This window comes from Lates calcarifer, linkage group LG5 (assembly GCF_001640805.2).
Source record: "Lates calcarifer isolate ASB-BC8 linkage group LG5, TLL_Latcal_v3, whole genome shotgun sequence".
Lineage (NCBI taxonomy): Eukaryota > Metazoa > Chordata > Actinopteri > Centropomidae > Lates > Lates calcarifer.
The window spans coordinates 2,943,034-3,064,373 of record NC_066837.1 but is presented as its reverse complement, the minus strand read 5'-3'; the positions used below and the strand labels follow the sequence as shown (position 1 = coordinate 3,064,373).

General features: G+C 41.6%; 2 protein-coding genes across 2 annotated transcripts; one reads left to right on the top strand and one right to left on the bottom strand.

Moving 5' to 3' along the window:
- The first annotated feature begins 8,974 nt into the window (after positions 1-8,974).
- Positions 8,975-10,551, top strand: ier2b (immediate early response 2b). The gene has a single exon (XM_018672513.2). It carries the CDS (start codon positions 9,152-9,154, stop codon positions 9,707-9,709), a length of 558 nt encoding a protein of 185 aa, XP_018528029.1. The 5' UTR covers positions 8,975-9,151; the 3' UTR covers positions 9,710-10,551.
- A 12,659-nt stretch (positions 10,552-23,210) lies between these two features.
- On the bottom strand, positions 23,211-116,990 carry cacna1ab (calcium channel, voltage-dependent, P/Q type, alpha 1A subunit, b). Its single transcript, XM_051070399.1, is given in 48 exon segments — positions 23,211-32,495; positions 33,259-33,514; positions 34,224-34,411; positions 38,464-38,499; positions 41,875-41,988; positions 43,677-43,812; positions 44,649-44,770; positions 47,998-48,101; positions 50,550-50,657; positions 51,055-51,160; positions 59,211-59,307; positions 59,999-60,126; positions 60,567-60,717; positions 60,864-60,961; positions 61,613-61,678; positions 61,778-61,894; positions 66,443-66,526; positions 66,900-67,010; positions 67,921-68,085; positions 68,172-68,373; positions 68,666-68,803; positions 69,525-69,685; positions 70,244-70,343; positions 79,502-79,608; positions 79,831-79,890; positions 81,207-81,336; positions 81,530-81,662; positions 82,476-82,783; positions 83,582-84,189; positions 86,253-86,385; positions 87,775-87,881; positions 88,249-88,316; positions 88,549-88,669; positions 89,433-89,505; positions 89,614-89,745; positions 90,527-90,591; positions 90,593-90,640; positions 91,708-91,820; positions 93,926-94,123; positions 94,407-94,499; positions 94,907-94,951; positions 95,067-95,182; positions 95,335-95,438; positions 97,438-97,625; positions 97,942-98,094; positions 99,135-99,226; positions 116,043-116,182; positions 116,847-116,990. Coding segments are annotated over 48 exon segments (6,951 nt in total). The 5' UTR covers positions 116,940-116,990; the 3' UTR covers positions 23,211-31,760.
- Positions 116,991-121,340: the final 4,350 nt, after the last annotated feature.

Below are 121,340 nucleotides of genomic sequence, written 5' to 3'. Positions count from 1 at the left end.
AGAGGAGCAGAAAATGAAATGCTCAAGAAAAGTACCTCAAATTTTACTTAAGTACAATATTAGAGGAAATGTACTTAGTTACAGACAACTGCTGATTTATATATGCACAGTTTTCATCATTCAATGGCATATCACTTCTTCTATTTCAAAAAAGATGGTTTATGCAAAACGTCCATCTGTTAAATCCAGTAAAAGAATTGTGTTCTGATACAGAGGTGAAGGTGGATAAAGTGGAGGTTTTATTCTGCCAAAAACAGGAGAAAAAAACTGGCTAGAAGTTTGGAGAAATACTGTGTTGGAACAGAAGAGGAGTTACTGGTACACATCTGTATAAGATTAGTCACCGTGGTAACATCTATGCAATCACTGCCTGAGCTTGCAGTAAACTGCATTACAGTAGAGTTTACACAGACAGAGTGCCATGGCCTGCATTTAACTCTTTGCTTACATGTACACAACTATTCACAAAACACAGAATACAGACAATTTTTGACTGTATATAGGCATAGATTAGGCTTGTAGGAGCACATCTTTCTCAAATATATAGATGTTTTCCTCAACAATAGGACATGTGCATAGAAAAATGGAAAATGAAAATCTACAGTTTTATGACAATGCCAGTTGTTTCTGAGGATCATGTGATTTGACTGAAAGCTCCAGAACAGTTCTCATAACTGACCAGTTCAACAGCATTCATTACAATCTGTGTTGTTTTCATTTCCACTGTAGTATGCAAAGGTAATGCAAAGTGAAATACTGAAGTCTTTTGCTCAGTTTAGCAACTTTGAGCAGACGTGGAAATCTTTTTTTTACTGCTGGCTGTACCCTATATTCTATTCATTTCACATGTTCAGACTAAAGGCACATTGCTTGTCAAGGTGCCATGAAACTTTGTTGCTGTGTACTGGCCGATTGATTTCATTTGCTTAGTGTTTATAGCCTGGTTCCAGACCTCTCAGTTGCTTCCAAAAGTAAATCTTCTTAAAAGCTCTGCGCACCCACAGTGTTTTTCATGTACTCTGGCTGATACGTCAGCCTCTGCTCAGGTTGAGGTTAGGTGGAGCTGTGCTGGAAATTACATGATGTCAAGCAACATAAACACCTGTGTGGGTAGACCATGGCTGTGTAGGGGCTTTAAATAACAGTGGTAAATGGTAAATGGACTGCACCTACATAGGGTCTTTTTACCTTTTAAGGGTTCACAAAATGCTAAACCAGTAATAAAGATGCTAAAGCTAAAGTGTTTAATATTGACCTTTCTCATGAGCAAGACACCTAAACTTCAAACTCTGATGGCTTTATATACACCAAAATACCAGTCACATGTTATCTGTGTCATTACATATCAAGCTTCTGATCACAGACATTATTTAAATGTAAAAAAACAATATTTTTTAAAACAAAACTACAATTTTTTTACAATGTTTTTTTTCTTTGAGTTTTATTGTGTTTGTATTTAATTGTATTTGATGGTGGCTGTGGTGATGGATCCTCTGGACAACAGACAGTAGAGCTCTCATTAAAAATTAATTAGTAAAGGATGCACATAAATGAACACAGTGGATCAATGTTGGGTGTAGCCAGTTAAAAACATGCATACTCAGCAGTGCTGCCTCTCCTTCCTGTCCCACCCATTTGTCTCTATTCCTGTGGGTTTTTCTCTCAATCCCACCCTGTCCTGTCCAGCTCCTTCCTTCCTGTCTTCATCCTGTTTCCTCCCCTCTACTCCTCCTTCACTCCACCTCCTCCCATGCTTTCCTGTGAAAATTCACAGCCACAGTTATAAATGTCACTCTTGACGCAGTCTTTAAAGCTATTTTTTTCTAGCTAGTAATATTCATTAACCTGCTGTTTTCCCATTTCCCATAAACTCTGTCACTTCCTGACACCAATTTTTCCCTGTTTCATTTGGTCAGAGGTTTTGTTTGTACTTTTATCACAGACCTCCAGATGCTGTGAAAGCCCTGTGTTGACTCTGTCACTCTGAACCACTGTGGCTCTGTCTCATAGAGAGGATCTGTGTTAAACTATAGCTTTAGTGCCTTTATTATTTCAGTGAACCTTCCTAAATAACATTCGTTAAATTACCTCTAACAAAAGGCTAACTAAGACTGAGCCTTTCTACAAACCTTTATCTTTGATCTTATTTGGGATATGATGTTTATATGGACCATTGGAAACCTGGTTAGTCATATCCCTGTATACATGATCATAACAGCATCCAGGCTTTTTGATTGGCTATGTGCAGGTGTGTCTATAATTCTTCAGCACTGAGTTGCCAAAACAGCTGAAGATGAATAGTTTAGCTTCTGGCTGTCTGAACTGCTTCTCCTTCTCCGTCTGATCACCGGTGGTGGAAAACTAAAGTGACAATACAATGTATGCTCCACATTAGAAACTAACATTTCCTTTCATTACTGGCCATCATTACATTGTTAAACCATGCATTTTGTTCTCCTGACCAACTCTGATGTAACCTGCATTGCGTAGTAGTCAGTCTGGCATGGGAATAACTGATGCACGGTGGAGAATGATCAGACGCTGATAAGGTGTTTACATACCACAGAATCCCAGCCTCTATCAGAGCGCTGCAGATAGCATGTTCAGGTTTCTCAGGACTAAAATAAGAGCTTATCCAGGTCTGTGAACAGGATATGATGTGAGGATATGCCACAAATAACAAGGTATTCCAAAAACATGACCATAAATGGGAGACCAGTGCACATCCCACAGATTCCTCAGCACAGAGGCAACATGCAGCCTCATGTACAGTGTACAGCTTATCAGCATCAGTTTTGTTTGTCAGCGACAAATACACAAATATCTCAAAATGAATGTGGTTATTATATATTTTGTGGTGAGCCCATAAACTTTAATATAAAGATTGTAATTACACAGTTTCAATTTTTGTCCTGAAGTTGTACATCTTTTGAAAAACTGTCTCACTGTCTACTTCTCGTTGATACTGTGATACTGTACATGTATTTCAGTGCAAACGTGTGATCAGACGTCCATGCACCATCATCAGGTGTCAGTGAAGGCCCATGCAAAACCAAAAAGTTCTTATTAACTAGTATACCATGAGTATACTAGTATACTTTTAGTAGCCAGATAGGATAATGGTGGAATATATAACTTGTTGGGTATTACCCCTTACATACGATGTGAAAGCAGTGTGTTCTGATAAATGACCGAGAAAGTTTTTTACTATCTGTACAGCATATACAGCATATCTTCCATTCAGATAAGGAAAAAAAAAACACCAAAAAAACCCTGAGATAGACATTTAAAGTATTTCGGTGTTTTTTGAAAACTCAAAAATAGTTTGTTATTATTTTCCACTTGCGGCATCACTTTATCTATATCTGCTGCTGATCTACTGTCCAGCTCAACTGACTGCAGATCTGCCCCAGTGGAAAGTTTGAGTCATGTTAAAACAAGGTGATGCGGCAGGAAAATCTTCTCTGCTGGAACAAAACAAAAAAACGTCTGAAATGACCCAAGTCGCCACCGTAGCATAACAAAAGAAACTGGCAGAGAGTCAACAAGCAGCAGGAACCAGCCGGAGAAGTGCTGAGTCTAAAAATAGATACTCTGACCCATTCCCTCATGGTGCCTTCAAGTGCTCCTTGTAAGGATGACCTACTTGTGTGGAAGTCATAAATACAACTTCCTGCTGCTGCTGTGCGTTCAGTCGAGTGCAGTAATGAGAAAAAAGGTTAATAAGTTCTCGGTTTGCTGCGGTTTGCTGTTAGAGCTCAAGTTACGTGACAGACGGAAGCAGAGGTAATAAACGTCATGATATTAATTGATAGCAAACGATGCTAGGATGCAAATGAAAACCACAACAAACACCAGGCTGTGCGTCATGAATCTGCAGCACCATCAAACAGGCCGAGCCACTTTAACCACCAATCTACACCCAACACCCAACCAAGCCTCCCAAAGGCTGCTGCTGCTGAGAAAACCATGATTTAGAGCTTCAGTCAGATCATTGGCCTGTTTACTCCGAAATATGATGAAGCATGTTCATTCACCAAAAGGTCCACACAAGTGGTTTTGCATTGCAGTTTGCAGTGGGTGATGTTTTTCTAATCACAGCCAGCCGGTTTGATATGTTAGAATATTATAGTGGAGAGAAGAGTCATTTTCTGAATATCTGAAACATCACACAAAACTGGACGTACACCCGTAGGGTAGACCAGCTGGGACACAGGGGGGAACGCAGGTAGCCATGTTGATTCCGGCCGGTGAGGTGAAGCAGGTGCACACCTCATCAGACGCTGGCGTGCAGGGAAAGCGACCAGGTGTTTCTAAGGTTTGTTATTAAGTTTCAGCAGTTTATCGGTGTGTTTCAGTATTTGTATTTAATATCTGCAGTGTGTTCCTGGAGGACAGCAGTGCTTCATTAGCTGCTGTCGCTGTGGAACTTTTTTCATTGTTTGTTTGAGGGTTTTTCTTTTCTTTTTCCCTCCAGTCCTCCCTGAGGCCTGCACTGCGACCCGGGTTCAACATATCCAGGATGTCTGTTCGTTATCTGGCCCTGGCGGCGGATACCGCTCGTACTACGGTGGATATCAACTCGGTAAGTTTCCCACAAGTTCTTGATTACAAGCAACAACATCAGAACCAGGGGCGTTGCTAGGCGTAAAGCTCTACTAGGGCACAGGGCCCCCCACTGCCACCCCACTGCCAACCATGGCTGTATGAATACACACATTTTAACTTTCTCAGCACGTTCTATGGCAGAAAAAACATGTAATGATGTTTTAGTTCATTTGGTGTCATAAACAAAAAACTGACTGTTCAGTGTTTACCTTAGAATTACTGTCATGGGGGGCGGGTTGTCCAGGGGTGGGGTGTTATAGATACATACTGATGCTGGAGGAAGGGCTAGGACTAGTCTCCCTGTCAGCAAAGCCACCGTTGGCAGATAGCGCGCCTAAAAACAAAAAACAAAAAAACGTTGTTGTGGTCTGAGTTTATTGTGGACTTTTGGGGTCAGCGGCTGTCCATCTCTGATTTTACAGTCAGAACTCTTTTGAGTAGAAATACATCTATTCTATTACTGTCAGTGTGCCGCAATTAATAAATATTTATTGTTGTTGAGAATATAATCGTGGCATTTATACTGGGGCACGTGCCCTAGTAAAAGGAGTCTGGCAGGTCAATCAGACTGAAACCTTCATTTATAATCATGCATTATAGTGTGTGGATATAATCCAAATGAGGCTGTAATAGTAAGTATGTAATCATTTAATCTGTTCGGCATAAGTTACCATGGTGATTAGCCGGCTAAAAAGTGAACCACTGTTATAACCCTGAAAACTGAAGTTGTCTTGTTAATCTCGAATTCTGCTTTGTAGCACAGGCTTCTGGTAAATGAGCTGGTAGCAGTTTGTCTGTTTTCCCAGTTTCAGTCAGGACAGGCTTAAGGTGTGACACAGTTGTTGTTTGTTTGTAATTGCGTGTAAACTTTGGAGTGTGTTAGCTCATTCAGTGTGAAAGACTTATCTATGATAGTGTGTACTGGTGTGTAGTGAAACTTGACCCCTGACCTGTTAGTGATAGCTCTGAAGTATCCGTGAGGAAAGAAGGAGAAAATCATAATGGTAGATTTGAAGGCAGTACAGTTTTATTTGAGTCCATTTCATTGTACAGGGGTATGTAATGAAGAGACCTCTGTGAAGTTAACATGGTAAAATGTTTAGCTCAATGCTAACTTTGAAAATGGTCTGCAGAGGGGAACTCCAGAGTTGTGTGGTGATTCTCTCTGGGTTTGTCACTGCAGCCTACCCCTTTCCTATGGCACAGTAATTTAACCCATTGTTAATATGAAAATATTAACTGATGTTTACTGTGACTCCAAGAGTCTGTGATTTGATTTTCAACCTCACAGAAATGAATGAAAAGCAATAGCCACCTGCAACTATGAGAAGACTATAGCTACAAATCTAAAATGTATACAGTAAGAATGAAAAAATGAGGAGCTAAAATTAAGGAGGAAACAAACTGTGGATTTTTAAAATCTGTTTTCATGGTTTAAGACCCTGACAAGCAGCAATACAAACTGATATCTTTACCATTATTTAATGTTAATCATGGCAACAGTTTCCACACTTTCTGCCTGTAAAAGCATATTTTGGCAACTAGGTCATTTCCTAGGCCAGTACCAACCACTTTAGAGTGAAATACTGTACAGTGAAAAAGTAGGCCCCACCCTCTGGTCGGCACACACACACACACACACAAACTGACTTACACATACTTCACCGCCCATTTGGCCTCAAGCAGAGGCAGTGTAAGTATAATCACACATAACACTGTCTCCATAGCGACCAGTCGGGTACAGACCTGAAGTGAAGTCTTGTTTGGTTGTTTCCTTTGCTTAAGAACCGCTTTGCTTATACAACTACTCGACAAATGTGTGTGTTAAGTGCAAACTGTGGTCTAGTGACTTGAACCTGCAGTAACAATAGATCAGTTTATAGTTCATTGTTCTTCCTCTAATGCCAAATATAATGAGCGACTGCAGACCATGAGTGTGGACATAATGGTTCAGCTCTTTTCTGTTAAGTGGCATGAATTATAAGATTTGACCAGCAGCTTTTCTGAATTTTTTTTTTTTTTTTGCATCTTCAATATCTCTGCATTAATTTGTTTTTGTGAGATTAATGTAAAGTGTAGAACTACTTTCCTAAAATCTAATTTTTAAAGTTGTTACTCTGTGTATAGTTTTTTGTTAGATACCATAAGAATGTAAAGTATTTATTTCAAATTAGCAGTCTTCATAACAGGTGACATTTTTTAATCTAAAGAAACAGTAAGATATAACCTGTCACTGTCAAAAGAGTTGTTACATCTTGGTATAACTACGGACAAAATAATGCAGAGTTAGGACATTTGGTATCCATTATAGTGTTTGTGTTTCTTGATGCCATGTTCACGTCATGCAGGAAGGAAAAAGGAGTGATGGGAAAGGTTTCCATGGTTACAACTTGCATGTTTTTACAGCAGCTGACAACTCGGGGCGGTGATTGCCAGTGTTACTGATAACGAGTGTAATTTGCACACTGAATGAATACTTGTTCAGCACTGGGTTATGGTTGTATGACAAGTAGAGTTAGTCATGTGGGTGTAAAAAGAGTTCTGATCAGAATGACATGAGTTTAGTTAACGTAAATTATGTAATTTGGTTGATTTACAGCCCTTGTGTTTGTTTTTTTCAGCACAAAGTCACATAGTAACTTTTTCTTGAGTAAAATTTGAAAATACTTGCTCCACTTGTTGACAGGATGGGAATCTGTCAGGCCTTCAAGTCAGAAGAAATATAGATGTTGTTACTTCCAGATTTCCATACGTCAGTTTGCTCATTGTCACATTATGCTATATTTTAAGTTATGATTAGCCTTGGGAGATATATTGTACATTTCTGCAGCACACCTCAGAAACAGATCAGAAAGGCAGATAGAGACAAGGTAGGCCGACAGGTAAATTAAAAAACCCATGAGCTTTATAGGATACGTTGTTTTAGTCTGGCCCAGGACAACAGATTTAAATGAACCTCTTTGATATTCTACAGTTTGTTCTGTGGATTGAACAGCGAGCACCATCCATGTCAAATAACCTAACAAAATGGAAAGTTCAGAATAGCTAATTAAGACCATTATGCAAAAATGAAATAATGTGCAATATCAATAACTCAATCATTATGATCATGCTTCTATTTCAAATGTGGTCATGACAAATTATGTGTCAGATATTTCACATGGCTAAAAGTCAGGAGAGGCATTGCCTCACTGCAGAATTTGCCACTTTCTCTGACTGTCAGTCTCAAACTGTGCTATTTCCAATAGCACTTAAAAGCACCATCACAGAGCTTGGGACTGACAGCCGCCTGCCGTTTGACCTCGGTCGTGCCGCTGCTTGGTAACCTTATTTACACCGGTGACAACTCCATATATGGTGGACAGATGACGCCATCACCGCTGTACCCGGGTACACACACAGAAAGAGAGCGAGAGCGAGGACCGGGGGGGGCGGGGGGTAGGGGGGGAGCTGCGGTTGCGCGTTCGCGTCATGGCTTTTCCACTGTGCGCGTCCCCACGGAGCTTTACTACCGGATGGACCATATATGGAGGCTTAGCATGCGAGTGAGTGACGTGGTGTGTGTGTGTGTGTGTGAGTGAGTGAGTGAGTGAGTGAGTGAGGGAGAGAGAGAAACTCCCGACAAATTGGAGACACGTTTCCCTCTCCCACGTAAATTCTTGAAACTGATGCCTGGGTTTTCACCAGAATGTAAACACTGACTGACATAATCTTACTCTGCTCTCTGGACTCTCTCTCGCTTTTTCTTTCTTTACATAACCTTATATTTGCAGTCGGTCACTTTAATACCTAAAATTAAAACACTTCTTCAAACGGTGCGCAGAAAAATCTGTTAAACACGTCCTCATTATGTAGAAAAGTCAGTTTAAAGACAGAAATCTGACTTAATTGTGCAGAATATCTAATATTAAAACTTGATTTCAGGAAATAAAATCTATTATTATTACTAGACTAGTATTATTATTATTATTAAGAAACATAACCAAACAGAAGACTTTATAATATTTGTTCTAATCTTTTTTATGTTGATTTGTTATTCCATGGTATTAAAACATGAAGATATGAGGATAGGATACAGTGATGTGTGTGTGTATAATAAAAGGAGTGTGAACACCCTTCAGAATCTAATCCACTCAATTAGATCTTTATCTAATGAGCTGCAGTGGCGAAAAATGACTCGCAGCAGAAGCAGAAATCTAAATAATAAAAGAGTCAACTGTGAGAAAAAAACGGTAGACGGAACAGATGGTGTGTCTGTGTCCGTGTGTGTGCGCGCGCGTGCTGCAGCTAGCAGGTGTGGGCGGCGCCTGTTTGTCACTTACTGAGGAATGAAGTCCACGTTACGTCAAAGAGGAAATAAAACGCCACCCTGCTACTCACACACTCTCATTTCTCAGAGTACAACAACTGGTGAACAGCTGAAGTCCGAGCTGACACAGACTACAAACTAAAGTCTAACTCGGGACAGATAAAGCTCGTCTGCTTGTTGAGCCTTTGGTGAAAGTGCCAAAAACAACCGTGCGTAATTACGCATAAAGAAACAATGAGTGCCACAACAGCAATGGAAGTGAACGCCGAAGCCAGACGGATCCTGGCCGTGTCGATAAGCAAGCTGTACGCCTCCAGGACCCAGAGGGGCGGACTGAGACTCCACCGGAGCCTCCTGCTCTCCCTGGTCATGAGGTCTGCCCGGGACATCTATCACTCCTCCCGGGAGAGCGAGGGGCCCAGCGGGCCACAGCCAACACCGGAGGAGCCGATGGACACCAGCTCCAGCCCGGTGGAACAAGCCGAGCCGGCCGAGCCTCAGCCTGAGCCCCAGCCCGCACTGAGCCCCGCTGAGCCGCCCACAGAGGAGCCGGACAGCGCGGAGGAGGGGTGTGATAGTGAAATCACAGAGGACAAAGAGAACTTGAGCCCGGCGAGGCAGTCCAGGAAACGCCGGGGCAAGGCGTCGGCGGCGCCTGACTTCCTTCCCAGCAAGAGGGCGAGGCTGGAGCCCGGGGAGGAGAGGTATGCGGCCCCGCTGGGCAGCTGTCGCGCCGCGGCCGGGGAGTCCCTGACCGCTTTGTCTCTAAATCGGGTTATACCTGCCTTCTGAACATATGGAGGGAGAAAATAGCCTCCAATGAGACTTTGAAGCTGGAGTGATTCTCAACTCCTCGTTAACCTGTAAGGGCGATTTGATCCCTTTGCGCACCAAGGAGCTGACCTACATCGGCGGTCCCGGGACAGAGAGATTACCGGCGCCATGGTGCGACCTCTGTGGTCGATGTGAGTGTGCCTGTCGGGCTGGTAAAGCCCTACAGAGATCAACAAGCCGAGAAGAAGGAACAGAGAAGCAGTCCGAATGGAGCTACAGGCCGGAAAGTTTGAGGAAGAAACGAAGGGGAACTGGTTGTGTTACTTTTCGTTTCCCCGTGATTCACCTTCAGTTAAATGAGTCCAAACAAGTGACTGCTGCTGACTCAAAGTGTGTGTATGTGTGAATCAGCAGAGAGTGATATGAGTCAGTCAAGAGAAGAAGTGAAGTGGTAAATGGTTGACCACAGAGCAACACAGACACAACTTGGACTTCAGGGAATTCCCTGCCTTTATACGGGAATATCAGACTCTGAAACACTGAAAGAGGAAGGACAGCTGAGGCAGACACACTGCCACACACACACACACACATTCAGCTGCTGCTGTGGACTTTGATAAATCAATACTACTGCTTTGAACTGTCCTACATACTGTGTTCACATGGTGCTTTGGAAAAAAACAGGCTGTCCACATGATGTTGGACTCCCATTAATCTAAACTTTGTGTTTTCAAGTCACTGAAATGTATATGTCAGTGTCTGACCTGTGAAAGAATAATATTACCTCAGATTCAAAGCTGCTTTTGTATTTGTATGATTGAATTAATGTAAATATTTGTAATAAATGTATTGAAAGGGTACTTGGTTGTCCTGAGCTTTTTGTTCTGAAGTAATTGAAGTTTAAGGTGATGCTTGTTGCTGAAAAACACACACACTCACATATTCTATCCAAATTAAAGGGCTATTTGTCTATATTAGGCCACAGTTCACAGGGTCAATCCCTTTATAAGAGGGAGGAGGTTGGTACGACCCAGCGCCAGTCTGGCCTGCTGTCGTTAATCTCATGCTTAGAGTAAGACACACACACACATTCAAACAAACAAACTTGCACACACACAGCTTCCAGGGTTGTACCACTTCCTGTGGATTATGACAGAATTCTGAATCATATCCTTCCTTCCCAACATGACCTGACACCGATTCAAAGGAGGGGGCAATAAAAGAGTTACGCAACGTAACAGCAGCAGCTGGGGCCAAACACCGCTGCTGAATAATGCAGAGAGCAGCAGGTAGTGTTAATACAGCCTGAGGGCTGCTTCATCACTGTCCTCCTGCCAGATTACTGGAAGTTTTAACTACACCCTGAAACTCAGTGATGCTGATCTGGTTGTTCTAGTCGCTCAGGTTCTTGTCACCATCCTTGTGTTTATAGTTAAGATCCCTGTCACCACCATCATTATCATCTCCCTCCTCCTCACTTCTGGAGGAACTGGGGAATGATGATGATGATGATGATGATGATGATGATGATGATTTTTTTTCCTGTGAAAGGTCTAATGAAATAGTTTCTTTCAGTATCTTAAAGGATAGCTGATTGAGATGTTGCTAAAGCAAAGTCTGACAAGGCAAGAGACAAGTGGTTAGACAGTCAGTCATGTTGTCAACAAGCCAGCAGTTTGTTTACAAGTTGCAGAGGAACAGAATTATCCTTTAATGTAACTTCCTGTTGACACAGTCAAGCAATGAGGAGTCAGTGGGCTGTTAGGTGTGTGCAGTTTGAACTGGTAACATGTTGCTGAGGTTTGTGACGACTTGAATGTTTTTTTGTTTGTTTTTTTGCATGTTCACTAATGTTGTTTTCAAAGATCAGGGGCTCAGCAGCTGCATTATCACACTGTGAGTGTTAATGTCCACACAGCGTATGAATGTACACATCAATCCCCCAGATCAAAGCTTTATCATATACTGACCCTGATCTGCCAACTGCACCACTGGCTTAACATAAAAAACCATCCTCCAGATCTGGGTCATACAGTATGTGGGGTTTACACTCGTTTATAAATTTGTGTATAAATCCTTCATTAAGCACTAATTATTCAGCCAAAGAGGATTTAAAACAAGAACTAAGTCACGCTGTCATTAAAGACAGCATGATTGGTTCTTGAAATAAGAGAATGCCACTTACATTATGCAAATTAGTGGAGTAAATACTGTTAGGTAAATGAATGCATAGGATGTCTCAATGAGATTAAGTAACTATCTCCACCTGTGATTCTCCCAGTGAGCAGAGGAGGCAACAAAAGAGAGAGAGAAAGAATTTTGGGTGGAGGGATATGAGAAGTGAAAGAAAACAGGGTCATAAGTTGGGACAGGAAACTGAGGTGTGGCCTTTGCTCATCATAATAACTCATACAGTGAATAATACAATATGAGCAGAGGCGGGAAAGTGAATTTTGAATGGCAGAAATCTCTTTGATTGAGTCATTGTGGAGTCATCTGCTGTAGTCAGCTTTATCATATCTAGGTTATTCTGTGGCGTAAAGTCAAAGTATTTTCCTGTTTAACTTGTACCTTTTATTTTCAAGGACTTCTGTGAGCTCCTGATGTTAACGCTCCACACGATTCGGATCGATGACATCCACGACGTAACTGCTCTGAGGAGAGGCTGAGCTTCAGCAGCAAATTCTCCATGGAGAGGTGCAGCAGCAGAGGTACATAATGTTCCACACAGCCACTTAAATAAGAATACAACATGTCCTTGGACAGTACATGTGCTCAAATCAATGCTGCAAACCTATTTTTTAGAGACTTATTGTGGCACAAATCACAATTTCCTTCATACTAAATCGTATTTGAAGCTCACACACACACTGTTATTACCTCTATCAAGGAGGTGTGTTCGCTGATTTATTTGTTTGTTTATGTATTTGTCATCATGATTACGCAAAACACACTGAACAGATTTGCACCAAACATGGTGGGGGGGTGGGGCATGTACCAGGAAAGAACACATGAAAGTTTGGTGCAGATCCTTTGAGTTATCAGACTGCTTCCCTTTTCCCTTTTCTTTTCTCTGTTGTAAGAGCTGGACTGACGTGTTTAGGATTGTTTGGCCTTTATGGAGGAATGCGCTCTATTGAATGCCGTTGTAGTTGGTATCATTATTTTGTGTTACAGATTGTTTTGTGATTGTTTTGTTCCTTTTATTTCCGTGTGTTTTGCTGCTTTAACAAGAAAAACAGCCATGCATGAACCTTTTCAAACCACAGTCTGTGCTGGTAAACTGTTTAGAAATTGCAGCTGGTCCAGGTAGCACCATCTTTAACTGCTTTATACACTGCTGGGCAGTTTACAGGACAAGCCTGGTGTTGTTGTTGTTGTTGTTGTTGTCAACAAACTTCATGGAAAGACAGAAACCAATGTATTCCTCAGTCTGTTAATACTTTGCCCCGAGCCCACTGGTTCCTGCTGAATGTGTCAGTCTAAAAGTGATCCATAAACGCTCATACATTCTCTATGACAGCTGGGCACTGTAGGTTTTAGCTGACATTACTAAAACAGAGCCAAGTAGTGCATTTGTTTGGCACTACTTTCAGCTCCATATGAATCCACATTTGTTGCTGTAGTGAGTATTTTTTGCAGCAGGGTGGTGTATGTGGGATTGAATCAACATAAACTACAGTGTGTGTGTTCATGGTAATGAAGGAACATGTCCCGCCCAGTGCAGCAGCGTGGCTCACTGATGTGTTTTGATCATTTCTGAACAATGGAGCTCTGTGACACAGAGGAAAGACATTTCAGGCTTTACAAACAGAGGACTTTGTTGTAGGATTCATTTCTTGTTGTTTGTGTTTGTTCATGGATTTTTTGACAATAAGAAAATGAATATCACTAGCCTTATTATTTCATGTAAAGCAAATATAGTGAAGTAAAAAGCACAGTATTTCTAGGTTAATAAAAAAAACCTACTACACAACAAATTAGAAAAAAAGCACTGTTGCTACAGCAGCTGGGCAAACTGTAGAGATGTTTTCAGTGATGGATTCTCTGGACCAATCCTGCACCGTGACAGCCATATATGTGGCAGCCTGATTAAGATGCAGAGTGCAGAGGCCAGCCAGTCGCAGTGACGTGGAGCTCGAACAGCTCAGAGCTAAAAAAAGAACAGCACAGGAAATGTCTTCACACAGGATGCATGCATACATCGACCGGCGCGCTCCTGCCTGTGATGGAGGAAGATAAACTGTGTGACCAATCATGGTGATGGAGTGGTGTGCAGATGTGCGGGGGCCAGTACAAGGTGTACACCTCCACTGTGATGAATGCACTGTGGTTTGATTACATATTTATTCGTGAATTTATCGTATAACTAGTCACCGCATCACACTGGTTTCGTTATTAGACTACTGTATAAAACAAAATTTGTGCGTGTCACATTAATATGAATATCAATATCATTGACTATAAACACAGTCAGTGTTTTCATATTATTAGGTTGAGGTGTTCAGGGTGAAGCTTATATAAGCAAGACTCTCCCCAATGTGTCAGTATTTTATTGAACCCCTAGTGTAATCTAATCTAATATATCAATAGAATAATGTGCACATTAGAAGTATGTGTGTGTGTATATATATGTACAGAAATATTAGCTGACTCGCTAATAATTTTTGTACTGCTCCTGAGTGAAGACCAGTGTGTGTGTGTGTGTGTGTGTGTGTGTGTGTGTGTTTCTGTGAACAGGAAGTAATGCTCTGTTGAAATTTGGTTACAAAGCTGCTTGTGTTGTTTTCTGGAAATGAATGAGGAAGTTATGTGTTATTCCCCTGTGTGTGTGTGTGTGTGTGTGTGTGTGAGATCATTTGATGATCACATGTCAAGAGGTTGTGAACACATGACTTCATGCTTCTCACGATCCTCACTGTGTTGGTGACTGAGACGTTTCATTACAGCAGAAGCCTGACTAATGATGAATGTGCATGAGTAAGAATCCCTCCATGTGTGTGCGCATGTGTGCCTGGCGGCAGCAGAGCTGGCAGGGACAGGAAGTGATGCGTTGATGCTGGCGGGCAACAGAATGTGTAGGAGGAGTCTATTTTAAGACTCAACTGCAGGAGGACAGTGCTCTCCAATACATCTGGGCTTGTATGATTGTGTGTGTGTGTGCTTGTGTGCAGTAGGCAGACTAATGACCACAGGCGATGCATTTAGTGCCCTTAAATGTCCTTGTAGTCCACAGATAATTGCATCCTTTAAAAGAAAATCAAATTACAGCATAATTCTCGTTGTGTTTTTAGCCTCTTTAGGTGTCAGTTGGATGCCACCCAGGGTGTGTGTGTATGTGTGAGAGAGAGAGAGAGTGTGGAAGAGGGAGATGGACAGAAAGAGAGGAGGAAAAAGCACAGATGTGAAGAGAAGGAGGGCTGCAGGAAGAGCAGCGGGCGTTCAAAGACAAGAAAGAAAAAGGAAGGAGGAGGGATGTCAATAAAACGTGACTACACAGGGAGGGGGAAGTGTAGGACACAGCAAAAGGTTGTGAGTGTAAATGTGTAAGTGTGTAGGTGTGTGTGTATGTGTGTGTCTGTCTTCCACAGCCCACATCAGTGACGTAGTGCCAGACGTAGACAGAGAGGAGGAGGAGGAGGAATGCAGTCTGAGGGCGCTCAGTGTGGCTGCGTTCGATTTCAACATGTTTTGAATTCAGAAATAGAGAAGCAGTCTGGTCTGTTGTTAGGGTCATCTCACCTGCAGTGAGTTATCTGCCTCTGAGGGGGATTCAACTCTGAGCACTGTTTCATTCACTGCTTCTCTTCCATTCAGGCAGATGTGTTGGTCTGCAGGAGGAACTAAAATACAAGTTAGAACATATTTCATCTTGATACTGATCATGCATTTATCCTCTTGATGTGGTGGAGAGTCTGATACACCCCTCAGGCTGTCAGGATATGTGAAATCAGGACAATGCAACAAAATGTAAAGATGGAAATCTAATGATAATACTGAAATATTTAACAGTCACTGATAAATTGCTTTAATATGCTTTATTAAAAAGCAGTTTGTAGTATTTTTTGTGGATGTAACCTATGAAATTATAAGTCAGTTTATTAGATGAGTATGTTAATCATGTTTAAAATGAGGCTTAAATTTTTATAATAATGTTTGTAAAATATAATCTCATCAGTCAGAAATGGCTTAGTTAGTGAAACTGTACTGAACAGCCATTACGCCTCTGACTGTGTTTGTATTTGTACCATGTGTTATGTTCAGTGGCAGAATTCATCAAATTACATTTCCAGAGTTTAATCCTGTTCCACATAATTTACTGCTCAGAATTAAAGTTCATTTTCCTTTAATCACATCAGAGTAACATCGTCCTGTGACTGGGTACTCTTGGCAACACCACCCACCATTTGTGCTTTGCTTTGTGTATGTACCATGTCACTTTCATGCTCATATCCAGTGTAGTGCACACACAGACCACAGCACTGTTGTGGCTGAAAAACCCGACATGGCTCTGTGTTGTCTGTGTGTCAGTTAGTTTCAGGCAGTGTGACATTTAGCTGAGAACACTGTACTGTGGAATATGAACTAAAATAAAGTCCTAACACTAGATTTTGCTGTAGGACCCCTCTACAAGAGAGAGTCACAAGATGAGTTTGTTTGTTGATGTTGTTCTTTGGTGGTTAAAATTATGTACGATGACACAAAACTCAAAATGTGATTGTCAGGTGTCACATTTCCAGCACTGTTTAAGTTTTGGTGGTGAAAAGTTTGTATTAGTAGGTTCTATTAGTTAATCTGTTTCTTATGTCTTTCACTTGTGTTTTCCAGGTCTACTTGCTCAGTTGCTGCAACCTGGAAATATCAGCTCTCATCTTACAGACCAAAGAGGTATGTGTCCTAAAGATTTACCCAGCTGAATTACTCATGTCAGTAACCGCTTTCAGTCTTTTGATTCAGTGTTACTGTTTAAATCCCAGGTCAGACCTCTGTGTTTCATGGATCTAGTATTGAATATAATAATGGATTAATCATGTCTACAAAATGTCAGAAAACAGTACCAGTTATAATTTCCCAGAGCTCAAGGTGACATCCTGAGATCTTGTTTTGTCTCATTAACAGTATTTTAAAAAAATCTAAATAGTTCTAAATCTAAAAGTTTTTTTTGTTTTTTTTTTTATTTGTTTTTTGCTTGTACACCAACTTATTCAAACTCATTCAAAGCAACAAACGCTACATTTTCAGTCTTTGGATTATTTTTAAGTATCAGCCAAATCAGGATTGAAAAACTATCTTAGGTTTGACTGGACATTTATCAGAGATTCAGGACAAAGTTTTGCTTTGGCTTTTATGAGTGTGTTTCTTAGATACACTAGACGACTAGTACTTTTTCCTGCCCATTTTCTGAAACACCAAAAATGATTGTTGAAGTATAAGTGTATTGATTATTTTCCTTTTATGTCCTCTAGGTGTCACCACTTCATCCACACTCACAGTGAGTCCTCATATAAAGAGATCCACCACAGAAAGGCCTCCAGGTAATTTACAAACACACACATCAACTTTAAATGGTTTATAGATTTAAGTTTATTTACATAGTCCAAGTATCAGTTCAGGTTAAATCTATGACTTGTTATAAATACATTTTAAATGACTTTCATGTATTTTAGAAAAAGCCTGCTTTAAATAAATGTTCTGTGTTTTTCAGGTAAATTCACACAAACAACTGGATTCACTAAAGGTAGGAAGTATTTCTAAAACTTTGTATGAACAGACACTTAGGAAAGTAAAAGACAGTTAAACATCACTTCATCCATATAACACAAGTCATTAATGACTGATGTAACTTTAATAGTCATTGACGGAGTGATTAAGGTAGCTTATAATAGTCATGATTTACCCAGAATTCACACTCACGCACAACAACTGGATTGGAATATTTTTATTTCTTTTAAAAGCAGAAAATATCATTAGGAAAGTAAAAGACAGCTTAACAACAAAATCCATATAAAGCAAGTTAGATGAGATGATTAGTCATTACTGATTGATTGAACTGTATAAGCTTAATTGATTTATTAACAGAATAGAATAGATAATGCTGAAGAATAAGCAGTAATAGTAGTTATGAAGCTGTTAAACAGACACACCTACATATCACAGAGTTAGACCTCCACCATCTTGGTCCTCCTGTCAAGTGGAGACACTTTGTTTTAGCTCCCACCTTCTTAATACTGTTATAATGTAGTTATGAGCAAAGATTAATGTCTCTATCAAGCATGATTTAAGAACATTTAACTGCTTGTGATGTAATTATTGAATGCATAATTGTGCAAGCACTTAAATGTTATTAAATAATGCTTAATAGAGACATGTTAGTCTGAGGAAAATGTGTTCATAACTACATTATAACAGTATTAAGAAGGTGGTCTGTTGTCTGGAAAAAACCTTTTACATTTGGAGTTGAGTTTCTCTGTTTTCATACTAATGTCATACAAATCATTGTAAGCAAAATGTCAAATATTTAGTATAGTATAATAATCAAAGGGTTTCATACATATTTTCTGTAGCTATATTGTGGGAGAAATACTAATTAACAGTAATTACGACTAGTAAGTTCCAGCAGCTTTAACTTAGTGATGTTTGTTCCAGACAACAGGTTTTTAAGTGTCAAACTGAAAAGAAGAAACTAACACTGACCTGGAAATCTTCATGTCTGTCTCTTCTAGTATTTGCTGGAGGAGGTTTGAGTCCTGCGATGGAGAATCTGAAACAACAAACATCAGCAGGTAGATGAGTTTCAAGTTCAACTGTCAAAAGATGAAAAGTAAAAGTAGGAAGAACAAACACTAAATCCTCAAACTGTCTCAAGTTAAAAAAAAAAAAACAACAACCAACAACTAAGAATTATACCTTGAGGTAAAAGTGCTCTTCTATCTCTGTGAGGAAAGTCACAGTCCTTTACATTTAAACAAGCTAAGCTAAAGTAACCAGTTGTGAGTGCACAAGCAGCTACGTTGTATTATACATGAGAGAATAAAACAAAGCACCTCCTAGTGGTCGAACTTCTGTCTTCATCTTTGTTGTCAGGAACAAAACCATTAAACTTTAGCTACATGTTTAATCTTTGTTTTAAAGAAACCTGACCAATTGTTTTTTTCTATATTATATAATTGTTACTACAAGCATTTGAGATGTTACATTAACCTGACATGAACAATACAGTGAATGTAGATTAAATCCTAATAAAGATTCTCACTATAATAATCAATGTTCTACAAACATAAGTTCATACATTTCTGAAGTTTGATCAGTTACAGTCCTGATGTGCAGGAGCTTTAACTGATGTTTTAAAAAGAGTCAGACTGAAGAGAAGAAACCAACACTGACCTTCTGTAACTCTTCACCTCTGTCTCTTCTCTCTGGGATTTGATGGTTGAACTTGGAGTCCTGTGGAGAAAAATCACAAACATCATTAATATGAAGCTGCAACTGTTTAAATAAAAACAGCACAAAGCTCTGCTGCAAAAATCCACTGTTACCTCTGTTTCATCTTCTCAATAAACATCTGATACATTCATGTTAGTCGTGTTTTTCATTTGTTAACTGTGACTGAATCTGGAGCCTGAGCTGACAGGATCTAGTGTCCTGTCATCACATTACATGTAAACATTTTACTTTGTAATTTTCTGTCTCAACACTTCTGGGAGTTACTGTTCCTGAGGAAAATTCTTTCACCAAAAGTTTCACACCACAACGTGTCAACACAGCATCCAGAGTGAAGCTGTACCTGGACTTGGAGGAGGTAGAGACGGCTCCTGTCTGATGTAGGATCATCTCCATCAGTGATGAGGAGGAATCCATCAGCTCCAGCAGACAGACGCAGATCAACCTCCTCTTCCTTTGTAGTGTGGGAACTAAAATTCACAGTGAAAACAACATGTGAACAACAGACAGAAGACAAATCATTTTATCTGACTTTATATTCAGCTCCCTCTTATTTAAAGACAGGTGTTTTTACCTGACAGGTTTGGACTGCCAGGCCTGCAGTCTTCATCAGAGGTGTTACTGAAGCTTCCTGTCAGCTGCTTTATGTGGACATGGTCGTCCTACCTGTTTCCACAGGTATCAGCTGACAGGAAGCTTCAGCAACATTTCTGATGAAGACTGCAGACCTCACAGTCAGAACCTCAGTTTAAAAACCAACTATTATCTTCATATAAGACAGAACTAAGAACTACCCATGTGAATAAGTCTGCATTCCAATATCTGCACAGTTTAAATGGTGTCTGTATTTACATGAACATGAAATTAGGGCTGCACTGTTATGACCAAAATAATAATCACAATTATTTTTCATGATTATTCATTGAATCTTCATTGTACTTTCATATTAAATAAACAGAGCACTGCTTCACTCTTATGCTGCTGATTTAAGACTGGATCTTATTCTCAGTTCATCTCCTAGAAGTAAAATCTTATTAAAATTGGACCAAATCCTGAATTAAAACAAGACCGCTGCTCTCACTCAGACCAAATGACATGTGAGTGCACTGATTATTTCATTCTGTCTTTGGGAGCTGGATGGATACAGTGATGTGCTTCAGGGAGGTAACATTAGAGATGTTATTCTTCATGCATTCATCCTACTACAGGTTGTGGTGTGTTTTTCAGGTGGTTGAACAGGTTGTGTTGCTTTGCAGCACAGACGCAACTTTCATATACTCTTTACATACGACTTGTTCTTACTTGTCATCACTCATCCTCAATCTGAGATAACCTCTAAATAACAGGTGATGTGTTTGGAGGGACGAGTTTTACTCAGCAGACGTTTCTATGACCTGAGCATTTTTAACATCACCATCATTTAATTGTGGGAAGCTAAAATCATGACTGTGATTCATATTTGATTAACTGTGCAGCCCTGAGTGAAATTAGGAATTTATATTGAACATCTTTTTTAGTGTGTTTATAATGAAGTGTCACATACCTTTAATCCCTGTTCCATGGCAGTCCCAGGTGACAGTCCCATCAGGTGACAGTCCCATCAGGTGACAGGCCCATCAGGTGAGGCCACTTGGATTCCATCAGCTTCTTGTTCTCTGTCCATAACTGTAAACAGTGCACAGAAACAACAGGCGGAAAATGAAACAGTCATTTCATTCTGTTGTAGGAAACATTGTTACAGTTGAGTGGTTTAAATACTGACCCCTGTCCTGACCCTGACCCTGACCTTATAAACCTGAACCTGATGTTGAACCAAGCTCTCAGCTCAGTCTCCTAATTCAAAGCCTAAACACACTGTCACACTGAGGTGACCTGAGCCTCTGGGGAGCATAGGTCTTAATCAGGCTCTTGGATTCATTGCACAGAGTTAGTCTTAAGAATGTGTTTAAGCTTAAAGACAATTATGTGTTCCCTTTGTCAAAAACCAAATCCTGGTTGCACCCCGGCTTTCAGTGGCCCTCTTACAGCCCGGACCTGAAAACCCTGGCCTAGGGCTCCAGGACCTTTGGTTGGCAGCTGCAGCTACAGTTTTCTCACTGGATAAGAAAACAAGCTTTTAAAATACAACACATTTAAAGATTAAACCAGTGGCGTCCAACCTTTTTACATAAAGATCAGTGTGTAGTCAGGGTCACGTTTCAGATGCTGAGGTGTTAAAACGTCTCAGTTTCCTTTCAGTCAGTGTGAAAATGATCCAATATCTCAGCAAAAACCAGACTGAGGAGAAAGTCCAGAAACTGAAAACATCGTTATCTGAATCCCCAAAAAATGAAATAACTCCGTTTAAAATCATTAAATTACCAGAATTCAAATTAACTTCAAATCAGCCGATATCATCAACCACCACCATCAACACAAACATCCAGGAGCGCGTGAAAAAAGGCGCAAAACCCCCGCAGGTAATGTTTTCTATTTCAGTTCATCTTGTGTTAAACATGAAGATATTGATGGTTTCACGTCTTGTCAGTGACTCCAAAGCCAACACTGGGTCAGACTGAGTAAGAAGCCGCTGCTGGATCCAGAGTGAGAGTCTGAGCCTAAAGCTAACTCCACCGCTGCTCAGCCAAACGCTGCCGTTAGCCTGCGTTAGCTCTTGATGCTAAACATACCGTTCAGTTACAGGGCCACAGACTCCAACACAGCAAAGAGGAAATAACGCTAACGTTACACAGTATGCTAAAGAAACAGTTAGCGACAAACAAAGCAACATAAGTTACCTTACCTTTGAGTCTTCACTGCACACGAACATTATCCGACGGCTCCATCCGCAGGTGAAGGCCACGAGTCTTTCCGACGACGTTTTTTGGTTAATTTCTTGCATTTTCCTCTAATAAACAGCAACTTTTAGAAGGACTCGATTAAAGCTTCTCGTGTGTCTCGGTTTGATTAAACTGAACGATGCTAAACGACGCAAACCACAGACATTTCCCGCGTCAGGCGTCCAGGGACGCGTGGTGGGAAAAGACTTCCTGTACCTGAGCTACGTTTCGCTGACGTCAGACGCAAACAAACTTCTGTCCAATCACAAACAAGAAGTGCCCCACCTTTTCCGTAACCTGAAAGGTTTAGTGAAATGGAGCGTCTGCTGGAGTCCAGATTATATCCAGGCCCTGTAGTAGACCCAACAGGCCATGGAGACTTTGTGGTGCCAAACGTGATTCACTGACTCAGTTTTAGTCTCAGTGTAAAGTGAACTAAATGCTGCGTGGACCTGAGTTAACTATGGAGGAGTATGGAGGAACCATTATTGGGTTCTTCAAGAACAAACCCACCAATGCAGATGTCTCAGTCCTCTCGCTGGGTCCTAACTTTGAGCTGTTATTCTGCATCATCCACCTTCTGATAGTTCACTTCTCAAGCTGCCCAAACTTGATCTGTGTGTTAGGGAAGCTTTTCTGACACTAAGACTAAATATAGGCTTCTGTTGAGGAAATCATCATTGAATTTATATAGGCTGTATGGATTTATAGGTGACAATGTGTAAATCCTAACAAGATTATAAAATGTAACATCATCTACAGCTACAGGAAGTAAAGAGCAGTGCTGTTGATACAAATGTGCTATATAAAAGGTTTCTAATAGCCTATTATTATCTCAATAAGATAACTTCTTCCACACCAACTCTGAGCACACTCTTGTTTTTCAGGTTGTTCATCAGGATAAATCCTGAGACAGGGTCCAAGACTGGACGAGACAAAGTTGCCCAGAAAAAGATGACACCAGTCAGTCATCATGTCTCCAATCCACTGAAGAAATGAAAGGACTCTGAGGAAACAGGTGGTGTAACTGTCCAGCTGCACCAAAACTGCTTAACAACACCACTCATGCTTGCTAATTAGCATGTCACATCCGAGCTTTGCATCTTGTGGTCACAGTGTGGTTGTATTGTATTTTCCAAAATATTTTTTCTACTTTTTCCACCTGTCACCAGACTCTGAAAATGTAATCTGATTACTCACGTGTGTTATTGTGTGTGTGTTACAGGGTGCAGGATCAATAAAGCAGACAGGAGGATGGGTAGAATGCATTCTCTCTGGTTTATTCAGGTTCTTTAGGAAGAGTTCTGTTTGAAATTACAAAATGCACTGGTAGAAACAGCAGAGATAGATAGAGAAAGAAACAGAGGGAGAGAAAGAGATGGTCAGAGAAAGAGAGAAAGAGAGCGGGAGAGAGAAAGAAGGGATTTCATAGCCAGAATAAACGGGAATAACATCACCAGATTCAGGTTCAGGCAGCTCTTTACTCTCAAAGGGATTGTTTTTCATCAAGGAAAAGTTTTGTATTCCTTCTCCCCCTTTTTAAAATCATTTTTTCTTTTTTTTTGTAATGTTAGTTAAAGTGTTATCTATCCTTGCTCCCCCACGGTTTTTCCCCCGTGAAATAACTGGCAAATATAACAAACAAACATTCTTTGATTTCATCACCAAAGTCATTTCCATTTTTTGTCAGGATGATTTTTTTTTTTTTTCATTTTTGTTTGTTTTTTTTTTTTGGTCAGGTTTTTTACGTTTTTTGTTTTTAAAAATAGAAGAAAAAAGAAACACATTGCTCTTAAAAACATCTATCTATATATATTTTTACATATATATACTTTTTTCTTTATATTTATTTTTTTAATTCCTGAAGTTGACTTGTTACCCCACATAGTGGCATGCACATTGCACATGCAAATCTGTAATTAAATACTTCTCTTTTATCTTAAATTGCCATGTATGTTTATTTTTTTCTCTTTTTTCCCCAACTTGCTGAGTGAATCCTGTATGGTTTTCTACTGTGGCACTGGTTCGGTTTCTACTGGGTCGAGTGTATAATGGTTTGCATGGTGACGAGATGGATGTTTGGGTAGTTGCTTCGGAGAGTTTCCCCAATGCATCTCTGCAACGACAACACTTTTACTCTGGTGTTTGAATCCTTTGAAATGTTGTTTAACCCTTTGTAGCTATTTTTTGAGAGCTGGCATTAGTTTTTTTGTTTGATTTTATGTTCCCAATAAGCATGTTTGGAGCAGTTTACCCTGAAGCTTTTCAAGACTTCAAGTACAAGTCAAAAATGGATTTAATAGGAAACCTGTATCAACACCAGAGACAGAAATGTCCCTAATCTTTGGCTAAAATTTCCACAATTTGAATCAAATTTCTTTTGACATTTCAATCTTCTATCAAATGATGACGTTGCCAAGACTTTGTCCAATAAAGAGTTTGTTTTAGCTTGTGCAAATTCAGGGAAGGTCAGGGAATAATCAAATCTGAGCTACAAAGGGTTAAAAAAGATCCATAAGATTTCTTAATCTTGTGGCACCTTGAGATGTTTTGCAGAGAGAGATCAGCCCACAGCGCCGGGGACACTGACGTAGAGAGGCGAGAGCTAAGCTCTGAGAAAAATCTTCTGGAAGCAACTTGTCTCCACTGGGTTCTTAGTGATGAAGAGGGATGGAGAACAGGGAGAGGGAGAGGAAGAGAGATAGATGGAAAAAGGGAGAGAGAGGGGCCTTGAGGGTTGCTATGGCAACAGCAGGAGACAATTCACCTATGTTTCTCAGATATCCGATTACTGTAAATGAGCACAGAGAGGTATGGAGCCCGACAAGTATCAAGAGGGTAAGTTTTGATAATTTCATATATAGAAATATACAAATAAATAATGAATTTACTCCCTTATAGTAACTAGTTGTACCTTCAAAAGAAAACTGTTTGCTAGGTGCACCCACAATGTTAATATCAGACTAGAAGCTGCACTGCTGTACAAAACTTACTGAACTCATTCCATCAAGTATGTATCAATAAATTATCACATTTAGTGCCAAAGTCCCATTGATGATCTCTATAGCATTTGTGGTGCTACATCAGAGTACAGTACATCAGGGCTTTGTGTCTTTAAGCTTGTTGTGGAGTTCTTGATGGATTAGTGCAGCTTTAAATGTAAGATGTTTCTCTTTTGATAATTTGCCCAAACAGATTCAAGTGAACAAATGAAAAGGTTTCAGGGTATAAATGAGAAATTCAGTCGTAATACCTGCTGGGCTCCATAGATGTTCAAAAAGACCAAAACACGCAGCACACACACACACACACACACACACACTGCAGACAGACCTTCACAGACAAAACACTCCCACACACGCAAGCATCTGAACTTGTTCAACCTACACAGCACAAAGACATGCTGTACACCTTTCACAATGAGTGATAATAGAGAAGGCTCGATGCCACCACCCTGTGTTTATGAATGGTATTACAGGAACCAGAATGAAGAGGGAAAGATGAACTAAGTGAGAAGACGCTGAGAGGAAAGAAGAATGAAACACAGTGAGATGAGAAGAATTAACTAACATCAGATGAACAAGTTCAGTTTTTCAGAAACTTTATGGAGTATATACACAAGAATTACAGAGCCAGAACATACAACAGATGGCATGGGAGAGAGGGAGAGAATGGGTGAGACAAATGACATGATTATCTACTGACCCCCCTCCACCCTCAACCACCATCCTCACCCATCCAGGCTGGAATTAAGCAAAGGTGAGGAGTGGGTGAGGGAGGGAGGAAGGGGGGTGAAAATGGCGATGAAGACATTAAAGGTTTACGTGTGTGTGCACTGTGATAGTCTCAGATGGAGAAATCACTGTGTCCTGTACAGTGTAAGGCACTGAGGGTTACCTACTGTAGCTGATGGTGTCAGGACATGTGCACACACACACACACACACATACACACACACACACACACACACACAATAAAATGACAAACACATGCAAGTCTACTCACTCACACATCTTCCTCTTACATACATAAACGCATACACACTCAAATAGTGCTGAAAGGATTAATGATGAACTAACAGAATAAAGTGAAAATCTTTGGGTTTTTTTAAAAGATTTTTTGGAAACAAGCAATGTGAAGATGTCAGTTTGGGCTCTAAGAAATTAAAATGTTTATGGTTATTTCTTTATCTATAAAGGGTAGTAATCATTTAAAAGCATTAAGCTGCAAACATACTGTAGTTTCATTGCTAAATAGGATGCACTTTTATGTGCAGTTGTTTAAAACTGATTTATAATTGAATCTAGAGCAGCTATACTGGAGTTTGCTCTCCCTTTCCTTAAAGCAACTTTTCCTATTGGCATGTTGAAAACATGTATTTGTCCAAGATAAAATGCACCCATAGTCAACAACAATTAAAAAGATATAAAACATATGAAAACTGGCAAGACTAATTAATTAATCCTAAAAATAAATTGCCACATTAAAATATAATGAAAGTAATCTATTTCAGCTTAAAACACACACCCATACACAACTCATAATACCTGTACACACTCTCATAGACGCCAACACACATACACACAGTAAATGTCTCCCTGTCGCAGTAGCCCCGCCCCCCTCACAGTGGGACCAAGCGTGGGCGTGGTGACGGTGATAAAATGGCTTCTGAGCGTGAGGATGAGCCCGAAAAGTGGTCCAGTGCCATTGTGAAATTGTGTGTTAACATCACTACGCCCTCTGCCCCCCCTCCCTCCCCAAAACTCCCCCCTCTACCCTAAACAGGACCCTTACATCATTAAAGTCTCTCTCTCATCGTCTTTTGACCCTCCCGCCCCTCCCTCCCCGCCTCACTTTTGACCCCCCTACACACACACGCATGCACACATCTAGTGCTGTACAAAGGGGAGACCACAGCGTGGCTTCAGCTACATAAGCACAACTTTTGGCAGCACTACTGTACATTAAAACCCACTGTGTAGTTTTTTTTTTAAAGAGAGCCCTTATTATTGTCGACACGATGCCTCACGACTGACCCACTGACACAATTTCACAGCCGACTGAGTGGATGGGTTGGTGTGTTTGTTAGTTTTTCCTTCGTCCCAGTACGAAGAATCGATGAAAAAAAAAGATTAGTGAGAGATAAAGACTGATGGGTGAAGCTGGGGGTGAAGACACAGAAAGCAGATGTTGAGAGAAGCAATGACTGAGCAAAAACCTTGCACCCCCCCCCAACCCTGTTCAAAAAGAAATAAGCGAAACAACAACAAAAACAAACATCTAATGTTCACTTTTTTCCCTCCAAGGAATGGGATTTGTTCTTGGAAAAGTACACACACAACATGCTTTCACACAAGGGCAGTGTTGTGTGTCAGCCATTTTGGATCCGCTGTTACAATTCTGGACAAGCGAGTGGTGTCAAGGAGCCAAAATGGAGGTGGGTTTTTCCTGCCTGTCTGTCAACATGCTTGGCGTCGAGTGTTGGTGCATCAGCAGGCTGTTAATGGGGAGGTGAGGTGTCAGAGTGTGTAATGTGGGTTAGTGAAAGGAAAGAGGGGGGAGAGGGGGTCAACATTACAACGTCTGACGACATGCCAGGTAAAACCATACAATAACTCAATCCGAGGCCTGCTTGTTTCGTAGCTGACTCTTCCCTATATTGTCTAACTATCTAGCTACCTAACTCTAGAGGGACCTGAGAAGTAAGCAAACCGCTTTGCACCTCTGTAAACCTCTCACTACACCACCTGAAACTGGACCCAGGACATCTCCAGGATGGGGACAAAATGGCGCCCTTGTACCACGCCTAACAGGGAGGTGAAGCCAAGAGGGCTAGCTTGCTAGCAGCATCCAGTAACAATGACCATTTGAGTTTTCAAAATCAAAACCACGAGGCTCTCTGTGGATCTATTTAGATTTTTGGCAATCATTACAAAAAGCTGTGTATGTTTGAATGGGAATTTTAAACGATTAAGCCCATACCGGATGAGATACTGATTTCCCTATGTCAAATTTAGCCTCTTGGCTATTTCCTCACCATGGCCCAGTCTCAAAATCACCGCTCTCCCTGTTTCTATGCCAGCATGGGAGCCGGTGGGACTCAACTTTTAAGGCGTAGTGTGGGTGATCTCATCTACTACAGAGGGGAAGGAGGTGAAGGACGGGAGCGGCTTAGGGCGAGGAGATTGGGGGGTGACAAATGTGACTCTGATACAGAAGGCACTGTGGCTCTGTAGGGGGTTTTGGGGAAGCTTCCCCACCTGCCGTAACCTCTCAAGAGGGGAGGTAAAAGCAGAGGGGTTTCAGGTTTGCACCCCTTCACTCCCGCCAAACAAACAGACAATCAACAAAAACAAGCCCCCCTATCCTCATCATCACTATGCTATACTCAACTACTAGGCCTGGAGGCAACATATTTTGGGAGAGGAGAGAAATATGGGGAGGGAAGAGGAATCAGTCGGAGAAGGAGGGGAAAGAGACAGCGACAGAGGGCCATGAAAGAAAGGGGTTTCACTGTGGAGGTGATGTCAAGTGACGTGTGCAAAACTGGTGTCGATCTTCACATTTTCTCAGATCTGCGTGTTCCAGTTTCATTAATCAGTTTTACAGTACCACAGCGTTGCAGTTTCTCCTCCAAATTAATACCATGAAGATGCTTATGAGGTCTGCATAGAGTCAAAACATGTGAACTGGGGTTTGTTTTCTGGCTTCTGTGACTGCGAAGAAAACAGTGTGAGGTTTCAAGAGTAGCTAGATCGCTGACCGTGTCATGAGCATGAACGGTATGCAAAATAAATAAATATCTGAAACTCTAATTATACTCTGTCTGTTATCTATAACTACATCTACGGTATTATATCTAGATTTATCTGTAGGTTATCATCTATATTTATCTATATTTTATCATCTTGTCCTAGAGTTATTGAATAGTCAATAATTGTTGTCCCTCATAACAATAAGGATTAAATTATTAGATCTAAGTGTTTCTGTCCTGTAATGCCTTTAGTGTCCTCAGTGTCATTCTCTGGCAAGCTGAAAGAACAGATGTTAAATGGACAGAAAAAGAAAAAGATAGATGAGGAAAGAGAGGTTGGCGGATACTGAAGTGGGTTTTGGCAGAGGAGGTTTCAGCTTTCCTACAACCTCACATGAATTGATTGGTGATTTGGTGACTGTTCTCTGGTTATCCAGACCTGAGAGAAGGGGTTGGAGGGGGGTCAGCATTGGCACAGACAGGCAGACAGAAGGACGGGCTGACAAACGGACAGGTATGGCATCTCCCAGGCTACGTCCTACATTTCCTGACTAGGACTAGACTTTGTATATCTCACATTCATATAAGAATACGGTATAAGAGGAGGTTAGACTCCAGGTCTAGAAACCAGGATGTGGCCCAGAGGCTGTCCTGTAGAGGGGGAAGGCAGGGCGGATAATGTGTGCTGATAACTGCCCCCTGGTGGCAAAAAGAGAACAACACCACCTAATACTCACACCAACACTGTACCACCAATACTGTGCTGTCACTGCTGGCAACCAATGTCATTACAAACTACAGAGCCAAACAGAGGGAAAAGAGATTTGAAGTTTTTTTGGCTGCATGTGGAAGAATTCAACCTTGGTAGAACTGTATCCTCTGTAAAGCAAGCTTGTCTAAAAGCTCTGCAGTGGAAATTGCAGAGGTTTGCAAAACTAACCTACATTCCTCAATAAACTGAAATACCCTCGGCTCTGAACATGAATTCTTGATCTTTGGGTTGGCTTGGCAAGAGTACTGACCCCATGAATCATTGCAAGTCAGGTACTGAGACTCCCCTGACCTCCACCTCCACCATTCTGAAGAGAGAGTGTATCTTAAGAGTTGCGTTACAACACGCAACGCTACTAAGTGAATGTTTCCCAAGCCGTCATTGCCCCGAAATGTTGCAGGAAGGCATCAGGAACCCGGTAAACGTCATTAAACAGGGGAATAAAAACATAAAGGATGTAAACAAGATGGACATAGCATACTTGAACTCCAAATAACATGACAACAAATCTACAGCAACAGTTCTATCAATCAGTCAATCATCATCAGTATCATCATCATTGTCATCGTCATTTTGCATTGACATTGATATCATTATTCATAAGTCTATCATCATTAACAATAATAAATCAAGTGTGATAGAAGTCTGCTACTCTCCACTCTTTCTCCCTCTTGTTTCTCAAGAAACAACAGGAAACTTTGATGAGATCCTGCAGCATTTCCTGTCTTTTAACAGGTTGTTGAAACATAGCTTTTGACCTGTATCGGCAGAAAACTGAGACAAACAAATTAACCGACTGTCAAAGCCTGTTCCTGGCAAAACCGGAACCGAAAATTACGTCTGAGATGTAAGAGAGAGAGAGAGAGTCTGAAAGAAGAGAACTTCTTTTGTAAACCTAAATGCAAAGTTTCCTATAAAGCCCCCAGGTCCCACCCACACCAGTTAGATTTCCTCTCTAGTATGTATTTAATCAGTCATGCAGGTTTCCATCAAATTTTGGACTCCGAAAAAGATCAAAGGAGGCTGAGCGAATGCAACAGAAGAACCAAGCTCCAATGTCCGAAGAAGAACAAGAAGGAGAAGTAATCGATAGAAGAAATACTGAAGAAATTAGTCTTTTTCCCCATCCCTCCTTTCCTCTCCTCCGCCCCATTCAACCGTGTGATGTCATTTCCTGTCAGGTCATCATTCGCTGTGCGCTGAGATGAGTAACTGAGGAGGAGGGGGCTTTACGAAGTGTCCGACTCCCTTCTCTAGTTAACTGAGCTCGCCCCCCCCAAAGCGCACTCCAACAGGAAGTGAGCCCACACTGTGCCCCACCCCCCTCCACTACCACCACCGCCAGACAGGAAGTGATGTCACACCAGTTCCGTCAGCATTAAGTGAGTCTTTAACAGTAAACAGAGATGATAAAACTCATCAAATATCAGCCAGCGCTGAGTTTGGCTGGTTTTTGCAGTATAGGCGGAGCTTCCTGGTTCTGTCCCTTGGAAAGGAAAAAGATTAAAGATAAAGTGGTTGTTCTCCCTTTTTTTTCTTTTCATTGTTTGTCATGTAAAGTTTCATTTTGTTCTTCATTGTTCAAGTTTGATTTTCTGGAGGCATAGCTTGGCATGTAAGGGTTAGGGGGTCCTGGCTTTTTGTTTATTTATTTTTCTTTAAACATATCTGTCGAGGAGCAGAGTCAAAGCAGTGGACTCTGTGTTCCAACTCATTTTCAGGCTTTTACATTAGCAAACTGGCCGGCAACAGATAGCACACATCTGACGAAACTAACCAATCACGTGTCAGTCTGGGAGAAGTGCTTTTAGGCCTTGTAAACTGCAATGATCAATGGCCATTTTTACAGCGACATGCTCCTCCCTTGTTTTCTGTTTCCGTACCTCTCTTCCTCCTGCAACCTGGCCTTGCTGGTCAAGCAGAGAATTCTGGGAAGAGTAGTTCTGAGACTGAGAGAGGCAGAGGTAAACTGTGCCCGGGCCTTGCCCTAGTAATCTTGGCTGTCTCTTTTTCATTTTATCCGTGTGCTGCTCTGTCACTGATTTGAGTCTTACACAAAATGTGTAAAAGGCTATCGCAGCACCATCAACCCTCTCCCCTCTGCCCCTTCCTCTCGTTTAGAGTCCGAGGGGTGAAGGAAGAGGGTTTTGAGGGCGTCCAACCCCCCCTCCAACATTTCCACCACCACTGCTTTATTAAAAGTCTACATATCCAAGGCCAGAGCACCGGAGGCTGCTGTTCTTCTTCTCCTCTCCTGCCCTTATCCCTCGCTCCCTGTGGTCGCTAGCACCAGTCATCTTCATCCGTCTCACTATAAGGTTCATGCAGGCCCTTGCGGGGCCCTCTGGCATGGGGTGGGCGGTGATGTGGGTGTGGGTGGGGGGGTGCCCCAGGTGGTCCCCGTCGATGCGGGGAAGGTGAGGATGAGCGGTAGCCATTGGGCACCCTACGTGGATGCGGGTGAGGGGGCGGAGGGGGCCCATGGCGGGCAGTCCTAGGTGAGCGTGGGTGTGGGTGAGGATTTCCCCCATGTGGGTGTGGGTTGCCGTGGGAGAGGCTCTGCTCATAGGCAGGGGGCTCGTGGTGCCGCTCGTACTCATAATCATGCTCATAGAAGGGCCCGTCGCCCTCCAGGCTGTCCCCAGGTGGAGGCCCGCTCCAGCGGCCTTGGTGAGGGGACCTAGGTGAGCCGTGGAGGGGCGAGCGTGGGGATTGGTGCCTAGGGGAGCGCGGCGAACCGTGCCGGGATGAGGAACCCCCGTGATGGGGAGAGGCATGGCGTGACGGGGGTCGGTGGTGGTAGCCTCTGTCGTGATCTGGTGGGGAGAAGTGTCGGGGGGAGGGTGAGCGCAGGCGGCCCGGCCCTGGGGGGCCATAGCTGGGCTTGCGAACAGCAGGGGAGTAGGTGACATGTGGACGGGGGACAGCAGGGGTCTGGGGCAGCTGTCGACGACCTCTCCGTGGAGTGCTGGTCCCCGAGGTGGAGGGGACCGGACTGCCGCTCACCGAACTACTGCCCTACAGCAAAATGTAAACAAGGAAAATCAAAACGCACCACAACAACAACAACAGAGACCAGAATAGAGCAAAGTGGTGGTGAATAGATAGATAGATAGATAGATAGATGATAGATGATAGATAGATAGATAGATAGATAGATAGATGATAGATAGATAGATAGATAGATAGATAGATAGATAGATTGATAGATAGATAGATAGATAGATAGAGATAAACACCATTGAAAATCATTCAAAAACATAGTGATGAGGCAAAAAATTGACACCAAGAAGCCACATGTCACATTGAAGAAAAATGGACAGAGAGAGGAAACAGTGACAAAGAAAAAAGCATAACACAAAAAAGAGAGATTGATATTCATAAGTAAGTGTATGTGAAATAGCTTTGTGTGATCTGTTACTGGATAAGAGAACAGCTGTGGTGGGTGCAAAACGCAGAGGATAAGGGTCTCTTCAGAAATAATGTCTTGAACTTGCCTTTCTATAAAAAATAATTCACCTCTGTGCTCAGCTGATAATAACAGGTGCACTGGGATAAGAAAATATAAAATCTACATCTAGAACAAACTCAGCTCTTTTATAATACCCACAAATGCCTACCCTACCATGACTAGCAGATGAGTATAATACGAGTAGGTATGATGTAAAGTAGCATCGTCAGCACTGAAGTATCCATAATGACAGTATGACAGTATTGGGGAAACTGTCTCACTGTCATTTTATGAGCCTTATCATTAATCATGGCGTCTTTGGAGCCCCACCTGTCTGTGACCTCGTCCGTCAGGCCCCTCGCTGGGCGACCGGGACCAGTGGCGGTCGTGGGGATGCCTGTGAGGGTAGTCGTGACGGTCAGGGCCATAGCGCTCCTTGTCCATGGAGCTGTGGTGGTGGTGGTGGTGATGGTGGTGACGACGGTCCTTGGTCCGGCCGCGGTCCCGCTCGCGCTCCTTGGGTGGCAGGTCCCCTGACTGTGTGGTGGTGCTGAGGTCTGTGCCCAGCCCTAGCAAGGAGATGTCTCAGTTTACATTTGTAAAGGCAACGAAAACAAGGAGCAGAACCAGGAGGAATTTACACTAAACAGAGAGGACCTTTACAGTAAAGTCCACTACACCTGTGCAGTTAAATGTGGAGCCAAAAAAACTAATTTAAAACACCATCATCACGACTGAGTCTGGGAAGCAGAGAGGATTCTCCACCAGATTAGAGAGCTCTCCAATTATAAAGGGGATTTAGAGTTTAACTGTACCAGCCTTGTTAGATTAGTTTTCCAGCTGAAGCATGCAATTTGCACTCGCAAATGAGTGATGAAGTGAGCTATCTGCTTGTACAGTGTTCTTTTCAAGGACTTCTTTGTGTCAAGACTTGACTTGCATAAAACCGAGTGAATATGATGATAAGTCTGCTCTCCTAACTCAATAAATGTACAGATTGCTCTTAATTGCCTCAACAACTGCCTACTGAACAGCCCTTGACCAAGCTCTAAAGCAGCGCTGCGTACTGCAACTGCATTCATGTTACACCTACACTAACTAACTAAAACATTAATAAAACTTAAAGCCTATGTATAGAAGTTGAATAATCTCTGACTTGTATGACCACTGGCAGTAAGAAAGAACATTTTATCAGACAATGTCACTGTCAGTGACACTAGACACATTAAAATGCTGAAATGTGAATGGTAGCATATAGATGACCACTATGAGCGGCTCACCCGTGTCTGCGTCAGGTGTATCTGGTCAGAGAACGCTGTGAAGCGCGATGACTCCTGTCCCTGTGCCTGCGTCCTCCTCCATGTCTCCCCTCCTCAGACACCACCCTCTCTAGAGAGTAGTCGTCCAGCCTCACGCCCCGGCCCGTACGCCCGTGGACCAGGCTGGAGGTGGAGCGGCGCATCGGACTGGTGTCAGTGATGGTCTGCGAGGACGAAGGAGAGAGAGAAGAGAGGGAAATACAGAGAGGGAGAAGGACAGACAGAAACGGAGAACATAAGGTAGGAGAGGAAGTGACAAGAAGAGGAAAAAATGAGAAAAGAGATAAAAAATAGTGGGGGAGAGAAAAAAAGAGAGGAGAAAAGAAGTGAGATTAAATGCATCCAGACTGATGGAGTCCATCCTCAGCTGTGAGGAGGACGATACTCTGAACACTCACTTCATTGACTTTCACTGAGGATATGACTCTACTACAGCACTGTGTATGGTTGACTCTCAGATTGTGCATTCCTGCATGTATATATGCCTGTCCAATGACATTATCTGACCTGGGTCAAACAGCAGTGCCAAATAACTCTTGGTATAGATGGGTGGTGGCTAGACCACACTAGGACAATTACATCTTAATTCATATATCAGCTTACGATATTTATACACATGTAGCTTGATCCATAGCACCTGAAATCTCTAACTACTAAACCTTTGACAAGCACATGCTTCTCCACCAAAACATGGAGGAATGAAACAGACAGAGAGATAAACAGGGAACTGACAGGGAGAGAAGGAAGGAGCAGAGAGACAGAGAGCAAGCATGAAGGAGGGCTGTAGAAACCATGCCTCACATGCACAAGGCAGAGGAGCCGACTGGACCTTTCCAAATGGCAGCCATATTTCATTTAGCTCGCACTCAGGTTGGAGCGGCAGACTGTTTTTTTGATGCCAAAGTTGGAACATCATGAGACCAACAAAGAACGTCAGATGTTTGATTTTGTTTGGAGAAGTGATGATTGGACATATGGCACTGGCATAATTTTTTCCTCACATTTGGAAGTGGCATAAGCTTACACTGCAGACAGGGAAAGTTTTTATTAACAACTCAAAGAAGCACGGCTAAGAATGAGCACAACTCTGTATTACAAATATTACAGAAACTCGTAATAGCTGACAGGTAGAAGATTCATTTTGCTGATTTTGAGGGAAACATCTGACTTAATGCTAACCCATGGATCATCATAATCTTGTTTGTTTCAGTCCACTTACTATAATGTAGATATTCATCATTTATATTTGTTATTTATATCTCATGTAGCTTCTGTTTTCCAACACTGAGTATGACAGAAATCAAATATGGCAGCCATGTGGATTAAGTTGACATTCCATAACCCTAGAGCCTGGTCAAAATGCTCTGCAGAACCCAACAGGAAAATCCTACAGAACAGATGATTACCTTACAAAATCCTCTTAAAGATGTCACAGTGTAAGATATTAACATGAGGGTTTGCATGTTAAAATCTTACCAGTTAATTTCAATTCAGGATCATGACCTGAATTCATGGAGAGGTCTGCAATCATGATGATCCTAGTCAGTGAAGCTCACATAAATGTTGAATTTGTTGATCTGTCTTAGTGCAAAGAGATATTCCCTGTTGGTCCTTGTGTAGAGGTGGCTGTTAAATTGTAGAATATTCTATATAAATCTATTTGAACCTGCCTAGTAGTGTGTGTGTGTGTGTGTGTAAGTAGTGCACTTGCTCAAGTATTATTCATTTTCAATCTCTTGTGGCAGTGTTTTGCATCATGGCTTTCTTGTGTGATTTTCCTGCTGGGTTTGTATCAGACTCTCCTGACCAGGGCAGGACCCTGCTGACACTCTGAACCCCCAGAAAGCTTCATATCACCCTGATGACCAAGCACACATCAGTCTGCAAGCAGCAGGCCGGACAAAGACTCAGACAAACACAAGAGGAGTCACCATCCTGAGAGGAGCTGCGCTACACACAGGCAGCAGTCCGTACACTCTCTGAGCAGTTAAATGCAAGCCATGCGTGCCCTGTGGGTAGCATAGCACTACATGTGTACACACACTTAATACGCTTACACACATACGCTTGAAAAGGGTATGTTACTTTTCATGTTTTCTGAGTGTCTATTTTGGAATGACACATGTATGTTTCTTTTCAACATTTATGTTGACCACAAGCCTGTTCCATGTCTTCTGACTAGGGATGAAATCGCATTTCACAGCACAGAATTTTGTGAAAACAATCTATGTGGGTTGTGATCTTATAAAAGGTAAAAGCTGTTAAATACTGACGATATGCTTTTAAGAATATTCATGCCTAATCTCTACACTAGAGAGCGCAAGGCTAGCATGTTTTAGGTTTGCTCATCATAATTCTGCTGAACTCAGTGCTGCTAAGACGTTTTCAGTCTGCTGCGTGATAAATAAACTTCAGCACCTAATGTTAAAAGATGTCAAAAGAAGGAATATAATACTGATGTTAGGGCTACTACTACTACTAATATTAATACTAATACCATTTGTACCACTGTTCCCAGGCAGTTTAGATGTAAATGTTCTAATATTAAAGAGTCTTTTTCAAAGACAGAAAAAAATCATCTTTACTTAGACATTCCTAAAAATATCACAGTAACATAATGATGGTTGTGACTATGAATCCATTTTACATGACTTCCCTTGTTGGAATAAATTATGTCTTGAAAAGTTACAAACAATGATGTCATCCAACTACAGACAGACAGAAGTGCTGAACATGACGCAGCCAATTTATGAGCGCTCCACTCTGCTTCTGTCCAACTTTCACTCCACCACTACTGAATGACAGCATTTGGCTAAAGCAGCACTTTCCAATGTTGGAACACCACCTCCTCTCTCTCACACCCACAACAACAGCGAGACTCCGCTCTGCCACGTCATGCATGACTAATGACATGCCGGCACGCTGCCAGTCCCCCACACAGGCCAACAGTCGCACATCAGGCCAGTCCATGCTTTTGTCATACACTGTTGACCCAGTCTGCAGCAATGCAACAGACTAAAACACACATGTAACACACACACACACACACACGCACGCACGCACACACTCTGTGTACAAGCAGAACTCCAAGGAAACTCGTCACAGAGAACAAACAATGGAGAGCAGAGCGACCTCAACACGAGCAGACACAGGAGAGAGAGCGAGAGAAAGAGAGGGGGAAAAAGAGAGAGAGAAGGAAAGAGAGATTGGGACAGCTCAAAGAAAAGCTGACAGGATAGACAGAGAAAGGGAGAGGTGATCAAAGTAGATCTGAATAGTGACAATTGGACTTGATTTAAGAAGCTTGGAGAACCAAGTGGGTGGGGTTCACTGCATCAACACAACTCAGATGGCGTCTGCAGAAAAGCACAGTAAAGTCACTTCCCAGCAGTTTTGTGTGACTCTTAAAACAGCACATTAACCATAAAGTATTAAAGACTTGAACCACAGGAGGAGAACATTTAAAATATGAACATAATGCAGTAACTGTGAAAAGGTTACCTCCAAAATGCAAAATAAAGTAAAATTGTTCCCTTTAATATGTGGTTCTAATGGTCTTTGAACACACTGGATGTGCAGGGTTCACTCCTGCTTATGATGGCAAACAAAGTTTTGGGTCAGTTCTGATGATCAGAGTTTCACTCTCTCAGTCAGCTGCCTTTTGAAACTAGATCTCATTCATTTGTGTTGCTGCTCACCAACCAGGTTATTATTATGTTGTCAGCCAAAATGCAGATACACTTGAAAAAATTCCTAAGTGTTCACCAGCACACACACTGACTCAGGCGCTCTGTGTGTTTTACTACACATCGAAAACTAGTTCTCCTCTGTGAACGTGTGCAGGACAATAGGTGAGACTGAAAATAAGATCGTTGGGATTGTGCACCAAGTGTGCGTGCATTATACATAGTGACACATAACTGGTGACCTGTCACTTGATCCTCCTAATGTCTAACTGAGGATTTTAATCTTGGCATGTATAGAGAGCAAATGCAAACATCATATAGAATGGCTATTGATAAAAAATGCAGACCAACTCAACTAACACCACCTTAACTGTCCAGTTGCAGTTGCAGTTCAAACCCACCCACATGGTGCCTCAGGTGTTGCTAAACAACCAGCAGACCATAATTTGGTGCAGATCCAGTTTGAAAAAATGACTGAAAGAGAGACTGAAGAATCAAGAGGGAAGGGAGGGAGAGAGAGGGGTACATACACTGAGGTTATTTCCACGGGGCCTGTGTCTCCTCCGCTGCAGAGCAGGCAAACACAGAGATGATACGTAGAGCAGAGCAGTGTAGCACACACACACACACACACGCACACACACACACGCACACACACACACAGAGCATAGGCCCGACGTAGCATAGCCACCAGGACCAAAAGAGAATACAGGCAGAGGGACAGAGAAAGAGACAGAAATGAGTAAAAGGACATAAAGAATGAGAAACAGTGAAAGTTAAAGGGGGGAGGGGGGGGAGATTATATTGAGGAGATAAATATGTTTTGGGAGGGGGGAGGGAGAAAAATAGGAGAGGGATAAGAGATGTAAGACAAGTAAAAAGGAAAGGAAAGGAGAAAATGAAGGTTGGATGAAATAGATAAATACAAAAGTAAAAAGGAGGGAGGAATATAGAAATGTGTGATAAAGAGAGAGAGAGAGAGAGAGAGAGAGAGAGAGAGAGAGAGAGAGAGAGAGAGAGAGAGAGAACCCAGTTAATTTTAAGAAGACCAGTGCACACACATAAGAGCGAGGTGGGTGTGCCAGTGAGCGAGAGAGGACAGAGGACGATGTAAGATACATGAGCATCCACACACACTCATACACACACTTACCGAAACAGCATGAACTCTCTGTAAGGCAGAGCAGTGTTAGAAGACAGTAAGTAACAGTGTACAGACACACACATATACTGTATACGCCAACACACTCGCACACACACACACACACAACGTTTGTACACTCCCACAGCAGTCTGCCTTTCCTTATGTGGAGTTACGTCCTAATTATGTTAACACGTGTAATTTTTCAAGGTAGTGTCTAATTATATTAACACCAAGACTTGTACTGTGTGTTTCAGGATTATTACCAGACAAATAACAGTGTTCGAAGCTACAGGCAGTAAACTCTGGTCAGGAAGTGTTTGTTTTAATGACGGTGGAGTACCAAATGGGCGGAGTTTGCCCAGACATAAAGAGCAGTCTGTGAGTATTTGTGTTGGTCTGTACTCCAGCATACTAGTTTTGAAATGAATAATACCCACAGGATGAGGTTAAAGTACTACTTATCAGTTTTAATTTGAGGACATGTTAATATAAATCTATATAATGTTGCACATAGGGCTGGGTGATAACAATAATTATAGCATCCACAGAAATGATTCAGGAAGAATCCTGTTACAGAGGTTTGCATTGTGCAGGTAGGTTTTAGATTAGTTAGGTCAGATTTTATCACTCTAACTGTTTTTCTCAAAATTAACAATCTAGTCTTTCACTCAGGAGCAAAAATCAGCCTCTAAACTCAAAAGAATAATGATTTGACATTTCTTTGACATGTTTTATCCTGATAACATTTTGGTCATATCACCCAGCCCTAGCTGCACATCTTTTCAGCCACTGACTGTCCACATTTTCTCCTAAATATTCTCACTCACTATGTTAGGAACATGAAATGTTAAGGATTGCTAGAAATGAAACTAACATCTCCTCTGTTCACACTCATCTGCTTCTGTCCACAACCACAGTCCTCTTACATCTTCTCCTACTGTGTACTACTGCTGCTCATACAGAAACACTTCATTGAGTAACCAACATACCAAAGTGAGAGCAACATGACTGGATGCAGTGACTCTGTTGGAGAATGGCCATTCTTGTGCGCATGAACGTGTGAGTGTGTAACTGCAGCCAGAGGCTTCATGGTAAACGACATATTTCCTGCTTTGAAAACATTTTGAATTATATGACTTGAACTTTTTAAAAGTACATTTTCAGCTCCTGTTTCATAAAAAAGGTGCAAGATTATTAATGACAAATATATATAGTAAACACAAAATTAATTTAGAGCAGTAATCAATCCACAAAACAGTTGATTTGAAAGCACGCGGGGACTGATGTGACAGTAAAGGTAGAACATGTCGGAGCAGTGGTGAGTCTAACGCATGCTTTTAACCCTCAACAAGACAGTAAGTGAAGCATCATCCTTTTAGACCCTGTATCATTATCTAACAGACAAACATGGGTATATCCCATCAAGAGCTGTAAACCAAAAGTTGTTAGGAATCACAACTCTTTTTCTAAAGAGTCTGGCAAAGCTGGAAAGATCTATGAACGTAGATTTACCAGGATTTTCTTTATAAAACTTGTTTCACTCAAATCTGTCTCTGCATGCTCTAAAAGCTCAATGTGCGGATTAATTAAAGCTTTAATTCTGTTTTTTGCTAACTCAATAGTTTGGCAGTTAATGAACTTCTACAAACAGTTGGGCTGGGATTTAAACATAAAGTCACCTGCAGTGACTTAAACCACTCCTCTCTGTCTCTCTCACACACACTCACACACACACATGCAAAGCTTTAGTGTCCGATTGCACAGTAAAGTAAAGATCACACAAATCATCCTAGGCAGTATTCTCAGTACAATACATTCACAACCTACAGTTTGTCACTTTTATATTACAGTTGCTCAGTTTGACCACCATGTTTGCACTTTGATGAGTCTTTTGTATTTTCTCATGTTCATTCCTGGCGAGTGACGCTAACTCTGGCCACAGTTTACACAGGACAGACACACCAAGGATTTAATGGAAATGGAATAGGGAACAGGATAGGGTTGGGAGGGACAAGATATTCTAAACATATAGGTCTGCTAGATATGTATTTGTATACATATCTAGGACACTTATCCAGCCTTCCAACCCCTGGCATACATCTGCTCTAAAGGGGATATTTCTTAGAGCTGAGCAGCGGTGGGTTGGCTGGTGGAGGAGTGGAGGGTGAGGGTGAGGGAGTGAGGATTGGAGGGACGGTGGAGGAGGGGGAGGGAAGACTGGAGGAAACCAGACAGGGGGAAGTGATTTTACAAAAGTCTCCCTGATGTTTTGCATCCTATCTTGCATCCTAAACCATCTTCAGAGAATTAGAGGCATGTAAAAAAAAAAAGATGAAACAATTTGAAAGATGAAATTTATCACTTTATAAATAACTACAAATAATATATTATTGTAAAAATATATGTTAAATATTTGTAAAATTAATGTGACAATAAAAACAATATGGCCAATCAGTAATACTGATGGTATTTGTGAAATCACTGAATAGTAAACAATGCAAAACCGATGGCATGACTATATCAAAATATTAGAAATATACAGATTTTCTAGAATATGTAATAAAAATATTTAAGATAAAAAATAAAGAGAGGAATACAGAAAAATAAAATTAATCATGTGCCTTTAAAATCCAAAACAAGGTTTTGGTTTTCCCTTTGACTCTGATGCAAGAAAGAGACTTTTTCAATTCACTTCAACTGTCCTCACAGCTAACAAGTATAATAATGGACAATGATGATGGTGATGATGGTAGTGGGTGATTGGTTGTGGTGATGATGGTGGGATGAAGGTGCTCACTTGGTTGTCTGCCGAGAGGCGGGGCATGGAGAGGGTCCGCCCGTGCCCATCCATTGGGTGATAGGGCTCAGTGTCGGAGTACCCGTCCCGCCCCATCTCCCTCATCTCTACCGTCTGTAAAACACAATCGAGAGGGGGGCGTGACCACTGTCTGTTGAGGGAGGAGACTCTGATAGGGGGAGGGCTCGCTGACGAATCAGGGGAGGGACTAACTGAGGGGGTGGGGTGGTGGGGTTTAATAAATTCAGATAAATATCGTCTGTCTTTTCAATTTCAGGTACAGAAGACTACAATTCTGTCTCAATCTACTAGATGAGGTGGGTATAGATTAGATTAGATCCAATTATAAAATTTAAGACTATATAAATTGTGGCTAATGTATAATATTGTTCTGAATTGGACTTCTATACGATTCTCCTTCTGGATTGTGGCACAAAGTTAAAATCCTGACCACAGGAAAAAAACGTCTTCTTTGGAAACATTAGGACCTTTCTAGGCATTAAGTTGCCAACAAAATGATCCAAACTGGGGCAGGAAAATAATCTCCTTTTCTTTCTGGAGAGTACCATACATGGCACAATTCCAAATCCATATACATCTTTGTACATTAGTCATGGGAGTGAAGAGAGAGATGAGGCGCTAGGGAGTGAGGACATCCCAACAGACAAGCGAAAGTAAGGGGCAGTGAGGAGGAAAAGGTGCACATCATAAAACACATCTACCAACTTCACTGACTCAAGAGGAGGCTGAAGAGTGAGAAGGAAAAATCAAGGAATAGGTAGATGGAAAGACTAAGAGAATGCAGGAGATGTGGATTTGGAGCAGAAGGATGAAGGAGGAAAAAAGAGACAGATACAGAGATTCGAATAAAGAAAAGAGATCGAAGGACAGAGAAACTCTACAGTCTTGTTGACTGGAGTAATAGCAGCAGCAGCAGCTGCAACATCCAGCACTTCAGATGAAACTAATTTATTGAGGTTGCTAAGAACATAGGTGTCAGGGATGACAGAGTGGATTTAGGACTAACAGTTCAATCGTTTTCACAACAACCACACTCAAAGTGGGCTTCTTAAATTCCTTTGTGGCTGTCAAATCCCTTCATATCAGAGATAGGACACTGGATTCAGGTTCATGTTTTTATCAGGAAAGATTCATTAGGAACACATTAGGTCCCTGCTCATCTTTTATCCCTGAGATGCCCATCCAAGAACTTTCGAGGTTAGATATGAATAAGAAAAGTAATTTGGAATAAAATACTTACCTGAAGAAGCAAAGAAAATCTTTGCCTTCCACTCAGTCACTCGCCTTCCTACTTCTCCTACTACTTTTAGCTAAAGATGGGAGCACTGGAGTGGGTGTTCATTTTAACAAAAATAATTTATAGCTTAAAGGAAATATTATAATAAACAGTAGCGATAAGTTCTGTATGAATGTGAAGTAATTAAGATAAAAATTATTTTGCATCTCCAGTTGTAGGTCAATAAGCACATGGAAATTGCAGTTCTCCCACTTTTGTTATTTACCTCTCCATTAATGAAATGATGTTTGATGATGTAAAAAGTGTGATCCTTTATAGACAGAATCCTGAGTGTGTTTCCCAGTGATAATTTTAGCATTTCCTGCTGATGAAATCCTCGCTGAACCCAAGACCTTACTGATTATTGTGTGTACCCAGCTACTGTTACCACATCAGAGTAACCAGTGGGGTTGGAGGCAAACTGTCTGTGAGCACAGATGAGACTGGTTAGTCTTGAACTGGTTTGTTACCATGGTGACGACATATGTTTTTGTATCCATCATACCTGGGGGTTGTGCCGGTTGTCGTGGAGATCGTCGGGGTAGGGTCTGTCGGGGCTCCAGTTATCCGCCTTTTGGAACATTTCCTGGGCTTTGGCTGTCACCCACGACTGGCTCTCAGTCATACCACCCTCGGGAGGTCTGGCACCACACACACACACACACACACACACACACACACACACGTCAGTTAATTACAAATCAGGACTGTCAGTCAAATAGTCAGTTAATCTTCGACCAATCAAATCTCAGTTTCAAATAGCTTTAAATCTCTTCATAGATGACTGATGAATAAGTGACAATTCTTTTAACTAAGACTGAATACTTGACTTACTGTCAGAGAAGCAACAACAGGATTTAAAACAGTAACAAACACACACACAAACATATTTGCACGTATAGTAAACAAAATATTTCAAACCATCACAACTGCACCAATTTCATCTCAGTTATATCCTGATAAAGAACCCTTCTACAATTTCCAAAGGACCCATTTAACTGATGCTCACACAAAACTAAGACGGCCTTTGGAAAACAGAGAAACACAATCTGACACAGAACAAGAGAAAAGGCAAAGACCATGACTGAAACACAGTCAAAGGATCCCAAAGCCAAAATAAATGGAAGCTGGCACAAGAAGATGAATTATCCCGTCACAGAGATGCAGAGTACTGCACCATATTGTCACCTTATTGTTCACCCTGGATTTTAAGTGACCCCAACTCTGGTGTGATTGTGAGATATTTAAATCATGTTCACTTTGCTGTTATATATTCACACATAAAGTGACCACAGTCTCCCACTGAGAACAATTTGTGGGAGCTGAAGATGAGGGGGATCATTTTGGTGACTTCAAGCCAAGAGAAATGTGGATTACATATGTGTGTGTGTGTGTGTGTGTGTGTGTTTATTTTCTGCTGTCTCATGTGTTTCATTGCTGTACCTCTAGCTTCCTGTCCCTCCCCAGTCTTACTCACATGCTGTTGATGTTGTCCGGCTGGGTGCTGGGGAGGCCGTTCACGCCCTGGCCCCCCTGGCCATCCGTGCCCCCTCCCTCGGAGGGTGCCTCCATGCGCTGAAACATTAATGGCGTTCGGTTCTGTGTGAGATACACGACATGGCCTGCAGGCTGGCATCAGGCACACTCAGGGGGGCAGACACAGGACACAAACACAGGATGCACTCGCTGCATGCACCCACACGGGGGCGCCATCGGCAAGCACACCGCTGTGGGTATCCAAGGTAAAGTGCCCTGTCAGACTACTGATCTGGGATCTACTGACCACCTTGAACTACCATTGAAAGGGGCAGTGCTGACTTTTTTTCTTCATGTCATTTTGGACTGATAGTTCAAGGAGGGAAAGCTGATCGCAGATCTGTGTCAGAAGGGAACTTCTACCTTAGGCATTTGAGGTAAAATTGCTCTTAAATCACAGGTCTTGGACCAGATTACCACACTTGTGAAAAACATTAAAAAGACATCTTACTCAAAATTATTTTTGAGTAATATGCCATTTTGTGGGAAGTAGACATCTGATCCTGAACCAGTTGTATTAAAAAGCAACTTCTGCTTCCATCAGACAGGTCAGGGGTCAGGCAGCTTTGCTCCCAGGGGATCCTGGGTAATGGAGTCCTCTCAGGAGTGGCTTAAAGGCGCTGGTTCATGACTGCTACAGCTTGTGTCATGTCCCTCCACATCCTGGAAGCTAAAGGCTGAATGCTAAATGAGTGCAGATGGATTGAGGCCTGTTCAGAAACAGATACACGTCCAAACCTCCTCAGGCACACGAGACTGATCTGCTGGACAGGAAGTTGGTCTGTCTGGCTACACTGTACATACTTATTATATTACCAGTCACACAGGTCTTTAGAAAGGGGGGTTATTTGACTGGTGAAAGGGATAATAGAGGCTGCAGTAACACATGTGTCAGTATGGATGGGCCTGGACAGGACTGTTGTGGGTGTAGGTCCTCTAAGTATGTAGGTTATTATGACATAGATACTATACATCAGATGTGTGCATGACATGCCACAGATGTTTGCCAACTTTGATTCACTCAGTCTGACATTATCTACACGCAAAATCAACGTGGTGGCTGTTATGAATGTATAAAATATTGATTCCTGGTCATTGATATTGATCTTTACAATGACTTTTTGGCACAAATGATGAGAAAGAGAAACACAGTCGCCTTTTAGAGCCTGTCAGAACTTAGTCTAATCCTGTCCAGTCGTCACCTCCTGTGCTGAGGAGGGGAATGGCTCACGTTCGTTCTCTGGACAGTCTGGTTTGACACTGGCTAGCCCCATTGATGCATCCTGAGAAAATTCATGGTGCAAATATTTAGATGGCTTATGGTGAAAACATGAACACCGAACACAGACACCGGCTTGAATGAGAGTATGTTTCAGCAGTGGCATAATGTATCAGTGCATGGTCTCGAGACTAACTGATTACATACAGAACCACCGGTCACAGGAACCTCCACTCAACATCACACCAACCACCACAGCAGTCAGACAGACAGACAGACAACAGATTCATGAACACACAGACTGGAGGAAAATGGTTCTTGGTTAGAGAAGCTTGGTGACAATCAACCTGGATTGACCAAATAGGGAGAGCTTGATAAGTCAAGGTCTCATCTCTTCCTGGAAGGATAAAGGGAGAGCATCAGAGGTACAGAGACAACATGGAAGACAGGAACGAGGGACTGCAGACAAAAGGACAACAGGAGAATGACAGACAAAGAAGAGACACTGAAATATCTGAGACACAACAACAACTCAGCAAACACTGACAGCTGAGACGTGACTTGGCACAAGGAATCCACAGAGGGAGGAGGAGAGAGACAAGCACAACAAATGAGGAGTAAAAGAAAAAATCCATCCCCTGGATCTCTACACTGTTATGTGATCAGGGTGGTAGTCCTGGTCTTGGTTACCTAGGTTTGCAGCCTTTTTCCTTCCTTTCTTTAAAAACATTTAAACCATTCCGCAGCCTATTTAACTCAAGGATTTATATGATCTACACTGTCTGACACAGACTACAGTCCTGTCAACTTTCTTTCTGCCTTTGCTGCCAAAATGTTGCTTACTTCTCTGACATGGATTTGTGTAAATCATAAAACAGCAAAATAGTTTCTAACAGTGTAATGATGTTTTGGAGTGGATTCTTTCTTTAAAGTGATACGGCATCACAAACACAAAGACCACAGTGGAAGGGAGGAGGAATGAAGTGAGATAAAAAGATGAGTAAAGATGATGGGACAGACTGACAGACACACAGACTGGTTAAAGTCCTTGTGCTGCTGATGTTGAGAGAGCCTGTGTGGACCTGTCCATTCAGTCCGATGGGATGGCTGCATTCAGGAACATACCAACACATACTGTAACTGCAGGGCCGTACTGTTCGAAAGAAAAAAAGACTAACATGCTCTCCATTCAGTAATGCGCTCCTTCGTTCTGCAAAATGAAAATCCCATCTCAGGAAATATGTCTCAGTCAATATGGACGAGGTTGGCCCCATTCCATTTGCAAATTTAGACTCTGTTACATCATGCCAAAATTAATACTAAGTGCCAGACCAACTGGATGACTCGCTGGAGTGAACAGGAGGTATTACATGAGTGGAGAGATGTTTTCCACACGTCCACAGGGTGGACTGAAAAAAGACAGCGGGAGCGAGTGCATCTCAAAGGCATTCATCGACAGGAGGGGAAGAGCACTGACACTGAACAAAATGTAAGGCCATGTGGTATCATCATCATCAACATCATCATCATTATCATCATCAATGTGCAAAATATTATCAACAACAAAGACAACAGTTGTAAATTAGTAAACCTCCATAACACCTAATCCTCCTCACCATGTTCAAACACGGTGAAAAAAAAAAGACTTGAAGCAGTGGGAAAGGGAAAGGTTGCTTAAAAGCTAGAGAAAGTATAACAGCTAGATATCTCTGTTAGCAAACATGGTAAGAAGAATATGGCTGACCAAGAGAGCAACAAGGTGCAAGAAAACGGACGAGGCAGATTTTCAGGTAACATGCTAATAAAGGGTAAAGCACAGGCTGAGAGGGAGGTCAGGCTTGGATAAACATGTGATGGGATCATCAGGAAGGGAAGTTTTTGCCGGGGATTTATAAAGGATTTAAATCTATAAGACATGGTTCTTATGCTTTTAAATCCATATGAGGTGGGAGAAAGGTGAAATTCAGGTAAGGGCTAGTGGGAGCATCAAAAAAGAGGGCCAGATGGAGGAAGGAGAAAAAGAAGGAGGAAAAAAATTGTGTTCAGGGAATTTCTCTGGGATGGAGTCTACCTGTTCCTCTCGCAGGGCCTGCAGCTTTTTCGTCTTGCTCTGCCGGTAGTATTCCATGATCATCATGGCGGCGTAGATTTTGCCCACCGTCAAGTCTGTGGCTGCTGAGAAAATGACAAGTTACCCTGGAAGATTAGACCCGAGTGAGATGGGACCCTGAGCCGTGGGGGGAATGGGAGTGGGGGACGAGACACACACATATACACAGAAACACAAACCACCGACAGAGAAATTCACAGGGACATGCAGAATACACCAGCAGCATGGACAATTCTGTTTCATGTCAATCGACGGAGGGACAGGCCTGAGCTTCAAAATCAAGAATTTAAACTAAACATTTGGTTCTTGATTTAGTCGGTTCAGGTGTTTCCTTCTTCAGCTGACAGAGGTAAGTTTAGCCACAGAATATTTGGTCAGTGGTAATCAATAGCTGTGAGGAAAAGACACACAATGAAACAGCAAAATATGTGTTCTGATGTTATTACATCTTCCTCACTCACAGAAGCATATTTGAGGGTCAAACACAGTTACAACTAAATCCTGGGCTAATGGCCCCTGTTCAATTTGACCCTTGGAGTCACAAAACTTAATTCTCATTGGCTAACTGAAGCCCATTTATAGCACTCATGACATTTCTATTTTAATTTTCATGTATGAAGCTCAGTTCTAAAAATCTGAGACACTCATGCAGCAGATGATGTACCTGTATCATGTATAATACAGCAAGATAAAGGAAGGAGCCTGTTCATTTGCCCATTATATGTTTCTGAGCAGTGCAAGTGTGGCAGGCAGATTTCTGATTTACCTCTGAGAAGATATGGAAAACAGAAACTAACATGTTCTTCTGTTGTCTTGAAGGAATATTGATTACCACTGTCTAAACATTCCTCATGAAGCCTCAACTGAAACAGAGCTGAGCACAATCGCTAGTGTACAACAGACAAATACAATATTACAACACTGTACAGTTATTAACAAAACAAGGCCAATAGTCTTTTCACAGGCAGATGCTGCACCTATGTCTTATCCATTAACATTCTCTTATTACTATATTATCTTCTAGCCATCTCTAAACTTGAGTATATTTAACCTTTACGTAATATTAAGGCTGAGGACAAGGTAGCCACCTCACTAAGAAAGACATGGACACCTCAGTCAAATGATCCCTGGAAAACAGGAGCTCAATTTTTTTCTAAAAACTCCAGACATGTATCCCCAGAGTTTGGATGAAACACATAAAACATTCAAAATCAGAAAAATATTGAGCTTTGTTTTGGTTGTCAGATAGTTTTCTTACTGAATGAGTGGTGCCCTTTTCAAAGTGGCATGGCTACAAGTCTTCCAGCATTAAAACTGATATTAGCATGTGATAAGATATGACCACACATATCTTATTCTCTTATTATATTACTGGGCAATAAGACATGACAATGCATATCTTACATCTTATTAACTGCCATGCATTTAGCCAAACAACTTGAGTTATTGCTAACCATGCATTATTACACTAGTCTGTAATCATGTTAGCACTAAAATCACTTAAATAACCTTATTCTAAACAGATTCACCTGAAAATGGTCATTCATCACAATCATTTCATATCTTATATCAACTTACTAGCCTTGGTCTATTTTATTAATTTATTTGTTTCTGAGTTCTTCCTGTAGTGAAAAGACTTCTATAGAGGATCTTCTATAGCAGGCACCCCCTGATACCAGGACTGACTGAATGGGTGGAGAGATCAGCAGTGTGTGTGTATGTGCTACTGTCTCTACACTGATATTACATGTATGTGTGTTTGTCTGTGTCCTGCTGAGCCTACAGTACATGTATAGTATGGTGCATTTGTGTGTAGGATGTTTATCTGGGAGCATAAATGATGCAGGGGCTAACTGAGTGATAAGATCCATCTCAATCATCCATCTTAATTGGAAAACCACTGTTGCACTGGTGCAAAAATATGTTTGTTCAGCAAGAATCCAGTATAAAATGTTTCACTCCCTCCAAATGTAATCAAAGAAGCCCAGTGGTGGTACTGTCACAGTCTCAGGCTGTCATTTGTTCTGTTGATTGACAGAACATCAAGAGGCTGGATCTCACCAAAGATCTGATTGCTATGAACTTTTTGCAGAGACTGCGATAACCAGTGAAGGATAACCCACATCTCTTCAGTATTTTGGTTTATTGCCTGGCTGTGTTTGTTACATTAACTGAATTAAAACCAACAGCATGATCAGTGCAGGGTTGGTGAAGCAAGAGAATGGTGAGCGACACTGGGGTTCAGGCAGGCCTGTATCCTTTCTTACTGGCCAGCAGATGTTGAGATATTTTTCTCTGGACCACAGTGCTGGAAGGACATGTGGATGTAGAGAATCTACACTGGTGGATGTATGTTTGTATGTGTATTTATGTACAGTATGTGAGGTTATGTTGTAGTAACCTGATCAGGAGATGCAAAGCAGTGAATGACACTGACTGGTAGAAGCTGTCCTCTTGGTGAGTTGGTGATCGGACACATAAACACCACTATGCGCTGTTTGCCTACAACTTACCCTTGTGCGGTGTAACCAGCAGGTCCAGTGTCTTCTGCGATAAGTTCGGCCAAATTGCCATCATCTCCTTTCTCAGCTCTGCATCCATCTGGTGCTTGTCTGCACCACCTGGGCAGCCCCCACCCGTGACCCGCCCACGTCACACATTTGTACACACAGACAACACACATCATACATCCATACATATGCAAACCCGCCCCCCCGCCACACACACAATAACACAGGGCAAAGAAGGAGCAGACCACAAGGGAGGCACAAAATCCCAAAAGAAATTAATTTAACCATTCACACATATACACATTCACCCAAAACAAAAAGGCAGTTTGTTAGTGTCAGAATTGGTTTGGTCACATTTGCTACAAAATTCTTGTTGAAGAGGAACAGACAGAAAGAGAGGTGATAAGTCATACCCAAGAATTACCCAGGAATACCCAGGAATGTCAGACAGGAAAGTAACTGAGACGAACAGATAGAGTAAAGGAGTGATAGTACTTTATGGCCGTACCCTTGGCAATCTTTATATCCAGTGCTGTCCTGATCAGAGCCATGAGGGTGGAGTTAAAATGCACCGTGTTGTCATCTGCAACCGGCAGATCCATGCGCAGCAGCCTCTGTGGAGAGCCAGTCAGGATGAGAGGATGAGAAAGGGATGTGTCCTTGCTAAAGGGTGGTGTGCCTGAACCTCCAGGAAGGGGAGGGGTGAGGGGCCGGGGCGGGGGTTGAGAGAGCTCCATAGACAACAGCCAATTAGAGTTGGACTGGATTTGTCCAGGTTTTATTTAATGTTCCTGAGACAGATTAGTGTTAAGGCAAGCATGATTAAGTGTCACTATAATTCCTTCAGATACACATCTGATTAATTTAAAATAAGTCAAGTCACTGAATTTCAACTAAAGGCACTTGAGTTTTAAAAGCTGATCAACGTGCTAGATTGAGTGACTGTTGAGCATTTGTGTGTTACGTCTGCTGCACACTTTTTCTGATCATCTTATTAGTGCATGCATTTTCAAGTGCAAGAGCCTTTGCCTGAGGAAAGAAAGGCGAGTTCCTGCGTCTCCTGTTTTTCCAGTGATACTCTACGTGACAGCACAGCTATCCAATGAGGGCCATCTGCTGCTAAGCAACTGTGAGAGCCGAGAACCACAAGGAAGAACAATCAGAGCCAAAATGGCCTCCGACCCAACCTGTGCCCATGTTCCCTAAATGTGTGAATGCATTGGTGCATTTACACATCTCTGTTGTTACACACATATAGATATAGATATATATAACAGTACACACACACCAACCCCCCACCCTGCCCACCAGCATCCCTCCCCACCCACTTACACACAATTATTTGCACAGACTGCAATTAAGGGCGCTTAATTGGAGTCCTTTGGAGACAAAATAGGTTGACTGGAGAACAATAACAGTATCACTGGTGTAATTCTGCTATTTTTCAGGAGACTGCTGTTGTTTTATTTAACTGAGGCGTCTGCTATAGAGCTCCCCCTACCTGTTAGGAGGTTCCCTGTCTTTACATGTCTATACCAGGTAAAACCAATGGAGAAACCTGCGGATAGAACGAAACAAGCTGGGCCACCTGGGGCCGCTTGCCGTTCCTATCCTGACCAGTTGGCGTCCATCAGATTTACCTACGAACATGAGCGTTGGGCACTCACGATGGCAAGCACGGTAGTACGATGGCGGTGGGGTTGTGTACATGCTCGTGTGTTCCTGAGTGTGTGCGAGTGTCGGGCATGCCCAAAGCCAAGTGTGTGGCAGGCAGAGGGCATCGGCCAACATCCACAGCGCTCAGCAGGCAGGCAGGCAGGCAGGCTCGATGTCGCCCATAGCCATGCGACAGAGAGTGCGGGGATTGCATGCAACACCACACAACACACCCGCTAGAAAAATCCCACAAACCCAGACACAGAGCATGCAACATGCCTTTACTTCACTCCCATTATCTAAACCCCAACTCTTCCCACCTACCCAGCCCGCTAACCCCCCAATTTCCCTCAAAACCCACTTTCACAATACAAGCAGCCGTGCATCCGCGCAAAGAGAGTATCCTCAGTCTAATTGGATTGATCCTACTGATTGACAGATTCATTTCTTATCTTTTTTTTTTTTTTTTGCTCTCTTCATTTTTACATTCATGATTCCCTTAATCAATGTCAAATTAGACAGCGATGTAGTACTTCTTATCAAGTCAAGATCTCTCTCAATGCCAAACGGGTGCAGTGTCTTAAGGGGGACTCAGAGTTAGAGAGGATTAGAGTTGTGACAGTTCCCTGAAAGAAGAAAAAAATCATAGAGAAGATCAAAAAGAGATGATTGATGTTCTTTCTGTTTATTTGTGTTTTGGACCAACCAGACTTTGTAGTAGTAGTATTGTAGGGTGAGGGGACAGAGGGGTCTATTGAAGGGGACACATGGTAGGGACAGCTGTTAGTTGAGTTAAACTAGGTGAATCTAAGCTTGGTCATGAGATGTAGTTACAGATAAAAAGGGAATGAGGAGGGAGAGGAGGATCGTGAAAACACTGAAAGAGTAAAAGAGGAATCAAGAGAACGTGTTTCAACTGGAAGTCAGAGAGAAACTGAGTGTATGTGTGTAGATAGAAAGGAGAGAGAAGAGAGAGGCTGACAATTACAGAATAAGACAAGAGATAAAGACGAGGACTAAAAACAACACTGACATAAGTTTACTAAGAAGAGAAGTCAAGTTCAAAATCAAGGTGCCGTGGCGATACACTGTTAATACTTTTTCCACTAAGGGTGAGGTCTAGTGTCCACTAAAGGGAAGATCAAGAACTTTGCCTAAACATTAAAAGTGATCAGTGTCAAAAAGGTTAAAGATGTCTAACCTTCCCCTCTCTATTCCAACACAACACATGAGGACTTTGTGATCTCAAAAGGTCCTTTAATGGACGATTTTTTTTCTGTGAAATTGTATCAATGAATACTGGTAGGCTTTGATGGCTGAAGTATGTGATGGGGGCCACTGCCAAGACAAGTTGACACTCTGGAGAGAAAGAAAAAGGAGGAACAGAAAGGAGAGAGTAGGTAGAGACAGAGCAGGCTCAGATGGACAGAGGGATGCCATGAAGGAATGAAGATGAGCTGATTGCTGACAGACAAGTGGACATAGAGGTAGAAGGACAGAAGAATGACAGAGAGAGAGGGAAAGCTGACAGGTAGGAAAGAAGAGAGAACAATAAAAATGAGTTAAAGAGAGCGCAGAGAGCAGAGACAGGAGAAACTGACGAGAAAGGAGGAGAAAAGAGGAAAAGACAAAAGTGAGAGGACAGGAGAGAATGGGGTACCTGACACCCAGATTCAGTAAAGGATTAACACCACGGAGAGTCTGCAGTATTCTGTTCACTCACCGTTTACTGTACACACAGTAAATCTGTCTTAAAATAAGACTTGTATGGAGACTAAACATTGAGAATAGTTGATATTATGCAGGTAATGTGAGTGGCAAGTAAGGGAAGTAAAAAGAGGGATCTAAGCAGGACTGTGTATCAAACCTCAATGTTTCTTTGGTACTGACCAAAAAAGTATTACTGATGTGGTCAATGTAGAATCTTTTATTCATGTGTCATGTTTATTTTTTTCATTTTTGTATCAATGATAACACTAAGATTGTATTAGTTCTACAAAAGTTCAAACACTACACAGCCCTACATCTGAAAAGTTAAGTTCCATTTATAAAAGCAAAGGTGTGAGTTTAAGTAGATTATTTTTACAGCAGATGCACACACTTAACACTCTTAACACTTAAATTGGTGATGACAGGATATTTGCCTCTGTGGTGCTAATTTTCAGATCCTCTTAGCACCACAAACACAATCAGCAAAATTACAGGAACCGTTCCGCTCTTTACTGAAGCACCAGATACCAGCTAGCAAATCCTCTTTTCAGTACTATTTTGGTGAATCTGGATGTCAATAAGAAAGGGAAATGACAGAGAAGATAGACAGAGTAGCGGCAGAGAGAAAGATTGGACAACAAGACAAAGAGACAGCGAATGCTGAAATGCTCAACCCAAATCTTTATCCTGGTGGTCTGAGGCACAAAGAGAGGCCAAAGACGCTTGGCCTAAAGTTTCCATGGGTGTCTAAAAAAAGCATCTTGAAAAAAGACAAAAAAACTAGAAGGGCCAGAGCCGTTCCTATTCATTTTGTTATGCATTATTGTCATCATTTGTATGTGCACAGTGTGTATGTGTGTGGTAATGTGGGCATATGTATGTGTGCACTATAGTGCCATCCACAGGAATAAGAGACACAGTGGACTGAAGACAGACACCCTTGCCGATCCTTCTGTACCTGCATCGTAAGCAAATAGCTGCACTGTGTGAATATAACTCTGGTTAAAATGATCTCACTTTGGTTATTTTGTGTGTTTGACTCTATTCTAGAGATTTTCCAAATGAAGAAGTTTATAATGATTCATATTGTGCAACAGGCTTGTGTAAACTACATATTTTTCATATTATAACATAGATAATTCCATGTATTGGTCAACAAGTATCTCAGTAATGACCACCACCAACTGACTGTCCTTGTGGTTTTTGGCATCATATATAGGAAGTTATTCTATAATGTACCACAAATATATATTCATATAACAGCTGAACAAAACAAGCTGTGGAGACAGGAGTACCACTGACTTACATATACTGCAAGATGGAGTAAAATATTTAAATATCAATTTAAAAATATCAAAGGAAAGTTTCTTGCTTTCTGAGTTCCTTCATTTGTTACAGAAAAAGGGGAATGCTTTGTCAGATCTGTGCTCTATCTATGTTTTTCTGACTGTATTTGGTGTGTTTATGCATGTATGTGTGCGTGCATGCGTCCGTGCAGGTTGCAGAGGGACTGGCAAGGCCTCCTCCGTTCCCTTACTCCTGCGGCCTGACGGGAGGAAATAAAAGAAAGAGGATTGACTACCACTCCACTATCACTTCACTTCACTGCACGACAAAAGCCCATCCCTCCATCCCCGCGGTCGGAGAGAAGAGAAGAGAGGACAGCGCTCACCACCACCACAACCACCACTAACAGACAATGAGGAGAACACCGCTGGGAGGAGGGAGGCAAGGGGAGGGGAGGTGGAGGAGAGAGGGAGAAGAGGAGAAGGAGGAGGGGCTCGGGAGGGAGGCCTCAGCAGGTGAGAGAGGAGTGGTTCTTCTCCCCAGCGATGGGGAGGTTTAAGGACGGAGATGGGAGGGAAAAGAGGGAAGAAAAGAATGAAGGGAGAAGGGAGCGAGAGAAGGAGGTGGGGTGGTGGTGGTGGAGGGGTAAGGTGGGGGGCGAGTCTACCTTATAGGCGACCCGGGCGGGACACCTCTTCCCAAGGCCTAGCGGCGGACACATGTGTCTTAGCATCTGATACATGTCTGTGTAACTGATCCGGCCGCTGGAGTGGCCACACACACACACACACACACACACACACACACACACACACATCACATGCACACATGTATTCAAACACCCACACGCAAACACACACACACACACACACAACAGACAGAACAAACGCAGACGGACGACGGGAAAACGAAAGAAAGAAAAACGATGAGGGGTTGGGAGAGGGAGGACGCAGACACAGAGGTGTGTTTCGGGGAGGAGACATGAGGAGAAAAAAGAAATAAACCGACAAAGGAAAGGAAGAAGGGGAGGGGAACAAATACACAGAGGTTATTGTTTTGATCGCTGTGAATATGTGGTTGCTGTGGTGAGAGAAAGAGAGAAAGAAAGAGAACGAGAGAGAACGAGGGGCTGTGTTATGTGGCTTCTAGTCTGATATATCATAAAGTAGGGGAAAGGAGAGGGAGGAGGGGAGGGGAAGGTTGGGGAAGAAGGGAGGGTTGGAGGAGGAGGAGGTGTTATTTAGTTTAGTTAGTTGTTGTTGAGATACCGTTCTATGCGAGGTGAAAAGGGGATTTGGGATTGTTTTTTTTTGGTCTTTGCCCTCTTTCGCCGCTCGGATAGAACTGGCAGCGGGGCTTCTAGCAGGCAAAGAAAAGCACCGCTGCAGAGATCGGAGTGAGTCACAATGACAAGTCAATGCAGTCCATTACTGAGGCTGCGTGTCCACCAGGAACCTCTGCTCACAGCTGCGCCTTCAGATGTTCATGGGAGCCCTCCCTGATGATGATGGAAAGGTTGGGAGCAAGGCCTTGGCTTTTAGAGGGTCAGTTCACCCACACCACAAAAAACGTCTGGTCACTTTCCTCATAGTTATTTAATGATGCTTAATGATACTACTCTGACATCTCTGTCACCAGATTCAATGGGACTAGAGTGCTACGAAAAATCATGCAAGTACATGGGCTGTGTGTGTGTCTCCAAGTGCACCTATTATATTTTGGTTCATGTGGGTGCAGCAGCAGCAGGTGAAAAGGGCTGGGTGAAGTGGAATACAAAGCAGAGGGTGTGGAGAGGAATAAATATCCTGTCAGTCAGTCACTTTGCTGGTCTCACTACAGTGAAACAGCTGTGCCAATCACAGGGAAGTACTGCAGCTGAACAAATGGAAAGATGCTTCTGCAGAAGATCAGATTGTGTCTTTGGTGCAGAGCGGCTCACTCAGTTTGAACACACAGCACCACAAATCTGTATCCAGAGGCAAATGGTTAATCACCGCAATAATAACACATATAAATAATAAAAAGTAGACCTACTGTACGTGTTTCCAGATGAGTCAATCAAACTTATTTGTTCATTATGTGGAAATTAGATAAAACCAAAAAAGCATCTGAGCTCCACTGAACCTTGCACTATTTGCTCAAGAAATGTGACGGCCTGATTCATAAACACTCCTCCAGTTTCGCAGGATTTAGTAAAAATATGTCACACAGAAATCATCTGACCCCTTGTATAATCTGAAAGTGTGGGTACTGTCTCAAAACCTCAGCATATACAACTGAATCTATCTGCATCTGGGCTAACCTGACAATATGTTTTTTTATGATTTAGGTGATCTGACCCTTTAATGATTTATTTTCTTTAAGCCAAAGACTGCAGTACCTTAAAGAGATCTCGACAGTCATAAAGAAAACACCATGACCATTGATTCCCCCCACAAGCATCTGTCAGCACAGGCAGTTCTGAAGAGGTACCTGGTGGACACAAGACCTTTTTATGTCCAGAGTCCCTGCCCCAAACCACACACACACCCTGCTCCTTTCCTTCTTTCCCCACACACCAGAGCCACAAACAGAGCAGGTTTGGTCCTATTGTTATAATATTTCAGGTAACAATGAATATAAACCATTACCATAAGGCCTGTTACATTCTCCACTCAAGGTGTGCCAACACAAGCATGTGGGATACACAAGCTCTCTGCTTACATAACAAATGCACACAAGAGAGGTAATGTCAGTGTGATCAGGGACTGCAGTGTTTACTACAAAAATGGGCAAAGAGAAGGAACACATGGTTTTATAGTCTACTCACTATGCTACAATAGATCCCTGTGGGTTGAGAATACAAGAGAACACATTTTAGATTTTATTTGTTTTTGCAGAAAATAACTTTTTCATTGGTAGTTGCTTGTTTTAGTAGCTTGATATTGCTGCAAGTTTTAGAAATATGTCACAATTGTACAACTTAAGACATATTTTACTGTGCAAGAAACACCCTGTGCATTGCCCACAGCATTGCTGTGTGCATCCTTTATGAAGAGCGTGTAACAGGCCTAACAATTGTTTTGATTTCTTGAATCCTTAAAGCCACCATGTGTAGGCAGGGACACTGTTCTGCTAGAAATGTTTTATTTTTCTACAAATCAGCCATTAGAGGAGGATTCCACAGTCACATGTAAAAACTACACATAGTAGCTTTAAATTTTAAGATTAAATATTACAGGCTGTGTAGCACAGTGGTTTACAAACATGTGACATGGAGGGACAAGAATCTGCAGGTTTTCATTCAAACCAGCAACAACAGCAGCAGTGGATTCAGCTGTGTGAGTGACTACACTCAAAGCCTGCAGACTCTTGAGCCTTGATGACACATGGCTGGAAAACACTGGCCTGGCTAACAGCTATGAGGGTTAGCGTGGTGACAGTATTCAGACCAAGCCCTCTCTGCATATGTCTCTGAGCTAAAGTAACCCCACCCCTCAACCAAACCCAAACAAGAACAATGCACATTGCTCGACCATTTTCTGCCCAGGCAAAATTAGACAGCAAGCAGAAATAAAAGACAATGGCTGACTGGAGTCTAGACTCTACTGCTTCCATTATACTGAATTAAAAGTGAACACATCAGTGTCATTTTCCCAGCGTTCAGTCAGAAGACAATAGCGAGTGCAGTGCACCACCTCATGCGTCACACACCGCTACTGGTGTGTGTGTGTGAGAGAGAGAGTGTGTACAAGAGTGTGTGTGTGCATTTCTGCATTGTCCCAAACATTCTCATTGTCATGTCAGAATGCATATACAACAGAACAACCCCCCCAAAAAATGATTCAATGGTGAAATGAGATTAAACCAACTGAATAATGCAAACCCGAACAGAAAAGTCAAACCAAATGAAATAAAAAGTTGAAGTAGGAAAGAATTTGTTATAAAGTGATAAAAGAGCGACATTCATTCCAGTCTCTTAAAGGCGAGCAGGTTGCGTTTAAGTTTGTGCTTTAGGGGTTTGGTCCAAACCTTGCAGGCCACCCTATGTGGGCATTTCTTGCCAAGGCCCAGGGGAGGGGAGATAACTCGCAATAAACTGTACATATCCTTATAATGTATGCGCCCGCTGCAAGAAAAATACAAGGAGGGAAGGTTAGGAGAGGGAACACACAGATCGCAGAGAGAGAGAGAGAAAGAGATAAACGAAGAGAGTGGGAGAATAAAAGGAGGGGATAAGATGATAAAGAAGAAGAAAAAGAAAAGGTAGAAAAGGAGAGAACATTTATTTACACTAAGAAAAAGAGGTGTAAGACACCTTCCTTTCGCGCATGCTCGCGCACACACTTCTTACAGAGGGGAGAAGAGGAAAAGGAGAGGGTTACATTCATCTCTACTGTGCACAGGCTGTGCAATTTGAGAAAAAAAGAGCACATAGAGAAAGAAAGAGAGAAAAACAAGACGAACGTTGGATAATTCTTTTCTCAGACAGGTCAGCTTTAACTGACCCACTTTTAACTTCAGTCATCACATGATGTCGATCGTGCTTCATCATAGCACTTGTTGGATGAGGTCATGACACCAGTCTTTGCCCCGTTTCAGGACGGGAGAGAAAGTCAGGGGGTTAAGAGTTACTTTACATTCAGCATGAATTCAGCTCAGTTTTACGCTACACATCAGTTCTGTGTGTGTGTGTCACCTTTGTATAGTAAAGTCTGTATACCTGTGTATTTGCTGTATCATGTGTGTGTTTCTGCCTTTGTACTGTTTTGTGTGACTTCTACAGCATGTGTGTATGAGTCTGTGTGCGTGCCACTCACCAGGCGGAAGGGTCGTACTCGGCCCATATCCTTACATATTCGTCCAGGTGATGCGGCCCCAGGATAGAAGAGTCTCTGGTCAGGTACTCAAAGTTGTCCATAATGACAGCCACAAACAGATTCAGCATCTGGAACAAGGATGAGGCAAACACACCCATAGAAAAAGTTTCTCTTGTCAAGGTTTAATAATCAAACACTCATGAACATCATTTCAGATATGACACAGCTGTTGGATACGGCTTGGAGAATTGTTTTTGTAGCTGATGACAGTTTCCTGTACACAAATGTCTGAAACTGAGATATCTTCATTGACTGATATGACATGTATTTGCAGCAGGCAGGGAACAAACACATGACTTATTCCCTTGTGGACCAGCTTCAGTATTGCAACACTTTCCCTGCATCCCAAGCAGCATTTTCCCCATGGGCCTCAACTGAGACAGACAGGACTGACAAGACAACTCATAACACCATCATGGTCAGTTATTACTCTCTGTGTTTAAGAGTGTTAAAGCATAAAGATTTTATATTTTTAAAACTCTGTCAGACATTTTGTGTTTTTTCTCACCAGGAAAGAGCAGAGGAAGATGAAGGAGACAAAGTAGGTGTAGGCAAAGGTGCTGCCACACTCGGGTTCTGTGTTCCCTGAGGCCGGGTCGCATTCCTTACCACCCAGGCAAGCCAACATGATCTCATGCCACGCTTCTCCAGTAGCGCTCCTGCATGAGGAGACACAAAGAGAGACACAGGGTGAGCAACCAAAAAACCTGAGGCATGTAGAGTTTCAGGAAGAGTAAATTAAAAAGTGAGAGACAAAAGGAGAGAGATAAAAAGAGAGGAGGAAAAGGGAAGCTGGAGGACTCACCTGAACAGCAGCATTAGTGCCATGATGAAGGTTCTGAAGTTATTGTGCTCATTGATGGCACTTTCTCCCTCCTCATCTAGTGCCAGGTTACCAAACAACTACACACACAAACAGTGGAAAAAGAGAGCAATAAAAGAAGTTTTAATTTGAATAGTTTAATGTTAAAATTGTGCCTTTTACTCTGCTGCTGTTTAAGTTACTTAGCAGATTTAGATTTTGCATATAAAACCTATATGAAACCTGTAGGATGTGTTGTTACAGATTAACACTGACACTACAGAAAAGGGTTACAGTGCTGCTTATTATTTTGTTCAATATTACAATATATAACACTGACATGGGACATCATAACTGTATTAGAAGTAAATTCTCGATAGTGACACTTTTGACACTTAAAAGTACATTTTCCTCGCTGAATATTGGAGATGAATGCTGGTGCTTTTTAACTGATCTGCAGTTTGGTATTACTGTTGAACCTACTGGGCCTGACTTGGACAGTTTAAGCCACTGACTATCACTCAGTTATGCACTTCTTAGGTACCTGCTCACCAAATTTACACATTGCAAGAACAGGCGTTTGGGCGAGTGGGAATGACAGAGGAACCATTCTCCCTATTACAATTCGATGTACGGTCAAAATAATTTTGAAGTGGAATAGTTGCATAATGTTGCTTTAAGTGAAAGATGCAAGTATAAATCCAAAATCATATCAAATTCAAAGATCTAATGGGCTGGTTGGCAGTACTTACCTGCATGCCAATAATGGCATAGATGAAGAAGAGCATGGCAATGAGCAGACACACGTATGGCAGAGCCTACCAGAGCAGACGAAGGAGGAAGTATTAATATTAATAATACAAACAAGTTATTTAACAGCATTTACATTATGTGTGTAGCTGTTAACGACTGAATACCTTGAAGGACTGGACAAAGGTCCACAGCAGGATACGAATGGTTTCTCCCTGTCTCAGCAGCTTGATGAGGCGAGCTGCCCTGAACAGCCTCAGGAAGCTCAGGTTGATGAAGTTATTCTACAGCAGAGAGGAAGGACAAAATCAGTTTCTCCAAACATGTGATACCTGAACAACCTCCCTCTACCAAACACAAAAACCAAAAACAACAGTGGAAGAAAGAGAGGACAAAAGAGAGAGAGAAGGAGGGGGAAGTCAAAACCAACAGAACTTAACCAACTGCAACATAATGGCACTGAGTAGATACAAGTATAAATGAGAGAAAGACAGAGAAAAGCTCAAGCGACAAAGAAGAAGACAAAGAAAAGAAGAAAGAAGGAAAAAAGAGAGGAAATAAGGAAAATCATAATTCAAAGAGTCTAAAGGTCATCATCCAATCTGGTACAGCAGAACGCTTTTTTTTCTTTTAAGAGAACCAAATGCACTGATCTCTGAGGGGGGCAAGCAGGCCACACAAGATGGAGCACAGTGCACTGTGCCTGTCAACCACACACACACACACACACACACACACAGACACAGACACACACACACACTGTTTTGGAAAAAAGAGCATGGCTCTGAGTTGTCTGTGACACTGTCTTGTCTCAATTTTATTCTTGCAAATGTTGTGAAAAAGTTGTCTTTTCGAAACCGTTCCAAACTTTGCATCTCATCTCCAGAGAACAGAAGCTAAAGTGGACAAATGTAACTTCAAGGCTGTATGCCCTCAACATGGATTCAGCTCCATGAATCATATATTTTTGCAGACCATTTTCAATGCAGGCTATACAGTTTCAGATTTCTCATGTGTTTTTACCAATATGGACACTGATTCACAATGATTTCTGCACTGTATGGAAATCAATACAAAGTCTGTAAGACTCACTCATGTTGTAAAATCCATCACAGTAAACATCAAGTCTGGATGTCTGCACAGTCAAAAAAATCTATTCAATTGCCCCCAAGTCCCAGTAACAAAATGAATGACTCTTAGGGCTGGAATCCAGTCCAGGAGCCTTGTCATTTTTTTGACTCTACGTTTTGGTTCCTTACAGTGTCACAGAGGGTAATATTTAATGTACAACAGCCAAACTCTCTGGTGGGGTCCTGGCATTTTGTGGTTGACAGGCAAGGCAGGAAGAGGAGCATGAGGAGGAAGAGGAGGGACAGGGGAAAAAAGGAGGGACTAGCGAGCAGCCTCAGTGCAGGCATGGCATGGCTTGGCATGGCAGCATACTTTCTGAAGGAAGAACTGGCCTACATGCAGACCAGTGGGGGCCAGGGGGCCGAGCACATCATAAACTGATTCACACATTCACTTATTTAGCTGCACTAAGAGTGTGAGATTTTTTTTCAGCTTGCATTAGAGTTAGAAAATGAATATAAACCAGTGCTAATGTTGTCATGGTAAGACATACATACTTACTACATACATACACACTCGTACTGTTGCAAGACTATAAAGTTAATATTAAATTCTATGAACTTGTTGCACGAGCACAAATAAAAACAAGAAACTAGAAGAATAAGAACAAGTAGATAACAAGTTATCTTTATCACTAATCCACCTGGCTTAGTGAAATATTTGAAATACTTTTTGGGATTAATTAAATACTGTGAAACTTAAATGAAAGTAAATGAAATATTCTATTGTACCTAAAACAAAACATTTCTATTTTCTATTTTCCACTTCTCTAAAGTTTACTAGGGAAGTGAATATTAATCTAAGTATATGCATTGTGATGTAAAAATGCATTAAACTAATGACCCTCTCTGTGTTATCAAGAACAAAGTCTTTAAAAGGTTATCATCCAGAAAAGCGCATGCACTGGGGTCAAGGGTTAAGACTAGTCATGGGGGAGTGGGTGACTGGGGGTAAGGAATGGGTCGGGGATACGCATGACCAATGAGGATGCAGCAGAAAGCTTTGAGAGATAAATTACAAACCAACCAGATTCTACATGTGCGAAGATGTAGAAAGATGAATGGGGAGGAGGTTTTTTTTTTTTTTTTTTTGGTAAGTTGTAGTACATTGTGAGTGGGTGAGACATTTTTTGGAGTGGGGGAGGGGCGGTTGGTCGTGTGTTTTATTGGGCAGGGGCATGGGGCGAAACGCACACCATCACCATCATTATATTCATCATCATCATCATCATCATCATCATCATCATCATCACAGCACCACCACCACATGTCATGGCGCAGCACGGATGGAGAACACGATGAAGGATTTCATAGTGCATTTTGATTGGATGGATTTTTATCAGAGGAGGAGGGAGTGGGAGGGGCGTAGGGCGCCAACAAAGTAGAGAGGTTTAAAGAAAGCATGTAAAGAGATAGAAGAGGAAGACGGAATCATTATGGGTGTCGTTAAAAAGGCAGTGAAACACAACTTCAAGTCAACAACAACAGTCAGTGAGCAACATCAGATACAGATGGTTCAGCCCCTCTTTGAATCCAGCTCTACTAGAAAACCATGTAGAACTTTCTTATGTGGTTCACTTTACTTATATAGAGAGTAATTCCCCCTACAAAATGAGAGGTGATCTAATTTTGCCTTGTTAATGTATTTAATGTATGTGTTTATATCCCTCTGTTGTGCATCTAAATAAATAAATTAATTGAAAATGAAAACATTAACCTTTTAGTATTTACATTTTTTAAATAGTATTTTCTGGTGTTTGTGCAACATTTCCTTCTCTTTAGCTGATATACATTTATACTGTCATTTTGATTTCCTGATTTATTTCCTGTCTTGATTTATCTTGTTTATCCATGCAACAAATAGTGTGCTCTTATGTTATTTTAAGGGATGCGAGCGTGATCATTAAATGCTTGCACTGTACTAAAGTGAGCAGAGACTTCTTTCCTCCTTATTTGATTTGTTGGTTAGATATCAGGCTCCTCTACTGTGGAACCGTCTTCCAGTTTGGGTTCAGGGGCAGACACCCTCTTCACATTTAAATGTGATAAAGCTTATAGTTAGTGCTGGTTCAGACTTGCCTAAACCATCTCCTAGTTATGCTGTTAAAGGCCTAGACTGCTGGGGGACCAACTTCTCAACTGACTTGACTTGTTGACTTGGGGGACTGGTCTTATCAAGTTCATAGTGGGTAAAGTTTGTCAGCAGAGCCTTAGATTAACCTTGATTAGCTGTTTTTGGCCCTGTCTGAAATGTAACATTTATCAACATTTGACTACTAGCCACTAACACTATAGCTTTTACTTCATGAGCTAACTAATGCACATATCAGATGTACTCAACCAGAAGACTAGCTGCAACAAACTGACACTGAGTAGACAGATAATCGATTGGACGTCTGAAATGATCAGCAGCACTGACGTCAATTAATGTCACAGAGCTGAGATGTAAATTTAGCACCTCTAACTTGGCCGGAGGTTGCTGTTAATCATCTGTTGTTTTGTAGTAATTAGAACAGTTACTGCCAATCTTGTCAGCGTGAATGAGACGAAGACTTTGGTACAAGTCAGAGAGGTTCTGTAACTGAAACCTGGATGTGTAATCAAAAGTCCTGTTTGGTGCAAGGTAAAAAAGAAGCTGGACAACAGAGAGAGGCTGAAATTGCTGCTGAATTCCACAAATATTGAGTCTTATTTCAGTAATAATATTAAGCTCATATGTGTAGAATAAAACATGGACAAACTGACAGACATACAAACAGTTAATGCAGTAAACAGGGACATATACATGAGCGTGTTTATATACAGCAGCATATTAAAGGCACAACGTGTGATTGGTACAAAGTGCAATTCAACCCCAAACATCAGATCTGGTCTCCAGTTGCACTAAATTGCATGCACTGTAATTTGAATGTGGACAATGTGGACTTCAGAACATTTTGATGTTTGGGGTTAAATGAATGTTGCACATCAATCCAGGACCGAGCTGCGCGACAGGTTTCGCTTCATTCACAGAAATGTGAAGAATTTGGATTCAAATAACAGATAAGTAATGTCACATTATTTTAGAATGAAACCTTCCATAGAATACACATACACACAGCATATAGACACAGCTTGGTGTGTCTGTGTGTCTACATGATGTGATGGAAACTGGTTTGCAGGTGTGAAACAATCAACCAAGAAAAATCAGCCCAAATGATCATTTATCCGTTTCAGCACTTTGAACTGATGGTTTTAAGAGGAAGAGAGACAGATTTGTATAATTTGTCATTTTAACAATTTTACGTGCAATTTTTAAATCGTGTTTGAACCTTGGCATTGAATAATTATGAGAACACAAATTATGATTCTGTGTGAAAGTCCTGCTTGTTTGTATTTTCAGTAAGGGGTGTGAGTGGGAACTGGAGCACTTTGAGGGTTGTGAGCCAAAAAGAACCAAGCAGTGGGTCATTTTAAGAATCCAATAAGAAGGATGGTCAAGTTTACAACAATTACATTGGGCGACTTAAAAAAGTAAATTTACTGAGAACAGATAAAGGACACTGAAATAAGACAAAGATCTATCAAAACACTGGTTTTGACATTGACAACAAGGCTGATGTTTCCTTTGAGTCTACCAAACCAGCTTCATATGAAAAATGATCAACTACTGTTCAGCTACAATTAACGTGTCATTTGGTCCAAACACTCGAAAGCACTTACCCCTAGTTCTGTCACTAATATGTCAGTGATGCTTCCAAGGACAGAGACAAAATCAAAAATGTTCCAGGCGTCTCTGAAGTAATTCTGTTGGGAAAGAGAGAAAAGTTCAAGATGCCCAATGGTAGCCAACTGCATCCGTCCAGGACTGAATGCAGGGGGTGGTGAGGGACACGCCCCTGGCCAGTGGTGGTGTCGTTACTGTGGAAACAGGCTGGAAGGAAGGCTGATAGCGTGACTACTGTGCAACAACACAGTATACTCAGGGTTTTTCAGGGACAGGAAGAGCATGCTCTAGATCTGTCTACCAAAATAACCTGCTTTATAAATGAATAATAGGATGAAACACAGAAGCATATAGACTGGGTCAACCTAGATAAGGAATTTTTGTGTGTATGTGTGTGTAGGTACGACATGTTTGTGGGTCTTGTCATGTTTATGGTTTTTTGGGGGGGCTTACCAGAGGGCCAAAAGCGATGATCTTCAGGACTGATTCCATGAAGAAGAAGGTGGTGAACACGATGTTGAGGTTCTTCAGGACGTTATCGTAGGTGTCCGATGCGCCGTGGAACTGTAGGCACACACAAAAACAAGACAGAAGAAAGAAGGAGAATGAGAACGAAGCGTGCAGATAGACTGTACAGTATGGGTTTGTGTTGTTATAGTATTGAGTTTGATTTGCTGTATTATCACAGAGCCCAACTGCATTCTACCAAACTGAAGACTGAGTAATAAAGAAACTGCATCTTGATCAGTGTGAAAGAAAAGTGATGTTCAAAGGAGACAAAATAACGAGTTGGGAAACATAAAGTTTTGATCTTTCCACATTTAGTATTTGATAAGGATAAAGATGATTTCCATAAAGTTTGTCTCTTGTTACTCTGTGATTTTTACATATGGAAGTCTTCTTTTAAAAATGAGAATTCAGTTTGTACCAAGGATTCCAGTTTGAAGTTCACTATTAGCTTTTAATTTGAAGCTGCATTAATGAGTTTTGGTCAGAACTCCACAACAAGATGAAAATCACAGCATCACAGGTCAGCTGATATAGTTAATGGTTTGTTGCTTACACCCAGAAGACACTGAGCAACATTAACATTCATCTTGTTGTGTTTCACCAACTCCTGGGTATTATGACTGGCTTTTTTAGGTTGCTAGATGCTCCATTATATTCTCCAGAGAGTGAAAACAGCTGCCTGCTGGTGCTGGAAACAAGGCTGAGGAGAGTGAACTACAGCAGTTACACTGGCCACAAAACCAAAACAATGATCTGAAAGATGCTAAAACGCTCACTAGAACTAAGGGAAACTGCAAAGTTGAGTTATAATTTGCTGTTGTTCATATGAAAATATTGATAAGATCAGCTTTAAGACTGTCGGACAAGAAATTTAGATGGCACTCTTTAAAGAAAAAGAAATGTATCAAGAAAACATCAGAGAGTTGGCAAAAGACTGTCGAACACTGCACACTCTGACTTGTACCTTCATCATGAGGACGATGGTGTTGAGCGCGATCAGAGCCATGATGCTGTACTCGAAGGGCGGAGACACCACAAACTGCCACATGCGATACTGGAAGCTCAGTTTATTCTTCGGCATGTGGCGAGTCAGAGGCTTGGCATTGATGGCGAAATCTATACAGGCTCTCTGTAGGAGAGGAGTGTTACAGTTACATTAGTTCTTGTTTTTAACTCTTTAAGAAGCTTGAGAAAGCCTTCCAAATCTCTCCTCACCTCGTTCTTTTCTAAGCTATAATCCTCCATCATCTTATCCCCCTGTTCCTGGAAGGTGATGATGATGAGAGCCACAAAGATGTTTACGAAGAAGAAGGGGAAGACAACGAAGTACACCACGTAAAAGATGGACATTTCCATCCTGTAACCTGGGCTCGGGCCCTGATTCTCATAGGTGGAGTCCACTGAGTGCTTTAACACCCTGCGACAGGAAGAAAGAGGAAGTGCATCAAAATAAAATAAAACATGAAAACCTATGAACACATTTTTGGTCATCTAAACTATAATTTCTTTGAATTATTTTGTTTTTGGTTTAACACACTTTCTTATATAAAATAACTGAAAAAATCATTGTCTGTCTCTTACAATTTCAAAAACAAAACTATTTGTGCTTTAAAAAAAGCCACTGTGTTGATCCATTAGAATCGTAAATTGGATTTATAGTTGAACAATGTATGATACAGTGTTAGATAAGTGTGTGTGTATGTACTCACTGCGGCCACCCCTCTCCAGTTGAGACAGTGAAGAGGGTGAGCAGGGCCCAAGCCACGTTGTCGTAGTGGAAATCGTACTTCTTCCACTCCCGCTTCTGAGCTTTTACCTCATCCCTATCATATACCAAGTACTCGCCCCTGAAGGAACACACACACCACACACACACACAGGGTTTATACTAAAAACACAACATAAGTTTCAATCAGAGAAAAACACTGTTAGAGTTAGAGGTTAGGGTTTATCCTGTCCTGTACAGAGCCTGCTTCTCATTGACTCCTCTAGGTGGCAGCATCTGCACAACTGACACAACTGATCAGGGTACTCTTCGATTTATAGAGTTTTCCTTCTCATAAACAAAACTTCAACTCCACAGATTATTTCCCATACAACACATTGGTGTGTTTTCTAACACACATGTGCAAGGTGTCTGTGGCTGTAAATCAGCTCATGTTTTGGTAATGATTTGACAGTATGGTACCAGGAAAGACAGTCCTCTATAGACATGAACTTATAATACATTATGGTTAAAGCATTATGGTGCTGAGTAAAAGTATTTTCTAGTACTAAATTTACAGTTCAGAGCTGAACGTGGCATTTTGAAATGTCTTTTTTGTTCAACCAAAAGTTCAATACCAAAAAATATTTAGTTTACAATAATATATGAATGATGACTGAATTATGACTATATGAATTATGATTTGTTTCACTATCTTTGCTTGAAAAACAAGTAAAACAATCAAAATAGCTGTCAGCTGTTTTCTGTCAATCTAATTGATTAATCAACCAACTGTATCAGCTATAATGATATGTAATATGAGTTATAATTGTACACTGTGTGTGTGGCATTGGTGAACTGACCTGCAGTCACGCTCAAACTCTTTGGATTCGTCTGTGCAATAGAAGAAGCGACCTTTGAAGAGCTGCACGGCCACCACAGCGAAGATGAACATGAAGAGCATGTAGACAATTAAGATGTTCAGCACATTCTTCAGAGAGTTGACCACACAGTCAAACACAGCCTGCAGGGAAGATAGAAACATTTATGAATACACTTAGGCTGATTAACACAGTGAGAGTGGGATAAACTGTTCTCCATGTCTGTCAGGCGTTTTAGTCGATACCTGATGTTTTTAATTGTGCTCTATAAATAAATTTGACTTGACCTCACATATCATAAAATACTCAATGCAAAGGTCATGTGTCAGTCCCCTGATAACATTCCTGTTACCCTGAACAATATTAAAAAACAAGTTGTAGTGGACTTAAATTTGAATTCAGCCTATGACTACATTTAAAACTAACATCTTTCAACCATCCTGGGTGTTATTTGTACTGATTGTTTCAAGACTCAGTCACAAATTTGGTCTGTAAACTGTAATGGATGCTTATGATATATTTGGATAATCAGCAGTTTTGCCACCCTTTGCGATCTAACCAGTTACTTGGGTGAGTGCAATGTCATCACAAGGAATAAAACTGACAGCAAAAGAGGAAATGAAATGAAAACATCAGTTGGGAAAATCAGAGAGCCTTGTTCAGAAAACGAAACTTGATGTATGCAACCCTCTGAGCCTTACCTTTAACTTGGGGAGACGTTTGATGGTCTTAAGAGGACGCAGCACCCTCAGCACTCGAAGGGACTTGATTGTACTGATGTCTTTGCCCTTGCTGCTCCCCCTAGAGTTCAGCCAAGGCACAACAACAATGTAAGAGGAAAATTAGAGAGCAGAGTGGAGGAATGAAGAGATGGAACAATCGCAAGGGGCTCTTACCCAACCCTTTTGCTATTATCACCAAGCATATTTTTGAAAAGTTGGTGAGGTGGTATTCAATTTATCTTAAACATAATCTCTATTGTGACAATCTAAGTGAAACAACACATGATATGACACTTGCAGTAATCAAGTGTATAACAGTACATTGCACTTGTGTGGACAATCAAAGCTTTAACAGTCTCTTCTTCTGCAGAAAAAAGAAACTGTGACAAGTGTGCGTCAAACATGAAACCGATGGGAGGGAGAGCGATCAGTTGCCTGACCGTTTGGTTTCATGGACATCAAGAAGCAGCATCATCATCATTTATTGTAATCTTCACCATCATACAAAAGACATTCACTCATTCCATATTGACAGGCATCTCCCGGCAGAGTGCCCAGCCAAACCTCTTTCTTTCTTTTTCAGTGACACGCTGTTCGGTTCTTCAGAAGAAATGGGAGTTATAGACGTGGAAACATGAGGCGTGGGCTGTAAGTATTACATGGTTAGGATTATGTCACTATAATCCTGAATTTGTTAACACTAAATGAGATTGATTCTGATATGTTTCACATAGCTTCCTTTCATTCAATTTCAAACTTCTGAAAATGTTTTTTTTTTTCAGCCACGAGTGTAACCTGAATTGAGGGAGACGAGGACAGAAAACGGAGGCTATGCGAGACTCTTTGGACATGTGATGTCCCTCGCAGAACAGGACATCACATGTCATAACACAAACAAACATGTTACAACAGAGTCAAACGAGCCATGAGAGCGACCGGAGGAAAGCGATTTAGGGCCGAAACTCCTTCAGTAGTGTGTTTTAATGCGCTTGTTTCCTCTCCAAAGCCCATAACTGAACATTCTGCTCATGATTTGTACACCCATAAACCAATATCAGTGAGGAAAAATTGGGGTGTCAAGGGAGTAAATAGCTGAGTTGATCTTTACTGTAAGTGGATGGGCCATTTTCAAAAAAACAAGGCAAGAGGCGCCTGGACGCCTGCCAAGCCTGAGCAGAGGAGAGGTCGTCCATCAAGGCTCACTCTTTAACTATGAACTCAGTCCCCGTGGTAGAAAACGTAAGACAATTCAATTCAAGGCTGATTGATTGAGTCTGAGCCCCGGCAGTTCTACGTGTGTGCGTGTGGGGGGTTGTGTGTGAGTGTGTGTGTGTGTGTGAGACTCAATCGATAATCAATAGGCCTTCCTCCTTTGAAGTTGAGTAGGACTGAGGTCTCTCTATCAGAGCAGCTTGAGAGTATTAGAGTAAAGCCCAGTCAGGCCATAGGTGTTACGAATTAACAACATCCCCACGCGCACGCACACACACACACACACACACACACACACACACACAAAGGACTCACACTAGCATAATGACAATGGCAACAGCTCTTTGAGTCTCAGGATTGATGTTTGTGTATGTAAAGTGTGTTGTTTTAACATTCGGTCAGCCCTTTACTAAAGAGGCGTTTGACTGAAACGGGGCGTTCCTCCTTACACGGGAAATTCTGTTGATGCGCAAACCAGTGTTTTGAGTATCAAACTCCCAACACCTGTAGGACTAAAAGGTGGCTGTGAAAGGCTTCTGTTCTTTTGTCCGTTGTTTTAACCAAACTGAACTTCCTGCACTGTATTTCATCTGCTCATTGGTGTGTGTATCAATACATACAATTTTGGTCAGAACAAGCATTTCTCCTGACCGATGGATGAACAGGAATACCACTGCATGCCACTGCTCAAAAGCTTGACAACATCACGCATGAGGTTTGTAAGCAGCCACATTCTGTTCTGATGGACAGTAGCAAAGTCATTTTCAGTTTTGTAATCCATTGAGCTGTGTGAATTTATGATAAACACAGCCCTAACCTCTGTGAGGGACAAAATCTAAATGTTTTTACAGCCACCTTTCGAGCCTTTCAGGCATGACAGGTTGGTAATCAAAAGACTGACTACTACACTTTGATGCTAATTTTTCCGAAAAATGTACGTATCATGTAAATTTTAACGGGTAAATTCATTAAAAGCATGAGTTACGCTCATTCCAGTAAACTTATGGGCAACGAATCAAACCCTTTAAATCAAACCTAATGAGGTGTGTAGATGGTCTCCTGTGGTTTGTGGGTGTGGTAGTGAAGAAGACAACGAGTGGCAACGATACGGCGAGGATGAGTGCGAACGATCAGAAGAACAAAGAAAGAAAGAGAGAGAAGCCAATTTGATCCGGGGATGAAGAGCAGGGGAGGAGGAGGATGACAGAGGAAGAACTTTACCGGGTGCTGCTCCTGTCGAGTTTCACCGAAGGTGGAGACAGCGAGAGTCAGTGACAGAGACAGAAAGAAAGACAGAGACAGAAGAAGAAGAGGAGGAAGGTAGGGAAGGACACATAGACAGACAGACATACACATAGACACACATTGATAGAGACAGACAAACACAGACACGAGACAAGAGAGAGGGGGTTTGGTAGAAACAGGAAAAAATACATCCATATGAGAGACAGACAAAGAAGGAAGGACAGCAAGATGGCCATAGCTGCAAAGCAAACCCCACCCACCCACCAACACACATATACACACTCAGATACACTTATCACTCCCTCTCATTCCACCTCCCCCTCCCACACCCATCTCTTGTTTCCATAACGACTGTATGGGATGTCTACACACCCTTCTCCTAGATTTGTTATTAGATTAAGTGAAGCCTATAGTGCATACTACTATACTGTGGTATACACTATACTACACATCGTCCATCTCTTAACAACATTGAGTGTTTTCAGTTGGATAGTTTGTATTACATTGCTCTAATTACTCCAAATCTTCACTTAAAAAAACCCTTAACATCACTTGTCAAATAACATATAGTACCTAGCATAATCTGCGCGGATGAGTCTGAGATGTTTGATTGGATAATTCCTTCTGAAAATGCGACTAAAAGTGAAGCATAATTTTAGAAATTCTGTAATTTCATCCAGTCCACAGAAATGTGACTGCATTGATCAATTAAAAGAGATTTAATTAACCAACTCAAAGCTTCAATATTGGTAGATATTTTGGGGATCTTATGGCCTGATCTGATTTTATGTTCTCCATATTACTAATTCACAAATGACTAATCATGTTGGATGTGGGCAGTGCCAGACCTCATGAATCGCTAAAGAAATAGAGGAGACTGTGATCTGAAGACAGAGTGCAAATTCTAAAATAGTTTTAGAGGCTCTGTCAATCTGATAATAAAATACTGGCTCACATTTCATTGTATTGTAAAACTGGCTTATTTAGCCTTTTGTATATTTTCATACAGCTTATATCTCATACCCTTTAAACTGGTTTAAATATATTTTCAGATTAGTTTAGGTTAACATAGATTATATTGCCAAAGTTAGCAAATACAGCACATTAATGACCTTAATATGCTAATTTATTAGATATAGAAAATTATGGGTAAAAGACAGAGTTAAGTGATTCAGCTGACATATAAATAAAATAAATACACTTTTGCTATGAATGGAGCATTGTGCCTCATTCCTTCCCCCTGTATTATAACATTTGAGGATTCACCTTTTATCTTTTATTCCATTAGAATTGCACTTATAAACCAGTCTAAAACAAACCAAACCAAAAAAAAAAAAAAACATCCAGACGATATTCTAGGGTAACCTCTTCAGATCTACAGTATGGTGAGAGCACTTAGGCAGATCTAGCTCCTGGCTGAGACTCTGGATATGCAAAGCTTCCTTCTCTCCTGGCTGTCTTCTGCTGTGGCCTGCTGTGCTACCAGCTCTATGAAGAATTACCTTCACGGTTGGGAGAGGAAACTCGATTGCTGCATCCATTTACACCGATTCTTATCTTATCACACCATAATGATCAATTAGACCAGGCCTACAGCACAAATTGCCCTCATTAGATCTGTAATCATCTAGTGGGATTTTTTCAAAGCTCTTCTGCATGCACATCTGTGCAGAGGAAGAAAGAGGCATTAAATCTTTACAAGTGGCCGGTTCCAGGTTTTCTTGACATGTTAGAGCACATACACTCAGGACATCCATCATGAGTAAGACTCAAGAAACCAGGATTTGTGTGTATTGTCGCATACACACACACCGTCAATAGAAGGAAAAGGCATTCTCACAGAGTACTGCGACTGCATGCAGTTCCCAGTCACGACCACGTTTCATTCAGCATTTATTTGGAAGATGAAGGGTGCCAGAAGCGCAACTGTTGTTTAAAACCCATAAAGAACATGAAGCCATTGCACTCTGACCATGCTAAAAATCCTCCGTACAATGGTTCTGTGATGTACCTGCTTTTAAACAATGTCATGCGTCAAAGTGAAATTTCACAGGTGTACGTGAAGCCTTCGCCCCCCTAAAGCAGAACTGTAGTATAGCTCAGCCCTGGAGCAGATGGTGGGAGCAAAGAAGAAAAAGGAGGATAGATGGTGGAGAGAAGAGGGCGAAGGTGGGGGTGGGGTCAATGAGAGCACCTTAAAAGGGAACGAAAAGGGCGATTAAAGAAGTGAGAGGGCGAGGGAGGGGAGGAGAGAGCCTTAGAGAAGGTGAGAGGAGAAGGAGATCAGTGAAGGCAGGGAGGAGGAATCCTGTTTTCAGTGGGGAGTCATGCTGTGGAGGGTGCAGCAGTGGCGTGATTTTCAACTTGCTGTAACAAACTTATCAGCCAGATGGCATAATAGATTTGATAAGTTCCCTCTTGTTGCTTGCTGAAGTGATATTTCTCTTTGGTGGAACATTTTCACTTTTTTACTGTGAAAAAAATAAATATCCGTCTAACATCATCCTGTGACTGGCGCTGATTTGGAGCTTTTCATTTGAAAACCAAGTAGGCCTAAAATATCGGACATCTACTGTACATGCATATAAAACATATTATAATAATATTCAAGTTAGATTATTTATCAAAATGTAGGGGAATTCATTCTGAATAACATTTTTCTGATATGTACTGTATGTGCTGTGCTTCATCTTCATCACAGGAGGGAAAAGTTAAACCAAAGTAATATTTCACTTCAGACTGAGACTACCTGTCTCCTGTATACTGTGCTATTAAACACTTGTATGTGCACCTTCCTCATCCTGTTTGCTCCTTGATTTACCTGATATCACTGTGCATTCAGATTGCTAGCAACCACATTACTGCTGTGTCCACTGGGTTGTGTGAGCAAGCTCGTTTTTATGTAGGAAGTATAAAGTGATGAAATAGGTGCAACTTTTCCAATGAACAAGAACACACATTAGCTGTTGCTAACACTGGCTTTCAGTTGCTGGCAGTGAGAATGGACAGTGACAGTGACATTAAGAACAGCACTACAACTTATATTTTTACAAACAGAAGTGCTGTGTGTTCAGCTTAAACGCAAAGTGAAGCCATTAGCAGCCCTGGCTGTGGTGCGCCTGTAACAAACAAGAAGTAGTCAACGGTGGTATTTCACAATTTTTATACCTCCAAATTGTCTTCATTGCGCTGCTTAATAGATTTGTCACTAGCTAGCAACATGTGCGCTGATCATGCAGCTCAGATTGAATATAATCTTTAAAAAAAATTATTATTATTTTCAGATGGTTATCTATGGTTTAGTCAGACTATTTTGAGATGACTTCATTTTTTGTTAAAAGATAGTTAAAAATAAAGCTGCATTATTCTATATCTTTCTTATTGTCAACAAATTCCACACAAAAAGACCAAAACCAACAATTAATTGATAACTGACCTTCAATTGCACCAAGAGACACGTTTCTTCATTGCAATGAGTATAACCTATATCCCACATACACCATCCTGCTCACATGCGCATGAGAAGTGTTGTAATTTGTATTTGAAAATAGTCCACAACAGGTGCAAAGTTACTTCAGTAGAAACACATGGGCTGAGGACTGAGTTCTGCAGACAGTATTCAGAATGTATTCAGAGATGGACTTGCACATTGTTGGTTTTGTTCTCTTTATGAAATTTGCTGATAGCAACAAAATCTTTAAATAAAACCAAAGCTTCATCCTGGCCTTAGTGCATGCAACCTACAGCAAATCTGCATCCATTTGTGTCACTTATGTATTTTCTTTCTTTTCCAACAATGGCGTCACCTCTAAGATTTACTTTGCATTCAATCTGAACACACCTTGACAGTAGCTACTAGTGCGAATATTCATAGAACATATTTAACTGGAGCTCATTCTTTGCCTAGGACTGACTCCAAACATCATTAACATGGTTCTTAGTGATGCCGTCTACTGCATCACAGGTTGTGTTCAGGTTCATGCAGCCACCAAGGCACACATGCACTGATCATCCACAGACCTGAGGAGGATGCACACACAAGCATTTTCTTTCTTTCTCACTCACTCTTGATTTTTTTAAATCTCACACACAAATGCACGCTCCGTCCCTCTCAGGTGCATATATCATACATATTTAATTCATATGTATTAATCTATATACTACCTCAGCATGATAACGAATCATTCCACCCACCACACCCTGCCCCAGCATGCCTCCTTCCCTCCCACGTTCAATCTGACTTCCCCGGGTCGTGCAGAGGAAGGAGAGTTAAATACCTGTGCCTCCGGGTACTTTAACATGGTCAGAACGGCGGATGAGTATGTGTGTATTTTTTTGTGTGTGGGTAAAGGAGAGAGACAGGGGAACGAGGCGATGAGCCCTGGCGGTGTTCCTCCCTGTGGCGAACGGGTAGCCTGGGCACTTAAAGGGTTAAAGGTGTCTGGGGCGCCCTCACCCCCACGGACTGACTGTCCGGGACCTCCCGTCCGGAGGACGGGGGAGAATGAGGAGGCAAGGGTGCGGTTTGGTTGGCGGTAGGATGTTGGCTTTAATGATGGGGTTGGAGGGTTGTGGTGGAGTTTGGAGGGGCAGAGGGATTAATTACCACCTATGGGGGTCATACTCAGACAAGTGTGAATAGGGTGGGGTTGAGTAGGGACACCAGCAAGCAAGAGGGCAATGGATGACACTTGTTCCAAACATACAGCATAGAAATCCAAGGCAAGAATGTGCAACAACTTGTCCTGTTATAAACTGTCCAATGTGGTGAGAATAATGTTTCAGTCTCTCTATAACCTACCATGCTCCAACACTGTGGTCCAGCCTAAAACACCTCATAAGCTGTTGGACAAACTACCATGAAATTCTATAAAGGTATTCATGGTCCCCAGGGGATGTATCACACTGACTTTGATGATCCCCTAACTTTTACTGTGGCACTATCATGAGGTTAACGTTTTTAAGTGAAATGTCTGAACAACTATTGGATGGATGCCATGAAATTAGGTCCAGACATTCACGGTCCCATTCAGGATTAACTGTAATAACTGGATGACTCCTTAACTTTTTCTATAAGATCAACAGACGGTCATTTTGCTTTATGACCAAATATCTGCAAAACAAATGCAATTGTAATCACCTTCATCTGTGCTTTGAGTTTTTTGTGCTAATTAGCAACTAGGTAAACATAGACTAAATCATACCTGCCAAACATTAGCATGCTCTTGTTGATACTGTGAGCGTGTTAGCATTTAGCTCAAAGCACTACTGTGCCTAAGTAGAGCCTCACTGTGCCAATAGCATGGCTGTAGACCCTCAGCTGTGCTCTTTCTTTAGTATCCTCAGGTTTTAAGAAGATAGGAGTGCTCTGGGCTGACCGTGACAGCTTAGAGGCGGAGCAGGTTTACAAAATGAAGCCAAAACAGAGAACCAAGCCAGGTAAAAAAAAGAATTAAGGTGGTTTGGAGAGACTGAACCGAACGCAATGAAAGTGATTCAATGTTCCCTTGTTCTCTTGCTCTCCTCGCTGTATGTTAGGATTAAGGAGGCTGTAAGGGGGATGAGGTAGGAAAATACAGTAGATATGCAGTAGGAGCTATCATGAGAGAGAGTGGGTGTAAAGGTATCTGGAGGGAGGTGAAGGCGTCAGCAGCGACCAAAGCTGTAGAGGACTTTGGGGGGTGGGGTGGGTGTTGGTAAGCAAAGGTTTGTGGGTGGGTGGGGTAAAAGTCGAGGCTTTAAAGGCAAGAAAAGAGGAAGGGATGACTCACGGCCTGGTTGGTGGAAATATCAGAGCGGCATGGATTAGCAAATAGGGGACAGAAGGGGACAGGAGCAAGGAAGATTGGGAGGAGAAAATGTTGATAAGGAGCAGGTGATGCTTCATAATTTATATCAGACAGTAAAGGGGAATGATGCTCGCGATAGTTGTTAAGGTGATTGTTTCAGGCAGGGTTTGAGGTTTGTGGAGGTGGGTGGAGACAGTGTAACTACACTTTAAAAACTAATTTCACCTTTGGCACTTTAGGGGCCCTCACTACAGAAGAACTGTCCAATTAGTTAGACGGCTGTGGATGTAATTGTTCTCAAAGAACTTCTCAGGGTTCTTCTCTGAGGTTCCACAAAGATTGTAGGCATCAAGAAGAAGCAAAATGTTATGAGGAGCCATTTTAGTTTTTAGAGTGTAGGTCAGAGATGGTGAGGATCATACAGGTGAGGAATATCAGGGTTAGGTTTTAGTTTAGGATCTCAGGTGGTTGTCCAGATGAAGTGGTGATGAAACGTAGAGAAAGACCTGCTGATGTGATGCCACGTGATTATGACCAATGAGGAAGGAACTAGAGATGGAGATGGTGATAGGGTAGACTGCTGGAGGGAGATAAAGAGACAATGACAAGAAACAATAAACAAAGAAAAGAACAAGGCAAGACTAGAGCAGAGAGAGAGAAAATGGAGAGGAAGAAAGACAGAGAAGAACAAGGGAAAAGGGGAAGCGATATAAGAAAAAAGACAGATTAAAGGAGAGACAGAAAGAGACAGAGAGGAAGACAAAAACAAAGAAGAAAGACGGCAACAGGAAGTGATGATTTCTGAAGTACAGCAGGCTGAGGATAGCAGAGAAAGATCAGCAGTGCCTGTTGTATCGGACGCACAAGGCTGGGTGACGAGGGTCTTTCTGTGGATGGTGGAATGTGTGTGTGTGTGTGCGTGTGTGTGTATATGTGATTTGGGGTGGTGGAGATGATGAAGAGGAGGGTGAGAGGGTGGGGGGGAACTTACGTGAAGGCGAAGGCCACCAGAGCACCACTAACCACTATAAAGTCCAGAATGTTCCACAAGTCGCGGAAGTAGGAGCCCTGGTGGAGAAACAAGCCCAGCACCACCATCTGGAAAACATGGAGCATGCTCAGTCCATCATACATATACATACAGACACACACACTCACACACACACATGCACACAAACAGTATAATAACCCAAACACACACATACACACACAAGGGCACAGACCACAAAAAGACACGCAATCATACAATCACACCAAAACAACAGTGTTAAAAAAACAGTCCGGACTCAAACACACACCCACACAGTGATACTTTGTTACCTTGATCAACATTTCAAACGTGAAGACGCCTGTGAAAACGTAGTCAAAATAACGCAGCACCTGCAGAGCAACACAACACAGTGAGATATAATTATCACAGCAGAGAGAGAAGCAGAAAGATGAATCAATGGGAAACAAAGCTGGAGAGATTAACAAAGACAGAAAAAAAGAGAAAAACATTCAAACACCAACCACCCCTAATCCTAATTCTAATCTTAATCCTGTTTCCATTTTCTATTTTCAGACTGCCATTTTATCAAATGTATTTGTCATACCCAATTTCCATTCTCTGTGTCTTTTTTCAACATTTATTCAAGATCAGATAAATGTTAGAATAAAGTGATAATTGATTCACCATTTTCTTTTTTTATTTTCTGAATCACTTTAAATTTTCTTCTGAGTCACGCCCACATTTTCTACCTCCTAGCTACATTCAAATTACTATATATCAGTCTTTTGATTGCTGACTGCTGTGCTGATGCAGAGCCTGCTGAAGTTTGTCTGACTCTGGACATCAATGGAAAGCAGTTTGTCCTCAGTTGTTGCATTTACATCTTTTCTACAACGTTTTTCTTGCACAAGCTGATCCAAAGCAACTGGAGTTCAGATATGATCCAAAATGAAGTGTAAGAACTACAAAATGATACCATCTGTGACGCTATTTTAAAAACACTGTGAAAATCATGTTCTCTTAAAGGGACAATTTGTAAGTTGTCTCTGACGCCACTTGTGGTCTCTTGCCCGGGAGCGGGGGTGATGAGACTCGCTTGCCAAGAGGTTCAGCCATCGTTGCGTTTGCACCTCGGAGCAGTGCTACTTCTTCAGGGTAGCCTAGACTCTACGGTGAGTCACTATCGAGCTAACAAGCTAGCTCCACGATGGGCCAGTGGGCCCAGGGCTAGCTGATTAGCATGCAAATTCAGTAGCAGAAAAAAGGGATAGAGCCAGAAGCAGAACATTGGTGCTGCTTTCCACCACTGGAGATAGATCTTGGCGAGTACAGAAATGAGGCTCTCAGTGTTTCTTCTAAACAGCAGTTGATGCTAACATTGGATATGTAGCAACATCAGTTATATATAGTTCCTTTAAAAATGTTGTATGTGTTAAAAAATTATCTATGCATAAAACACTGGTGCAAGATTTAAAAAAACTCTGCCTTTACCCCTTCACTAACATGATCCTAACCTAATTTAAATATTAAGGTCAAAGCCTGATGCTAAAACAACATCTCCACCAGTTAAAGTTGGTCAAAATGCCCTCACTTTGGAAGATTCTCTATGTCCTTGGGTGGCATTCTGTTTTCAAACGTTATGAAGAGCACACACTCGCAGGCAGACAAAGACACCAACACACACACACACACAGTAATGTCTCACATTGTTTCGTGGTGAGTCAGGCCAGACGGGGTCCTCTGCAGCGAGGGCAATGCTGCTCATAGCAATGACAGACAGGATGCTGAACTCAAAATACTTCAGAGTCAGGATGTAGTGACAGCACTTCCGAAACCTGCGCAAACACAGACACATGAACATGTTGACACAAAAAAGCACACAAAACAAACTGTTTAAACATTTCTTGGCCAAGAGAGAAAAATTCTCAAATTCAACTTCTCTACATCCCCAATAAGGACATATTACAATGTTTTATGACAGTGTTTGACCAACGTTTTACAAACACACACATACTCTCAAATACTTACGGGTTGGTGGTGGACATTATGAAGCAGGAGCTGTAGGGAGGCATTGGTTTGGGGCCATCTTCATCTCCACCCTCATCCTCCTCCTCCTTTTTCTCCTCGCTCTTCTTCTGGTCTGTGTTGGCGTTCTTGTTCACTGAGCAAAACACAGAACAAAAACAAGGAGGAAGAGGAATGGACAGACAGACAGACAGAAGGAGGTCAGCTTCACCAGAGCAAGACAAACACATGAAACATATCCGCCAGCATTGTTCCAAGAACAGAACTGAGTGACGCTGGATTTATACCAGTGTTAGCCAGCAAGGCAATGTTTGTAAAAGCGACACACCACTAATTTCATGTCAAATTTAATTGACCGTTCATAGGGAGTATATGAAAACAGCTCTATAATGTCCTCTGTAGCCTTCATGTAGCTTTGTTGAGTGAGAAAATTACTCAGGTGACATTATCCATGTATCTCAGCTTATTCTTGAAGACGACACATTTTTAATGGAAAGCCTGCCTTACAAACTGAGGGCATGGATTAAGAAAGACATGGACATTTACCACTCAGGGAGGGTCTAGACAAAGATGAGACTACTGAATGCAGTGAAGCCAGGCACAGTAAGTCAGGATATCTTTGCCTCTGCTGCTATCAACTTTGACCATTTAAAAAAGTATCTTATTACGCCCCCACGTTTTATGGAAATGCAATACTAAATTGCTTGAGTATTCTTTTAAAATGAAGGCAGAGAGAACTGTACTGAACTGTTAAGTCACCTACAATTTGTACTGGAATTATAAGACCAAATTCAAAGGGTTTTCTACCTCAGCAATGACAACTGCATATGTTTGTTTTGCATTTTTTTAACCACTTTTTTATTGGGACAGGGTCTTAATCTCATCCAGCCACCTTCACAGTCTTTGTACCTACTTATACCCTTGGTGATGGATCCCCTCAGATGCTCACCTTGCAGGATGGCGTTGGTGGAGGGGTAGGGGTAGACAGGGGGCATGTCTATGGTCGTATACTCGGGTTTGGCCATGCTGGTCAGGATCAGGCTGTCCATGCTGTGGAGCAGGGTGTGGGTGTCTGCGTCACGGCAGTTCAGCAGGTTGTTGACATGGTCTGGGTGGTCAGGATGATCAGGTGGGAGGGTGTAAGGATGCTCATGGGCACTGGCCAGCTTGCTGTTGTTGCGGAAGTTGTCCAGGTCCTCGTTGTACTGCTGTATGGGTCGTGTGGTGGAGAGACTGGGACCGGTGCTGTGGTGCTCCCTGACAGAGGAGGAGGGCAACAGACAAGGAAAGAAAGGAGGAATCAGGGGAAAGAGAGGAGGACGGAACAAGGATGAGGATGGAAAGAATTAGGTGATGGAAGGTGCATCTAATCGAAAACACCAGATGTAGCACCATATGTCATGAAATGTGCACTGTCTCCTGTACTGTTAGTACCAACACATACAGAACACACAGTTAAACTATTAATTAGTGCACACAGATAGATACACAGGATCTTACAACCAGGGGAATCTAAAACACAGAAAAGTAATGCTGGTTATCTGACAACAGAGTTATGGTTTGAAAATGGCCAGATCCACCTGATGTGGAGCATCTGGTAAAATGAAGCGAGACTGTCTAACTGGGTCCTAACCAAACAGAAAGAACAACATGTCAGATTTTTTCTGTCTCTTATCTATTTTGACAACATCTATGATGTGCTCCTTGACATTTTGGACACAATGATGGCTGACATTCCTCATCAGGACACTCGGCCTCTCCTGCTCAAGTCACTGCAGGAATTTCAGAAGCCATGATCATCCAATCTGACATACACCATACAGTACGTAGTGACATACATTTTGTGGAGTCTGATTCCTGCACAAGTTTAGATGCTACCAGTGTGTGTACAGCTACCAGAAAGCCACTCAGGGCTCATTATCTGAGAAAGTTTGGCCAGAGTGTCAGGTGGCTTTCTGATTTCTTAGACAAAGACAAACTTAACTGGCCATTAATGCTTGTCAGGTAGTAATTTGAGACGTTCGAATGGCGAAAATAAACCCTTCCTTCACTCACTTTCTGGTGCGATGTCCTCTGCTCCTTTCCTGATTGCCGTGACGATGCCGTCTTGTCTTCCGTCCTTCCCCTTCCTCGCCTTTCTCACCCTCTCCTTCTGTCCCCCTTGATCTGTGTCTTCTGCCCTCCTCCCCCTCCCTGGCTGCCCTGCGGTGCTGCCTGGACCTCCTGTGCTCACTGTGCCCCTCTCCCCCTTCACTATGGTGTGGTGATACACTGCGAGCCTCCCGGCCCTCCCTGTTCCGGTGCCGGTGGCCTCGGTGACTCCTGTGACTGTGCCTCTCCTCCACCTGCTGGCCCTCCACGCTGCCCTCCACATTTCCCAGAGAGGTGCAGCTGAATCCGTGCTCCACCCGGGTCTCTGTTGGCTGGCCTGTCTCTCCACTGTCTGGCCCAATGCTTTTCTGATGGTGATGATGGTGGTAGTGGTAGTAGTGGGCGGCTCGGCGGTAGTGGTCAATGTCTTGGTGCCGGTACTCCTGGTCCAGAGGCAGCTCACCAGGTTGGGTCTTATTGGTGTTGTTGTTGCGGTTGTCTTGTGGATTGACCACGAGTGGCCGGTCCAAGTGGGTCTTCATGTCACCACGTCCTTTCCGTGGGTAGGACACCTGAGTGAGTAGCAGTGGGTGCTGTTACAATCTTGGATATAGAACATCTCAAAGGGTTAGGTCGTCCAAATCACTTAAAACACATTTTCTTGCTTAGCACTCGTGGTAGCCAGCCATGCAGAAATGTTATGTTTACAGCTTTCATTAAGTTGAAATCAAAAGTTATTGGAACTCTTAAATTGTTAAGGAACCAATGATTTGGTAGTTTAATTTTGGCAGGAATATTTATCAGAAACACAAATGAACCCTAGAATGTACAGTCAACAATGAAGGAAATACCTCTCGTTTCCTCACTGACATCCATGCATGTTTGAAACTGTTGGGTTGTAACAGTTTTCAAGAAGCAAATGCTCACCCAGCAGAATACATCACAGTTGCATTTGCATGGATTTTTGGTTGCAGAAGCAGTTTGTTGCAAAGCTGGCACCTCAGATGCAGTCCAGACCAACCTTAACCTGCGTTAAGGCGGTTCATACCTGACTTACATCCCAGTTTACCAAGAGAGTTTGCAGCACTTGCATAATCTCCCTGTCCCTGTTCCCTCCCCTGAGCCACAGATATACACAGTTCGGCAAACAGTCCAACATTTTTGGCTCCACATTAACAATTTAAAAGTAAAATTGTCATGAGTATTTCCAGAACCACAAAATGGTAAAACAGCTCCTGCTGTGAATATACAGTTTGCCGAGCCATATCCAGTCGACTCCTGATCATCATCTTTTTCAGGTCTTTTTTGAAGTGCGTTACACTTCGCCCCGTTCCAGTTTTGAGTCTGCTTCCTTCTTTGGGTACAGCTCTGGATTTCTCTGCATGCCCCACTTTAAAATGCATTGCTCCCAAGCACACAGCTTCAAGCCGTCCCATATAGCAGTGGCTAGTGCAATAATAACACTCTTTCACAGGCTTAAAGGGACATTACACCCTGGAATCAAAAGATCTGTAGCATGACCCAGACTACACGGTGGTTAAAAAGCAGGTCAGACCCTCGTGTTAGTCCAGTGTGTCACTGTAGATCACTGCAGGCTGCATGCAGATGGGCAAAAATGCAATGTAATTAAAAAGTAACTTCACATCAGACTGAAAAGCAGTGTTCAACAGCCCTTAGTAGTTAAATCTTTCAAGTCTGTTTCATTTCTGTCCACACCAGCATCTCTCGTGGACGTGGTTAGGTATGGTCAGACATGTGCTCTTCATCTGTAAACAGCTATCACAGCGCTAACATCCTGGAGTACACCTCTACAATAGAAACACAGGATTTCCAGCTGATGTGAAATCACTCTTTCACTCTTTTTTTTGCTTATAGTTTCACAACTATAAGGAAAACACTGGTAACATGACGGGCGACCGTTTATAAAAAAACTGAGAAATGCCAAACAAACAAACTGGTTACCTGCCACATTCACAAAGACACTGTTCACTGTTGATGCCATTAATGAGGATCAATTTCAAATTTTATTGATCCTAAATTGATGTTTATATGAATATTTTATTTTTCCAAAAGACTTTCAAGTTCACCTCTTACACATCTTCTTACACTGGGACAAAGATTTTGGTAAATCACTGTCTTTCAAACTTTTGGAAAACCAGAGAAATGATTTCCTATAACTTTGCATCAACGTCAGCTCTTGGAGAACAACTGGCAAAAACATCAGGTCCACTTTGTTCTTGAAATGTTGGAACCTTGTTGATGTGATAGCATGGTGATATACTGTATATTTTTGGGACCCTGTGTTTAGGGGATTTTTGGTGTCACTGGACACAAAATGTCTGTTAAATGTTTGTCATAAATCCTTTTATACTTGATGCCAAACTAAGCATCTAGTCACTTCTTTTTAAATTCCAAAGCTTTGTCAATTGACATCCAAGAGTTGTTCAAGAGTTGTTTATTTTTGGCCTAAGCTACAAAACATGGGTGATAATGTCCCTTTAAGTGTCATATCACTCTAAACACATTACAACAAATATTCACCATATATATCAGGAGTAGACTGCATATATATGTGTATATGTGTGTCTTTTTTTAGGGGGGGGGGGGTCCTCACCTCCTCTCCCTCCCCTCCCACCTTCCAGTCATCCTGCTCTAGCTCATTGTAGAGCGCCTCACGGCTCGTCATCAGGTTCTGTCTGCGAATCTCGCTCGTTCTCTGCTCCCACACTGACTTGTTACCCTTGGTGTGATTCTTCTGCTGCTCCTTACTGTTAGAGGAGGTTGGGATGGGGTGAGTGGGAGGAGGAGAGAGGAAAGAAGGGGGGGAAAAGGGAGGGAGCGGGGTTTGAAGAGCAGAGTTAGGCAGATGAAAGCAAGGGTGGGAGATACAGGAAGGAAAAGCAGAGATGGAGAGATAAAGAAAAGTGGGGTATGGTGATGAATAAGAGGGTCATATAGGGGATGAATGATGGTGAGACAGGAAAAGGACAGAACAATTAGAGATTTTAGGATGAAACTGTAAGATTCCCTAGCAGCAACAGTAAGTAGTAACAGTTTATCCAGTAGAAATAAGAAAACAATAAATGTGATAAACGTATAAGAAATCTGCAATTTCAATGTGAGATCATATTAAGTAGAAATGTCTGTGTCGTGACTTCTACATTTGGGGTCCAAAGATAGACTTTATTGAACTTTAAAAGTCACTCAACAGTTGAATCATCTGGTTGCCATGGTGGTTACTCCTCTTTCTGCTTTTTATCAAAAACACGTGAAACATACAGTAAAAGCTAAATGTAAAATCCACGTCCTATGCTGCATGTTCATTCATCCATGCTGTGTTCTGAAAGGAGGCTCACTGTTTAGATTCCATAACCTATATATTGAAATTGACAAGCGTCACTGTGGCAAAAACCACCAGCTTCTAATCTAGCCATCAAAGGCTCAGCTCGCCACAGCGACTGAAGAGTCCGGTGACTTCTAAAGGAGCAGCGGGTTTTTTTGAGCATCGTTTTGATGTGTCCTATTGTCAGCGTTTCTGCTGCCAGGAGCAGATTTTACAGACTGTCCGCCTCTCGCTCTTTTTCACTTCACAAAGCCCTGAATCTGTTCCTTTCACTCTCAGAACAATCGCTTAATCATGTTTTAGAGGACGAGAATGGGGAGAGTGTGATTGTGTGTGTTTGTGTGTGAGTGTGTGTGTGTGTGTGCATCACGTGTACATGAATGCCTGCCAATCATAAATGCTGGGAAAGGCAGATTGAGAGAGTAACTGTGTTTTCTGTGTGTATGTGCAGTTTCACAAAAAAGAGTGAGTAATAGAGATTTTTGTGCAGAAGTGTGGGTGTGTGTACTTTCTATCTTTGTGAGGACCGGTTTGAATTTTTAGACGAAGAGAAAACATTTTGGCAGCTCCTCCCTCTCTCACACACCTTCAAAGGGCTGTTTGAAGGTTGAGGTCAGACTTAGGTTTATCTTAGGATTAAAGTAACGGGTTATGAAATGCATTATGTCAATGACTGTCCTCACAAATATAGTCAGTAAGTACATGTGTATGTTGGGGTGATTTTGTGTACATGTACAAAATGTGTGCACTAAGTGCATGTGTTTATTTCAGTCTCTGTGTGTGTGTATGTGTGTGTGTGTGTGTGTGCACTAACGCAGCAATAGACAGGTTGGCTGCTGACAGCGGGCTGACTTCTGCCACCTCCTTAGCCTTCTGCAGTGCTGTCTTCTGATTGGCTGCTTCCTCTTGTTCCTCCTCATCCTATTGGAGAAGAAGAGAATAATCTTTTTCACTTGATCTTGGGTCTTCATGTCACACGTTTTAATACACTGACAAAAATAAATACATTAAAAAAAAGCCACCAAGAATAAATTCCAGGTGATATCTAGCCTGGTTGGGTTTAATCAAAAACTGCAGGTTATGGCAAAACATAATCATGATCTAATTTCCTCATATTTTCAACATTTACAGATTAAAATTAGGTCTACAATTATAGGTCAAAACAAAAGGTCATTGTTTGTTATTAATAGCCCCAGAGGTATCTTTTCAAACATCACAATATATTTACATTTTATTTATTTTACTTAAAATAAGAGGGAGAATATATTTTTCTGGTTTGATCCTGTACCTTGGTGAGCTCCTGTGCGTTGGCCAGATTGTCAACAGCGATGGCCAAGAAGACGTTGAGCAGAGTGTCTGTGGTGGCAGAAGTTAAGGAGAAATGCAAGATGAAAGGACAGTCAGAGGGCAGTGTGGAGAAGAAATAAATACAGTGGATGAACTGCAGATGTGGGAAAGTAACAGAAAACAGGAGGAGTTATCTTATTATCAACACTGCTGTGCTGGCAGACTGAGATCACGCTACAGTATGAGAAACAACTGAGAAAAACATTGTGTGTAAGTATATGTAAGTGTGCAGGCAGGATACAGTTGCCGAAGAGCGTGAGGACAATGAAGAAGATGGAGAAAACCATCCCTTTGTCGTTCACTCCTCCCTGGGACTCAATGCCATCGTACATCACCATGTTCCAGTCCTCTCCTGTCAGGATCTTCAGAGAGAGGGAGAAAATGTCAAGGATTGATTCATACTGATTGATGAACATAGGTTAATTTCAAAATTTTAATTAAAAGACCACACATTCATCAACCCCAAGAGGACTGTGTTTACCTTAAGTTGCGCTAAACCAACTTTGCCAATGTAAAATCAGTTCAAATTAAGCTGATGTACTCTTTCAGGACCTTCTGAATAATCTTTAACTGGCATAGCAAATATATGCCATAAATTTACTGTAAAATGCTTAAGATAACGTGTTGACCACTTGGTCCAAGTTTAATCACTAAAATTTCATAGTAAACCTTATGGGAACAGTTTGTCCCCACATGACCCCCCCCCCCCCCCCCCCCCATAATGTGTGAACAGATGTTGGTTTCCACTGTGTGATTTAATACAAATACAATATACTGTACATACAGATACTAGACAAACACAGCTGGTCTCTGAGTCACTCAGAGACAATAAAGCAACACAAATGGCTCTTAACAAAAGCCATCTCTCTAAGTGGGTACAGAGAACAGAGAAACACAGAGACTGCAGTCAGAACTGAACAAGTCATCTGACAAACTGATGACATGACAACAATGGCCCTCATTAAATTTCACTCTCACTTTGGCCAAGCTGAAACTATACATGAGTGTGTGTGAGTGTTCTTACAGTCATGTTTGGAAAATGCAGCAACTCCAAAGTTAAGTCAATAAGTCAGTTCTTCTCTTTGTATAGAACCATAAACAGATTTGTAAATATTTCTCTCTCACCTGAAATACTGTCATGATTGCTGCGGCAAAAGTGTCAAAGTTTGTAGGCGGAGTTCCAGTTTCAAAGTTGAATCTGAGAAAGGAAAAAAAAGAAAAAAGTGAAATACCATTATGGTATATAGACACCTAAAATCTGATGCAGAGAAACTGAGCTTGTTTTTAAGTTTGTGCTGATACTGACTGTCCTCCAAACAGCTGCATCCCCAACAAGGCAAAGACCACGATGAAGAGGAAGAGGAGGAACAGCAAACTGACAATGGACTTCATGGAGTTTAGCAGAGAAACCACCAGGTTTCGAAGAGGAGCCCAGTACCTGAGGAGGAGGAGGAGGAAGGTTAATGAAAGAACGGCAAAAGTAGGACATAAAAAAAAAAAAATAGAAGGTAGGCATGAGAGAGGGCAGGAGCAACAGAGGAGGGGAATAAAGAATTTAAAGGATTAAGTAAGAATTAAACCTCTAACCACATACTGTAGAGACACTGAGTACAGGGACAGAGCATGAGCTGCAAATGTAATCTCACAATAATCATTATACACTATTTTGGTTCGATTTTTCCTTGTTTGACAAAAACCCCCAGAGATTTTCAAGATGTTCGCTGCATTGGACTACTAAAAACTAGCAAATCTTTAATCATAAAAATAATTTTGTGAGGTAGTCTTGAGTCTTCAACCCTGGTGGCAATCACCCCAAAGTCATAGTTTTATTTCTTTATTTTAGCACCAGGTTTCCCCACTGAGAAAACAAAGCCTCAAGATCAAGTGAGATCTGTCCAAATGAGCGGCGTCGTGACGAGCAGGGACACAAACAACACAATGAGTGTGAGCCAAATCCAATTAAAATCTCTCCTGAAGAGAGCGTCAAACAAGTGTCAAAGAGCCAAAACCTCTAAACGCTTTAGATGTTACAACAGTGAAAAGATTTACAAATTAAAACACCAAAATCTGTTTCAAATCAAAACAACAACTTCAGTTGGAGCTCATGATCCTCACTAAATCATCACTGCTTCATTTGTGCATGAGTGAGCTGATGGAAATGCATCATGCATATACATGTGTACAAGTGTGTGTGCTAAAGAGTAAGAATGAGACTTTACTTGGTGACTTTGAAGATGCGGAGCAGTCGCAGAGCTCGTAACACACTGATCCCAAAGGACGTGCCCTGGTTTGATGGTGGCCCACACCACCTCGAAGATACTGCCCACAATAACCTGCACACACACGCACACACACATACAAATGCATTTGTCATATCCTGTTAAGTACATTCAGGGTGTTAATAACCATATGACTTCTAAAATAAACAGCTATAAAATCTGGGCCTGGAGTAAATAAGTGTCCAAACCATGTCTTGATCCAGTCATTTACTATTTTAAGAATGACATCTGAAATAATATCTGCCATATGTTCAATTATTCATCTGAAATATTGCTAATTTAATCAATCACTACAACTTTTTAAAACTCTTCATTATTTTAATTTACTTTTTGTTTCCAGTGAGATCTCTGTTGTGATGTTTCTAAAAACTTGGAGTTTGATTTGATTTGAATTTTATCAAATCTGAATCCAGTATACAATTGCCTCATCAAATCAAAAATGCCACATAGATATTAGATAATTTACTATCAAATATTAGACAAACAAGCTAATGAACTCCACATATAGACCCAGTGATCTGAACCCAGCTCTATTTACAGGCACTTCAGATTTCCATGTCTCTACAAGTTTGACAGTAAGAACTGATGCTTCAGAAGGGACAGCAGCCGTCAACTTTGAAATCGTTATGGACCTGTTAATTTCTGATGAAAAATCAATAATCTTAATCCAACACCAAATTGGCAAAAATTAAATTAATTTAATTTAATTAGAAATTTACAAAAATCAACACTTTGTAACTGCCAACCACTACACTGATGCACTCTCAGTCTCTGGCTCAACCTGCTGCTACCTGCCTGAACACAGGAGTCACTCTACCATGTGCTGTATGGTACGTCAGCAAATAACATGAAGTAACCTGCCAGTAAGCCTCTGCAACAATGTCAGCATGACAAATGAATGCACAGTTACTGCACATTTAGTGGTGGCAAGCATGATGCAGAATCTGTTCTGCGTCTTTGTCGCAGGGCAACATGAGGAAAATCTATTTCTCAAATCTGTCTAGTGTGGATTTGTCATCAAAATCTGAGAGTTATGAACTGGATTTGTTTTTTTACACTTTGTTATTCAGTGTGTGTGTGTGTGTGTGTGTGTGTGTGAGTGAGTGTTTGTGTGCACTCACCACACAGTCAAAGCAGTTGAATGAGGAGTGGAAGTAGGGCTGGATGCCCAGACCATACATCTTGATCAGCATCTCAAACATGAACAAACCGAGGAAGATAAACTCTGCATAGACTGGAGGGAGCAAGGACAAAGAGGAAGGAAAGGAAGGAAAGGAGTGAGGGAGAGAGAATGGGATTATGGGAAAAGAAGGCAAGGATGAATCACAGAGGTGGGATTTGGGAAGAAAGAAGACGAATAAAGGCACAAGAGTGGAAAGGGGAATAAACGTATAGAGAGAGGAAGGGGAAAATGAAAGGAGAGAGGAGAAGAATAAAATCAGATAAAAAGACAGAGAAAGTGAGGGAGGAGAGAAGGCGAGGAAAAACAAAAGAGAAGAAGGGGAAAAAAGAGAGTGAGAGAGTCAAATGAGTGGAAGCTGATAGTGGTGTGAGCCCAGCAGTGTATGACACTCTGGTGATGAATGGACTTCATCAGCAGCTACAGCTTCGTATGCTAATGACACTGGACATCGGCCAGGGACAACAAGCTGACTCTACCAAGGGCTCTGTGTGTCTTTGAGTGTGTGAGTAACTGTGTGTGTGTATGGTCATGTCAACAGCAGCAAGTCTGTGTCTAGTACTAAAAGAAAGAATGAAATAATGTGGGTTGACTTGAACTCAACAAGCAGTTACAACTCTCTTTTCACTCCTGAATTCTCAGGATTTTATTATTAATCAAGGACAACCATAAACATACAGTGGGTATGATATTGATGTCTTGAAACCTTCCTTTCTTCCCAGTGATCACGTTAAAGGATACTCTGATATTTTTAACATGTTTTTGGGTGTAAATGACTGATAGGAAGAAAAATCTTTGGAATCTGTGCAGTATTGAAGAAGAATGGTGTATCCGGCCATCACAAACAGCTGCTGCCATGTACTGCAACGGGCAATTGTCCATGACAAAGTACATCCACTAAAGTGTTTGTTTCTGCCACTGACAGGCTCAGATTGTTGTTATAAATGTCTGACAACCTTATAGATGGGATTCCTACAGACAGAATATTTATTAAAGAGTAAGATCCTTTTTGATCAACCAGAAACATTGCTATATATTGCTACCAGAGTTATATTGACAAAAACAGCAATTTTACCTTGCAGCATAAGGGAGCTGCTAAAATACCACTGCAGAGATTAGTATTTTTGTCCCTATTAATAATTTACACCCAAAATATGGGAGGTTCAAAAATACCAGGGTTGTCCTTTAAATCTACCTTCACCAGTTATCACTATAAAAAAAGAACATTTTCTTTTACCGATCTAGGCACGATATGTACTGTATAACTATTGTATAAGATGTAAGAGATACTACAGTATGTTCCAGGAGTTGATGATGGACTACGAAACATTTGGAAAGGCTTCTGCTATTTAAAGGAGTAAAATCCTAAATGCCTTGTTTGCATGTGTAGGAAGAAACTGTAGATTTGAAGTGTAAAAAGATGATTCAGCTGTGGGGCGAGGTGTGTGGACAGCAGTGGTGATTAAAAGACCTGTGAAATATGGTACAGGGGGCCTCAGATGTTGGTGGTGTTGGTGGTGAATTTGGTATCCTATCAGTATGATTATCATCACAATTGTCCTCAAATATCGAGCAGAGTGACGCTGTGCACGACTTCAGTTCAATAGTCAACTGAAGTAATTAAAGGAGACAATATTTCACGACACTGATGATGTCACGTATGTACGGTACAATGCTTTCAGGACTTCCTCCCTGCTCTTGAAAACATATTATTATTATATGCAATTACCAAATTCACATGCAAATCAGCGTGATTCCACATGAACCAAATACAAATGGTGTTGTAACATGCACAGTTACATGTGCACTTAGGCGTCTGTCAGCCACACTGAAAGAATTATGAAATAAAGTATTGAGTAATATTGATAACATGCATTTAAACTGTCATATTTATCAGTAGATACTAGTAACAAAAGCACTTTTTTACAGTCTGAAATTAATAATAACTACGACCCAGAAACCAAAATTGGAGCAAGGTTCCTGTGGCAGAAAAGACGGTAAGGTCCCTGGGTTTCTCAGAGGGTGCCAGGGAAAAGTTCCTCCTGTGGTTGAGAGTATGGTGTAGTACATATCTAGTTGTATGGTGCACAGAATGTTCGTCATGATACGGACTCGTGTATTCTGAGTACTTGTGTGTGTGTGTGTGTGTGTTCACTCACAGAGGAAGTCAGAGAGGAGCTCCGGCTGGTTGTAGTGCACTGCAGCCACACAGATGGTGTTAAGACCCACCAGGCAAAGGACCGTCCAATAGAAAGCCTGCGTCTTCACTATCTTGCGGATGAAGAATCGCATCCGTCGCTCCTTCTTACTGTAATTGGAGCCTTCCTTACCGCTCTTTATACTGGAGCGGGCAAAACCTAGGAGGCAGGGAGGGGGCCATGAGTTCTGTTTATTTGCAGACTGGACTGTTTAATGAAATGCTGGTCAATTAGTCTGACAGAAGCTACTCAAAGACCAGCTTTTGTGCAACCTGCAATGAAATAATTAACTATTTAACAAGTAATAAGTTACAAATTTACTGTACAAATAGAATGGAAAACTTACCTGTATAGAAGAAGCAAGCTAAACACACTAGTAACAGTGTGTCTGCTAAAAAACAGTTTCCACCCTCACATTTCTCCATCGCTCTGTTTTTCTTACCTACTGCATCTCCCATGTTGTCCTCTCCTTCCTCAGGGTTCAGCAGCTCTGTCTTGTTGTTTTTGGTTTTGATGGTTGGCCTTCGCCTCGCACCTGGCATGAGAAAAAAAAAAAAGACTGTTTCTGCATCTGTCCATCTCTCAAACGTTACCGTCTCACCCTTCCCACGCAGTCTGTCACTTGCAGTTGTATTGTGCTAAACCTCACATTTACACATTTAACTGAGCGAATCTGAAAATCCTTAGCACTGTTAAACACACTGCTACAACGTGTACCAAATCTGCCCACAAGAATTTTGTGTTTAGACCTGTGCTCATATATTGTGGTATGTAATGATCAAGTATTTTTCTACTGCTGCTACAGTTTCTACTATCCTTATTTATTCTCTATTTAGAAAAGTGGAAGAAAGGAAATAAGTCTTTGTATAATGAAACAAATCTAATGTTGTCTCGTGACAAAAACTGTTACTGTTAATACTCAGTATTTAGAAGGTCCATTACCATCAAAGTTTCCTGTGGCATCTTCCTCAGCCAGAATCACCTCCTCTGTACGAATTAAAGAAAATAATATGTTAGCACACTGTGTCAGGATTTGGTTGAGTATGTCTGAACAGGCACTTGAGCAGTGTGTGTCGGAGTGTGTTTGACAGTGTGCACTGACCTGCTTTGCAGATCCACTCCAGGTATCCGTTGAGCTCTCTCTCAATCTGCTGCTGTCGCCTCAGCTTGAGGAACTCGCTCCTGTTCTCCACTCGCTCTCTCTCTTTGGCAAATTCACTGTGGGGACATTCGTCATTTTATTTGCTCATTTTGATAAAACAAAAGATAAAATATAGGTTATCCAAGGAGTACACAGGACTGCTTAGTCTTATAAATAAAAAAGGTAGAAATTTGAATTATGTGACAGACACACACACAAAGGACCATACCCTGAGAGTACACCCAGCACCAGGTTGAGCATGAAGAACGAGCCAATGATTATGAGGGGGATGTAATACATCCAGTTCCAGGCACTGCCCTCCACATCATTACTCTGCAGGAGAAAGACAGACACAGAAGAACAGACAGAAGTGTAATTACAGTTCAGTGAATATATAAAAATGTATACATTTTGCAATTGAAATGAGCACTTGCACATTTTGCTCTCACTTTCTCAGTCCAATACAGCCTTGGTGATTCTTTTATTGTTTTAGCTCACCCCTAACACCTGTCAATCGACATTATGTGTGCACACAACACAAACAAGGCTTGTAAAAACACTGCCCCATGGTGCTGCTCGTGGTGGAAAACTTCACAGGATGTCTTCAAGAGACACTTATTTTCCAAAAAGATTGAAAAAAATCTGTTTTGTGATCTATGATTTCTACAAGACTTGACTGTATTATTTGTTATTTTGTTCAATTTTTGTCTCAGCTCTTGCAAAATAGATTTCAATTATAATCAAACTATTTGGTTGGTAAAGGTACAACTTGCTGACCAAAGGCACAAAGACGGACCAGTAGATGTTAGAAACTTTTTCTGTATTGCACAAACTCTAAGGAGAGCTCAGGCATATGTTATGCTGGCTCAGAAGTGACCTATTTTCTAACTTAAAGTCTGACCTGGATGCAGAGACGTTGTATTTGTGTGCAGAACCAACAACATGGTGATACAAGCAATGTGTGGTGTTATGTTAGTTCTGCTTTCACAGACATCAACAGCACTGAGGTGTCTGATGAGCACATCAACAGCAACAAAACTGTCTGACACTGAATCACTTTCACTTTCTTTCACTAAACAAATCCAGCTCACAATAAGAAAAATCAGGTTACTGGAGAATATTGTGTTTCTGTGACCCGTGTAATGCTTTAATGGAACCATCAGCTGATTATTATCTGCTGTTAGAGTGCTGTGTGCATGTGTTGTGTTATACTGCATGGCACAGTGAAAGCAGCCTGTTCTCTATTAAACTTTCATTGGTTTCCTCCTGACTGCCTGTGTGCGTGTGGAAGTCAGCCTCCATCCATCAGAAAAGATGTTAAATATAGAGCGAGACGGACCAGAATAGAGAGTGGAAGAGAGGGAGGCGGAGAGAGAAGGAGAGCAACTCAGAAAGCAGGAAAAGGACAGATGAGAAGACGGATAAAGAGAGTCAAACAGAGAATGACAGAGAGAGAGAGGGATGGGAAATGGCTTTTTGACAAATAAATGGTGTTTTGAATCAAATCTCAAACTACTTTATGCCTCATTTAGTCGAATGTAATTCAAGCCAATCACCAACCTCCACTCCCGCCCACACCCGCCAGTCCTTCAGTGTGCTACATACAGTACAAAACTAATGCACATCACTGAGAACAGAGACAACACTGCGGGGAGGGATTTCAGCCATGAAGACTTATGAAGGCATAACTAAGAACTCAATTCTGAGATAAGAGTGACTTTTTGTAGATTTTAAGAGTTTAAGGCTGTTTTCAGAACAATAACACTACATCACACAGAAGGCTCCAGCTGACAGTACTTTTTTTGTTTTTTAGTTTGGACCATATCCCATGTAACATGGAGAGGACGGGTTTTATGACCTATAACGCAGCCAACTACCAGGAGATGATCGAGATGTTTTGGCCTCACTTTTGGGGAGGTGTTATGTGGTCCATCTTTTTATATGGTCCTTGGTCTTTACTTAAATGTAATTCTACTGTCCTAATTGCAACCACTGAAATAAGAGACCAGATCTCAGTTTTACAGTCTTGTCCAGCGTTATCTGTGCAGTGTCATATTTCCACTGATATTTGTAAAAACACAGACTCTGCACTCTGCAGGCTGAGTACAGACTAATTCTTCTGTCCACTACTTGAATTACTTGATTAGCCTATGCTTCCACTTCCTAAAACACTTCTCTGGTCTTGATTTGAAGATTTAAAAAACTTTATATTGAGGTGAATGCGTGAGTTAACGTTTGTGATCACAATCAAGAGATACTACTAAGTACAGGTTAGCAATAAACTAAATGACATGGTAATCTATGTCAAAAACAAGGTTTGGCTCAGACTCACGTAGTAGAGCATGTCTGTCCATCCCTCCATGGTGATGCACTGGAAGACGGTGAGCACGGCAAACAGAATGTTGTCGAACTGGGTGATGCCATAGTTGGGTCCAAGCCAGCCGTCTCTACATTGTGTGCCGTTAGGACACAACCTGGACGGCAACTCATCACCACATGGTAATTCATCCACTACATCTCCTGATAAGAGAGAGGGACGGAGAGAGACATTTTAACAAAGTAACACAGTATACTAATTATTTTGGATCAGGAATCAAACTTTCAACAATCTTGCTTTGTGTCCAGTAGGCTGGTAGTGTAGACAAACTGACACACCTTTCTCACAACAGAGTCCAATAAAGGCATACTGTAACAATTCACTTTAATATCGATATACATCCAGAAATATCGGTCTTAGCCTTAGACTGAAGTCTTAACTTGAAGACCTTTTAATATAAAGTTTCTGGCCACATGCAACTTATGTGTAGCGACAGTATATTCTGCCATTTTTTCTTACCTGTGATTTCATCATAGCAGGTTTTGTGGAACTTTCCCATGTAGAACTCCAAGCCTATGATGGCGAACATGAGGATGGCCACGAACAGCAGCAGGCCAATCTGCAGCAGGGGGATCATAGCCTTCATAATAGACTTGAGCACCACCTGCAGGCCTGGAGGACACAGTGCAAAACAAAAAAGTCAGTGGAGGAGCTTGGAATTGAGTCAGTACAGTGTAGCTGGGTGTTAAACAAAAAGAATGCAGTGAACAGTGGAGCTCGTTTTAGTGAAGTCTACTGCACTGTGTTGAGGTTGTTGATTACCAGCCAGTGCATTAAAAATGCTGAGGTACAGAGAAACATATAGCAACTAGCTCCTTATTGATTGGCAACTGACAATGTTGCCGGAGCTGCAGCCAACATTTGTATTAACAAACCAGGATACACAAGTGACCAAAGTCAACAGATGCCACCAGTTTTCTGTTTGCAGTAAATAAATGTGTTGGTTTGTCATATTGGTTGTTTGTTGTTTTCAAGTCACATGTTTGACTTAATGGCAGGAGTTGGAGGAGGAAAAAAGCAAGAAAGTAGTACTCAGTGAAATGTGCAATTTGGATGGAAGCAAATATAGTTACCGTAATTTCCGGACTATAAGCCACTACTTTTTTTCACACGCTTTGAACCTTGCGGCTTAAACAATGATGCAGCTAATTTATAGATTTTTACGGGCTGAAGAACTTCATGCCGGCAAAACATTTAGCCTCGTCACATCAGACCAATGAAATTACCGACCAGGTCACAGTGGACCAATGAAACTGTTCGAATTAGATCAAACGCACTCACACTAAATTCTTCAGAACAGTCATTTTGCGCTTAATGCACACACACTCATCATGGAAAACACATGAAGAAATGCATATGATGCAGCTTTTAAGTTGAGGGCAATCGATCTGGCTGTCGAAAAAGGAAATAGAGCTGCTGCATGCAAGCTTGGCATCAATGAATCGATGGTAGCAGCGTGAATGTGTAAATATCTCATGTTACAACAGACACCTGCGGCTTATAGACAAGTGCGGCCTATATATGTACTTTTTTTTTCTTTTTAAATTTAGTGGGTGCGGCTTATATTCAGGTGCGCTCTATAGTCCAGAAATTACGGTAGTTAAAACAAATAGGCAGTGAGCACTCAAAGAAAAACACAGCACTGCACTTACTGGGAATCCCAGACACCAGTTTTAGTGGTCGCAGCACTCTGACGGCTCGTAGCGTCCTCAGGTCGAACTGAGAACCCACTGACGACAAAATACTGCAATGAGTCAGAGAGAGAGAGAGAAAACAGGGAGTACCATTAGTTTGACAGACAAAGTCAAGCCATCAGAATTTCTAGTACGTGCTTCTTACACACTGTCATTCTTATTATTGTCTAAGACACTGATTCAGCACTGAACACCTAAACCACTGACAAGAGTGCGTTTAGTCTGCTGAGCAAAGACAAATGAATGTGTACTTGTTTAGACCAGGTAACCTCGCATAGTTTTCAGTTCAAGATTCACACCTCCAGATTTCTATGGTCCCATGGCAACTGAAAAAAAAAAAACAATATGCTAATGAGTGTCTTGTGATGTGGTCAAAAGGTCCAGAGCAAGTGAGAAAATGGACCTTGAATGGAGATTGTTTGTGAACAACTGTATCTAAACTTGCTTCAGAGACACACCTCCTGTTCTGGCGGCTCTGCATGTGTCTATAATGTGTGGCTCTGGTGTAAAGTCAGTCAGAGACAGGTTGGAAAATTCCATGCTGTCTCATATGGGGGGAGGAAGGCAGTAATTGATGTGTTCAATTACTTGATGGCCTTAATTATTTTTTTTTTTTTTTTTTTTTTTTGATGCCTTAAAATGTATTTATCCTGAGAAAGGTGAATTTACTCTGTCATCAAATGGTGAATATTTAAATGAATGAATGAACAAAACAGGTAACCAGGGGCCTGTTTCACTGAGGTTGCAACATGTGAGCTGCATTTTGTGAAATCAGATCATTCCTCTCACTCATTTTGACAATTAACAAATCAAAATAAACTCCACACATCCAACCTGTGCGGGACAATGCGACAGCACTGTAGGACTCTATCTGCAATTTGCAAGTGGCAGTCATTTGCAGCACTGTCAAAATGCTGAAACACAAATGTACACTCATTCTGTGAACATCTGGTGCTTCCTTTACTAAGGCAGGAGCCCAGTACACAATCAGTGCCTGGGACTGCCCTCCAAGAGTTTGCTAAGTAGGCACAATACAATGGTTGTAATCCTTTTTTCCCCACAATCACAACCTCCCTTTTTAACACCTGTGCTTTTTCCACCTACTCTTCAGAGTCAGAACATTTTCCAGACAAAACTGGACTATGCAAATGTGTTACCCTTATCCAGCAGAATGCAAAATCAGCCACACATATCAATATCACTTATCATATCTCTTCCCGACTTTGTGCAATCCCTCGACCCAAAAATGCATTTGCAGTCATAAGAGAGGTGCACCCCACTGCGGACACACAGAGTGTGCCTCAGATGCTGGGCAGAATGCCTTTTGTGCCCAAAGGCTTAGAAAATCTGTCCCACAGAGAGGAGAGCTCAAGTATTCCTGATAGAGCCACATGAATTGTGGATTTGATCCATGAAAACTGAGAAATGGAAGAAATGTCATTTGACCACGTAAAACTCTTTAACTTAAAAACAGTCAAAGGAAGAAGAAAATAAACAAGAAATAAGGATTCAGGCAAACTGGCAGAAAAGCTCAGAGAAAGTGAATCTAAATTAAGCTGAATTTTCAAAACTTGGCATCTCTACCACTCTCTACTCTTCTTTCTGTTCCATCCTCTCTTTTCTTCATCACTGCCATCATCCTCTCTTTCCAGGTTGGTTGCAAATTCCAGTAAGAGGTCATTTATTAACAGACAAGGTACCAGCAGCCAAGCCCCTCATTCCCTCAATGGCTTTTTAACTGCCACAGCTAAAGGCCATGCTGCAGATCTGAAAACACTGGACATCAGCAAAATAAGCAAACAGCCTGAGGTCCAGTAAAGATCCACCAAGACACACAGATATATTACAGTCTGACATGGTCGCTGTGTGAATGAGGGTGCACAACATAACCAGAAATACACGTGATCTACAGGTGCACTTTGAATTGTGATTTTAAAATCTACTTTTCTTTTAATATGTAACATAAATCTTGTTGCTATTTGAAATTCCTAATTCTGTCTCTATTTTTAACATGTTTTCTTTTATTGGGTCATGATTTGCTGCTCCAACGTTTAGCTTCGGATAAATTTTCATTTTATGCAGTTGGATTTATGCATGGATGAGTAAATGGATGAAGTAAGACAGCAAAGGGTGTGTTTTGATGTATTGAATCAAATATTCCGATTTTTTCTGCCTTTCCGTCTCTGTCTGTCATTCATGCTCTCTCCTTTTGCTCTGTGTTTATTTTTGTCCCATTTCACTGCTCCTTTTTTTCACATGTACATCTCATTTGAGGGTGAATGCAGAGCTTCAACATTCATCTGTGCGAGACGGCAAGCATCCGCTTCTGCCAGACAACCCAAACCTCCAGGAAGCAGTCACCCCTGGCAACGGCTGAACCTGCTCACTGTGCATTGTGGTGGCCAGTAGAGGGAGCAGCGACTGTGCTGCCAGTTGTGATGGGGAAGCGGGGATGGGGCGGCGTGGGAGGGGCACGGAGGGGTGTTAGAAGAGAGGAAAATATCCAAACAACAACATGTGTGTAAAGATGAAACAGGTAAGAGTCAGAAGAAAGGAGAGGAAGAAAACATGGAGAGGAACAGAGGAGGAAAGGATCGTGTAGTGACGGTTGATGAGGATAAATAATGTTTTATTATTACTGTTTGATTATCATGGTTATATTTTATAAATTTAATTTATTATCATCATGACTAGCTTTAAATTTCCAAGACAAAAAGCCTCTAAGTTTAATTAAAACCAGACTCAACTGTGGACAGTCCAATTTTTAGTATCTACAAATTCCTGCATCTGTTTCTGTGATTCTTAATAAACTGAAACTTGTGACAGACATGGAAATGATTGGATTTTAAAGCAGGCAGTTTTTGTTTAAAAAAAGAAAAAAATATATATCAGTCTATAACGGTCTCATATGTTTATGTTGTATCTTAACATAAACATATAATGATAGTTCACGATCAGTGTTGAGGACAAACTTTGGGAACTTTTCAGGGATGGGAAACACAGTCTGGTGCAATTATGGCAGCCCCGTCCACTTAAGCCTAAGAAACTAAAAATATGCACCAAAGAGATTCCTCATTGTAATTAAAAACTGAGCAGAGTGAAAGAGAGAGAAAACATGCAGAATATGCGGAATAAAACATAAGCTAGCTTTGCTGATGCTATAGCTAGCTTGTTAATGCCTTAGGTGGACCAATAATACACAATTAATGCCATAATCCTTTAACTATATATTTAGTTTAACCTCTGACATTTAAATTGTTTATGTTAGCAGTTGCACACTAATGCTAATTGACTTTTTGTACTCCTGCAAAACTATTTTCTCTCCTTTAGCTATAGTTCATCACATACACTTAATGTACAGAACTTCTTATGCTTCAAATGACAGGGATTCTATAAACACAAGAGGTCATTTGGGAGATTTATCCCGATTAGACAAAGACCTGAGAGTCCCTGATGAAATACAGACTTGGAGGGAGATGGGGAGATGCAACTTCCCTCAAGAGACAGAGAGTGAGAGAAAGAGTGAGCAGATTGAAAGAGAGTGATAGTCCTGTGTGTCAAAAGTGTGAGATTCATCTGCTGAGAGATAGAAAGGGAAAAACCCCAGAGAGGGGGGGAGAGAGAGAGAGAGAGAGAGAGAGAGAGAGAGAGAGAGAGCTAACTGCAGGAGGAGAAGGTGTTTGGACAGTGATGACAGAGGCTCTCACTGCTGGGAAACACCTAACAATCAGCCTGTAAAACACACACACACACACACACACACACAGTTTAAGCTGTACTGTAATATGCTAACAGTATGTTCACGTTTCCTGTATTGGAGCCCTCTCTCTTGTACTGTGCACAACCAGATGTCATAATACATTCAAATTAAAGGCTGAGATAGAGATGAAGGATGTCCCATCAAATCATTATTTTCTATCAGGACACCAGAGAATTATCACACTTATTCTTTAACCCACTGTTGTGTCCACAGGCTGCAGGTTCTATGTAAAACTTTCTAACTATGAAAAGTTCAATGCATTGCATAGAACATGACTGAAACCATTACAACTTTATGTCTAAATTACCCACACTGCATCAAAAGACCATTATTAATATAATGCAGTCCACTGTGTTTAGCATTACTGGGGGTTTTTGTCAGATTTGACCAATTTCAGCAGTGAGACTTAACTGGTAACAATGCAAAAAAACAGAACTATTGTAATGACAGTTGTAATTAATGATACATACTACCTACTCTAATCTTTTTCCAATATTACAGTTTATTTATTCATAACTTTTTATTGATTGTTGAAAGAACATTCATTGATTTTGTTACATACAGCAGCTTCCTCAAACCACCAAATCTGCCTCCAGTTCACTGCTGACGTTATAATCTGTGTTAAGTTTCAAAATATCAACAGAACGTCCAAGAGACAGCTAAAACTGACCAACGGGATTTACAAACACTGACGTACGTGACTTCCTGTGAAGAACACCACCTTGATTTGATGATGATGATGATGATGATGATGATGATCGATGGCCCTGACGATGGAGATCTTGGAGGTCACTCGCCACCCTCACTTTGCTTGGTCTCTTCTGTTCATGGCATTGCCATAGCAACCGGCAATTCCTCTCTTTGCCGAGTCTCCACGGTTACCGACCTGCTCTCATTCATAAGTGTTGCCAGGGCAACGCAGCCCAGGCTCATTGATGGAATCTCGGCATTGCCGCAGCAACGGGGATGGGAAGTGGGTCTCCTAGCGATTGATTTTCAACCCCTCTAAACCCCCGCATCCCCCATGCATGCACCCACCCACACACACACACACACACACACACACACACACACACACACACACACACACACACACTATCCTTACCTACCCCCTCACACCCTGCACTAACTGCAGCTCCTGTGCATGAAGAAGTATACAGTACAGCATGTACACATAAGCCCTAACTTCCCTTGTATGCAGACACATACACACATTGAACAAATGAAGGAATGCAAGTGCACCCTTTTACTGCATACAAACACATACACACTCACGTCAAACATGCAGGTGTGTGTGCTTGCTCTGCACACATACATGGCGCGTGATCTGATGACAGTGACGAATGCAGCGCAGCCCAGGTAGTACGGATGACCTACTTTCTCTGCTGTTGCTCGCGTGTTGAACACTGAAATTGTTTTTTACAACATGTATACAGACACATCCCACATACACGCACACACACACACAAACAGAATCAGATATAAGAATCTGACTCTATTTGGGTGGTCCTTGTAAAATCCAAAACCAGTAATTTACTGCTGTTTTACCAGGAACTTAAATGCAGTCTGTAATTGGTCAGTCAGTCTTACTGTTAATAGTGTTCAGCCATTTATTAAATACAGACAAATTGCAGCTAAGACTTCTACTGAACTTGAAACAGTCATCCCTTAACCCAGGCTTTGCTCACTGACCAAGAAGCTGCGTCAGTTAAGAGGTTGTAATACCTGAGGTCTCCATTTATACAATGCCAGCTAACGCAAACTGTCAGTAATAAACTGAGCATAGGTAGCTTGGTCACAACCTGTATTTCCATCATATAAATATCAGTTTTAGTTGTGTAGTGGCTGAAATTGACTGATAATGATACTTTAAGCATATATGATGTCACAAGCTCATACATAACCTGCATGTGCCTGGATCAAAGACCATGTGTGTGCATTTATGGGTGTGTTGTGTGTAATGCATGATATCACTGTGTGGCTGCTTTGGCAGAAAATACTACAAACACACACTCACAACCTGCAATAGACTGGGACCAGTTCCAGCCAGTGACATGTGCATGAGCTTTATGTGCTGTTTGCGTGTGTGTGTGTGTGTGTGTGTGTGTACAAGTGTATGTGCACATGGTTTATGTGTGTATAATGTGGAAATAGTGTGGGAGTGCCATGTGTCATCACAGTGTGAGCTCCTGTCCCCTTAGTGTCTCCCACAGAGCCCTCACCCACCTCACACACACACACACACACACACACACACACACACACACACACAAGCACACACACGTGACTGACAATGTTCCAGTGTGACACGTTGAGAATTGAACAATATGTTCGAACATGGTGTAAGAAACAAACAAACTGCACGATGGATGCTGAAAACATTTGGAGCACTTATCTCACTGTCATTATTGTCATAGTTATTTCAGTATGTCTGCAACAAAACAAGTTCATGTAGTTATTGATTAACGCTCTTTTGTCTTTGAATGATTTTGAGTAACAATTACTTGGATTTTTTTCTGTTACAACTCAACTCTGTTAGTCACTTCTATACAATTGGGTCCTCTAGGATAAACAGTATAAACAGTGAAATGACCAAAAGATAAATCCATCTGTCTAAAAACACCACAGATCCATTATAATCATCCTTATAAACTATGTGTGTTTCCACAGCAAATAAGACTATTAAAATCTGAACCGAGAAATGGGTCATGGCAAAACATGGATGCCAACAGAGATTGAGATGAGATTGAGAGAGATGATATCACAACTGGCAGGAAAAACTGGCACAATCATGAAAACAATGTTGTAAAAAGTGCAAGATTTTCCTTCTCTTCCATTTGGTTACGATGAAAGTGCCATAGTAGCAAAACCATAGGCTACACCACCAGTCTGGCTTTCCTAAAAATAGTTGAGTACAGCTGTAGTTTATGTTTCCATCCCTTCTACAAATGTTTGTAGAACAGCATGGATGTAGTAGAGGCAGTAAACCCTTTGTAAGATAAATCAAGGTAAGAGAACAAAATGATTTTACTCTCTAAACCTTTCACACTGGCCCTGCTCTCCCCCTCTCTTTTCTATGGATATGGGACATTAAGCAGCACTTTACGACTGTTATGTCACCACTCACCCCCATCCTCCACCATCAAAGTAGTATGCCCCAATCACTCTCCCTATAGGGAGAGTCCATTTTCTGGGTGTGAAGGGGAGATCAGGAAAATTGGGGGAAGGGCTGTCGATGATGCCGGGGGATTTTAATGGCTCCAGGGAGTTGGAAATCTTTCCCACCAGCTTAGGTCATCAGACCTCCTCTCTCACACTTCAACACATTTTTTTCTTTCCATCCAAACATCTCTTTTTATCTCTCATTTCATCTCCACTCTCTTTTTTCAGTTGTCCTCATCGCTGAAGCTTTCATTGGCAGAGGCAGGATGGAAGCACTCTCATTCTGACCACATTCTCCATCCTCATCCCCCCCTTCCTCTGCTTTTCCCTCTCTTCATTTTCTCGCTCCCACATTACTGCTGATCTCAGCAGAGTGCTAACACTCAGCTGATGGACTCCCTCTACCTCCACCCTCAACCAAACTCCCTTATTTTCCCTTCGTTCCTTTCTTTCTCCAGCTTTCCTTCTCTCTCCCTCTCTCAGTGCTTCTGCCCTCCTCTAATTTGACTTCATGTATGATCGGGTGGATTGAGCATGAGGAGAAATGAAGGTGGCTGATAAGGAGGGTCTGTGTCTTTTCTCCATCCGTCCTCCCTCCTGTCCTTTAATCACATATATGTTTTATTAACCTTTATTTATCTGGAGAGGGTTTGCTGAGTGTGCATGATTCTCTGCAAGCTCCCCATCACCACTGGAGAGTTTGAGGCTTAAGTCTTTTGAACAAAAGCACCTTGACGGATGGTTTTACAGTAATAATGTAGAAATTCTTAAAACTGTGATCAGAGAGCAGTATTTCTTTATGAAATACTGATGGCAGTATTGATGGCATTTGATCTTTTCAATTTGTTGTTGAGGACCACAACAACTGTTTCAGTCGATGCCGTACTCAAGGACATTGTGACAACAGTAACAGTGTGATCTGCCTTCATTTTGTATTCCCAGATATTCCCAGCTAATGTTGGTGTTCAAACCAGTAACCTTTGATCTACTTCTTGTGTAATTTAGCCGACCTGCTCCATCCTTCCGCCCATCCCTCTGTCCCTCAATTATATCGACACACGTCTGTTTCCTCTCTCCCGTTTACCCACGTCACTCTTCCTCCAGTTTTTCCGTTGACCCCTCTCCCTCCTTCTCCTTCTCTCCCTCTCTCCCTCTCCCTCTCTCTCTCTCTGCCAGGCGGCTGATTGGCCCACCTGTCCCTCCGTCTCCTGCCAGCATGACTCTTGGACCTCACAAGGGCGCGGCGTCTGGACTTCTTCGTCCTTGTTTATGTGTGTCTTTCCTCTCAGTGTGATGGTGGGTGTGAGCATACATGCAACACGTCATGCAGTTGTTGATTGTTTGTGTGTATGGCACACTATATGTGGTTTTGTGGTTTTGATAGAGGCTTTACTGTCGTTTCAGGCTGCAAGTTCCCAGATATCTGTAACTGTGATGTCAACTGAAGACTGAAAAGTGCCCACAACTGACTCCAGCTCCTAATCTGTACATTAAAGCTGCAATAATCAATATGACACTGCAATAACTTGACTGGTTCTCTGACTGCATGGTCCCACTCACTGAACTGAAACACAGCTGAACAGTGTATATTCCTCATGATCATGACTTTCAGAAACAGAAGTGTTGTAACAAACAGGCCGAACTCTGTTTAGGATTCTTGATATTTTCCTCGCTGGATATTGGAGATGAACGCTCATCTACAGTTCAGCGTTACTCTTGAACTTGTCGGGCCTGATTCTGGTGGTTTAAGCCGCTGACTATCACTCAGTTATGCACTTCTCAAAGGAGACTGTATCCACTCACCAAAGTTACACAGAACAATAACATCACTCTCCCTACAAGTCAGTGTAGCATCAAAATGATTTAGAAGATTCATTTTAAGGTAAAATAGTTGCATACTGTTGCTTTAATGGAGCTTTTGGCAGTTTAACATTAGTGAGGCTTACGTGACCTGAATGATCACCTGATGCTATAGTTTGCTAACACAAAATGTCTCAGATATACAGTACCAGTGGGACTGTTATGTCACCTGAAAGCTATCTGACCTGCAGAATGAGAAGGACAGATGCTTGTCAACACTGTGGGTGTGATGAAGAACTTGTCTAACTTTACCACCCTGCTGCCCTCACGTTGTGTGTCTGTAGGTGTGTGTTTCTGTCTGTGACTCTATTTCTGTTCACAAGGGTGTGTGGGTGTGCACAAAGCACCACACTCTGAGGCAGGCTTTTGGCAAAAATGAATTAGTTTAAAGGGACATGTCGCCTGTTTCGTTTCACAATTGTTGTTGAATTGTTGAAATGGCTGGTTGATCAGTAGTGTGAGTCTGTAAAAAGACACTTCCTCAGACCATAAAAACTGTTTTTACACACAAACAAACAACACACACACACACACACACACACACACTTCATCCTCAAGTGTATCAACTAACTAACTTCCTCACAGTAGACGAGAAACTACAATTCAAGCACTACAGTAACACTAACATGAGAAGTGTTTTTAAAAACATAGTAGTAAAAATCTATACATCTATATAAATTTACAGGTACCCACAGACAAGCTCAGCAAGACTGAAATCGCCAAAGTTCAATTGGTCAACAGTGGAAGAAATGTGCCATGATCTAACTCCACTTCAGCAGGATGATACAGTTTGCCAGTACCTTTCAAAACCATTAGTTATGACATTCACCAAAATGAATCATAGGACTGTTTTCTTATCTTCCAGTGCTGTGGTCTGGTTTTGGTTATCCGCCATAAAAACTACTTATGTACTAATGTTGAGGAACAACTGCAGTCAAGAAACCATCCATGCATCCATCTCAACCCTTTCCCTGTGTGATTTTTGAGGTGCTATAACAACATCACAATACTTCCACCTAAGGCCAAATAAGTTGTTTTAGGCATTTGAACAGGTGGCCAGTGCTGTTGTTCTCCCTAACTATGGGTTAAATGTACTACAAACAAAGAACAAAACTGGGTGTCAACTCAAACACAATCACACGGTTTCCCTTCCATCAATGACTGTGGTGTAAGCTTGATATTACACTTGGTGTCCTGGTGTAAAAATGAATGCACTTGTCTACCTCATGGAGAATCACGAAACATATGGCCATTCCAATATTTGTGCAACCCTTTACTGTACTTGAGTGTGTGTGTGTGTGTGTGTGTTCATATGCAGCAGATAGCCTGCAGGGCACACAGTTGGAGGGTATAGGAGAACGTATAGGAGAGTGATGAGCCTGTAAATGACTGCAGAGCAATAATGATAATGGAAGTGATGGCAAAGGGACAATTTTCAACCAGGTACTCTCCCTCTCTGTAACCTCATTTTTCTCTCCGTGCTGGACTTCATTTCCTCTCAGAGGAGGTACTGTGCTTACATTATTAAGCATGTACCAATGCTTAATGTTTGATTGAAATTTGATTTTTTGTAGGGAGAGTGACCTGATTCACAAAAAGTTACCCTTCCAACCTAAGTGTGTTTTGTCCTAAACTATTTTTAACCCTGTGTTAATATAGCTGGATAAATATTCGTATGAAGACTTGTTTCATCTGATCTGCCCTGTTTCTGACGCAAAACTCAGCTGTGAGTCGTCCATGCAGTGAGTCAGAGGTTCCTGCCCCCCCCCCCCCCCCAGTGTTGAGTTCTGATATCATTTGGTATCTGCCAGATACACCAGTGACTCACTGTGTCTTTTCCTTCACCCCCAAGATGGGGCAAAATGCTTCTCTAAGCCTCCTGAGGAGTCTCTGTCTCACCTGCACATTTTGTTCCTTCTCCCTTAAGAGACCAAAAAAAAAAAAAAAAGTTTCAATCTTATGCATGTAAATAAACTAAATCTAGCTTAAACTGGCAGTAACCACTTCGCTGTCAGCAGGGCTATTTCTGTCCGTCTAGGTGCCATAGACCAGACATCCGTTGTAGATTCTGGGTTTATATAGGTTCATAGACAAATAACCTAATGTTATTTTAGTATAATTCCATCATATTCAACTAACGTAGTCTTTTGGGGGAGGACATTTGTTCGGATTAGGAGCTATCCAGATGAGCCTGATGATGGTTAGAAGTCTTTAAGGATTATGGAAATGCCGTAAGTGTTGTTATACTACCTCAGTTTTTCAGACCCCATGAAGCTCATGACAGTCTGTAGAATTTTTTATTTATTTATTTTACAGACTAATGTACAGGTATTTCATTTTTTATTTATTTATTTATTTATTTTGTAAATTTCCCTGTGGTGGGACTAATAAAGGATTATCTTATCTTAATCGATAAGACTTTCACTTATGGATGTCCTGATCTGAGTATTTATTTGTATGTCTGCCAACCATCTTCCAAGTTTAAACGTTTTTGATTCTGATTTGATGTTGATAGTTTGATTGTTGTTGATTTTTGGTGTGTGTGTTCATTTTAAGGATACCTGATGTCAGCCAGTTTCACCATGCCATGGCAATAATTACTTCCTTTTAATAATGTCAAAGAACGAGACGAAATCCATGCTGGAAAATATGCATATGAGTATACTGAATGAGAGGTCTATTTTTGAACACTGTCTCTGTGAATATCCATTAGGGGAGTCATAGGGACGTCTATGGTGCCCTCCCATTGACTGACTGGCCCAGACTCTGCTTTAAATGATTAGATTACTGTGTGACGTCACAGCACAGCACTGAAAATCAATGGACTATCATCCCTGAATACTAAATACACTAGTCACTCTGTGTGTGTGTATGTGTGTGTGTGTCCCCTCTCCTCTTTTTTCCTCCTCTCATTAATTCTTGTCCTCATCAAGTATCTCTCTCCAGTGTGTTTGCCAAGAATGAAGCCAACACACATGCATGCACACACGCACAAGCGAGCACACACCCTTCACAACACAGTGGCAGAAGCCTTCTCAGTCACGACTCGCGCAGCACAAGCACACACACACTCCCCTAGAAACCAAGAGAGGAGAGAAAAAGTGAGAGAGAGACTGACACTATTAACACTTAAGACCAAACTAACATATAAGTATGAAACCCAGGTGGTGCTCCTAGAAATGTCTCTTAAACATGACAATATGAAACAACATGGAGATGACTGATCCTACATGAGTGCATATGCAGAGAGCTCAGTCATTTAAAACATCTGATAAACCCTTAACTGCATTAATTTGTTACTCAAACTGGACTTCCTGGATTGTATTTTATTGTCTCACTAGCACATCCATTTTCCCATCCAAAGCTGAGAGCAGCTTTAGAGGAAAGGTCACGGAGTCATAAGGGATTATCACCTTGGGATCATGAATTTAACAGATTAGGTTTGGAGGGACCGTCTGGCCTGGCAGTAACATTGAGGAAAATCTAATCAAACGTATGAGGTGGAGAGGGCTCAAGGACCACAGGTATCCACTGGAAACTTCTAGAAAATGTAGGCATGTAGGGTAATTTTCAACAGGTGGTCCACATGGATGTGTTTAGTTATGGTGCAGCAGTCTCAAAGAAAACTTCCAATCGAATAGGAAACATCTGTGAAACCATGGACAGAAAACCACCAACAACATGAAGATCTGACATTTGTACAATTTTGTCAAAATGTAAAAAAAGGGATCTGAATGTGTCTACCATCATTTCAATGTAGTCTACTGTTTGCACTGGGTAACAGCCACCAATGTGCAAGCTCAGTGAGCCCCCCCCAAAAAAAACCCTGATGTGAACTATGAGGAGAAAAAATATTGTTTTGGCTTGTGCATTGATTGAGAAACTTTTACTGGGATGAATGGGTGCCATCTTGGATTATTGTTTTTCAGCTCTCATCCATGAAAGGGCCAGATGACAGGCCACAGGGGTCACCACTGGGGACCATGAATAACCACAACGAATTTCATAATACTGGTGCCACGATATATTCCTGCCAGGCTGTTGGATAAGCAGACAGGCTGAGAATCCAACAAGAATATATTATCACACACAGTGTAAAACAAACCATTTACTGTGCATGTATGTGACGGCAAATGAAAGCTACAGACAAGCATGTGGAGGAGGTTTTTCAACTTTATGGAACCCCTGTTTCGTGGACTTCAGATAAGACAATCATGAAATCTGTTAACACAATATTTCCTCCTGTATTAGTTTAGGAGTTAGGAGTATTAGGAGGAGTATTAGGAGTTCCAAAAATCTCTTCCCACTAAAGGTCTTCAACTGGTCTTCACATAGATAGGAATACAAGACTCACACTCACACACGCACAGCAGGGAAACATGGTAAACATATGCTGGCTTCTTGCAGTGTGTGTTCATATCAAGACCTTGTATTGAATTTATATGAATATACATGAACACTTGAAATACAGCTATAATTGGCAATATAGGTCGTAGCAATGTATGCATAGTAATTGTGTGTGTGTATATATTTACAGTATCTAAATACTGAAATACAGCTTGTGTGCATGTGAGTGTGTATGCACCACAAGATAACAGCAGAGTGTATGTGTGTGTGTTATATAGGCTGTGCTGAGTGATTGATCATAGGGAGCAGGGAAAAGCAGGTTACTGCAGCGCTTACACACACACACACACACACACACACACACACTCTAAGCATGCTCCTCTCTGCGTTTGCTCTTTCTCTTCTCTCTCTCCCCTCCCCCCTTCTTCCATCTCCGTCTTTGCCTTTCCTCCTCCTCCCATCCTTCCTCCAAACCTTTCTCTCTCATTCTCCATACATCACTCTCACCTCCTCCGTCCTCCTGCACCTCCCTCCCCAACCCCCCACCCACCCATCACTCTTCCCTCTCTCCTCTTTCCTGTGGTCTTCCTCCTCGAGCTCTGCCTCCTCACTGCTCTCCATCCTTCTCACGCCTTCTCTAACAGCCAAACCCATCTTGTATTCCCTCTCTCTTTCTCTCTCTCTGTCCTGTTATCCAGAGCCCAGGGGAACGGAGAGACATCGTCACGTGTCCTCTCCTTTTTCCACCTCCTCCTCCTTTTTCCTCCCTCTGTTATCTAGCTGCAGTAGTACAGCTCTACTCTACTGCTGCTCTGGCAAGGGGAGGCTCCATCGCTCTCACAGGGCTCCCTCTGTCTATTTAACTGTGTATCCATGCTACTTGACTATCTATCTATCTATCTATCTTAAAAAAAAAATCTTTAAAAAAAGATCTGCTACTCACCAAGAGGCAGATTGGTGAGTATGACATGACAGTTCTACTGATGGAATTAGCACAGTGGAAGTGTATGATAAGTTGAATTTATCACATGAGCCATTATAGTTAAAGCAATTTCACCCACCCTCAGATGTTCTTCCTGGCTGTTATTAGCTAGCGACTGACTTTAATTTGTTCGACTGACGTAGAAAACTGGATAGGATACAGCGTTCCAAGATGGGACCTGATTTATTCCTATTAATGCTGTTCACTGAGTGCATATGCTGAAAAAGTTTTCAGGCTTCTGCAGGCTTGTGTGTCTGATGCTCAGAAAAATATAATAACCATTTTATATCTGTTTCTAAAATCCTGCAATACAGAGTGTGGCCCGGTGCTGCTACTTAAGATCAGCTCACTAGATTTCTGCCTGAGCTTTCAGACACATGTGAAAGCTGAGTGCTCTGGAGTTTTTCCATACATTATGTTGTATTTTCTTCCTCTCAGGGATGCTTACGCTCAAAGCTCTGTTAGCACTGTTCTGCTATTTTAAGGACCTCATGCGCATTTCCCGTGAGACACTATGAGAAAACAAAGGTGATGAAAACATCGCTACATGTGAGCACATCATTGACGCAGACCAGCTACACTTTCTACACTTTATAGCACCTGCAGTAGCAGTTAACAACTTATGAAGATGCGTGACAAGACAAACAAACTAAGGAGGTGTGAGAGTCCAGATAAAAGTCCATTTTGTGTCTAAAGAAATCAAAAGTCACAGACTTTACTAGGACTTAGCACTGCTTTATCAGTACTGAAATATTGTGTATCATTTGGGTCACAGCTGCTGCTGTAAACTAAAAAAGACATTTCTTGTTTTTGCTTTAAAAGTTTGTGCTGTTGCATATGATTCTAATAAAGTTTAAAGTGAAGGAACAAGAGACGGTGAGAAGGACGGAGGAAACTCTGCTACCTCTCTCTCAGCCATTGCCATAACAACAAACCTGCTCCCCCATCTCTCAGAGAAGTGACATTTCACTTTGCCCTGGTTGCTGCTCCCTGCGGTGCTGCTCTAATCCAGCCTCTGAGTGTGTGTGTGTGTGTGTGTGTGTGTGTGTTCATGTCCTCATTAAAGGAGGATAGCGACTGAGGGGGAGTGGCCCTGATCACACACGCACACCTTGTCAAACCAGACCTCTGCTGTGTCTGTGTGAGCTGTGTTTGCGGAGGAAGTCACTACACACACACACACACACACACACACACACACACACACACACACACACACACAGACAGACACACACACACACACAGAGTAAGGCTTAAATGTAAAAATGCAATCTTTTGTCATATTCCTATCAGCATTAATACTGATAAAACACAGTTAAATGTCTATGTGTGCGTGTGTGTGTATGTGTGTGTGTGTGTGTGTGTGTGTTTCTTGTATGTTTGCCTGTATTCCATTCCCTTTACAAACACTATATCTTGTTACCATCTCCACCCATCCCCCTCTCTCACTCAGGCAGCCATATTTAGATCACACACCACATACACACACACAAACACAGTTACAGCACCACTCTTACCACCTGCCTGCACACGTACACTCACACTCAGACTCCAAAGTAAGCATTAAGTGTGTTGGTAATAGTTATTATTTTCAGTACGTACAGATTTTCAGTACAGCGCTGTATATCTGCTGTATAGGTGTGTAAGTTCATTGAGAGAAACAAAAAACGAGTCGAACATTTATGTGTTCACATGCTCTGCAAGTTAAGCTGATTCTGACAGAACACAAAGTTTCAGCCATGACAGCAGACGATGCTTCAAATAAAAGACAAATTCTAAAACAAGAATGCTTCAAACACATCTTTGTCCCAGCAGCACAGATTTACACAATCATCACAATGATCAACAAATATGAAATAAGGTCACCATCTCCCCTTCTGTTCCAGAGAAAGTGATTTTGCAGAACATTATGATATCACAGTGAGGTTGACCCTTGACCTTTGATCACCAAATTCCCATCAATTCATCCTTGTGTCCAAGTAAATATCTGTGCCAAATTTGAAGAAATTCCCTCAAGGCATCACTGAGATACTGGATTCACAAGAATGGGACGGATGAAGAACCTGAAAACGTAATGTCTCCAGCCACGGCTGTCGTCAGCCCCAGAGGCATAAAAACACACGGATTTTGTAAAATGATCTGTTTCAGCTAAAGTTTATGTTCCTATGCATTCAATTTTCCTGATGCCAGATGTTACTGTGCAGCAAAATGATCACAGAAATACCTGTTCAAACTTGAAATCTGTTTCCCCTTTCAGATTAAAGACTGAAAAGAAACCTAGTTGACACAATTAGTCTGTTTGGTCATGCGAATCTGAGTGTGTTTGAGGTTTTTGTTAATTGTGCATGTTACCCCCCCCCCAACTAGATGTGAACATCTTGTTAAGTGTAGTTAAATGTTGTTGCAGCCAAAGTTATTCAGTCCAGAGTCTGAGAGAACCTTTTTTTCAAAAAAAAAGGCTCACTAATGCCCCAACTAACCCAGCACTACGGTAGAATGGGTGACTATAGAGAAACATCCCACACATTTTATGCAGTGAACGGTACAAGTTAGGCACCATTTGGACAACAACAAACAAGCAAAAACACAGAAATAAAAAAAACCAACTAAACTAAAATGAATAACATGAAAAAACTGTAAGCAGAAAAATTTGAACTTTCTGCCAGAAAAAATAAAAACACACAAAAAGCAAAATTAAGTTGAACTAAAACTAAAATTAGTGATAACGTTGTAAGAAATGTAACTGTGGACTCACCCAGTGAGCACGACCACAAAGTCCATGACGTTCCAGCCGTTCCTCAGATAGGAGCCCTTATGTAACGCAAAACCCAGAGCCAGGATCTTTATCCCAGACTCAAAACAGAAGATGGCTATGAAGTAGGGCTCTGTCTCCTCCTGCAAGGGAGGGAAGCAGGAGAGGAGAGGAGAGGAGAGGAGAGGACAGGAGAGGAGAGGAGAGAAGAGAAGAGGAGAGGAGAGGAGAGGGCAGTGGCAAGAGAATGTGAGTTTTTCTTAGTTGTACCTCAAGTGCTATTCATTGAATGTATGATAAGAATGAGGATGTGTGAACTACAACTAAAATCACACCAGTCAACATTTTTACATTCAACTGCAAAAGCACTTATCCAAAATGTCTCATCCTAACCAGAATTTTATCAAACTTCAGCCTAAAAAAATCACATTTTTACAGTAATTCATTTCCTAGCTTTTTGACAACTATACACTGTGGTAATAAAGGTGATAAACATATTGCTGATAGTTTTTTTTATAGGACATGATACAAAATTTGCAGTTATAAACAATGACTTCAGCCTCTATGAGCATGCACTGTCATTTGTGATTGTGTACTTGTGTTAATTTGTGCTTGTGTGTGCTCTGTGAGTGTACGTTTATGTATTCATCTGTGTCTATTGTACATCACTTGTCCGTGTGTTTGCAAGCCTTTGTGTATATTTCTGTCCGGTGTATACACACCGCCTCTGTGTGCATGTTTGTATACACTGTATGTGAGTATGTATGTGTGTGTATGGTGTGTTTGCTGTGTGTGTGAGTGTGTTACCAGTCGCTCGGATAGAGGCGTCTTGTCTCCATCAGGAAGGTGCTGTTCCAAAGCCAGGACGATGCAGTTTGCAATGATGGTGGTGAGGATCATCCATTCAAACGGAGTGCAGCTGGAGTTAAGGCCAACATCACCAACATGGAGCACGCACACACACATGCACACCTCACATGTACGGTACACTGCAATCATTCACACTGCACAGACCCAGCCACTACTGAGCAACTTCTGTTTAAAATTTCACAGTGTATTTTAAATGTCTGTGCAGTATGACGTCCTGATGGCCTGTTAACAGTCTGGCAGTCTGGAACCTTTGTGACATTTCCCTCTCTCTTGCTCTCTGTCTCTCCATATATTTCTTAAGCTCTCTAATGTCAAACTGTCCAGTGAAGGTAGAATTGCATTAAAAAATGACTGCTGCTTCATCCACAAGTTGTGACATTTTCAGAGTCGCATTAAATAATTTGTCTGGCATTCTCTTAGCCCCCAAAAGTCCACCGGATTCTTTTATGTTAAAGTTCAGAACACAATGATAAATGAATCTAAATATAGTAAGTTCAATAACAAATTTGCTTTGGTAGACACATGGTAAAAGAATAGATGTATTATTTGTTGGTCCTCTTTTTGTTTTGTGGGTTTTTTTAATCTCTCGTTTTCCTGCGAAGCACATTGTGACTCATCTGTTTGTTTAAGGGTCTTTGTAAACACGTTAACTCCACTTGAACTTTAGCTGACTTTGATTTTGCACTGTATATAAACCCTTGTTGTCCCTTTATATGTGTGTCACCAATGTATGTGGCTATTATTTCAAGTTCCTCAATATTAGTATTATTATCAGGCTCAAACACACCAGTTTATTCACACACAGACAACCAAAAAAAAAAAAGTGAGGAAAGAACGCCACATTACAAATGTTCAGACAAGCAGAAATGACTGACATTATCAAATTTAAAATGAAAATGGTCAATTACTGATGCACATGAGAGTAAAATTCCTACACACACACACACACAAAGACACACACACACACAGACACACACACAGAGGTCGTCTGGTGGAGCAGCCAGCTTTTCACAGTGCTCCAGCCAGTCAAGTGTGTTTGTATGTGATGTGTTGTGGTGTGTGTGTGTGTGTGTCTGTGTGTGCGTGCATATGTGTGTGTGTCCATGCCTGAGTAATAGCCGCTGGAGGGGCTAAGATGACTGGATACATCCAGACAGATCAAGCCTGTGCCTAATTGGCCAGTCATTATCCTGTTAGCCTGTATGTGTGTGTGCGTCTCTGTGAGTGTGTGGCGGGAGTACGTGTCTATTGTCGTGTTTACCAGATGCAACGTTGACATTGACACTATGGCCGGAGGACGGCCTCTGTGGTGCGTGTGTGTGTGTGAGGAGTAAGAGGCTGCTGGCTGATGTAAGAGGATCAGACAGGTCAGTCTGAGGAGTACACACTAACAAGAAGACGCTGAACTACACTACACATGCTGGCTGGCAGACTCAACACACACACACACACCTACTTGTGGAAGACACAGTGATGGAAACAGGCTAGAATGAACCCGTCCAGTAGAACGCCATTTAGGAGCAAAACCTGGGGCAAAATAGCATTACGACTAAGATTTTAAAAAATGTAGATAATTTTGGTTCCCATGTGTTATTGCATATGTATCCATTTCACATAGTTTGTAAACTGTACTCTCTGTTGCTATAATGTCTTCTACATCATCTACAACTCTTACAGAGGCAATCTGTTAGCATGTATGTACTGTTGGTCAGAGTCATGTAGGTGACGATATCTGAAAAAACTTGTGATAATACATACAACGCTAATGTTTGTTTAGTCATTTTCTCAGCATTCATTCAGCTTTTACATGCACATAACACTTAGACATGACTGTAGTTAAGTTAGATTTGACTTCCTTAAGACATCACTGGCCTTAACTTGAAAGTAAAAACATTCAAGCCTGGAGTTTTAATGGCAAAATTATCTATTCTTTATTTAATTTTTAACTTTGTAAGAAAAATGTTCAAATGCCATGTCACAAAATGACAGGAAAGGCGTATAAGCGCCATGGCAACATCCTTAAACACCAGGTCATGTAGACCTCTGTCTTGACTTAGACTTGTGCTTGAAGACCTCAGGACTCAACTTTGGAGTGCCCCAAAACAGCTGAGACCATAGCTAAGTTATTAGAATTAATGGACTTCACGTCAAGACTAGATATTCAGTCTTCTCCTTCTTTACTGTAATATCTGGCAGACAATACACAGCTAGCACACTGCTAACATGTTGCCCTCCTGTGGGCAGCTTCACTGTGGTCACTTTGTGCAGGATTTTCTCTGTAATCTATTCACTTTTTACACTCCTTCTACCAATGTTTGTTTTTTTAAATCATTATATGTAACCGTGGTATGAACGACTTGCTGAATTTTGTTGCAAATCAATTTACAGTAACCTTATGCAGCCCACAGATGCAGTGTGTGTGTGTGTGTGTGTGTGTGTGTGTGTGGACTACATGCTAGCCTGCTACACCATCTATTATTCAGCAGACACACACTCTGCTGGCCTAACAACCTGGAGTTAGCACTCCCTCTATGTGCGTGTGTGTGTGTGTGTACCCTCTTTCTATCTCCTGTTTCCACCCATTTCTTCATGTCGCTGCAGTCTCTTTCTATATCTGTCTTCTCTTTTTTCCTCTTCCTCCCTGTTCTGTCTTCTGTTTTGTCTTCAACTATTCTTTACCTTTATTGATTTTTCCTTTTCCTTTTTCACTTTTTCTCCCTCAGTTTCTTTTATTTTGCATTTTTCATCTTTTATCTTCCTGTCTTCTCTCTTTTTTTGCATTATCCCTTTCTTCCTTGAGTTGACTTTTTCTTCCCTCATCTCTTCCTGGCCTCCTCCAAAATGTATCCTCCTCACTTTTCTCCTGACTTTCTCTCTCTCCTTCTGTCTCCCACTTCTATTCCTTCTTTTGAGGGGGAGAGAAAGAAAGATTAGGTGAATCAGAAACAATTAGAGAGCTGAAATTTTTGGCAACAATATTATTGGTGAGCTCTGCAAAAATGCGTGTGTGTGTGTTCCTCTCTCGTTAATTAAAATGGCTTTCTAATGGCCACAAACAAGCCCTGCCCTGCCAAATACACTGACCTCACTCACACACACACAGTCTCTCCCCCTCCTTTCACTCTTTATCTCTTCTTCCCACTGCAGGCGGCTACTCAAAGCAAACAATTAAACACAAACACACAAATAAAAGCATGTATGCAAACAGAATGAACGCATTCACATACACACACATGCAAACACACATTTACTCCTAACTACCACATTTATATGTAAAGGTGATGCTTTGGTACACACATGTACACAGAAAGACAAGAAACACCAACATCAGCAGCATTTTGTTGCTCCATTGCCTAATATTGTGTATACACACACACACACACACACACACACACACACACACACACACACACACACACTGTGATTCTGCCAGGAAGTGTATTAACTTATTACAGAGGGAGAGATGTGACTGGTATTTGAGCACACGCTCCATTTTCAGGCAAAATGACAAGGAAGTGAGCAAATGAAGTCGCTCTTCAGGCATTAAGGATTTTGTCACATAAGGATTTGGGATTCACGGGGTCTGATCTGAAATATCTTTGCCTCAGTCCCTTGGAGTCCAGTTTGACCCGGGGTCCTGTCCCGTCCTGACTGAGTCACAGCATTGTCTCTGCTTGTTTTGGCCTGTTTGTATACTTAATTCCTGAACAGCTCCTGCAAAAGTGTTCATAGTATTTCTAAACCTCATTCACTCTTATTTCAACATAGTTTTCAAAACCACACAAAAAATGACAGCAAAACAGGTTTAGCTGCCAAAACATCCATGAACTTTGTAGTTCTGTCTTCCCAAATCACGATACAAGATTCTCAACATCTGTATCACAGTTTTGGCTTCGGTTACACCCCAGAACATTATAGATGTAAGTTTCTTGATGGATTTACATTTTCAGGATGCATATTCATTTTCCCCACTGTATCTCCATCACTGGTGGTGAGAGGAGTGGTAGCCTACAACTTCAAGAAGTTACTACCTCCACACAAAATGTGCCCCTAAGCCTTTACAGTACAGCTGGAGTCATCCCAGCTTAGCATTGTATTGTGCATCTACTGTGGTAAAGAATTTCCTCCATCAAGACAAAAGTATCTACCTGTTAAAAAATCCTCCTCTGTCCACACACTCCAAACCTGAACCTCCACAAAACCACCCACACCTATTTAAATGTGCCTCAGTCTAAGTCATCCTGTGAAAAATGTCCTCGTGTACCAGTTTGCTTGTCTGTGTGTGTGTGTGGTGTGTGTGTGTGTGTTCACCCAAGTGTGTTTGTGTGTGTGTTTTCAGCTGATGAGGCATTTTGGCATGGCGCTGAGGCTGTGCTTTAGGGGAGCCGAGCCTGATGAGGGGGAGATTTTAAATCACACCAAATGAAGCTT

What these genes read in the sequence shown, in the direction of transcription:
- ier2b (XM_018672513.2), top strand. Translation starts at nt 9,152, where the DNA reads ATGAGTGCCACAACAGCAATGGAAGTGAACGCCGAAGCCAGACGGATC.